This window comes from Melozone crissalis, unplaced genomic scaffold (assembly GCF_028551555.1).
Source record: "Melozone crissalis strain CALT ecotype California unplaced genomic scaffold, PUWL_Pcris_2 ptg000016l_1, whole genome shotgun sequence".
Classification (NCBI taxonomy): domain Eukaryota; kingdom Metazoa; phylum Chordata; class Aves; order Passeriformes; family Passerellidae; genus Melozone; species Melozone crissalis.
In genome coordinates this window covers 8,750,309-8,894,487 of record NW_026535794.1, presented here as the reverse complement: position 1 = coordinate 8,894,487, position 144,179 = coordinate 8,750,309, and the positions used below count along the sequence as shown (strand labels likewise).

Sequence of the window (144,179 nt, the reverse complement as noted above, 5' to 3'; positions counted from 1 at the left end):
CATGGGGCTGTGCTGGGTGCCTGCACTGGGACTCAGTGGGGTCCATAGCGGATGTTCCACCACAGTGGGAGCTTCAATGGGTTTGGCTCAGCCTGGAAGAGCCTGTGTGCCAGCGAGGGGTGTGGGGCTGTGCTGGGCGCCTGCACTGGGACTCACGGGGGTGTCCATAGTGGATGCTCCACCACAGTGGGAGCTTCAATGGGTTTGGCTGAGCCTGGAAGAGCCCGTGTGTCAGCGAGGAGTGCAGGGCCATGGGGCTGTGCTGGGTACCTGCACTGGGATTCAGTGGGGTCCGTAGTGGATGCTCCTGAGACTGTGGTGTGGATCAGGGTCTGGATGACCCAGGGTCCCCAGCACTGCAGCAGGGCGTTGGGGGCTGTGAGGAGCTCCACATTGGACCTGGCGCTGTGGGCAGGGCAGCGGAGCCGGGGAGTTCCACTGAGGGGCCTCGCTCAGGGGCCTCCCCGGCACCCTCACGCTGGGCAGCCCTGCAGGACCCGGGACCCATGGGGACAGCGGTGGCTGTGGGTTCTGGACCCTCCAAGGAAGGCGTCGGTGCCGGCCGGGGGCTGCTGCAGCTCTGGGGTGTTTGCTGTGGGAGGTGTGGGGCGGGCTCGGCTCGGCTCGGGGCTCCCCGCAGCCCGGGGCCGGGGCTGGGCCGGCGGGCCGGGGGCAGGGCCGGGACCCCCGCCCCCCGCGCTGCCGGCAGCGCGGAGCGGGGACTCGGGGGCTGTTGTTTTCCCAGAAGCTGAGGCATTTAAATAATAATTAAAAAGAAAGAAGAAAAGCTCCTGGTGGGGAGGAGAGGCAGGGCGCATCCCGGAGGCTCGGCGGGGCGGGCGGGAGCGCCGGCCCGGTTCCCCCCCGGCTTCCCCCGGTGTCCCCCTCGCACCCCCGGCTCCCCCCGCCCGGCTCCCGGCGGGGCCGCCGCCAGCTCCAGCCTGCGCTGAGGCTGAGCAGAGCCTCCCCGCTCCCCCAGCTCTGCTTTCTTTCACATCTAATTTGATAGGAGGGGGATTTCGAGCTTCCCACAGTTACAACTTTTCTTGATTTCTCCCTTCCCCCCCCCCCTCCGCACATTTATTACTTGCATTTAATTAATTCCTTCTTTGCGTTTCCTTTCCCTGTTAATCTTTGGGTGACTGCTTTGTACATATGGCAATCTGATAATGAGGGAGTTTGTCCTTATTCTCTAGACTTCTTCACTGCGATGTCCACCCATCCAGTGCCTGGGATATCGATCTTCTTTCCATGGGGAGGGGGACAAGGTAAGAGGGGTGATAAAAGTTTTGCAGTATTCCGCACCATTAAGAATAGCTTTTATTCCTTGGCGCTGTTTAATCAACTGTTATATCAAGTCATGCTGTTTAGGCAACCACATCAAAAGAACATACCCTCTTTTGTATAAATTATATATTCCTTGTATCTGTCTTCTCGCATGCACGCAGACGGGGAGATAAAACTTAAGTTTGTTTTTTAATAGCATGAAGCAGGTATTTAGCTGTTATACAACTTGTTTCTGCAACTAAGTTGGTTGATAACAACCCAGGAGCCAAGCTACTGACTTTCTAACTTTTTACCCATTTCCAAGTCAAAACTCCTCAATTTAAAGGTCGGAAAGAGAAATCGACGACTCACTGAAACTCCACAAAGAAACATAAATAGCAGAAGAAAAGCATAGGCTAAAAAAGATGAAAGAGCACCAGTTAGAATCGGCATGAGACCACTTCGGACCACTTCTTTCGCCTCTTTTCTGAAGTTTACCTGAAAAGACTACTTTGTCCCTTGAAAAGTCCGTGCTGACCTGTTTGTTGCAGTTTACGGATATACAACTTTTTTACCACATAAAAACTGATTTTAAAATCCATTTTCAGGGTTTAAGTTGATTACTACTCAGCTCAATGTCACAGACTAGAAAACTTCCATCTAGTTTTTCACACCAAAGAGCTCTTTTTATTTCTTTTTTTCCTTTTTCTGTCTCTTTTTCTTTTTAAACTCCTCAACTCAAATAAAGTTTATTTCTTTGGATGTGTTTTGTTTTTCTGAGAAAGTGGACTTTGAATTACTTTAGCACACCGTCCTGGAATTTCTAAGAACTCCTAAAAAACTCCTGAAACTTTCTAGATCCTAGGACAAATTGTATTTTCTTAGGAGGAAAAGCAAATGAGCACTTTGCAGGCAGAGAAGTGTTTGTTCATATGGAACTCTGCTGCTCTGTCTAACCTGCTCTATCGGCCTCATCTCTGCAATTTTGCTCGTCTCTCAACACCTTTGTCTGATTAGTAGCTTTTGGAGATCGGGATAAAGACATCACTTGCCACGCTGCATGAGATAACAATTAATTTAACATTAAACTTATCCCCTTTCCATTCACTTTGCTTGGATCGATCTCTGTTAATTGTGTTTGCGGATGCTTTCAACACTATGCTTTTCTTAAAAACTTAATGACACCCCGCAAGGAGGTGTAAGAGTCTAAAACGCTCCTCTCCGACTTTGACCAAAGAAACAAAGAATATAGCCCCAGCGTGCTCAGGAGACCATCTATTTTTAATCAGTTGACTGTTCGTGCACTTCCGAAGATACAACGTTATTTTAAACTGGGTGATAGTCCTGATTTTATTTAAAAAAAAAAAAAAGTGCCACTCTGCAGTTGTGTGATACACAAGTCAGACACACCAACTTCATTTAACTGCCGCTTCGCATCAGACCTGTTTCTGCTGTTAAAGTGGTCATTTATCAGCTAAAAGGCGAGTGTGTTTAAAAATGTATGTCTTTGGGAGGGAGAGCAATCTCCCTTTTCAGGGGCAAGAAACCTGTTACAAAGCCATTTAGGTGGGTGCGCTCTGAAATGGCATTATTCCCCCCCGGGGCGTTAATATTACCCAAGTATGTTCCTATTTGCACTGCTCCCCGATAATTCGGCATTTTATTTAACCACAACTGCCCTTAGAAACTTGATTTGCACTGAAGCAGCCTGCTAATCTTATTTTTTTTCCCCTCTTTCAGAGAGGCATCTGTTCCTCTTGCTGACAAACGTACCATTCTGCCAAGAAAGTTTTTGGAGAAAAAAAAAAAAAAAAAAAAAAAAAAAAAAAAAAAAAACGGGAGAAGAAAAAAAAGAAAGAAAAAAGAAAGAAAAAAAAAAAGCATGTAATTGATGTTATCCCAAGAAAGCGCGATCTCCACCCCTCTCAGCTCCAAGCCCTTCAGGTAAAAGGAAAAAAAAAATCTTTCAAGAATTTGTTGCCTTTTTGAGGGTTAACATCAGAAGACAAGCTTGCCTCGCCTTGGCCAATCAGCTCTCGGCCCTGGCAGCTATAATATAGAACTAAAGGCAGACTCCTCTCACTAGCGTCTTGCTTTGCTACCATTAAAATCAGACCCTTTTTTTGTCTCTCGATTGCTGTCTCCCGACCAAACTCCGATGTGTTCCGTTATCAGCGACCTAAAGCCTGCCATTCCAGCACCTGTCTTGCTAGGGATCGGTGGATAGTATACGATTCAGAAAGCAGACAAGGACATAGGAGGAGAGAGAGCTCTAGAGAGACAGCCAGGGATAGGCACAGAGAGCTTTGAAGTAATTGGATTCAATGGACGAAATGCTGCTGTTGACAAGAATTCTCTTGGTGGGCTTCATCTGCGCTCTTTTAGTCTCCTCTGGGCTGACTTGTGGACCAGGCAGGGGCATTGGAAAAAGGAGACACCCCAAAAAGCTGACCCCTTTAGCCTATAAGCAGTTTATTCCCAATGTGGCAGAGAAGACCCTAGGGGCCAGTGGAAGATATGAAGGGAAGATCACAAGAAACTCCGAGAGATTTAAAGAACTAACCCCAAATTACAACCCTGACATTATTTTTAAGGATGAAGAGAACACGGGAGCTGACAGACTGATGACTCAGGTAGAGCCACAGAGATACCTGTATTTGTGTTTGTTAACCTCTCTGAGCAATCCTAAAGGACGCATCTGTCTTAGTATTTTTGAAAGCCCCCCCCTTTCCCTCTCCCCCTCTCCCCCCGCCCCTCCAAACTCGACTAGTTTCCCCATTGAATGTAAATAGCATCTATCCGGCCAAGTTAGCCGGGGCTGGAGCCGGAGCTGTTTCGATATTTGGTGGGGGAATCTGTGTGATACTTACAGTCATTACCGTGCCATGGCGTTCCCTGTAACTTGGTTAGAGATTGCTGTTTGCATTTGTCCCCAAGGATGCACTTTGATCAAACGAATTGCATACAGCTCAGAGGACCCCAAGTGTATAGTGACCGCCAGGCCACCCACTCATTATTACAAACGTAGTCCGCGGTTGCTGCGCCGGCTGACTTGATTTTTTTCTCTATTTATTTTATTTAATTTCTCTTTTTTTTTTCCTTTTCATTCCATTTTAACCTTCATCATTATTATTGTTGTCGCGAGCGTATTCTAAATTTAGTAGGCATGCAGTCGTGCACTCACAAAAGGCAGCTGAAGCCGGATCGACCATTCCTCATCTGATTCCGTATTATATAGCTCGTATTGCAATACCATCATTTGCAATTGTGCCCATCAGAGCGTAAATATATTGATATTTCTTTAAGGATGCTCACCGCCAATGCTCTGGTACTTCCATAGGGGAGGGACTTGCAACTTATCGGCATTGCATCACCTTCTGTTTTAAAAAATCTGATGGCACAAGGTTTACAACTGGGTAAATATTGGATTTCGGGTGGAATCGGATTGCGGAACTATTTTATGAACAAAAAGAAAGAAAGGGGAAAAAGATAAAGGTGAGAGAAAGAGAGAGAGAAAGAGAACCGCTCCGAGTCACCTCGTAATTATAATTCATGCGCAACAGAGAGCTCAGCGAAGTCAATTGCTCTGCTAATCCCGGAGTTTCAGAAACTACATGCAATCTAGACACTGGAAATGGGTTTCCTCCAAATATAGGTCAACAGCGCTTTTTTAATATTAATACATTTAAGCCCCACCTTCAGTGCTAGAGCAGGACTCGCCTGGAAGGACTAGGCGGGGAGTGGACGTGGGGAAGGGGGGGTGGGGGGTGGAATTTCCCAAACTCTCCCCGTTCCTCGGCCTGATTTTCCGCACGTTGCCGGGTCTCTCGGGGCGAGGGACCGGCGGCCGCCACCATCTCCTCCCGACCACCTTAAATCGCACCGCACCTCGGAGCGCGGCGGCGCCTCCGCCCGCCGCCGCCGCCGCCCCGCGCAGGGCTGCGGAGCGGAGCGGAGCGGGTGCCGGTCCCCGCTCGGGCGCGGCCCGCGCCCCTCCGCGCACCCGCGCTCCTCCGCCCCCGCTGCCTCCGGAGCCGCATCTCTCGCATTTTCAGCTCCACTTACTCCCCTCGCGTATCGATCGCGGCGGCTCGGGTTTCACCCTTCCCTCCGCAGCCCGGCGGCAGCGGCGGCGGCTCCGCGGGAGACGGGCTCCCGCCGGGGCTCGGCGCATCCCTCCGTGCGCGGCTGCGCCGGTGCGTGTGCGCGGCGGAGCGGAGCGGAGCGGGGCGGCGGGCGCGGGGGGAGCCGGGCACGCTCGGGAGCGGGGCGCTGCGGGCCGGGGGCGCACTGCGGGCTGACCCCGGCCCCGCGGCTCTCCCGGGGCACGCCGCGCCGGCTACGCGGCTGGCCGCTCCCGCTGCATTAGCTGGCAGCGTCTGAACTCCTGACCTTCTGTCAACTTCCCTCAGACGAACGAAACGAAAACAAATACTTTACCCCCCCCCCCCCCCCCCCCTTCGGTGCTTGTTCCCGTGCCTTAGACACAAAGGGGGGAGGTGGGCTGAGAGCGGCGGGGCCGGGGAGGCCGCAGGGCCGGGTACCCGCGGGCAGAGAGGGGAGCGAGGTCGGGGAGCGAGCGGGGCTCCGGCACCCCGGGCCGGGCAGGGAGCGGGAAGCGGAGCGGGGCCGGGCAGCGAGCACTGCCTGCCCTCGCTCACGGGCACGGCCCGGGGTGCGGTCCTGCCGCTGGCCTCCCTGCCTTGCTTTCCTCTCCTTCCCTCTCGTTAAATCCCAGCCTTTAAACGCCGGCTTCGGGAGCCCTTCAACCATGGAGAGATCTTTCATGGACAGAATCGTTAAACTTGCAGAGTGGTTGCCGAATGCATTAGTCGCTAGTTAATATTAACTCCAGAAGGGTGGGGGGGAACGCAAACAGAGGTAGGTAAGTCAGGTTCTCAACTTTGCAGGTGACACCAGCAGTTTGCTAAGGGCTCCCCCCTTCCTCCCTTTCCTCCCCCGCCACCCCGGCCATTGGCTGGATTGGGGAGAGAGATAAGGAGGCCAGGTCAGTATGATAAAGCTGGAATTTGTATGAAATAAAATAGCAATCTCGTGTAATGCAGGCACACAACCAGTGCGTGATGTGAGGAATTTAGAGATCAACTTGGCATTTAGGAAGCCCACCAGGTTGTTTACACTGACAGGTACCTGTTAAGTGTTTCCTTCAAGCAATTCATTTGTGAAGAGATTAGGAGCTGGCAGGAGAGGGCTTGTTGAACAACTTTGCCTCCACACAAAGCGTTAGTGGAGGCAGCCCTGCTGAGCTTCACGGTGGCTGAACAGAATTGGGCTTGATTTGTGGCACACGACCCGATGAATTAATAAATAGTCCGGGCTTCACGGCTTTTGACTCTGACAATCCAGCTCAGGCAGTATAAAAGGGAGAAAAGTACTTTAGGAGGCCGTTTCTCCTTCTTTATTTAGCCCGGAGCCGGGGAGTGGTGCTGGCAGGGCCGGAGCGGCCGGAGCCCCCCGGCGCTGCCCGCGTCCCTGCCCGCGCCCGCTCCGCCCGTGCGGGGCACGGCATCGCCATCGCCGTGTCGCGCAGCGCTGTCGCCTTATCGGCAGCTGGGACGTTTGATCCTTCTCCCCCTTCCCCCTGTAAATCAGTGATGCAGCGTATCTATCCACTCAGGTGTGAGAGGGAGAGAGGGGAAAAAATAAAATAAATCAAACTCAACTTCCTTGTCCCGCTGCACTTTGCTGCCGGGAACGGTGCCGAAATCCAAACACCCGTCTCTCTCCATAAAACGGTAGGCCAGAGAGTCCAAAGTGAGCTCGTGACTGTGTTTTATATCTCTCGGGGACTTTTATATGTCTTTATATCAACCCGTGTGTTGCTGGAATCACTTTTATGGCTGTTGGTGAACACATGGAAACTTCCTTGCTAAGCGACCTTGTCACGTCCCTAAAAGTAGCGTCGTCCGAGTAATGGAGGGGCTTTGCGTTCCTGGGAGCTGTGAAAGGGGGACTCTGTGGTCTTTTATTGAGCACACTGGGGAGGATGGTCCTGCAGAAGGCCAAGCACAGCAGTCAGGCCAGCAGAAGTGTGGGAAGAGCAGCTTACTGCATCCCGCCGTGGCTTACAGCCACATCGCTCTTTGCATCAAGAGAGCAACGTCGGGTACATGCACCTGAGTTGTTTTCCTCTCAAAAAGGAGGAGGAAAGCTGGCAACGTGTGTGTTTCTAACTCTGTGCCTTTAGTCAAGTGCTTTTCAATGCTTTCGGTGCTGATTTCCAGTTTCTGCCGGGCTGAGAGTCCTTTTCCCCTGTCGCCACTGTGTCTATTCCCCGCCTGGCTAAGATGGGAATCTCCCCAAAACTTTCAGGGTTTCAGCTCCCCTCTTTTCCTCACTTTCCCCTGTCCTGTGTCCCTCATTACTCGATCCCTACGTGCTCCCGGTGCTGCTGGGCCCAGTTCAGCCCAGGGAAGGCTGGTGGCTCTGGAGGGTCAATGAAAAACCCTGCACTACTTTCTCCACGGAGTTGGAAGGGTTTCACTCCACACAAAGGGGCTCCTAGCTTGCATAGCATCCCTGCTCCGCTTAACTTCCCTCCTTGGCCCTCCCTTGCTTTTCATCTTCCCACTAAGAGCTATATTATTGTATGGATTTGCTCGGCTTTGTAGGCGAGCGCCGATGTATGTTTGAAGCAGAGTGAATGCTCCCAGCCCATGCAGCTTTGAGGGCTCTAATGAGTGATGGGCGAAGGGAGAGAAGAAAAAAAACACCCCTCCCTCCAGCACATAAAGGCTGTTAACATGTATTGATACCCTTTTCAACACAGAATTAAGCTGAAAAGACCCGCAGAGACATTCCGGGGGGGGAATCCGTGACTCTGAGATATATGGCGAGTGTTTGTTCTGGGCAGAAACTTTGCTCTCGGGAAGGGACAGGGCACTTAGCGGCAGGAATTTGCTCCGTGCAGGTGCCTTTGAATCGCCAGCGCCGGCAGAGGGGGGTCCCCCTGTGCCCGCAGCAGGTGCCAGGCCAGGGAGAAGCTCCGTCCCTGTGTTTCGTGATGTTTGAGTCTCTGTTCATCCCGTGTGCCCAGGCTTCACTCTCCCCCTCCTCACCCACCGCCCCGTCCCTCGCTGGCAGCGGAGGTGAAGATGCTCAGCCCTGGCTGAGCCCATCCTGGGGCGCGTTTGGCAGGGAGGGCAGGAGTGCCGCGTCTTTGGCAGGGAGGGCAGGAATGCCGCCTCTTTGACGGGAGAGGGAAGCGGGATGCGGCCCAGGGGGTATCGATAACGAAGGGGGGGGGTGTTCCCCTGGCTGCAGCGCCCCCACAATGACCCTTGCCTATCCGCCCGTGTCCCCGCAGCGCTGCAAGGACAAGCTGAACGCTCTGGCGATCTCGGTGATGAACCAGTGGCCCGGGGTAAAGCTGCGGGTGACCGAGGGCTGGGACGAGGACGGCCACCACTCCGAGGAGTCCCTGCACTACGAGGGCCGCGCCGTGGACATCACCACGTCGGACCGGGACCGCAGCAAGTACGGCATGCTGGCTCGCCTGGCCGTCGAGGCTGGCTTCGACTGGGTCTACTACGAGTCCAAGGCGCACATCCACTGCTCCGTCAAAGCAGGTAAGGGACGTGCCGAGGTGGGGAGACATCCCAGGGCAGCGACTCAGCGCCCTAGAGCCTCCTGTGGCCTGTGTCTGCCGCCGGGCTCCCTCCTCTGTCCCTGCAGGATACCCATAGGGGATGGGAGCAGAGCCCCGGGAGCCTTCCCCCGCCTCTTAGCGACCCCGTCGGAGCAGAGGTGGCGGAAAGGAAAGAGTGAGGGAAAAGGAAAAAAACAAAGCCCAGCCAGCTGCAGCAGTTTTTCACAGCATTTTTATTTGGGTGATTTTCTTGGCCAGCCTCCCCACGAGAGCTGCGCCGCAGCCACACACCCTTCTCCTCCCCCCGTGGGGTCTGATGCTTTCCCCATCCAAGGAGCGTGTTCAACGCAAACACTCGTGGCCGTCTCCAGCCGCCCCGCTGGCTGCACGCCTTACTCGCGAGCGCTAATCTCCGAGTGGGAGCCGGCCAGGAAAATAAATAAGTAACGTGGTCCCCAGCCTCCTTCAGCGGTAGCCGCTAGGAAATTCCCAGATAGGGATACACATACACATAATTTTTTTTCCTCCCCTCCCCTGTGCTTACAACGCCACACGCTGTCTCAACCCGGGAACAGCTCGCAAGAAATCCCCGACTCGCAGAGTTTCTTTTCTTGACACTTGACACGTTTTTTGGTGGAGCAAATCTGTCAGCGAGTGACAGCCCCCAGCTCCACCGCCTCGCTCCATCCAGCTGTATGACACCGAAAGCTCTTTTAAAAAGAGCATACCCTAGCCCAGCAACCTGCTGGATGTGTCAGGAGACACTTGGCTGCAAAAGAAAATAATGGGCTTTCTTTAAATATAGCTGTTTGCTTCGAACCCATGCAGGGAAACAGCCCAGCCATGCCGTGCCCACCTGCAGGAGGGGTTCACGTCCCTCATTCCATCCCAGAGCTCCCCAGGGGCTGAGCACCTCTCCTGGCCCATGTGGGCTTTGTCCTGAGAGCCTGCTACTGCTTTTGTTCAGTTCCTGGGTCCTTTCTAGGCGAAAAGAGGCCCTGCAAAGCTGTCAGCTGTGTGGAGAGCTGAAGCTCCCCTTTCAATAGCCGAGACGGGCTTTGTAGCGCAAGGTGTCCGATTGTGGTGTGTGGTGACCTTAGCCCAGGAGCACCTCCTAATCCACCCCAGGGGTGTTTCACAGGACGGGAGCCACCCCAAGCTGCTCATTGAGATTCGGCACACAAGGACTCGGGGGCAATATTTGGAGGGTGTCAGGCAGGGTCGTGTGACTGTACGAGGCAGGCTGAAGGGAGCAGGCTTGAATTCCACTCTCTCAGCCTGATCTTAAACTGTCCAAACCTCATTTCATGACAGAGCATCTCATGAGAAGATTAAATCCCATAATGCCAGCAGGAAGATTCTTTATCTAGATCTCTGTTTGCAAAAAGTATGATCCAGGAGACTGGAATGCAAAGAAGAGTTCCCCCAAGGCCTGAATTATTGTCACCAGAACAGAGGAGGGAGAGGCAGGGGTGGTAAAAGGGACATTGATAATGCGCTACAGCAAGTATTTAGAGCAAGCTTCTACATTTAAAATTCAAATACAGATCTTGAGTGCCTTGGAAAAGTGGCTCTGCTGTGCAAATAGTGCTTGGAAGGTCCTGGGTTTTTGGAGAGTATGTGTGTGAATTGGCACATAGGGTTTCTGCACCTGAACAAATAGGGAGGGGGAGAAAAGGGGGGGAAGAAGCTGGGAAAAAAATGGAAGTGTCCTCTCTTCCAAGAGTGTCTGCATTTATTACATGAATCAGAATGACAATGCTGATCCTTTATTGGATTTTAATTAGAGAACCCAAACAAGCGCTGCTCAAAGAAGCAGATTTTCACACCTCTGCGAATTCACTGGCATGTTTGTAGAGCTGCTACACTACTACATCTATTCATCAAGTCCCTGAATATGCAAACAAAGCTCTAGCCAGACCTTTACTGCCAGCTTGTAGGAAGGTGTAGTTTACTAGCAGAGGCCTCCACATAAAGCACATAGCTTGTTTGTTGCCATGTCCTCCCTGAAGAGGGAGGCCTTGGAGATCTTGCTGCCTCATTTCTGAAAGAGAAGTGATAAAGTCATTAGCAAATCAATAACGGTCTAATTTTCACCCTTCCTGTCCTTCCTGAGAAAGTCATTAGGGGACACTCCAAGGATTTGTTTAAATCATAGGAATTTCTGTAGCAGTCACAGAGACAAAATATAAAATCTGTCCATCTTTAGGATCTAAATCAGCAGGTCTCTTGACTGGTATAGGGAGTAACTGAGAGAAAGCAGGGAAAGGCAAGGGAGGGACGGGGAATCTCAACACTTGCTACCATGACATACTGTGGGATATTAACCAATATTTAAAAAAAAACCAGAGTGGTTAGGAGCACTGCAAGTCCCTCTGTTAAGACAGAGATCAGCCTGGAGCACAGCAGACTTCTTTTCCCACCACCCCACAGGTGGCTGAACTTCCAAAAAGTGATTTACAAGAGAGACAGAGTCTCATTGCTACTTTTGCTTTCTTTAAGTCTGAGATTGTTCCTCTCAGTAGCACAGGAAAGCAGCAAAAGCTGCTCTAAACTCTGACTAACTCCCAAGAGTTACTCAGGAGGAGGCATTTGCTTGGGCCTGGCACAGTGTTGGGCTGCTCTGGGACCACACGCTCTGAGGCAGGGAAGAGCATGCTTCTCCTAGGAGGGAGGGAGAGATTTCTTTCTTTTTTGGGAGAGGATTGAAGCAGAGTGCTGGAGATGCCAGGCAAGGTGCTGTGAGTGTGAGATGTGCCCCAGTAGCCACCATGCTGAGCAGGAAGGCTGGAGGCAGCATGGGGGCTTGTGCAGACCTATGCAGGGGGATTTGGGAAATTTGCGTTGTGGCTTTGCAGTGGCAAAATTTGTGGGCAACCTGGGGCGAAGTCTCCTCCTGTTCTTTGCTGTTTGCTGCCCTAGATGTGGTCCTTGAGTAAGAGCTGAGTGGGGACCCTGAGCATGGAGAGCATAGGCACTTGCTTAGAGAAGAAACTTCATGCCAGCAAAATGACTCGGCTTTGAAAGCCTGCAAGTTATCTGGCATCAGGTGTCAGTGCAGGGTAAACAGTAGCCAAATGGGAAGCTCTTCCAGAAGAGATTTTGTTCTGGAACAGTTTTCTCAGTGGAAATATTTTGGCTCATTTCCCTTACGAGACAAATCACTCTTGTAACTCCTAACCTAGAGGAGATTTTGCACTGGCTCAGATCTGGCAGGAAGGGGATTCTCACTTGACCCACTGAGTACAAATGGGGCATGCTCATAAATGAGGGTGGAGGAATTTCAGAGGCTGTCTCCTGAGCTTTCTTGGTGGGTTGGGGTGGCTGGGGAAGCAATAAGTTCCTGCATGCTCCCATGCCCCATCCTGGGCAAGAAAAAAAATACACGTGTGCCTCCTCTAACCCTGCTGTGCCTCTCTCCTTACACAGAAAACTCAGTGGCAGCCAAATCTGGTGGCTGCTTCCCCGGCTCGGCTACGGTGCACCTGGAGAAAGGTGGGACCAAGCTGGTGAAGGACCTGAGGCCTGGAGACCGGGTGCTGGTGGCCGACACCGAAGGCCGTCTGCTCTACAGCGACTTCCTCACCTTCCTTGACCGCGAGGACGGCTCCCACAAGCTCTTCTACGTCATCGAGACGCGGCAGCCCCGGGCCCGGCTGCTGCTGACGGCCGCCCACCTCCTGTTCGTGGCCCCCCAGCAGAACCAGTCGGAGGCGGGGAGCGCCGGCGGCCGGGCGCTGTTCGCCAGCCGCGTGCGGCCGGGCCAGCGCGTCTTCGTGCTGGGCGAGGGCGGGCGGCGGCTGCTGCCGGCGGCCGTGCACCGCGTGTCGCTGCGGGAGGAGGCGTCGGGAGCCTACGCGCCGCTCACCGCCCAGGGCACCATCCTCATCGACCGCGTGCTGGCCTCGTGCTACGCCGTCATCGAGGAGCACAGCTGGGCACACTGGGCCTTCGCTCCCTTCCGCCTGCTGCAGGCCCTGCTGGCCGCCCTCTGTCCCGCCGGGATGGGGTGCCCCATGGGAGACCCCACGGCCCCCGGCATCCACTGGTACTCTCGGCTCCTCTACCGCATCGGCAGCTGGGTGCTGGATAGTGACTCTCTGCACCCGCTGGGCATGATGGTGTCGTCCAGCTGAGGGCACCCCGCGCCAGCCCGCCAGGCTCCAACGGAGAGACAGAGACACCGAGGGAGAGAGAGAGAGAGAGAAAGGAGAGAAAAAAAAGAGAAAAAAAAAAGAAAACGCTAAAAGAAAAAAAAAAAAAGGAAAAAATACATATTTTTAAAAGAGAGCACGGATTAAGACTTAAAAATAATAATAATAAAATAATAATAATTAAGTAGGACAGTCCAAAGTAGACTTAAAGGGAAACAAAGACCCCTGGAAGTTCTGTTCTGTTTAGTTTATAAATATATATATTTTTATTTGTTCTTTTGTTTTGTTTGTTGGTTGTTTTTTTTTTCCTCCACTCCTGGATATTTATTTCTTTGGTATTTTGAATAGATGTTTTAAATGATATGAACCGGACCTTCAAGAGCCTTAAATAGTTTCTTTGATAATTTATTATCATGTGAACTGTACTCACAGGAGAAAAAATTATTTTGTGAGGCCAAGCAAAACTGCGCAGAGTCTATTTTTCTACATGTCACGTGTGTCCTGACTTTCAGAAAGCAAAATTCTGTACTTTCCCATCTCTCCATTACATTGCTCTTTCATTTCAGCAAGTCTAAAAAACAAGCAAACAAACAAACAAACACACACAAAAAAGACAAACTTCATGGGGGTCCGTAAATTATATTTTTATACACAGAATTGTAAATTAGATTTTTTTGAGAGATCAATACTTAACTGAATCACATTTCGTTTTTTGAAATAGTGTAAAATATGAGAATATATTATTTTAATTTAAATAGTTGCAAATGTAACATCATTTCCTGTATTGTTTTCCATGTTTTGCTTTGTAAAAAACATCATTTGGCCACGTTCATGGAAGTTCATGGAAGTCGAGACTGTTACACAAACTTTTTATTTGCAAAAACCGTAAGAAACTTTGTTATTTTTAACTTCAGAAAAAGTTTATTAGAAAATAATATTTTTTAAAAAGCGCACATGGCGGCAATTCTGTGACGATGGAGATGGTAGTTTGTACAGAGGGGGGAAAAGGATGTTTTGCATTAATAAATTGAGAAATAACTGCTGTAAATTTACTAAAATGTATTTTTGAATATTTTGTAATAGTTTTAATAGTTTTATAGAAATAAAATGTGCCATGCACAGTTTGGTTAGTATATAATAACTAAGAGTTCCTGGTGCATCCCATTTTTTTTTCCTTTTTGCTTGTTGGTTTAGGAAACATGATACCTAAATGAGTGCCCTTTATTTTATTTAGATGTGTTGCTTATAACATTTAATTTTGGTACTTTAATTAAGGAAACAAATCCATCACATCTGTGCATAACCTGGAATCTCTTGTACTGACAGTAGAACCTCACTTATTTGCACGAGTGACCAGCAGACGGGTTTCCCTTTGCCAGAGCCCTGGCTCCCCACCCCTGCTCAGGCAATGCTCCTCTCTTCCAGCTCCAGCCCTGACTCCATGCTCACTTCCCAGTCTGGAATGGAGACTATAGACTGGCTCTGAAAATTGATTTCTGAGGATGCTAAATCAAGTTTTCTCTTTGAAGTGCATTAATGTGAAGGCAGGAAGCTGCCTTTGCCTTGTGGCAACCCCGGGATTTCAGTGGGCTTCAATCTGGGTGCCCAGAAGATGGAAATCTGAGGGAGAGACATTGACTTTGATGAGTTAGAGGGGTTCATGTGGCTGATGCTGGAAGAAGGATAATGAGATCCACCAGATTTCACTGGCTGCTTTGAGTAACAGCACAGAGCTTGGGGCCACTGAGAACAGAGCAAAGCACCCTTTGCAAAACAAACAAAAGGATAAAGATTTGTTCATTTATGCTGAGAGGCATTCCTTAGCTGTAATGCAGGAGTCTGTCCCCAGCCACCCATGGGTGAATGTGCTGGAGACGTGCTTTAGGAGCTGAGTGGTGGAGCCAGCACTGCATCACCTGCCTGGTCCCAGCCCCAACCCACCCTGAGGGGATCATCCTCGACAGGTGCTGATCAGTGAGGTTCTGCTGCACCACGTGCTCCTCCATTGAGGGTTTCCAGGATCCCTTTAAAAATTTTGCAAAACATTTTGTGTGCATGTGTGTGCGCGTCTGCGACGGGACCGTGCCAGAAGGGAGCTTGCCTTGAATGTCTTCTCACCTTTTCTTTGGTTTCCATTACTTGCCAGTCTAGGATGTTCACCACCAGGCCTTTTGCTCCAGAGACACAGCCATGTTCTCTGCTGGGATGGATGGCAGCTCCACAGCCTCCCAGAACATGCCTGCCTGCGGCCATCTCCAGAGAGTGTCAACCATGCCCTTCCACGCTGAAATCCCAGGAGCTTCTGGAGCGCAGTCAGGAGCTGGAGGCCGAGTTCCACACACGAGCACTGCTGTGTGAAGCCCTGACAGATGGATGTGGTTTCTCCTTCCTGTCAACCTCTAGTCCAGCCCCACTTCCAACCTCCAAAGCTTGGACATGGCCAAGGTGATGAGACTTTGGAGTGACCACAGTGTGCTGCAGCACCAGGAGAGGAACCAACCCTCAGGCCTACCCAATGAGAGGCATCACGGGGGACTGTGGACTGCCTGGTGGGTGCTGAGGACCTGCTCCCCACCCCAGCTTGGACTCTGCCACCTCCTTGTCTTTGGGGTGTGCTGAGGGCTGCAAATCCAGATGATTTGGGGCATGTGAGAATGTGATCGTGGAACAAATGAGTCTCTGCTGTAAGAGTCTGGCCTTAGTTTGGCAGCATCTGGGTGTCTGAGTTCTTTTACCCTGTCTCTGAGAGGTGGTTGCCATTTTTTAAGGCCTCTACACTCAAAGAAATGATCGTGTTGGAAGGTGCCTTCTCCAGAGGTTGGGTGGTGGAGGTGTTCAGGGATGTCAATGATCAAACTTAAAGGCACTGGCTGGAGGGCTTCAATCTAAATTGCAACTGAGATGTTTAAGAGCCATCAGACCAGAGTCCACACTTGTGTCAGGGCAGGGCACATGCCTGGATGGGACCACACCAGACATTGCCTCATTTAATCTTCACCCAAAGGCCGAGATGAGCTCAGATCTTTGTGGTGTGAGAGAAGCCTAGATGCTCTTACACCGGGATCAGCCTGTTTCACTGAGCAGAGAAACGCTGTGCCACATTTCCCGTCGCACTTACTCCAAGCAGCTTTACGTCTTCCTCTCACCGTGTCTGAATTCCACCTCTCCCTCTGGCTCCTCTCATCAGGATCACCCCTCTGTGGTGTGTTAGAAGTGCTTCCTTAGATGGGCCAATCCAACCCACAGCCACAGCTCTTGTATGAAGGATGTACTGTCATAACCTTGTGCAAAACATCTAGGAGATGTCACTGTCCGTTTTCAGGGTCCAAGTATGGCAATAGTTTGTATAAAATGTACACATAGTGGTGGCTACAGAATAGTTTATGACTAAATACATATCTATTACTGTCAAAATAATGTATAAGAATGTACTTGAAGCTATTATCCTTGTGCTCTGTTGTCTGAATAATTAAAGAAATTACAGAGACTTCCTGAAATGTCTGATATGTGATGGCATTCCTATTGCACACCTCTGAGGAGTTTACACTGATGAAATTGAAATGCAGAGTGGGGATCCTGTGGAATTTGGTATTGGACTCTTCAAACACATCAGGAATTGTGCCAGTGGGGCTTCATGTGGTGGCCACAGCCTCCTTCTCCTCCCACCCACAGCCACGTGGGCAGTCTGTCATTTACCTGTGAAATATTGCGTGGCTCTGCAAAGCCAACTCATTTGGGAGGGTTCTGTGGGGTGGCAGAGGTGCCCTGAAGGGCAGCCACCAGCAAGTCAATGTGAGAAATGACCCTAATGAGACTGGGGCTAGTCTGTGTTTACCTGACCAATAGTTCAAGCAGTGCCCTGGTGCTCAAACCTTCCAAAGGGAAGCTGGGATGTGCCAGTAAAAGAGGATCACATCCACAATGCAACTAAAATCCAAGCACTGAGGTGAACCAGGTGCTTCCCAGCCTGTAGCTGTGCCCCAGCTCTTTGTGCCCTCACAGGGAAAGTTTGCCTAGCTTGATTTTTAGACATATATCCACATACATGTCTACATATATAATATTATTATCCTGATATTAGGAGCTCAGCACATCCCACCAGGACATAAATATGTTTACTCTGACCCTCCTGAGCATTTCCCACCATGCTGAGGCTGAGCAGGAGATGTAAATCAGCCTGGCTGGGTGATAATTGGGCAGCACTTTTGCAGCCCCAGTGCAGCAACTATTTCAATTACAGGGGGAAGGAAACCAGAAAGAGCATTTTATCTTACTCATTACTGCAAGCCATAAGGGACCATTAGATTTCTTAAGCTTTTGAAATTCTCTCTTCAGCAGTTTCTGCCTTAAAACTAGTTCAAACTTAACTGAAAAAAAGGTCAATTTTCCATGTACAGAGCCCTTCAGAGCTTTCAAAGGAGCAGTGTTAACGTGATCCTTGGCCCAGGAGGGCTGAAAGGGAAAAAAATAATCTGTAAAAAAAAGCATCTTTACAAGCAATGGGATTGTCTCATATTTGACAGGGGCCCCACAGCCACTATTTGGGCCAAGATTGTTAAATATAATTTTTAATGCTTTGCATTTGGGGTGTTTGGACTTACATATTTAAATAATTTTGGTTTTCAGGGATGAAAAGGAGTGAACAAATGCAGGAAATATGACTTTAATGATCTTGTCCTGATTCCAGTGAAATCAAGAGTGGAATCCAGAGGTGATTTGGGTGCACAAGCAATTGTGCACCTTAAAGCTGAGTGCAGGACCCTATATAACTTCTTTTCCTTTCATTTTTAAGTGAGAGCAAGACATCTCTTTGGACAAATATTACTGCAAATCACGAATGAAACCACAAGGTCAGGAAATCTGTTTGGGGTAAAAGTATTTGTTTTGATGTCCTGTGACCTAAATGTGAAATAAATATTAGATTTGCTCAGTTTGGTGTGAACAAATGTCTGTTTGTATTACTGGGGAGGAGAGGTGACAAGGGATGTGATTGTGGAGGGTTCCTTGGCCACCAAACCCACATCTGGCTGCTGCCCAAGGGCAGGAGGGGTTGGACATGGGGCAAAGCTTGCCTGGACCAGACCTGTGGGACATCAGGATGGCTCCCTTGGAAAGGAGATGTGCTCACAGGGAAACCATACTTGGGAATGCTGGATCATTCCAAGTTTTGAGACTTTTGATGGCATTGTCTGCAAGGGAGTGGAAGATCCATCTGTGTGCAATTACAGCGACTTCCTTTTGGTCTCATGACAGACAGACACTGTGTCACAGACCTGTCACAGGCTTTCCCTGGGTGGAGGAAACTTATTTACAGGCAGGATACAGATCAGGCTTTGGCTAGTTTGGAGCATTAAAGCATTTAATGGGCTTTTTTTTTTTTTTTTTTTAGCAGTTCAGGCTGTAAGCAGCCCCTGGTGGTTCCAGGTCTCACCTCAGCCCATCCTGAACAATCTCCTGGAGGCCACCCTCTGTCAGGTGCCACAGGTCTGCAAGGATGGAGGGGCTCCTGACATTGTTAAATAAGCTAAAGTTTTCTTGAATACAGGAGCCTTGCATCCCATCCACCAAGAATCTTCCTTTACAGTCCCCTTGCATTTATTCTGTGAGGAAGGAGAGCAAAGAGTTAAAACAAGATTGGCTTTAAGAAATCCCAGACTCAGAATCTGGGACATTCAGAGCCCTTCCAAGCTCTGCTGCTGCTCCTGCAGCCTGCCCTGAGCACAGAGCTGAAACCTCACTCACCCAGCTCACCTCTTCCTTGTAAGTCAGCCCCATCCTGTTTTCTACAGCAGTGAGAACTGGTTTTAATTATTAGACAGTAATGAATGCAAATAAATATTAGTCTCAGGATTGCTCATGAACAATTCTCTTGGAATAGTCACTGGTTGGGTGTAAGCTTTGTTGGCTTTGCCAAATGGTGCCCTTTCTACTCAGCAGAGTTCTGGAAACAGGAGTGTAATAAATGTTCAGTATCAAACAAGTCTGTTCTGGCAGAGTATTTGTGAACAACCATTTTGTGCAAACACCAGTGGAAGCTGTGGGGTTCACAGGCATCAGAAAGTCCAACTGCCATTCAAATATTTGCAAATAATGAATATGTGATCCCACAAATAACAACAAACCAAGCTGGTTGCTTTCATTGAGGAAAATGATTATGAATCACTGTGTACTGTGGGCTCAATCCAACAACCACCAGCGTCAAAAGAAGTTTTTCCACAACTTCAAACAAGCAGGGAGCTGAGCTGTGTTTGCTCAGCTTTACCTGGTGTATCCAACACTCTCATATTGCACCATCAAATAATAGGATTTATCAGGCCAGTAAGAATTTCCTAGAGCAGCCAAGAGTGGGCACATTTCACCTCCTGACTGCGAATGTGCAGCTCCCACTGATGTCAGCAAGGTTATGTATGGGCAAAATGAGGTCAGACTGTGTTGCCCTACTTTATGTGCCCTGTGGTATTACACTCAATTAAGTTTTGTCTCCCAGGACACAGCCTCTCTCCCACTTAAATCACCAGGAACTTTGTCACTGCACAACAGTGCAGGAGGAGGCACGAAATACCAATCTTTGATGCAGAGTGCAGTGAGTTTTAACCCGTGTATTCAGGAACTTTCAGCTGTACTTCAAAAAGAGAGGGTTAAATTCAGTAAAAAAATTAATAGATCCATGAAAATCCAACATGGGGAATCTTCAGGAGAAGGTAACAGCTTTGCAAACTCACCCAGAGCGTTGCAGAGTGTAGCAGACTCAGCAAGAGCTGCTTCCCAAGGCAGCAGGGCATCTTTCCTGCCCTCTGCCAACAGCTCCCCCTGATCCCTGCAGAAAGATCCTGAACATCATGGGCAACACCTCTTAGGCAGCAGAGAATCAGTCACATCTTCTGTGTGGGTGACCACATGCTTGACTACTTTGAAAATATTAACCACTGCTTATGAACTGAAACTATAAATAGCTGTAGGAAGGAGAAAACAGTAAAAAAAATTCCTCATTGCAGACAAACAAGCTGCCAACAATTCCAGACTTTGAGTGAAGCAGGTTTGGTCCTTGCCCCTTTGATGGGGTTTCTTCTGATTTTGAGCAAGTAGCTTGTTGTCCCCTTGGATTTACCAGAGATGGGCAGAAAAACATCTCTGAGGATACTTTTCCACAGACTGTGGGGTGAACATGATGAGAAACACAGTGGATCAGATATCAGATATCAGGTATCTACTGCCCATGTACCACTCTGAGGGTTCTCCTCTATGGTGGTGTGCTTCTTGCCAGTGTGCTTCCTGCCAGATTTTTAATTCCATTCTAAATACCTTTGGAAAAGAAGACAGCTGTTTTTTTACATGATGCTAAACTCTGCATTACACACATACATCACAAGGAGGACCCACAAGGCTTTAGTCAGATCAAGAGTAAGAAATAATTTTGGCTTCTGATTGTGTCTCCACCATGGAGAGGAGATCCCTGCTGGCTGGACAAGATCTCTGTGGACTGACGAGTGAGCTGAGGCACCAAGAGCTCACAGACAGAGTAGCAAATATGTCTGAATGTAGGTGTCCTAACCTTACTTCTGAATCCTGCCTAAAATGTCATGTCAGCCTTCTGCAGAGGCTCCCCATGGAGTCCAGGCTACATTGGGAGCATCCCTGTTTCATCCAGTGGTTCCCATGTGGAGTGGATATGGATTTTCCTTAGCTCTGCAGAGTGACCAAGCTCTGGGCCCACATCTTCACCCCTCTCTGTTCTGGGCTGGGTTAAGCCCAGTGCAGCCCAAACCCAGAGCTTTATTTGGGGCTGGCTCTCCACTGAGGGATTAGAACTTCAGAGAGGCCACAAACCTCGGTGCCTCTCTTTCCAAGAGCAGGGCACACTTGTTCAGCCTTGCCTGTGTAGGTATAAACACCGTGCACATATAGCCCAGTTAATTAAAACTATTCCCACTCAATTCTCCCCCAGGGAAGGAAGGGAGAAGATAGATGCTCATGGGAGGGGTGCTCATCACATTGCTTAATGTGATTTGGAGTGGGACATGCTGTGCTGTGGGGGGCTGAGGGAGCACCATGGAGAGCTGTCCCTGGAGAGAAATTTCCTTTAATCTGTGCAAAGTGGAAGGGAAGGAGTGATGGGTTTTCAGGAGAGAGAGCAGGAGACTAAGACCTGCTCCCCAAGGCAAGGAGGCATGGATGGAGGCTTTCCCTGACACCCAGCCAACACAGGATTCTTGTTTGGGACTTTTGGGGATCTTGGGAACCTTCCAAGTTCCCAATTTTTGGGCAGCTCATGGAAAGGATGGGAGAAATCCCCAGCACCTGAGTGTGGGCAGAACACAGCCTGGTCTGTGCTCTGGTGTGTCTGAGTGGCTCAGCTCTGCCACCAGGAGCTGTCCTGGGCATCAGACACAGAACAGCCACAGCTCTCCACCCTCTGCTCCCAAGTCACTCATGGGAGTTGCTGATGGACACACCAGGAGTCACTGGGGACACACCAGGAGTCACTGGGGCCTGCCTTAGGGGTGTGTGGATGTGCAAAGGTTCACAGGGAGCAAGTGCCGAGCCTCAGGAGCTCTGGTGCCTTCCAGCAGTTGCTGAACAGCACCAGGGGCAGAAGAAGAGCTGCAGCTTTGTGGGATCTGCTGGCTGCAGCCAAAGCTGACCTATATGCACCACCAAGGTTCTGGGCATGCCAAGTGTTCGTGCCTTTCCCCAAAACAGGATTAAACCAACTGCATTTAGAGACAGGCAGGGTGCTGCCACTCCTCAGGGTGAGTGGGCACTCCTCAGTCCCCATCAGGGACTCAGCATGGAGACATCTGGACAGCAGTGGTGCCATTCCTGAGGGAGATGTGCCATGGGTTCCTCACCTGGGGCTCAGGCTCTTGTGAACCTGTGACTAAAGAAGCTTGCAGGGTAGGACCAAAGTGTCTCAAATGTTCAAAATGAGAGAAAAGTCAGATTTCATCCTATAGGTCCCCAAATTGCTGCTTTACAAATGTAAAAAAGGCCAAGTCAGGACTCCCCTTTGAGTTGCTCCTTGCACCAGGGAAGTGTTTTGTCTGATCACAAGATGTTCCTTATTAGGGGTGTTTTTTTCTCTTAGCAAGGAAATACCTGGACATTGTTTATCAACTGAAGCAAGGAATGAAATACACCTAAACATTTCTTCTCATTTGGGTGCAACTGAATATGCAGGAAAATTGGAATATCTTCCTGTAGATTATACATTGGAGCTATTTTTTTCCTATTTATATGGATCTTGACAGGACAGAACTCTTTATTGAGAATTAAATAATGACATCTGCTATCAGGAATATCAAATCCAGTAGAAGATGTTTCACATTAAAATAGAAACTCATGGCCAAATTTCCTCTTGATGAATACAGACACAGCTTTATAAATTTCTTCAAAGTTTCACTCTTTACACTAGAATAAAATTCAGCCCAAGGAGGTTCCATTAACACTTATCCACATGTGCAAAAAGAGTCTGCTTTTAAAAAGTGTCTCACAACAACAACAAGGAAAAAAGGCAGAAACAAACCCTCAGACCTTTCAGGCTTTGTTGCATTAGGTGGAATCGAAGTGACCTCTAGTGATTCCCTGCTAACCGTGCAGCTTGGCAGCTGCCTGCGCTGAGCTCAGGGCTGAGAGGGGATGTGTGCTGCTCTCTCAGCTGGTAAAAATGCAATCAATACCTGATTAATGCAAAATTACGGCAATTAACAGCCTTTACAATAGCAATTCTTACAATTCAAGTGTAGAATGTTTTTCCAATCTCTACCGTTCCTTTCCATGCAAGCTGTGCATTGTTAAAAGGAGTGTTTTTATCAGTCTGCTTAAAAATCAGCAACACAATGAATTTATTAGTAACTTATCATCCATGTGTCTTCTGGCACTGCTGACGTGCTGTTCTGTAGGAATAGACAGGATAGGAAGTGCATTCGATTTGTGATTTAACTCATTTGTTCCTATTTTTTGGAACAGTCACAGGCTGATCACAAAATTATTACCAGTTGTGTAGGGAGTGTTGCTGTGGGGCTAAACCATCTCCATCCCCAGGTTCAACCAGAGAGATTATCACCTCTGCAAGGTCATCTTTCCTCTCCCAGACTATTAAGGGTTTTTTTTAAAAAAAGAGCATAGAGAGAGAGGATGTTACAATTCATCAGCAGTGGGGGAAATGAAAATTGTGTATCAGCCAAATTATGTCAGTTTACCACAAAAATCAATACCAAAGGGGGTTAGAAATGGGATGTCATCATTCAGAGGCAATGCAGGAGAAGATCTGTCAGCAGCAAGACGGCTGTGAGCTCTGTCCCTGCATTCCCCAGGGATAGCTCAGGGTTGGGGAAGGCAGAAAAAATCATTGATTCCTCTGGCACAGGAGATTGGGATGGGCACAAAGGAGATGCTCAGGAGATGCTGAGCTCTGCTGGGACTCAGAATATAGATATTTAAAAAACAAGCCTTTCATAGATCAGATGTGTCAGTCTCTGAATCAGAGCTGGGTGAAAACCAGGACCCTATTCCTACCAGAAGAAAACCCACTGAGCTGCTTTGGTTTCCTTCATATTTTGAAGAATTACTCTCTGATTCTTTCCTGCCCTATCTCTACGTCCATTAAATCCATGAGGTGTGAAATCTGCAGGAAGGAGGACAAGAACATTGCTTCTGTCTTGCTCTCTCTCCCTGCTGTCAGCTCTCCACGATGGCCATACCAAGAACAAAATGCAATTTAAATCATTCCCAGGGCTGATTTTGCATTCCCTGTAGTTTTCATGGAGGCTGTGCCACAGCCTCTGCAATGGAATGAGCTCCCTTGTTGTGGTCAGTGCCAGGCTGATCACCCACTTGCAATAAAGATCCTTTTTTCCCCCTGGATTTGTCAGCACCTTCCACTCCCACCAGACAGTGCTATTTGTGACATTCCTCAGGCACATTTCAGAAGGACTTCACATGGAAATGAGGAGTTCTGCAATGGGAGTTTCCAGACTCACTGTCTCAGCCTGACCCTCTGCCTGCCCCACCAGCCCTGTCAGGGATTCTGGGGACCCTCCTGCCCCTCTGGGGTGTCCATGGTGTAAAACCAGGCTGTATTCCTAAAAACCTCTGCTTTCTACCCCCAAAATGCAAGCCTGGACCTGAGTGTTGGGCTGTTATTGTCAGAGTATGGTTTCACCTGCCACTGCTCAGGAGCATCTTCTGAGTTCAGCCTCCTCCATCCTGAGGCATGAAAGAACTTGAAGGAGTAAAACGATGCATGTGTTTGTCCAGGGCTAGAAATCAGTCAGAGAAAACCCATTTGTCTCCCCAAAATGAATCCAGCCACCAGAGAGTGCCAGCCCAGGCTCTGCTCTGCCTGGGCAGACCTACAGAGCCATGACTGGGGCCAAGCAACAGGTCCCATCCACATTTCTGTGTGAAGGCAAATATGGCCCAACCTCTGTTTGCTTTTAAGGCTTAGAGACTGAAGGGAAACATTTTTATTTGTTGTGAGCAGCAAAACCAATAAAAGCAGGTGGATGGGAAAAAGCAGGGGACTCAGCATGGGATGATCTGGTGCTAACCCTGAATTATCTTTTAGGCTGAGGCATCTTTATTGGTGTTAAACCAAAACAGAATCCTTCTGTGCATCAGCTAATTTCTTTCACAAAGAAACATGCACATTTTATTAAGCTCCTTATAAATTTCATTTTCATTTTGGATTAAATGATATCATTTTAATGAAAGACAGCAGCTAAAAAAATACATTTTGTCTTGAAAGAATCACTTTCTGGTAAAGCACCATTTCCTATTTTTTAAAGCCAGGACTGTGATAATCCAAATGCTTGCATAGCCTTTGGTTACCAGCCCTGAAATCTGTAAAAATATGATTTATTTTACACATGCATGCTGTGGGTTTATTTTTCCAGCTAAGGAATTAGAATACAGAAGCTAGTTTCACTTTTGTGGTCTAATAGGTCAGTGCAGATTTACCATTTTAAACATGTGCAGCCATAAATACAAAACAAAACAAATTGTTGCTGCTGCTGTGATCCAAACCCCAAATTAAAAACAAATACAAATTAGAAATCCCCTTTAGAAACCTCATCTGTCTAAAGCTGCTGAAATATTGTCTTGATGACAGAACTTCTCACATAACAACACTGCATAATACGTTGACCATTTAGAGTGTTTTCACTAAACTTTAGTTTGTTTTGAATATCCTCAGAGGCATTTTTAAATTTGACTCTGTGAGCATGTGTTTGCATGTCAATCCCAGATTGTGTTGTTTTTTTTCAAGTTATCTTCCAGTCTTCATTGTCTGCAGTGAAAATGTTAAACATGTGAATCTGAAATGTTAAAAAAAAATGAAATAAGGAAATTTAAATAAAACTTGCTCTTGTGTTTAGGTAGTGGTAAAGTTTGCACAGTTGAAATTGGGATCAGGAGATGATTCAAAAGTAGCAGAGTGAAACATTTAAATTCTTTGATGCTGGAAACCATAGAAAAGTGTAAAGCAGCCAGCTGGGTACCAGCCCACCCAGCTCAGCCTGTCCACAAGAGAACTTCACCCCAGCCCTCCATGGGCACTTGCTTGAAGAAGGAGAAACACAGTGAATATTTTGAATTTTCACATAGAGAATATATTGAATATTTTACAAAAGGTTCACTGCTGCCTGAAGGAAAGCTTTCCTAAGGGAAGGAGTTTGACAATCTGTTCCTTAGAAAATACCTGGCTGAATTCATTGGGACTGGAAGCAATGGTGGGTGCAGGATCAGAGGCTGCCCAAACAGCCTGGAGAAACCAGAGCTGCACACTGTGCTCCTGCAGATTCCTCACAGCCATCTCTGCAGACCTGGCTTTTCTGCCTTGGGACACAAAGTGGATTTAGGAATGTCAAGGGAGAAGCAGGAGAGAGGAGGGGCAGCCCTGGGGCTGAGGAGTCCCCTCAGCTCCTCCCCAGCATCTCCTGCAGGGCTTTCCAAAGGGAGGAACCTCCAGACTTCCCTCTTGCCAGAGAGAAATGAGTCAAAATATTATAACTACACAAGGTTCCCTGGGCCTGGTGGGGCTGCACAAGCTGCCAGGCGCATTTTGGGTCCAAAACAAAAGAAAAAAAAAGTGTTTACCAACAAAAGCTAACAGTAATGGAAAGGACAATGCCTGAAAACAGAGTGAAGCCCTTTGAAGGTGTTGAGATCAATGGCTCTCCTTGCTGCATCTTCCTATGGTTTAGCCAATTTCATGATAGCTGTAAAGTGTTGAAAATTCATTTCCAGTCCTCTTGAGGCCCCCTTGCACAGGGCAGAACCTGACACATGACTGCAGGCAAACCTCACTCCTAGAGGGCAGCTGGCAAGCCCCTGAGTAGCAAAGAAACCAATGTTTTTGGAGTTTCAGAAGGAAAATGACTATAAACCAGGTGTTGTAGCTTGACTTTGCATAGGAATAACCTAAAGGTTGCTGAAATGTCCAGGTAAAGATGAAACTGTGCAGGAATAGCTTCATTCACCCTGCAGAGAGGAGCAAGTCAAAGCTAACTGAAGCACGGCTTGAAAAGCACTTTGCTGTGGTTTCCAGGAAAATGCCGATACTGGACATGGGAGGAAGAGAGAAATGGCTCATGGATACATCTGGAAATTTACTGGATCCACCACAGAAATTCAATTTGTCCCTTTAAGCCCTTAACCAAGCTGCTCTGCACCCAAAGCAGACGGGAAGCAGCACTTGGGATGACGCATCCAGAGGGGAAGATGTTCCACAGGTCCATCACATCAGCTGTGCTGGCAGGGCAGCTGGGAAAAGAGAAACTCGAATTTGTGATAGGAGCAGAGTGCCTGAGCAAGCACAAGCCAAATGTCTCGACCTTGGTATTGTAAAAAAAAAAAAACCAGAGCAGGTTTTAGGTGAAAAAAGGATCAAAGACTGAGAGCCAAACAGAGAATGGAATTTATGGTACCAGACTGGGTCAGTTAATGTGGAACTGTTCTTTGATAAAGTCAGCGATTTTATTTTATTTTTAGAGAGAACAATTGATCTAGGGTGAGTTTGCAATGATGCTACATTAGCGTGTGCCACCTCAGCCTGGGAGGGTGGAAACAAGCAGGGCTGATGTGCAGGCTGAGAGCTTGGCAGTGAGGGGCTGTGGAGAGCTCACTGTGAAAATGGAAGGAGGAGACAAATGGATTTCCTCACACATTGATTGTTTCACCTATCTGCTCCAATGTCCTGGCAGAAATTTAGGACTGTGTGATGGTGGGTGACAAGAGCTGACACAGTCAATAAATGTGACCAAAATACTCGCCAGGAAGCCTGAGACAACCTTGACCAAATAATAGAAATTTTGAAAAAATGATAATCAGTGGTGTTTCTTGCGAGTAAAAACAGTTATTCCTGTTATAAATGCAAGGCAAGAAGGGAGACCAGAGTCCCTCAGGCATTAACCACATCCATGCAACCATCAGGAATGCAGCATGCCTGTGCAAAAATCCAGCATGATGCTAGGAGGTGTCAGGTGAGGCATTTCCACCAGAGCTGGGGGAAAGCTTTGGGAAGAAGCACATAGGCACAGGAAAAAAGGGGGTTTGAAGTTGAATTGTTTTGCTTAGAATTCAAGTGAGTCTGATGATGATAGAGATATACTATACTATAATGATATATGATATGATATGATATGATATGATATGATATGATATGATATGATGTGATATGATATTATATGAAGGAGATATAGAAGGAAGTCAGGGGTTGTGTGCTCTGAAAGAGGAAGGATTAGACATGGGCCCTCTGCTGGAAGGCTGCTCATCTTTATGTACATTTACACTGGTCAGTCACATCACCCATGGAAAAACAAACATCCAGCCACACATCACATCTCTCCAGGAATTTCCACAGGTTTCACACCTGTCTCTACAGCTAATTACTTGTTACTTAAAGCAGTGATTTGTCACCATGATATTTTATGAAAAATCCCTTAGCCAGGATTTCTTCTCCTGGGAAGCTGGGAAGCTTCAGCTTCTCCATGTTTTGCTGCTTTGGAATGTGATTTGGAGAACTGTTTACCCAACATGTGAAATTGTTTTTAATTAATGACCAATCCCAGCCCAGCTGTGTCAATACTCTGGTCAGTCATGGGTTTTTATTACTTATTCTTGTCCAGCATTCTTTAGGTATCCTTTCTACTTCTTTAGCGTAGTTTTAGAATAGAATAGAATAGAATAGAATAGAATAGAATACAACATCACATCATATCATATCAGTGCACAGGGCAGCCCCTGGTGCAGGGTCCAATTTTGGGTGATTCCTTCATGGACAGAATGCACAGCTCAGAGCCAGGGCCCAGTTTCTTCCCAGTATGATGAAGGGACTTTTGCCTGGTCAAACTTGAAGCCCACACCCTGCTTTTCCCTTGTCCAGTTTGGTGCCCAATTGACTATTTCTTATAGCAAATTTCCTTCAATATTAATATAATATTTATATAATATTAATATAATCTTAATTATATATTATAATATATAATATATATTATAATATATAATACAATGTATATAATAATATATATTATTATATATAATATATATTATATATTATTGTACATTATAAAATATAATTTATATTTAATTATACATAAATATTTATATCTATAATTAAATATAAATTAATAGATCTCTTTAATATATCCACAGTTATTATTGAACTAAAACCTTCCCTTTTTTCAGCTTCATTGCAGGTAAAGAAACTGACAATTAACCTGATTCAGTTGTGAGTTAATTCATTTAATCTCCAGGTGCCCTTAATCTTGAAATTAATACCCCTAAAACATGGCTAAGTAGCATTCAACCTTCTTCCTTTAATTATGTGTATAATGAAGCTCATTTAGAGAGCAGCCAGCAGTATGGAGACCACATTGCAGGTGTTGCCCCTTTTTCCCACCACAATCCAAATCCCCTTTTCCAGGTTAGTGTGAGTCAGGACTTCACTCAACACCAGCAGACAACATTGGTCCTAAAATGGCACAAGGGCCTGGTGAGTTTGGGTTCTGTGAAATATGAAGAAGAATCAGTCTCAGTGGACCCAGCTTGTGGTGTGTTATGGGTTTTGCTGCCCTGTGACAGCAGGTAAAGAAGTTTCAGTGGCATCAGTCTCCTCCTGCTCCTCCCCGCATTAATCTGCTCTGCCACACAGGACCCTGGCATCCCTCGAACACTGCAACTGAGCAAGAAACTGGAGTTAAATTATTGTCTTCTACCTGATCTCCTGAATCTGGAGGAAAGGAGGCTCAGGAGAGACCTTATCACTCTCTACCACCACCTGAAAGGAGCTCACAGCCAGGTGGGAGTCAGTCCTCTCCCAGGGAACAAGTGGTAGGACAAGGGCAATGGCCTCCAGTTCCACCAGGGACGGTTTATATTGGATTTTAAGAAAGAATTGTTTCACAGAGAGGGCTGCCAAGCACTGGAACAGGCTGCCCATGGCAGTGGTGAAGTCCCATCCCTGCAGGTATTTATAAGACGTGTAGATGTGGCACTTGGGGATATGGTTTAGTGCTGGGTGAACACCTGGACTTGGCATCTTGGGGGTCTTTTCCAAGCTAAGCCATTCCGTGGTTCTGTGACACTTTGATTTACACCAGGAGGAGGGCTGGCATGGCACATGAGCATGGCAGGAGTTTTGTCCTGCAAGGAGTGCACTCCCAGCAGCCCAGCCTGCAGCAGGCTGCCTTTCCAGAGCTGCTGTTCCTTGCCTGCTCATTCTGCTCCTGTCTAGAGACTGCTGGGGATGCCAGGAGGAAAAATAAATAAAAAACCCTACCCAAAGCACTGGTGATTAGTTCCTGTAAAGGGGTTTCAGTCTGGTTACGTCTCTGGTTCAGTCTGATGTTAAGATTTTTTTCACGCCCTTTCCAAAATCACAAGTTAAAACTGGTTCTCTGAGAGTATTCTGGGACATTTGGTGCAAACAATTCTGATGTAAAACTGCAACAAGGTGTTCTTTGGGTTGTTTTTTTCGTGTATGTTTCCTTAGGGTGTTTCAAATCATGGCACAAGGACCACACTCCTGTGGGAAACGTGATCTTGCTCTCCCTGGGCAGCTGAGCAGCTCACGCAGCACTGCACAGCTCCCAGCACACCTGGCACCTCTCCTGGCACCTCTGGGCTTGGCATGGGCAGCCAAAACTCCAGCACAACCAACACCTTGTTCAAATCACTCCTCCCCATGCTTGTGCCCACCCCATCACCCCATGTGGGCCCATGTCCCTCCATCACCAAATCTTACTGGAGGAACAGGAGGAGGAAGGGAAGGTGAGCTCTACCAATGGATCTCTAACCCATAAAAGGGATTAGAGATGGGCACAGGCTCTTCCTGGGTCCCTTGTGAGGTGGGTCCAGGCTCCCCATCCCTGTGGCTGTGCTGGAAGAGGCAGCCCAGGTTGGGTAGAGGGTCAGGGAGGGGACTGGGAGGTCCTGGGGAAGGATTTCTCAGGGAATTGCATCATGGATTGCTGGCCTGGGGATGGGCAAAAGTGTGGTTGAAGGATGTACACCAGGCTTATTTAATTTTATGAGGCTGAGAAAGAAGAAAAGCCCTTGTGCCTTCATGCCCAGCATGAACTCTCGTAACCAGGGCCAAAAAATATCACAGAGCTGGCAAAAGTCATTCACTGTGTCACACTGGCTCATACTCCTTCAGACTCACTCACAAACATAAAGAAACCTAAAAAAATCTGAGGACTTTTGTGATACTTGGCCTTCATGTGTCTTGTCATGGGTAACTTCCCACCTCCACTCAGGAAGCAACCCCAAATGTCTTGTAAATAAACACCACCTTCATGGAGAAAGTTCCCATCCATTGTGTCACCCTCTCTGCACTTTTAAATCAAACCCAGGAGATTTGACTAGAACATGCCAGCATTTTTAAATTTGTTTTGATGTTTCTGCTGTTTCAGAAATGCTTGCCTTCAATACCTTGACCCCATGGCTGTAGCATTGTGTGTTTTACACAGGTTTTCTTGTAAAGTTGGTTATTTTTTATAAGTTGAGATTATGGTTTGACCCTCGGTTTCCCCCATTGTTCTCCCTCACAATGGCTTGTTCCTGAGTTGTTTGGCACCACATGGCCTGCAAGGCCTCCTCACCCTCCCTCAGGTCTCCTCCTGATCCTTGGGATGAGCTTCACCTCCAGCAGAGGCCTCCTCACCCTCTGCCCTCCCTGTGATGGACACCCGGGCTCTGGTTTTTCCCCTCCATGGTAAAGGATCAGCTGCAGCTGAATATTCCCAAGTCCATGGACCTGCTGGGATTCATTCTGGAGTTCTGCAGGAGCTGCCAGATGTCATGGCAGGACCCTTCATCTACCAAAAGTCCTGGAAGTCCCTCCTGATGGAGCTACTCAATATGGAAAAGGTGTGTGAGGGAAGGCCCAGGGAGCTGCAGACTCTGAGTTCAACATCAGTTCCTGGGAAAATTATGGGGAGGATTATACTGAGTGCTCCTGAAAGGCATTTCAGGGATGGTACAATCACCAGGCACCACCCCTGTGGGGAAATCCTGTCCTCAGTGCTCAGTTCGAGCAGACAGTGAAGCTGGGGGAGCTGCTGGGCCACGCTGGTGGGCAGGAGCTCGTGAGGGATTGATGGTGGGTGGGGAGGCAGAGGCCTCTTCTGGCTGGGGCTTTTCATTTGATGGGTGGGCTGGGTTTGCTTGCAGGATTTTTGGGTTCTTTTAGGGTATTTTTAGGCTTTTGGGGGTATTTATTGGTACTATTTTGATAAGACTTCTGCGCTCAGTAAATCACTTGCTTCACTTAAGTACCCTGAGAGGAGGGGAAAGCGAGGATGCAGCAGCTGCCAGGTGTGAGGTGCTCAGAGGATGCTGCCTCTGGGCTCAGCAATCTCTCACACCCTGCCTTGTGTGCCCACCCTGCTGGGATCCAGGACATTCCTCTGGCTGCCCTGGATGGCTCTAGACCCTGGCAGGGGGCTCAGAGACCTTGGCATGGAGTCAAAGACACCTGTGCCTTTGATTTTAGCCCTTGGAAACAATTATCAACTTTGTGTGAAGTGTTACAAGCCACAAGAGTTTGAGTAGAATGACAGTGAATTTATCACAGGGTGAAAAACTAGAATTTTGGGGTTTTAGAATGGGGCTTCAAGAGGCAAGATGGAGCAATCTGGGCATGTCCTGTGCTTCTTCTCCTTCTTCTTGCCCTCCATCTTCTGCTGTGATGGTGACACTTCTGGATTGGTTTAGAGTAGAGACACACTGTCTAACATAAGTGATGGTATTGGAAAATTATTCTAAATAAAGTACACATAATTTTTAGTATTAAAATCTAACACCACCCTAAGGGCAGACACTGTGCCACAACCCAACCTGCTGGACAGACCTCAGAAGGTCAGAGAAAGAATGGAATAGATCAGAGAAAATAAACAGCCTTGAAAAGCAGAGCTGAGGAATCTCGACTTCTTCTCCAGTTGCAGGGCTGGGAAAAAAGACACTTCTAACACCTCAAAAGTCATCTCAACCACAGAAACCCAAGACCCCCCCATCTCCTTCTGAGGCCAAACCAAGGGGGAGAAGTCAAGAAGGCAGCACCTCTGAGCAGGAGGAACCCAAACTGGTGACACCCTGCACTCACTGTGACAACCCACAGGACCTCAGACACTTCATGGGTCAAATTCTCATCTCAAAGGGCAGAATCTCACCAGAAACAGCCACAGAAAGAGGAGCAATGAAACAGAGCCTGATGCAGAGCCTCCCTGAGCTGCTCCCCCACTGCTGAGGCTCCCCCAAGCCCTGCTTGCACCAGGGTGGCTCTCAGCAGCCATCTGGTGACCATGGCCATCACCTTCTACCGACAGGTGAGGGATGGCAATGACAGGGACAGAGCTGCCAGCAGAGCCTCCTCCCACCCTCCTGAGCTGCCCTGAGATGGTGCCTGTTTCCCTCGGGCAGCACAGCACAACCCTGGCTGGGCTCTTGCACAGTAACAATTAAATTAGATTTCAGATACATCATGTTCAACGTATCCAAAGTGTTTGCATTGTCATCAAACCAGTGACAGAGCTAATAAAGCCAGGGAAATATAGAGGCATTCAAGCCATTGCCATCATGCTCTTGTGTTTGACTTCACGTTTCTTGCATACTCAAAATATTTTGGGTTTGGTTTTTGTGTGTGTTTTTAAGGCTCCACAAGCCAAGCCTTTCCTTTCCTTTCCTTTCCTTTCCTTTCCTTTCCTTTCCTTTCCTTTCCTTTCCTTTCCTTTCCTTTCCTTTCCTTTCCTTTCCTTTCCTTTCCTTCCCTTCCCCCTCTCCAGCTTTCAAACAAATGCACCCATCATATTTGTTCCTTGCAGTTGATTGGACAAGAATTAAAATAAGCCAAGTGCTTTCACATTTAATGCACATCTCTGCAATAAAAGATTCTCTCGCTTTGAAATAAAACAGGCTGAGAGACACTTGCCAGTTCTAATCAATAATGCAGGGAATATCTTTGGTTTGCTCTGGACTCATCCCTGCAGGAAGTTGTGTCAGGGTTTTGAAGCTCCCCGGGAGCAGAAGGGCAGGAGGGATGTGCTGAGTCACTCAAGGGCATCACCCTGTGCAAGGAAACCCTGGAGCAGGATGCTGGCATGGGGCTCAGGCTGCCAAAATGTGCCACAAAATCTGCCAGAGAGGATCCTGCCTGCTCCGGGACAGCCCCTTCATCAGCAGCATTCACAGAGTGAGCAGCCATTTCACCTCCCTGAGAGGGGCAATTATTTCTTGTCAGTCAGGCTCAATCACTGAGCTCCCCACAGCTGGTGGTAGAGAAGCATTGAGCCTCATTTACCACCCTGATGGCCTTTTAGCTCTCCCACATTTCACACGGGCTCTGCCATTTCACCCATAAATTCTTCTTTAAAAAAAAAAATCATAAAAATGTATGAGGGGGGAAAAAAAGGGCAGAAAATGGAGGCAGCTAGGAGAAAAGGTACTAAAATTTTCAAATGAAGATGAGGTTATGTACCCCCAGCTGTTCCAAGTGCAGTGATTGAGGGGCTGCCTGATGAGGGATGATTACACTCCTCCTGCCCCTCACCCCCATTAAAAGCAGTGTGCATCCTCCCCCTGGATAGGCTGATTAACAGTAGCATAGGAAAGCTTGGAAACAACCTCATCTTCCCCATTTTGATGCAATCCTTGAATTTTCCTGACCCAAATTAACAAACACAAGCCTTTTGCAATAAGCCAGCACCTTTAAACAGTCTGAAAGGTTTAAAGCAGGAGGAACTGTGGATATCACTTGGCAGAGAGATCCTTTTGTGGCAGTATTTTAATGGAAAATATACAGAGAAATTTTCTTCTCATCAGTTAATTGGGGTTTGGCTTCCAGGACTGGTTTTGCCACACAAAAGTCCAGGCTAGAAGCAGAAAAGGACATATTTACAATTCTAGGGTTCTCAAACTGCATTTAGTCCCCAGGACTCAGATTTTGCATCCAGCTACTGTTTGCAGAAGTGCCAGTTTCAATAATAATGTTGATAATGATAGAAATAATTATTTTTTTAACAAGCAAATTATAAAAAGTGATGAAGAATTGACTGAGGGCTGAAAGAGCAGTGAGGCATCCCAAATCCCTGAATATCTTTTGAATCTCATCAGAACAAATGAAAGAGCTGCCTTCCACTTTTTCCTTTGAAGCTTTTAGCTGTTTCCCCATTTCTCAAGTCCTGCAGTGGGACCCATGGTGATGAAGGCTGTGGAAGGCACCTGACTCACTGCACAGATAAAGGTAGGAAAAAGTCTCCCAAACCCCCCTCCCTCTGCTCTTACTGCAAGTAAGGACTGTGTGCTGCTGTACAGGAGCACCAACTTACAGAAGGCACAGCCTGATTTGTTTGAGACCCTAGAAATCAGGATTGGAAAAGGCTGTGGGGCTATTCAGTCCATCCTCATGCTGTCTAAAAATCCTTCTTATGAAAGGAGAATCCTCTCATCAGTAATTTAGTGAAAAGATTGTTAATTAGCTAACAATCAGTGGCATACAGGACTGGAATCAGAAGAAACAGAAATGTTTAATTCCCATGTTCTCCCCACAGCATCCCCAATGCCAACAGCATCTCCACAGAACAATTTTCCTGGTCAACATCTCAAATTTTTCACCAGTTGAAGGCACACATTCCCCTGGGATCTTTTCAGAACAGCACAGATGGGTGAAAATATTGAATGTATATTCAGCAGTTACCAGAATTGACATCTGAACCCAAGGAGCAGTGGCACCGTGTGACCAGTCAATTCTCATTGAACCCAACTAAGGATGTTTTCTGTAGCTTAAGCCCAGGTCTTTGAAAGGCTGAATGTGTAGAGCAAAAGCAGAGGAAATCTTTGATGGATGAATCATTCAAAAAAATCTTCCCAAATTAAATATTCACGGGGTGTTACTACTTAGGGCTGTAGGGAGGTGGTTGATTGGGCTGCAATTTTTGAAGTCCAGCATTAAATCTTCATGCCACACATCCACGTGCTAATAACTCTATCCTGGAAGTGCCTGATGCATCCAGCCTAAAAAGGCAGTAGTCTTTTTCCTCATAGATCACTCCATCTATAGATCAGATATCTGCAATTAATTCACTGCTCTTCCTCTTTTCCCAGTGATTCTTACAGCAAAAATCCTTATTTATTAATACCAGAGTGCATAGCTTTGCACTTTGCAAGATTAAATTTAATCTCACCTCTATTATTCTAATTCTCCAGCTCATCCAATTCCTCTAAGATTCTCTGATCCTCCTCCTCAGCTGAGCCCTCCCTCATCCATCTCCCAACACGCTTGGTGAGCATGCTCCAGCTCATCCTGCCCAAATCATTACAAATTAATTAAGGTCAATCAAGACCAATTTCTGAAGCACACAGCTAGGCATCTCAAGATTTGATTTTAAAGGTTTGTTTGCACCTCCCTTGGTCACTCCCTTTTCATCCCCTCAGTAACCATTTTTTAGCCACACTGATTTCACCGCTCTCTCCCTGGCTGTCAGCCTTCCAGCTCCCAAAGCACATCCCCACATGAATCCTGCAATCCTAAATTACAAGTTAATCGGCAGCAGAACATTTTAACTTCTGAAGACCAACAGACTTCTATGCCCAATCCTCACCTGTCCCCTTGAAAAGGGACCTTGTTCTTCCTCTGTGCTGTGCAGTGTTCAATCCATTCAGTTTAGGGCAGGAGTGAATAGGAGTCATTGCTCAGTGGTGCTTCAACTTCACTAGAACACAAAGTCCTGCCCCAAGACTACAGACTGACAGAGGCAGGGAAAGGTGGTCCAAGGGAGTGAGGAGATAGGACTCATTAAGTTTGGGTTTTGAGGGGTTTTGGTGAGGTTTACTTTGGTTGGAGCCTTGTCCAAAGCAGATGTGGAAGAGGTGATACTGCAGTCAGATATTTACAGTGTGCCCCGACTGCTAATACATGACAAAATCACAGGCTGAAAACTAAGCTGTAACTTTGCTCACAAAGATGGCTATTACATATTTATTCTGAATTCCCTATTTATATCACTGAATCAGAGGCAATTTTTTAACCCCGATGAGCCCTCCGAGGTCACTGTGTGCCCTCCATCAGGCTACCAGCAGAACAATTTGGGGTGTCATTAGTCTGCCCATGTAAAAAGGTTCTCCTGAGACCCACCACAGTGATTCTGTGACAAGCTAGCAATGCTTCCATGGAAGTGTATACACTGATCACAGGTGCCACTTGCAGTGATGCCAGGATATTTACATTTAACTTTGTGAATAATGTTAAAAAACCCCTATGAAGCGCAAAACAGCTGATTCTGACCTCTTTTCTGTAGATCTTTTCTTGATCTACAGCAGACCAGTGGAATTAGCCTCCATTTAGGTTGATATAAAAGTGTTCAGGAAGTAACTGATGGTTACCAAACTGGGCTTGCCAAAAGCTCCTCTTTATGGCATGAATTAAGATAAGCAATATTTGAAAGTAGGGATCTTTCATTTGACATGTCAGTATGGCTAAAAAGCACCAGAAAAGCTGCAACACTCACAGGCTTTCCTCTTGCATGTATGTTATCTCTAAAGAGAGACCCCTTTTGTTTTCCAGACCCTTTGAACCAGCCACACAAGCACAAGTTTCTTTTACCCTCAGCCACTTTTGTTTCCATTTGGGGCACCTTTGCACAGCTGGTGAAGAACCCTGTGCTACTCTGCTGATGTAAAAGCAAGCCCAGAGATGATGCCATAATAAAAATGGTCAAACAATCCAGCGTGTGAAGCCTTTTTTGACAAGTTTGAAGTTGTACATCAAGCAACAACAAGCAGGAAATTATAAAGATCAGGTTTTATTGACATATTTTAGGTACAATAAATATATTTACATGTTCACATTTCAAAACATGGAAATACATGTAAAAAAACTTGTACAGGAGATCATCTTTGTGTTTCCATTTTTACATTCACCCAAATAGGTAAGACAAAGATCTCTTATGCACGTGGAGGATTTGGTACAGTCCAGTTTTACACTCAAGCAACCAGCAGTGCACACCTGGTGCAGATGATGCTGTAGGAAACATGAGGCAGATGCACTCCCAGTGCAGTCAGTATGATACAGTCGGCTGCTGAATTTATATCCTGAACTGCTAATAAACAAATTCTGCAATCCAGATTAGAGCAGTACACTTGAAATGATTCTCAAAACTCCCAGATACAGATAAATATGTATCTATATATATTTATATACACACTACTTAGGACTTTACAGGTTAGGAAGGATCACATTCAGTAATAGTAATAGGAGGTAGAATCGTGTCGACAGTGTTGGTATTTCTACGTGGCAATAACAAAAAGTTCTATTACTATCACTGAATTCAAGAACAGAGCTCCTGAAAAAGTGAAAAGGATAAAAAACAGTTGTTAATCCTGTTTAGCCTGGCTAAATGCTCAAGCATGTAAAGGAAATGTCTACATTCCCCAGCATGGGTAAAACTGCAAAGCAAAAGTGTTAAGTGATGCTTCTCCAGTGCTCTGGGACAGGCAGCACAGCCTAAGGGGTGACACCTGTACCAAAGCAACCTCAACTTCAGGCACCAGAGTCTGCAAAGGAAAGTGTGGTAGGGTGGATTTCAGGGCAGGATAGCTTGGGTTCAAGTACCCTCAAGAGCTGGAAGAACAGAAAACAGAGCAAAAGATTGAACGCAATGCACTCAGGAAAAAAAAAGCAGAGAGATGAACAGGGAGTGAAAAGGGCAGGAACATAACAAGGATACAAATGGAAATGGAAAAATGGGGGCAAATTAGATGAAAATGAGAAAAAGCATAGCAGAGAGGCAAAGGGTACCACAGGAAAAAGGAAAGTTGACTTAATCGAAGAGCTCCTTCATAAATAAAATTATATGCAATGGTATAGAAGATCAGCTGTGAATAAATAAGGGTTAGCATCTGGTCTCTGCTGGATCTGTAAGTAAAAATGTCTATTAATTAGAAGTTAAACTGCTAAAAGAAGTTTCATCATCTGAAAAAGAAAACCTGCAAACAAATGGTTTTGTTATTCTCAAAACAGAGATAAAACTGTAAGGTTCCAACCTCAGCCTGACAGACACTAGGAAAAAAAATACCATGCATATTAAAATCCATTAGATGCACACAAAGAAAATCCTGAACAAACACAACATCAGTACAGCAGTGTTGGAAACTGTGATCTTCCATGTGACTACACACAACATTGCAATACAGCTACATTTAACTGTACACAGGTTCTTTTACAAAAGTATTTTTAATCTGCAATACTCTTTAAAGTTTAGATGGTAAAAAACACTGAACACAAGGTGCTGTTACATAAAATAAAAGCAGTGTAACCTGTTGAAAAAATCTATCTATAAAGCCCATTTCCAGTTAGTTAGAAAAATCAGTGAACCAAGAAAGCAGAGAGCAACATAAGCACCTAAAAGACCCTGTGAGATTTAACTTTCACCTCGAGGTTTTCTTTAGTGCAATAAGGACCACACTTTCCACCAAAGTAGAGAAGTAGAAAAGGGAGTTTGTTTGTTTGTTTGAAATTAAAAAACCCAACCCTGCTGCCAAAAGCAGCATTATAAAGAACAAAATGATCCTTCCCAACCATATTGTACCAGAAGTTGGCATACCCAAGGATCCAATATGAATCTAGTTTTGTACACAAGCCCCTGTGCTCATGTGGACAGTAAGTTATCTCCATGCTTAAAAATCAGGTTACAAAAAAACCTTACAGAAAATCCTTAGGATTTGATACTAATTTAAGATAAAATACTTTCAAGTATTATGGTTATGAATTAATTAGAGGACAAGGCATGATTTAAGGTAACATTGAAACAAAAGCTCTATGTTACCCTAAATGACCTTTATAATACAGCTAACTTTCTGCAATCTGTTTAGGATTTGTTTCCTTCACATTTAATTTCTCATCTATCATGATGCTAAAAAAAAGAAACAAAACCAAAAGCACAAAAAAATGCATTAGAAAAAAAAAGGTTTATGTCTCTCTGAACAAAAAATGCCTTTTTGACAGTGAACAGGTGACACAGATTTCTACCTTCAAGTACCTTGACTCGAATCACAGACACAGTACTACACAAAGGACAGGAAAGCACAATAATACTATGCCAGAGGACAAATTCAGGGTATCTCCCAAGCAGACAAAAAAAAAAAGAAAAAAGAAAAAAGAAAAAAGAAAAAAAAGCCAAAAAAACTCTCAAAAGAACCCCCAGAGCCTCCCACCCCCTCTCAGCCCAGGTACAAGGGTGACACACCCACACACACATACAGCCACACAGATAATGGGTGCAGGAAGTGCCTGCAGCAGCTTCCAGGGAAACTGCATCATTTCAAACTACACAGATAAAAAATACTAAGTTTAAAAAAAGATTAAAAATATAGCACCGAGTAAAAGGGTTTTTTCTTTTTTATCCCCAGTAGCTGACGCTAAAAAAAACCAACTTTGAGGACCTCCAAGGTTATTCTGAAATAACCTTCAGTTTTACTCTCATCTGTGTCCTTGCAGAGCAAGCCTAACATTAATGAATTAAAATGCACAATCTGCTTGGCATTTTAAAGGCTGGAAGGACTTTTCAAAAAATCAGAAACCTGAAGCAAACCTTCAGATTTAAATGGGGGGAATAAAATACATATCCAAGGATAGCATGCAGAGGGGGTGCCTGGATCCACTCCTCCTTCTCAAAGTCACACTGGGGATATGTGTGGGCTGAGGACAGCATCCCTCTGGCTCTGGAAATGCTACAGAGCTGTCCTGGTGCCCCTGCCTGAGCACCACACCACAGGCTGGTGTGGCACTGATAAGGGGTGGCACTGATAACACTGGGATGCACCAACGTGCCACCAACCCGCCCCACATGTGAAACCCAAACTGTGCAACCAAAACAGCCCCAACTTTTGAGGACAGTATTACACCACAGACCTAAATTTGTACCTGCAAACAGCACAATGGAACAAACCCAGAGAGACCCCGTGCCTTGGTCTGACAGTGTTTCCCCTCAGAAGTTAAAGGACAGAGCTGTTTTAGGGTTTTTTAATTAAAAAAAAAAAAAAAAAGTAGAACATTCAACTAAAATACCACAGATCATATGGGCACTTCAATATCTTAGTCAAGGCAAAATATGAATAGTTATAAAGTGAATTTTTCAGTGGTACAAGATGGAAATGAAATAATTTCAAAAAAAAAAAAAAAGCTGACTTCATATAACCACCTACTGGAGTTGCCTATTTAAATAATTATAAAATTATGCTAATAAAAACTGAACAAATAATACACAGATCAGGATATATGTATTGACTTACTAGCATCTTTATAAAAATTTGAAGATATACACAAAAACACATCAACATTTATGGAACCATATCCATTTAAATTTAGATAAGACAACACAAAAAACTAACAAATAGCTAAGATGTGGTTGACTGTAAGCACTTTGAGTAGCATTTTAATTTTAAAAGGTCAATATTTACATACTACATTAAATGCCTTCTCTTTTTTTTTCCATTTTGCATCGTATTGTGAATTCACTACAAAGAAAGAACAAGATAATGGTTGCAACAGATCTTCCAAGAAAGTTAACTTAAAATGCTCAGATTTAACTCTGTGCTGGAAGAGAACACATCAAGAACACGTCTGTCTAGCTTTACCTCTACTTCCTTTGGGTGTTTTTGGGAGGAGACAACAGATGGATCTAAAGGAGCTGTATCATCCAAACCAATCAATGCCAAGAAATCCACTTTTAAGTTATGATTTTTGAAGTAAGAGAACACAAACATTTCGAAAAATGACTCACCTAACTGCTACTTTTGCTACTGAGTTTTTTAGGACATTAGAGAGAAATGGTGACAACACAGGGTGTGAGTATGTATGTATGTGTATAATAAAACAAATATAGACATACATACATAAGGTAGGTTTACGTGGAGGAAGGTACCCAGGAACAGCTGATTTAATCCCCAGCAATCCACCCATACCCTGTCTATGCACAAGCATAAATCTCCTGTAACTGCTGATAGAGAGGATGCATCTACTCATTAAACAGGCATTGCTCACGTCACTCCTTCATTTAAATAGATATGAGGCCATTTCATGCCTTTATTCCAAAGCCACACATTTGTCTCAAAAAAAAAAATTAAAAACCCAACTGAATAAAAATTTTTAAAACTTAAGTTGGCTGAACCTCAGGCTCTTTGGGATGGATTCAAAACCCAAAGCAGGAGCATCTCTACAAAGTTCTTTGACTTTTGAATCAAACCCATATTCTTAGGCTCCAAGAAACCCTCTAACCCCAATAATGTTTGCTTCTGACAGGACAGCTGATCAACTGCAGATGTTCCTAGTGCTGAACTCAGCTGCTGGCCTGTCTGGAGTTGCATCTATCCCAGATTTCCAGGCACGCACTACTGTAACTCTGAGATGTCTCCTTGTCCTGCTCACTGCAGAGAAGCTGCTCCCTAACAGGGGATGAGCAACTGTTCAATGCCTTGTTTTAAAGATCACCAGGTATTTCCTAGCAATAAACGTGACATAACCTGAGGAGACAGTGCAGGGGTCCCAGAGCTAACGGTGTGAGGAGTTAACCAGCCTGGGGCTGAGCACTCTGCAGGCCTTTGGGGCTGGTCCCACTGGGCATTTCCTACCTGCAGCTCTGTCCTGGGCTTGGCTCTACCCTGAAGCACTAACAGCACTTCATGTACAGCAACTGGGGCTGTTATTAAACTTTATGCATGAATTATACAGGTGGCTGTAAACCCTGCATCCATGAAAAGATTCTCATTCTGTTACTGTGTCTTGTCACTAAGTTTTAAATGGACTTAAAGAATATTTCCTAAGCACCATGTTATTCTAAATTATTTCATTGAACAGAGAGCAGGTCTACCTAGAAGTCTTTTATCAGTATTTATTCCCTCATTATTTTTGGTAACTTTTACTCAGTTGAAAATCTAGACCAAAAGTGGAAGAAAGCCAATTAGGTATCTGTGCCATTAAATCATTAAAAAAAAATATACTATTTTAAAAAGGTTCTAGAAATTTGCTTAGCTCATCCCTTCCAGCTTGGCATGCCTACTTTGGACCCCATTTGCAGATCTTTTATTTCATACCCATAGCGTTCTTCTGCAGTCACTCTGGTAACAAACCTACATTTCTGCAAGTCCCCCCCTTCAAAAAGTAGGTGGAGTGCTTAAGAGTATTGCTAAAATAAAGCATGAAGCAAAACATCATGGTCTAAAAACTAAGGAAATGTTCATAAAAACTGGAATCCAATATAAAGATGACATTTGAATAAGTTTATTCAGAAGTAACTGAAAAAATTGTTACTTTGGCAACCCCATCTGGATGGTTCTAACCAAAAGGATATATTATGAATTTTACTTTGAATAAAATATAAGCTCCTTAATGTTTTCATGGCATTTTTGGGAACTGACACGTTCATCAGGAGATCGACAATGTCCTTAAAGTCCTTTATGTATCAGGAACACCACATCAAAAGTCCCTTCAGTTACTGGTTTCTTACGGTTCAGCATTAATGACAAAACAAATCTCAAAGAAAAAAACCTGATCAAAACAAAACACGAGGCATCCATAAAACACTAGGCCAGAAGAACTATCAGGAATGCACCACTCTTCCTGCATAACATTTTTGAAGTGACCCACCAAATACTTCTTTTTCCTTGCAGAGTTATTTAAAACAACCTAATTACAACGCAAGAGTTCACTACCCCACGATGTTACTGAAGGGTAAATCCTTGTTTTTAAAAACCAAGGGAAAATACAGCAGTGTTATTCCTCCTACACAGGGTTTTATGGAATAAGTGGAGTTGGAAAGAGAAAATGGAAGTCTATGTTGGAATAGAAAAATGCACAGACTTATTTACAAAGATCAAAACTACAATTTTCCAGTGTCACCTCCAAAGCTTCTCAGCAAACTGCTATTCAGCAAAGCAGACCATGTTCAAATCTATGCAAGAATACCTTCTGTGCTCTCAGGTATACAATGCAACTAATTTGTTTAGAAAAATGAGTTTTCATTCAAATACCTTGCACTGAAGATAAGAGCAACCATTATCAAATATTCTTTGCTATTCTTTTGAAAGTTTTTCAAATCTTTCGCTGTAACCGTTCTCTCTCAAGTCACTGTGGTCACACAGTAGGATCCTGAAGAACAATGTCTACATGCATCAAAAGCATTTTGGGAAAAAAAAAACCTCTATAATTCCATGTGGTTACAACAGAATATGAAGAAACTGAACACAAATTCCACCTCTGCAGATCCTCTCGAATTCACCTCTCCTGGAGGTCACCTTGGTGCTTTCTGGAGTTCAACAGAGCAGTCACAGACTGAGCTGACAGGGTTCCAACCCGATGGATTTTCCTCTGTGAGTCTGTAGCTCCACAGTACACTGAGGCTGGTGCAGGGCTTCTCTCAGCAGACATCACTCCACAATCAGTGCCACGTTGATGTGGGACAGATCTATCATGTGCCTGTTAAAAGTTAAAAGAAAGTTAAATGTGGTGCTCAGACTGATTCGGGCATGGAGCTTCCACGAAGGTCACTAATCAACAGATGCTTGATTGGATTAAAGAAACACTGAGCCAGAGGAGACTGATTTTATCTTCTGAAAGGAAGGAAGGACCCATGGTGGCAGCAGTGCTTAATTATTTACCTGTGGAATTTCTGTTGAAATGCTAAAGCATGTGCTGGCTCCTTGAACTTTGCTATGGCTTTCCGTTGCTGAGGAAGCATCTGTAAACTCTGCAGAGACAAAAGAGCCAGAACATATTTTTAATATTCCCTTCAAGATCCACTTCAAAACAGCATGAAATCGACTGAAATTTTGCTGTATTTCTTTATTCAGAAAGATATTTCTGTTTTCTTTTTTTGTGCAATAAAAGAATAGACTGGAAAGAGACTTCTGAGACTGCAGTCAGGGTCCCAGCTGATGATGTTTGAGTTGGTGCTTTAAGGAACTGTACCACCTGGAAAACCCAGACCATCACTTGTTAAGCAAAGGTGACAAATCTTCAATTCAAGAGCAGATGAGCCAAACCCCACAGCCAAACTCCCACCAAGTAAGAAGCATTCAACTGGTCAGAGCTCAACGGCCCACACAGCACCTGGAGTCATTTACCTGATGTACATTAAGGGATCAGGGCTCTCCACAGGTTAGGCAGGGCAGAAACAGAAAAAAGCGGTAATTTCTCTCAACTGCACATCCTCATGCTGTTTTTACAAAACAAGTGGCCAGCTTTTGGCAGACACCACCACAAACCCCACTGAGATGGGTCAGGTCACCACACCCAAGTCCTCCACACAACACACATCTCCCAGACAAGTCCATCTCACACGTGCCTCCCATACCATGAGAGCAGCAGCTCACAAAGCTCCAGCTCTGACAAACCCCCTGCACAGTACTGAGCTCTCCAAAGCTCCAGCACACCTCAGGCAGGACTCTGCAGAACTCCTGTCCTTATTCCCTGCTTGCAGCAGGTCAGGCTGACCCCAGAGAGCAGCCCTGTGGCCTTGGTTAAGAGGTGTTATCATACCTATGAAGTTTAAAGCTTATGCTTTGAGTTAGCACTTCAGTTATAATATAAAAAATTTCAAAAAGACACTTGAGAAATTCAAGCAGATGAAGATTCACACATTAAATAGCAACATATCCAACAGTCAGTGAGAACATCCAGCAAGTATTCAGCATCACAGAATACTCAGGATGGAAATATGATCCTGAAATCCTGCTGCCTGTGAACACAGGCCAGAGATTTCAGAGTAATGAGGTTAAAACAGATCTGAAGGCTTCAAACAAAATTTCACAGTACCACAGTGATTCCAACATCTCACAGAAAGTTCTGGACGTTTAATAGCCTATGCTGCAGCACATTAAAGACAGAATTGTTCTGATTCAGCTTCCAGTTGTTCTTACAGCTTTGGATGCAGAATAAAGAATTATTAACATTCTACTTTTCTCTGAGTTTCTACATAATGGCAATAGAGTTTTACACTGAGATATACATATACACACAGACACAGAGACAAATGCATGTATATGGACACCTTAAAACTGTTCTAGATTATGACCTCCTGATGGATAATATAACCATAATTCTTTACTCCTGTATCTTGCCTGGAACTCAGCTGCATCCCCCACACTTGGAAGATTCCAGCCCTCTGATGGTCAGTCTTCAGAATTTTAAACTTTACCTTCAAAAATTCTGTACCACCATCTAGACTGTTAAAAGAGCACCACAGATCTTTGGAGAAAGCAAGGATTTCTTGTGAAACAACATACAACCCCACTCAACACATTTTGAGGGTGACAACTTTGGTATCTCTTAGTGAAAGAATTTTTAATCCCACCAATCTGTTCCCTGTTCATCCAATCTAATGGAGCATTTTAAGCAAGATGTCATATGCCTAGATGAAATTTGCTATTAAAATTGTCTACTTCTATCTTTTTTGAACACATAAGACTCTCTTGGTAAATGTGTATTTAACAAGAGCCATGGCCCCTGATAAATCCAATTTCTTTGTGTCTAAGCCTGACAATTCAGCTTTGCCAATTTCTGTAACTTACCTATCTGTGACTTTGAAGCAATTAATTTTGCACCTTCGTCTAACTGACAGGAAACTTTTCTCTCTCCAGTAAAATCACAGATGTCTAGTATTTCCACCAGCCTGTGATTTCAAAGTGAAAGCTGAGTAAAAGTCAAAGGATTCAGCAAATCTGATAAGCATCAGAAGGTTAATTTGCATTTTATAGTTTTTGGAAAGCTGCTATGATGAAAAGGTATAGCTAAGTCACTGCAACTTCTCCATTTCTGAGCTGGTAGAAATAGGATTTAGCTTTAAAAAAAACCACTCAGAGGATGATCTTTATTTCTTTTAAAATCAGAATGCTCTTGCAACAGTTAAGCACATTTTACCAACAAGAAGCTCAATTCACCTGCAGGTTTATTTGCAGGAATAAGCGACAGAGATGCTGAAGTTTGTGTTCTCCTCCCTTAGTGATCTCACTTTTTTATGATTTATAGAACTAGATCTTAACACATGTTTTCTTGACACCACTTTTCTTGCTAAAAAGAAAGAACCATGAACTAAGTCCTGTCACTGAGGACTATGCTTTGAAGAACTAAAAATTAAACACAGCCTTTAAGTAAGATTTGGAAAGAACAAACTTTAAGAGTTGCCAACAAAAATATCTCTGAATTACAGCTGAAAACAAGCAAAAAATCTGTTCTGTTCAAAGAAGTCAACGCTTTTAATGAGAGAAGAACCTGTTTGAATCACTGAAAGGATGAATATTTCAGGGAATAGTTCAACAAGAGGAGCTGTACAAGGTCCTAGGGATGCACCCAGCATGTCCTGCTGCCAAACTGATCCTCCCCACAATGTCAGGTCTCACTCAACTACAGCAGATTCTCCCAATGCTTTATGCTCCAGACTCCTGTTGTGATCAACTGAAGAAGAGAAGCTGCTTTTTTTTGGGTGACTTTTCCCACAAGAACTGAGATATTATTGCATTAATATTCTGGAGAGGCGCAAAAGTAAAATTTGATTTTGCAGTTTATACAAGCATGATGATGAATTATTAACAAGTTTCTCAGTAATTAGCATGTAAAAATTGACTAAAGGAAGACATTCTGGTGTAACACAGACTTATTAACAAAATTAGGCAAAGCATCTAAATATCATTATAGATAACTTATTTATACTTTCTTATGAATTAATAAGCCTTACAACTGACTAGTTTGGGTACTGTGTTCTTACACTGCATAACTGCTTTATTTTCCAAAGCAAAAAAAAAAGCCTCAAAAGCAATCAAAACACTAAATGCATTTTAATACTCAACTGCTTTGGCAACAAGGCATCAGTTCCTGGGTAAGTTTACTGAAAAGCATCTTTATCAGATTTAATTTCACTGGTCAATACAACTATGGAAACAAAAAAATCTATCCATGTGATGCTTCACTGAACTGCCCAAACACAACCCATCACCCAGCCTGGGGTAAGGCAGCATCTTCTCAACTGCTGCAGTGACACATGCCTAGATGTAAGACTGAGAATTAAGGACTGCAAAACAAGGGATAGAATAATACTGTACTGCTCCAGTTGGAAACTGTCTGAAAAAAAATAATTTAAATGGGTTTTATACAAATTCTCAGCCTCTGCTGCACTCAGACTATGTCAGCAAAAATGATGCATAATCACTTCATGTTTGTTAAGTTACATGAGGTATACACACCTTCCTTGGGTATAGATAAAAATTTCCTTGGGTATAGATAAAAATCCCTTCTGGTTCTGTTTTAACAAGAGACAATTACTAGGCCAAGTTACCCTGAAGATGTAACCACAGTCTGAAATGCCACCATCTTTGCTGTGTTTTCAAACCAATCCTCATCTATCATGACTTGCAAGTGTGAACATTATGCATCTAGCCAACAACAATTTATTTATGTTCTGACTTTGGGACAATACCTTCCTGCTCACTTAACTACCTAAGCCCTGACTTTTATGTTCTAAGAGCATTGATGATAAGGCACACAACACATTTACCATAGGGGCAGAGCCTGAGCTGCTGCCATCCCATCCTGAGCAGACAGGCCATGGGCTGGGCACAGAAATTAAGAGTTCCACTACAGCAGAAACCTGAAGTAAAATTACTGTATGCTCATACTACTGGATTATTTCTGTCCTTTTAAATTTGGGGTGATTTGCAGTTTGGAGCTGATCCTATATCTGGATGATATTAACAGCTACAGTCAGAAGAAAACTTCCTTGTGTATCCTGTTGACTTATATTATCCCAAAATATTCAAGGCATTGTCTCAAAGACTTACTCCATCAGCTTCTGCTTTTGTTGATTCCAAACAAACAAGCTAGGAAAATACATCCAAAAATTAATTCATTTTGTAAATCTTAACCATGTTACTTTGCTAGTTTAACACACACTTAAACTTCCTCATCCTTTTTGAATAATTTGGCAGCTGTTTGGTTTTTTTTTTTCCCAGTGATAACATTCAATAGCCCCTCTCTCCTTCTGAAAACACATTATTATTTGAAAACAGAGGCACAAACAGCACTGCTGATGGGCTCAGCCTCAGGCAGTGCTGGGTCCATCCTGGAGCTGGTTGGCATTGGCTCAATCAGACACAGGGGAACTTTCAGGCAGCTTCTCACAGAATCCACCCCTGCAGCCCCCCCACTACAAAAACACAGCCATGCAAATCCAACACCCATTTCTCAAAAAGTAATTCAGTGTGTTTGTTCTTAGACCTGAGGCAGCACCACACATGACTAATGCCAGCTGCTCTCTCCTTTTCAAAGAACAAACATTCCTACAGCAATCCTTGGTCTATGATCTCCATTGCAATGACAAAACACATGGTTCTATGTTTTCCAAAGCATGACACCTCAATAGGAATTTGATCAGAGTTTGGTATTATTCTGTGACGTACAGATTTTGAAAGGCCAGTGGTGGGAGGCAGGGTGGATGCAGCTCTGCCTCTGGAGACCAGCTGGTTCTAGTGAGCATCACCTGATTTACTGGGAGGGCTCCCACTCTTCCTCCACAGGAGACTTCCCTACTGCAACACCAGAACCTCCTATCATGAGCCCCTAAACTGAAATACCACAATCCTCCCAAGCGTCACAGCTCTGAGAAAACAACTTCATTCACATCTTCTCTTTAAGTTGACCTAGTCAGATGTTCACCAGAGGATGAAAACCTCTTCTGGGACCCACTCAGGTGGAAAGGATTGACAATACACACAATAACTTCCAAGGGATTTCAAGTGACTGGTTACTTCACAGATTTGGCTGTACAGATCTACTAGGCAGCAGTTCCTGATAACAGCCTGAGGTCACAGGGATTCTGAGCATGTTTGACCCTGGAGGACAGAGATTACATTCTGACATATTTCTACCATTAAAAATAAGAAGCTAGTTTAGAGTGAGGAAGAGTATTTTACATGGAAGCGATTTAGGAAGCAGAGAGCTCATATTGATCTTGACTGACTTCTTTTTCTGCTTAGGAACTGCATTGGAAAGATGCAGATCTTAGGCTGAATAGAAAATTCAAGAAGCCCAGTATTTCATAATCATACTTTTGATTGAGAGTTTGCTTACAAGTAAAAGCAATACATAACAATACAATAGTATGTTTTAAAACATACTATTAGACTCAAAACCAAAAATAATCATCAGCTCTGGCTTTTTCTGCAACTGAACTTTTACCAGTGATTAAAGCATGAATATCATAAAAGGACCATTCCCTCTGCAGTTATTTCCTTAAGCCTGAAGATCTACACTGCCCTCAAACATCTCCTCTATCCAAGCTCTGTAATTAGATTTGCACTTACTTGTACAATACTGAAATAGCCAATATGATCAGAGCAGCACATTAATGTCTAGTAAAGCTCCACTGCAAAACCAAGGGCCTGAGACAAACAGCAGGACATCCTCAAGTACAAAGCAGAGACTGCAGAATGCAGGACACCAGAACTCTCAGAGGTTACACAGAGAGTAAGAAGTGAAAAGGGAGATAAGAGAGCACTGGGAGATGGAAACCAAGCAGGTAGGAATGAGACTGGAGCAGGCACTTGTTTCAACCACAGGAGACACATGAGAAATGAAGGTTTCCTCTTTTACTTAATTTCTTTCACTGAGGTAAATGCACTGCCCAGCAGACCACACTTTCAGTTGACTAGTGGGTTTGGGATTAGGGATGCCAGTTCATACAAACTATTAAAACCAGGTCTGTGCAAAAAGAAAGCAAATTTCCCCAACCAACATCATCTCCAGTGCGTGATCCAAGCTGTTCTGCAACAAGTCAAACAGCAGCACAGCAGGCACTTTCTGAAGAGAACAAACAGATTCTATTTTTTCTTCCCTCCCATCAATAAATGCAGACATGTTTTTATTGTCCTCACAGTCTCCTGATACCTGAAGCATCTTTCCTGGCAGTGACTCTTCCCAGCCACCACCAGCAGGCACAGAGGCTGGGACAGAATGTATTTATTTCACCCTCAGCTGTTGCAATTGATCCCTTCCACCTTCTGTTCCTCCTTTCTGCTTTTCTGACACCTTTGACTTCCCATTATTTGCCCTTAGAAGTACTCAGCTTTCTTTTTCCATATGCAAAGTGTCATGAAGGGAAAGGCTGTTCTGTGGATGATTGATTGATGATTTATGTTCATGGTTTACATTTTTGTTTGTTTTTTTTGGGGAGGGGTTAGTTCTGGGGTGGTTATGGAATGATGATGATGGTTGGTTATTGTTTTGGATACTAGGACATAGAGAGGAAGGTTAATTGAAAATGTATTGATGATAAGTGATTTGGATAATGTAGGGATATATGGTTTAATTGTTTAATAAAAAAATAAAAATGTCGAGATGAAAAGAAAATAGTATGTGTAAAATGGGATTTAAAGGGCTGGCTGGGGCTGCCTTTACAGCAGCTCAGCACTAGGTAGCACTGTCACTCCAGGAAAGCCAAGCCAGGCACATCAGCACTGGAATTGCTTTTCCTTTCCCAGACCAGAAATGACAGTGTTAGCAGAGCAAAATCCTCATTTGTAGAACTACTCACAGTACACCTACAATCCCAACACTCTCCTCACCTCTGATATACAACAGTGTGTCTTCCCATTTCCTTTTTTTAAAAAATTATAATTCAATTTATAATCTTAAATTTATAATTTTTAGATTATAAATTATAATCTAAAAAGAATCTATTATAAATTTATAATCTTGTATCTTCACATACACTGAGATTTTGCACTGATGCTTTATGTTTGTATCTATTTGATGTAAGAAAACATTATTAAAGATGACGATAGATACCTCCATAGAACAATTCCCTCAGTACTCAAATTATCTAGAGATCTGGAAAACAATCCACTCTACCTGCCACCATCCTAAAAAAATTCAATTCATCTGAGGGTGGTAATAACTAGCTGAACAGAATTATCTTTAGACAATATAAACATTAAACCTGAATTCAAGAGCACAAAAAAAAAGAAAAACACAAGTGCTGTTTCTCATGATCTTTGCAACTTATTAGTAATCTACTTTGTCAAGTGGTTCTGGATGGATGTGCACTGAATGTCACTGCTCCACCACCATTCTCAGGAGGCTTTGGTTTGGTGATGTGCACAGAAATCTCCTGAACTTTCCAACACTTTGGAATATGTAATTTTATTTATAACATGTAATTTTTTTTAGAATCAGCAGTGAGATTTTACTGCAGGTACATTATTTGCTTCTGAAAGCCCATCCTCTCCAGAAAGAGTGTGATAGCAGAGTGTATGCTGGAAGGAAGCACTTCTGCTAATTTCATCATGTTTGAGTTGTAAAAGGCAGCTGTAACAAAGGGGACGTTCCTGGAGCCCCAAAAATTTTCTTATATTCAATGTCTTGAGAATCTTAATGGTATTTTTTTTCCTAAAAGTGTTAATAAACACCTTTAGTGAAGCAGGGATGAGAATTAAAGAGTTTTCAGTGATTAAGCAACAGAAGGTATTTCAAAGGTCATACATGGGAAAAGGTAATTTCCTCCATTTCTAGGGCACGGGAAGGGAAAAATGCCAAATTTCCAACTTCAACTCTAAGGTTCCCCCATCCTGTCTTATGCCTGCCCAGTTATTCCCAAACTGTGACTCATTGACATCTCAATGAAAGCTGATGGCAAAGGTGGGAGCATTGATCATAAACTGAGGGAAGTTTTTAACTTCCCTTCCCAAGGTTTGTGCAAGGTACTCATACCTCAAGAATGATACTGACAAGAAAAAGGCAAAAACAAAACCCCAGGCCTTTTGGATGCAGAAAAGCAAAGTAATCTCTTCCTCCCTGTTAAATCCATTGATAGATTATAGACTTTTTCCACAACTTCAAACTCTTATGCCAGCAAAGATTCACTTTCTGAGAAAGATACACAGGATGATCACACTGTAACAAATTCAGGATATCAGAACCAAGAGCTGGTATGGGATCAGTTGCTTTGCAGATGCCCCAGCATGGAAGGTGGAGATGAAGCAGAGCTCCTCTACCAGCTGGGACATGTGCTCATGGTCTATTCCTCTTGTGAAAGAGCAAGGAGCTCCTTGGATTTCTGCCTCCTCTCTGGGAGCTCTGTCTCAGCCACTCCCACCTTCAAATTTTGACTGCAGCAGAAATTGAAACATGAGATACCCAGATTTCTGAGCTGTGTCTGCATGCTGCTTTAAAGCAAGGAGCTTGTTTAACATCAGAGGGGCTTGTTTAACTATGCCCCACACTTTGGGAATCCTTACCTTTAACCAGGCATTTGGGGGGTGGATATGTGTCATTTCAAGCCACTATCCAGGCACGAAGAGAACTCCCTAAGTTTTGATTCAGATTTAAATTTCCTTTACAATTGCAAAAAATAACTGTGAGTTCAACACACTTATTTCCCCTGAAGACAAAATGAAAATCTTCATCTGAGAAGGGTTCAGTTCCTCAGGAAAAATTTTGGTGAATATAGTCAACAGCTGAAGACAGGATATTCTACATCTTAAAGACTTAGTCAGATAGAACTGACTCTCCTTTCCTTTCCCTTACTATTTCTTTAGCTCTATCAGAAACCAGCTAAAAACCTGGGCATCTTGGCCTAATTTCAAAAAAAGCAGCTAGAATTTCACACCTTGCTATTTTCTCACCACTGCCATCTCCCCAAATCCTTCCTATTTCAGTCCATCAAGCTGCAACACTTCATCTTAGAGGACCAGAGCTGTGCATATCCAAGATCTGTTTGTGTGGTCCGTGCCTCCCACACACACTGTCCTCACACAGAAACCCCAAAACCTGCATGGAAAGAGCCCTTCCAGCCACTGCTGGGCTCTCTTCAGCAGCTCCTTTCAGCACTCCTCCTTGCAATGTGCCTTACATGAAACACATATTAAAGGAAGAATGAGGAAATAATTGAGTCTCCCTTTGCTATCAGAGCCTCCTGACCCTCCCAGCTGCAGAGGATTTTGTGCAGCACTGAGCACAAACAGGAGTTAAAACATTAATTGACAGCCAGGAGAAAATCCACTTTTGTACTTCAGGATATTGACCTCTCTGAAAATCTAGCACCACCTCTATAAAACTAATTGCTGTGGACAGTAACAATGCAGATTTTCAAACATTCTTGTTTTCCATTCTTGTCCTTCAAGTCACTAAAAATTGTTACTGCATTCTCCTCATTTGGTGCATTAACACTTCTGTGGTGCCACTTCTCAGGGTACCACTACAAAACAAAATCAAAAATCTAAGTATTACAGATGGTGGAACCAGTCTCATATTCTTCCTACAAAAGCATCCATTTTTTCCTGCAAAAGCATCCATTTTTTCCTTCCTACAAAACCATCCATTTTCACCATTTGTACTTGTGAAACATCATTTAGTCTCAAACAGGCCAGGAAATTTCCAGCCTTCTACAAGTCAGACTTGAAATTCAAGTGCAGAATTAGCACAAGAGCATTCTGCATCATTAGCTAAAATCAAACATCTTGTTGAAGTATTACTTCTAGATTTCTTGTAAGGAAAAGGGATGATGATTCAGAAAGCATAATTTCCAAAGGTACAGCTGATGTTGCTGCAAGAATACAAGTTCTGGAGAGCACAGATATGCATCAAATCCCACTAGAAAATTAGTCACTGTTTTTTCTCCTGTAAGTACATCCTTCTAAATTGGTCTGTGACATTGAATTGAGAGACCAGGGTTTGGAGTCTGCTATGAAATAGCAAGTACTGAATAAATTTTTTAGCACATTCTCAATAACTTCTCTCAATTGTGAGATTTCATTGCAGGGTTTCTATTAATCTCCTTCTAATATTCTCATGCAAGATTTAGCAAGTAAACACTGAATAAATGTGCTTTGGAACTGTATGAATAATTTCCTAGAGTACTACAAAACACAAAGGCACAAAGTATTTTGTGAGGCTAGTTTTGCTTTCCCAAACAAATTAAACCTCTCTGAATAGATGACGTAAATAATTCAGCATTATTCCATTTACTAAATCAGGAACAAGTGAGGCAGAATGTTCAATTTTAGGAGAGCAGTCTGTTTTGCAACAGAGAGATGATCCTAGTAATAAAGAATTCTCACAGAACACCTCCAATTCATGCATTGCATTTGTCTGAAAATGTTGGTCCTGTCAAAAGGAAAAAAATTTCTCACCTGTATTTTTCATTATTCATTGACTGATATTTTTAAATGCAGTAAAAATAAGTCAGAGAGGGCCTCCTAAGTCTTTTACTGCTTTGAAAACCTCCTGCTTTCCTCAAGTCATTTAACTGACACATCAGTTCCAGGAGGCAGTTTGTGAACAGAAGCTGCACAGCAGATACAAGTGTGTGCATGTCATAACCTTGCCCACAGGCCCCTAACGAAGAGAACCTTCTAAAAAATTAAGGATCAATAAAATCCTCCAAAGAAGACTGAAAAAGTGGAGGATGCTAAACAGTATAAAATGTCCTCTGGGTCATCAGGTGCTTGTACCCCAGGAGTGCAGTGACAGGAAAAGGTAAATGTCAAAAAGGAGAGTAGGTGCAAGTCAACAATAAACAAGGACAGCACCCAAAATACATCTGCTCTGATATGACCATCTGGCTTCAACAACCTCACAGAATGGACAGGATTGTATTGCCTATGAAAATAACAGAGGAACTCCAAAATGAAGGAGAATTTTGCAGGAGGAATGTGATGGTTAGCAAAATCCTACTGTGCCTCCTATGCTACAATATCATCACGTGCTTGCCTTTGCTACCAGGCGTAGCTTGTGTGGGTGGGGGTGCCTTCAAACATAAATTACCAATAAACACGCATTGTACTTAGTGTCAGGGAATTAACTGAGCTTTCTGGAATGAAAGCCTTTTGGCACAAAAATGCTAAACCAAGGTTGACCTACCTGAATGGGTCCCACTGACATCAGCAGGTTTTTCAGTTGGACATCAGTAGTTGATGAAGAAAGCCCTTCAACTGACACAATGCAGGGCTGAGGTTTGCACTCCACCACTCGCAGGTTCTGTTTATTTGGCATCAGGCGTCCTCGGCCCATCTGGCCTGCTACTCCTCTGCCTCTGCCGTGCATAATGACCTGCCAACAACAAAAGTAACAGTATTTTGATTTACTTACCCACTGACTCTGTGTGCTGTACTTGACAGAGGATATAAAAGTTGGCTATTTACTTGAAGACTCGATTAAAGTCTTGATTTAAAACAGCTTGTTGCTGTTTGCCACTTTGAAAGGCCACTTACTGACATATTCCTCCACTGCTTATGCAAACCTCTTTTAGCAGGATAACAAGTTATATATTGAGTTATTATACTGTATTCATCCTAGAAGCCTCAGCTCTAGCACAGATTGATCAATCCTCCACACAGTGGAGGATCTCAGACAAAAATATATAACCTAGTTTTCAACACTGATCACATCAGCAGCATGTGTTCAGCTTCCACATTTTGAGTATGGATAAAAAAACCCAACAGGTGATCCCTCTCCTTCTTCTATTCTTAACCCATAGTTAAATTTAATGTACTCACAAGATCAGCAAAGTGCTTCAAGCACCTTCAATCTCTACTGCTACCAACTCTGGGTTTTACTCGCATAAGGCTAAATAACTTTAAAATAACTTTGTTTTCAAAGTTCCTCTCCCCTGTACTCTGGAACAGGAAATGCATGGATTTAATTCTTGTAAATTAAATGCTGAACAGTGAGAAAGTGGAAAAATAACAATGAAACAGAGTAACAAACATTAAACAGAGTTAACACTTAACACCGAGTCAACATTCAACAGAGTTTCTTGATTCCTACCTGGAAAGCCTATGATGGGTAATAACTTTTCAAAGACTTCAACATCTGCAACAAAACTTTATCCTTATATGAAACAGGAAGATTATGGCCAACAGCTCAAAACCAAGAACTAACTTAAAAGCCAAAATGCCAGCTACCTTCAAGGACTGTGCCAGCTTGCAATGCAGAGAAGGCACACACTGCTGCCACCCTGACCTTCTCCTGCCTCCTACCAGTGCATGATCAGGGCAAAAATCAAGTTACAAGATCACCAACTGTTCTGAGTGATACCAACTTTGGGGATCCAACAAAGAGCATCCTGAAACAGCTACTGTGTGCTCCTACATAAGCAGGAAACTGCCAAAATGAAATCTTAAGCACAACTTCAAAAACCCACTTGGTTTTAAAGCTAAAAAGCACACTGGTTACCATCTCCTCCAGTAGCTGTCTCGGGACACATGCACTTCCCCAGGGAGTGCTGAGCTGGCCAGAACATCAGCAGATGAAGCAACCTGCAGGCACTGCCAGTCTGTGCTGGGTACAAACAAATCTCTCTAGATTAAAAGCTTTATATGCAATTATGCATCTCCTGGGTCATGCAGCCCTGCGCTAGCAACTGACAAACAGAATGCCGATTATTAATAGAGCAACACAGCTAGACAGTGAAACTTCTAGCACCAATATGCATCTGAAAATCACCTTTTTAGCTTGATGGATTCCCTGGATGTTTTTGACTCCTTGAGGAGCTGGTGAATGGATCTGTGCCTGCTGCTGCTGTTGGTGCTGCTGCATTCCCTTTGTCAATGTGACCTTCCGCACTGGCGGCTGTTTCGGCTCCGGGGGCTGCTGAGGCCGCTGGGGTTGGCCCTCGGGGTGAAAAAAGCCAGCATCCTCTCCCCCCTGCTGAAATCAACAACACAACAGCGGCTCAGGGTCCAGGCACTGCACACCCTTGCCCTGAGCAGGCTCCTGCCACATTCAGCTCGTTCAGAGAGTGTCCAGGGCTCTGCCTGCTAAAGCAAACTGGTGGCTGTGGCGTGCAAAGGCTCAGCCTGGAAACTGCACTTCAGCCTAAAATAAATCTGTGCCAGCTGAAGAACAGTTTGCTTTTTTCAGGTTTTATTATAATTACAATGGTCAATCATGTCTTTTCATGTTTTCACTTCTCTTTCCAAATCATTTTTCCTTCCAAGTTACATGTGAACTATGGTGTGTGTTATATTTTTATTTATTTTCTTTTTTAAAAATATAATTAGAGACATACACATTGCAGAAGGAGGAGCAAAGAACTGTGGAGGCTGGAAGAATCAGGAAAATGCTCTGCTCATCTTTAAGCCTCCAACCTCTTTTTAGTTAAAAAATTGGTACTTATTTTGAAGTGCATACTCCTTCTCCAACTTCTATACCAGCAGCTTTTTAAGCAGTCCTTCTCCTTGGACACTGTCTGTACTTGAACAGTTCCTCAAGGTGTTTTTTTGTTTGCCTTACAAAGCTCTTATATTTGTAACCATAAACACAGTGAAACACCATCTCAGTGTCTCTCTCATCCAAGGTAACTCTTGTCACAACATCTCTTGGTGCAATCAGGCACAGTAAAACCATGAGCTCAAAGCACTGAAATTATTCCTTCCCACTGCTTCTGCCCAACAGTTCACTTTTTTCCTAGAAACACATGATTCTTGAATTTGTGCCTGCCTGTCCAGATTAGAATAATCACTAAAAATTCCATGGAGCATGAACCAGCAGAGTTTGACAAAAGATCAGGTATTTTTGCATCCATGATATGCATCATATTATTGCATGGTTTCAACAGCAGTATCTATGCCTTGACAGGACTTCAACTTTAGACCTCAAATACTAATGAACAATTTAGCTGCGGGGGGAAGGCTTTGACTAACTCCCTAACCAAACTCTGGTAACCCCACGAAAGCTCTCAAATAGAATGCATATCTAAGGGAAAAAAATTAAAGTATTATGAAAGCACCTTTATTTACACAGGATTTTCTTTTCCCCTTCCCTTAAATATTCACAAAACTCCTTTTGCACCTAGAACACATCACAAACCAGAGGGTTTCATGCTAACTGGCACATTTCTTGAGGATAAGGACACAAAACACAAGGGTGCAGAAGGAACAGACCTATGGTCTAATAACAAGATTATTTTCATTGACAATACAAATTAGTACCTCTCCATTAAAGAAAAGCAAAAAAAATACCCAGTGAGGACGGGTTACTAAGCCTCAGCTGAGATTTGGTAAGAAATAGTCTGTGGTATGTGGGCCAGTCTCAGGTTCAGTAGTTCAGAATTTACACCTCAAAATCAAGGTCTCTGTATGATAAAAGTATATGCAGGCTACAACTTCACAAGAACTCAAGTATTTAAATCCCAGACAAATGAGCTTCAAACCTCCTTGCACTACAACTCAAAAGCACAATCTGTCACAGGGAAAATCCTAAAGCTCATCGTGGCATTTGTCCACAGTGTCCAAACCAAGAAAGCAACAGAAATGTGCATCTCTCTTTTCCACCTCCAATCACCAGGGTTTTTCTCTGCTGAACTGAATGGCACCAATTCTTCATGGAAAGTTTGTTATATAAAGCTTTGAGAGCAGCAATTAGTGAGAAATTACAAAGCTTTCCCTCAGTTTCTCTTCAATTTGTATTCAAAAATACAAAAGCAAGAGCACTCCTGAAAAACCCAAACATATGCACAAAACCTTACCAGCATTAAATCCTTGTTTTAATATTAGTTCTGATATCAACATCACCATAAGCTCTATTCCTTGATCAGATAATTTCTTTTATTCAACCCTACAACAGCTGGAAGATGATGAAACTAAAAGGAACAAAAAAAATTCTAAGAGGAATTTAAACATAATAACTGGGAGTTAAAATCTAATCTCTGCTAAATGCCTGCTGTGAGAACCATAAATATTTGCAACCATTTCTTTCTAAACCAAAAAAGGATCCCAGCACATCGGAAGAGCATCTGAGAGCAAAGCCCTCAGGTACAAAACACATCCAACATGCTCATTACTGGAACTTCAAAAGCAAACAATCATTTCACATAAAAGCCTAGGATGGCCAACAACCACCCAATATTTAACTACCAAGCTCAATTATCACCAAATAAAACTGTATAAAGTGAACAGAGTCAAAGGCATTAGCACACCACATTGGTTTGCACTGATGAAAAATCTGATGGGGTTTGCTCCCTGCTGGGGTCTCAAATGCCACCACCACTGGTCTTTGCTGCTACCAAGATGCTTCTGTGAGCCTGAAAAGGTGGAAAGCTCTGGACTTTTTAATGACTTGATCCATTTCAGAAGAAAACCTTCAGAAAATAATAAAGAAAAGGGATGGAACAAATTTTGCTTGTTCCTGCAAAAAGAATGAAAGGAAAGGCAACTGGATCAAGCCATTTTTTATTTTTTTTTACATTACTGCTCTGACCATTTACTGGTTTTGAGATGTCTTGAAGAGGGGAAGCAGAGACAAAACTGCAGCACTGCTTCTCCAGAGAGGTCTGTGAGTCAGACATGGTGCCCCAGGTCTAACAGAGCTGAGCAAGTCAGCAAAACATTAATTCCTGTTCCAGGTAGTCTGGCTTCAACTGAAGATAAAAACCTGGTGGTTTCCTTAAGAAATAAAAATGTGACTGCTAAGTGACATGTGGCAACAAGCAAAGCGACCCAGAAGAAGCATTTCAGCAGTAATTCCTTTTTCAGTGGTTAAAGGCATAACAGTGCAAGGACAAACACAATCCAAGCTAAAATGAACAACCATGTAGTGGTGAATTACTCTCACCACCACCACCATTCTTTACACTTCCATGCAAGACAACAAGCAGTGGCTTTTCCAGGTACAACAATGAAGAACCAAGTCAAGCAAAACACCTGAAAAAAAGCTTTTTAACTTCTGGACTTAAAGCTACAAAACCTCAGAACATTATGGACAGGTCACCTGCTCAGAGGAGTACACTGACATTTTGGAGGAAAGGACATACAGCTGTACAGATGACTGTACATACGCTGACTCCAGATGTTCCCTCATCACAGCAAATTACAGACAAGCAGGTAAGTCCACTAAAGCTGTACTGCAGCAGCTACCCCAAATCACCTAAATCACAGACACTAAATTGCTAGCATCTCTCCTACTTAAAATGTCTCAGGTCTAGCTCATCTTAAATCAATTTTTGCTTTTCCTAAAGACAATTTCTGTATTGTTATTTTTCATCAGCTTACATCACTGCCTTCCCCATATTTAAATATGCAGCAACAGTGGGATGTATTAAAGTTTTTGAGCCTTCTCATGTCAAAATACATTTTTTTTCCTAGAGTATTTCAAAATGTACAGGGCTGCACTAAATTTTTCAGAGATGCATCTATTCATCATCATGGCCTGTCTCACATAATTTGATGTACAAAATGCTGAGCCCAGGTAGAACACCTTATTTGACCACAGAAACCTGGGACAGACTGATACAAGCCCTGATTTTATGCTTCAAATTTCCTCCAAAGTCCTGAGCAGAAAATGAATTTTCATTCTTTGTCTGCAAATCAATGACAGAAGAATGCTTTCCTCTTATTGTTTACTACCTAATTTCTAGATTATAAATTTTGAAGTTTTACAAAGGTTCTGCCTTCCTAAGATCTTGCCAGGAAAAGAGTTCTCTTAAAAGAAACTTTTCTATTATTCAATTAAAGCTGGAGTGATGAAAATGCCTTTTTTTAAGTTGCAGGAGCTCTGTTCAGGGGAAAGTATAAAAAGTATCTTTCAAATTTCAAGTACTGAAGGATTGTGAGCAGCACCAAAACAAGGTAATTTCAAATACTGTGTATAAACAAAGCTCAAAAGATTGAGGTAAAAGAATTTGATTTACACGGTGAATGTTTTTCAAACCTCTGCTCTGGAAGAACCTGCAGTTTGACCTGAAACTAGACTAATAAAAAGAACTGATGCCATTCAGTGGCCATGATTTTAGAACCAATCCACTGATACCTATCAAGGCTGGTTTTCATCAGCCTCTCACTATACAGATCTATATATAGTCAGTGTTGCGTTTTGAGCAACTTAGAAAGAATTCAGTCAAATATGAGATCACAAATTCTAAAAGCAGAATTCTATGAAGGACTGCTTGAATTTAACAAGTTGGAACATCTGTCATAACCATTATGACAGTTTTATGATGAAGATGAAGTTTATTTGCCACCAACATTAGCAGGACAAATTTATTTATAACAAATGCTTTAAAATGTACTGATAAAAATGCCTATTGATACTGTCAGAGCTGCTTACAATTTGACAGATCAAATCTTATTTTCATTCTTAAACCCCATGAAGGAATGGTATCACCAACTTGCATTCTGTACTGAGCAAATTGATTAATCCCCCTCTATAGAAATCTCAACTCTTGATTACACCTATCAGACGTTAAGCAGCATTATTCTAGAGTGACAACACTTGACAAATTCCCAAACCATTTTTCTCAGCCTTTGTGGCCCTGCTAGCTTGTATTAACCCTGATGAAAAATTAATTTTCCTTATCTTCTGCTAAACCCCAAAATCCAAATCCGCCAAACTGGCAACTCTTTCTGTAAAGGTATTATGAAAACCTCTAAAAGATTAATTGCATGTCTTCAGGTGACATTAAATTAATTTCTGTACTCGTGACAGACATTTGATACTCCGTACTGAGAGGACAGATAACATTGTCAGGATACACAGAAGGACAGTGGTGCAGTGTCCCAGGGCAGCCTCTTATGAATTCTCCTTTCGATAAGGCCATACTTCACTGTCATTGGCACTGTTAGTGATCTTGCAGCCCACAGACCTCACTGCACAGGTTTCTATTAACCACCACAATGCTGGCTCTATCCATGTAATCTTTGTAAAGCTAATTCAAAATCGTCCAATGGCAAAGGGATGTGCATGCTGGATAAGGGAATAAATAAACTCTGGTTGATTTGTGTAAAAATAACACAGAGAAGCAAAGTGTTGTCAGCTTTTCTGAGATGCTTTACAACTCAAATTCTCTGTAGCACGATGAAGACTTAAATCTTGTAAGGAAATCTCAGTCCAAAATTGTGCTGTGATTGATTTCTTGTAAGAAAGGAGAAACTCTTTATCTGTTACCAGTTTAAGCCAATATTTCTAGAAATTAGTACCTTTAAAGTATCACAGCAGTTGGGAAAGGAAAACATGCTTTTGGTTATTAAATTCATCTTTACTTTCAGGAGAAGAGAAATGACTATTCCTGAGCTGTATAGGTTTGCATAGGTAAACTTGTATTTTACTGATACTGCAATTGACTGTAGTGAAACAGACATCTACAAAGACAGCTGTGATCCCCACATAACAAAGAAAAAGAAACGTAAGGCAAAAACCACACAACAACAGTGACTTTCATCTAATATATAAAGTATTTTTTCACTATAATTATCAGGAACACATATTAGAAGCACACCCCTAATAACGAGCTGTTTTTCTTTGGCTGGTGCTCCAGTGCTTTACCACTTTGCTACAGCTGGCTGACAGACTGGGGACCTGGGAATAGGAAGCCTAATCACTTGCCAAATATCCCACAACCGAGTGACATGACCAAGCACCCCTTCTGAACAGTTGAAGATCTGTTTTCAATCTGTCAAATGCCAATGAGAAACACCTGGAGACCGTTTTTTTTTTCTTTTCCAGGCATTCTAGGACCTTTAAAAGGTTCTTTTTTTTTTTAAGAATAGCAGTAGTTAAGAAAAACTGCTCTCCCACCAGGCTAGAAAATGCCACTCTATCAAATAGACAACTCATCATTAACAACTGGTTTAAGACATATTAATGGGCTAGTTTTGACTGAAAGTACACACAGCAATAAGCTACATCAGACTACAAAAGTGATGAAAGAGCCAAATCATTCCCAGTTCACACCAGAGAAAAAAGACACTTCTGATGCTAGTCAGTGATTCAGTTATTTTTCCCAGTCTAAAATTTTTTATAGGCTGAACTTAACCCAAGCAAGAGCATCCAGACTAAGCAATAAATAAATATAATGCAGAAATAGTTCCCTTCCTGTGATAAAAGGACACTGCTACACTGCTTCAGTGAGCCATGATGTGATGAGCATCTTCTGTGCCTAATGGTGTATGAAAAGCCAGAACAGGAAGAAGAAAACATCTTGCAGAAAAAGCAGCTAATTCCATTTAATCCCATGTACTAACACAATTCTCAACTGAAGCAGCTCCACCACCTGAAAGGAGAACTAATGCATGGAGAAGGACTGGCCAAATAGAGTCCCAGCCACACACCTATGCTGCATGAAGTTTCACTGGGAGTGACAAAAGCACAGCTTGAATCATGCTGAATCAGTGTTGAATCACAACTACATGGTTTTTAGTTAAAGCATCCACCTGCTCATTATAAAAAAATAATAAAAACTATATGTTAAATCTACAGCAAAACCAAGGTTCTGAATGGGCATGTCTAACACTCTCAGAAATACCTCCATTTTTATGTGTCATCTGCAAAATACATAGTATAGATAAACAATGTTTTAAGCAAAGTTTCCTGGTTCACTTTTCAGTTGTCAGTCTGAGAGGTTTTTGTACAGAGAATTTTAGCAAAGACTGGGCATGCAGAGAAAGACCAAGAGAAAAAGCTCCTGCTGGAAAATATCAGTGATACAAAACTTGTGTTGGCTCAAAGCTCCAAGAGGAGCACTTCCCAGCTATGGCAAAGAAGGCCAATACTGGGTATCAGAAACCTGTACAATTAGAACTTCCCTTCCTGTGCTGTGTCTGGCCTTTCTAGTTCATGTTCCTTCAAGCCTGAAACCACTGGCAAGTCAAATCCCTCTTGTGTCCTCCCTGAAGCTCCTGGTAAGTCTTAATAAAGACAACCCCACTCCCTCCCACCCCAAACACTCCTGACTCAAGGGCCAAACCTCTGCCCTAAAGGTCTGTTCCAAGGGGTCCAACTTCTCAACAGAGGGATGTGACTTCTCAAAATATTGAACTCTACAACTCTGCAAGCTTGCCTCCCAAGTTAAGAGACTGTATTTTCATATGAAATCTGACTTTCTCTTTGTAAAGCACTTTAGTGGAGTCACAGCTATCTTCACCAGGAAACTGGGCTCCAAGACACTGTAACACCAACATCTCTGTAACACAGACATGAATTCTGCACTGTAACATTTACCATGGCAAAGAAACTCTCCTTTGAGATTTAACAAGAGTGACAAGTAACAAAGCTCTGCTTTCTGTGGGTTCAGGAGCAAGCTGCACTCTTCAATATACAATTTAAAAGTCTCCTGTGGAAAAGGAGAAACCTGTTCTGCAGTGTACAATAGAAAATACTTTACAGCACTTTAGCTCCATGTTATCCATAGCAAAGTCAGATTCAATTTAGGTAAGTACCTCTTCCCCCTTGCACACATTTTATGAGAAGCTCATAAAATGTATTATCTGTGTCTGGTTTGGCTGTCACCTTAATTCTCACTTTCTAAGTGTGCCCTTAGGGACACATGTCCCTTTATTTCCTTTTCCTAGTGATCAAATATGCCCTAAAGAGTAGAGCACACCTCCTGACCCCAGTGCATGAAATCAGAGACTCTGTCTCTACAGGGACCATCCTCACTGGAGGTCTGGGAGGACACAGCTTTTTACTCATTTTCAAATGTTCCTGCCATGGGCAGGGACACCTTCCACTAGACCAGGCTGCTCAAAACCCTGTCCAGTCTGGCCTTCAGCACTTCTAGGATGGGGCATCCACAGCTTCTCTGGGCACCCTGTTCCAGTTCCTCACCATGCTCACAGGAAAAAATTTCTTCCTAATATCCAATATAGATCAACCCTTCTTCAGTGAGAGGTCATTGCCCTTGTCCTGTCACTCCATGCCCTTGTCACAAGTCCCTCTTCAGCTCTCTTGCAGCCCCTTTAGGAAGGTTCTGTAAGGTCTCCTTGGAGCCTTCTTTTCTCCAGGCAGAACAGCCCCAACTTTCTCAGCCTGTCTTCAGAGGGGAGGTACTCCAGTCCCTTTACCAACTTTGGGGCCTCCTCTGGACACCTTTCAATAGTTTCATAAAATCAAGAAATTTATGTCCACTTGTGAAACACTTCCAGAGTGAAATCTTGCAGGTTATGGCAGGCAGAGTCCTCCTTCAGAGCTCATTTTGCCATGGAACCTGGCACTCAGAATGGCTCCTGCAGCTTCCCCAGCCCACTCCTAGGTGGGCTCTATCCATGCCTCCTTCAAACTCTGGGATACAAACAAACACTAAAGTCATTCTCCTGTTTCTTAAAAAGTTATAGGACCATACAGGGCAAGAGTTCCTTTGTCAAGGGTTGGGGAAAGGGCTTCATGAACTTCCCACACAAATACCACAATTCTTGTGTTTGCAATTCCTGACATATTTAGATGAAAGGCGCTAAAAGAGCTTTCAAGTCAAATATTTTTAATTAAACTTGAACACATACATGCAAGTAGAAACAAGTACAAACATTAAGCAAAGTTGGTTGATAAGGTTACATTATCAAACAACAATCATATTAATCTGTATTTTTTTTCCATATTTAGAACTCCATATTCATCTCACACTTCCCAGTTGCTTGAAATTCGACCGAAGTTGTCTATCTTCCATTTCCATCTTGTTTTTGCAATCCAAGGACTTTTTTTGTGACAGGCTTTTCAAACAGAAGAATTTGCCAGCTCTTTTTTCAAGCTTTTCATACAAAGCATTTCAGGTTTTCAGGAATTAGGATCACTTACAAGATACTGCTTGCAATGCAACAGGCCAAGATTTTACTGTATTTTTATCTATGTATTTATGAAAAAACCCTCATTGTGCAGCCTTCCATAGAGACAAAGAATGGTGTGTTCTTGGTGCAGCATAAGAATCAGCATTTTCAGGCCTTTGGGACAGACACACAGCTCTCTGAGCATGGCAGGACATTTTCTGGCTAAGAGAAAAATCATCCAACAACATAAGATGACAATAACACAGAGATTTTATGATATTGTAATTTACCACAGAACCTCCGACTAAATAGACAACATGTTCAGCATGTATTTCATATATCTTTAGATATCTGATGTTATAGATGGTACAAACCTGTTCTTCCAGGACTGAAAAAACTCTGAATATATTGACTGAAGGAATTCAATTACATTTAGTACTAGAACTCTTAACAGACAGATTGATGACAGAGAGCCCAAAGAGCATCACAAACAGCCAAGGTGTTAAAAAACATGACTCATCAAGAGAGAATGAAAGATATTAGAGCTCAGAAACAGTTAAGATTTTCTTTAAAAAAGAAATTCTTCCCCATCTCACTTCAGGTATAATACAAATAGTCATAAATTCAAAATTATAGCAAGAAAATGGGATTTGGTCACTAAGAAAATTCTTCTAAATATACGCATTTGATACTGGAATAGATGACCTGGGAAATCTGCAATAATGAGATCTCAGAAAAACATTGGACAAAATCTGTCAGAAATACTGCAGAGTTCATCCCCTCCTTTCAAGATAAATTACTTCAAAAGTCTTTTCACTCTTATTTTCTATAATTTTATGATCACATTTTTAAGTGATTTATTAGGGTGTTTCTTTCCTACACTCTCATTGAGTTTATACTTACAAGTAACTTTAGGATTGACTTCAGGCTCCTCAGCAAGCCCAGCAAGTCTCAGATGCTTTATTAGTAAAATTTACAAGTATGAATGCTCAGGGAATACACTGAGCTCTTGTATCTGAAAAGGACAGCTCTGAGGAAATGCCACAAAAACAAAGCACACTGCATTCATTGAAAAGTATCTGTGCCTCCTTGGAAAAAATAAAACCAAGAATAAAACTAAAAACAAAGCAACAACAACGAAAAAAAAAACCCTCAAAAATCCCCAAAACCCATTCCCCTTCCCCCCAAAAGAACCCAATCTAAAACCAAACCAGCAACAAAAAAAAAAAAAAAAAAAAAAAAAAAAAAAAAAAAAAATCCAAAAATCCAAGTCCATGTGCTAAACACTGCCCATTTTTCCAGGAACATAACATTTAAAGAAATAATTAAAATGGAAAACTATTCACTTTACTGCCATTCCCATATAAATTATATGTATATTAGAAGGGGATGGGCAAAGTATTGTGGGAGAGGTGAAGGGTGGGATTTATTTAAAAAATAAAAAAGCATCAACAGACAAAATCATTACTAACAGTACCTAATGTGTCACCTTGATACACAGACTTAGTCTGACACTGAAAATGCTGAATCATTTTCTACTTTCATTTTCCTGAAGAACAGAAATCGTTAATTAAGGCATCTTATGTATCAGGAAAGCTGAACAAATTAAAAAATTCTTGGAATTTACATGGTAATTCTTAAAATGCCAAAAGTAAAATCTTCTCACAAAAGAATATTGTGGAAACAGATAAAAGACCATTTTGTTTTTTAAGAACCCTAGGGATACTTCTACCTACAGGTCTTCAGTAGCACTGCTGTGCCCAGCAACACAAACAGACAAAAGCTCAGCCTGGTAAAGACACTGCCCTCAGGAAAGGAAGCCATTCTCTTCTGACAGTGTTTGTCCTCCACAGTTCTCACCAACACACCACACTGTTTAAATATTACACAAAAAACAGCAGCAGCAACACCAAAGCACTGAATCCTGGTTCTACAGATGATCCTACTGAATTAATAAAAGTCCTCGTTACCAGCTTCTGGTTTAGGCCAGCTTGGTCTAGAGAGAGTGAGTTAGAACAGCTCTGGGCTGGAGCAGCTCCTTCAGCTGGAGCTCCCCTGTGGGGCTGTGCAGCAGGAGAGATTTGCCAGGTGTTTACCTGAACACAGGAAGCTCCAAAAGGGAACCTGCATTCTGTCTGATCATGAGCCATCTCACTTGTACAAATGTATTCAAAACAGCTCTGCACAAAAGAGCCCAGGAAAGAAGAAGAGCACAAGGAATTAGAGAGAGCAAGACCAGGGATGCTAACTGCAGGACAGAGCCAGAGCATACAGGTAAGAGACATCAGCAACCCTTTGGCCAAAGGCAAGGAGTAAGAGGAAGCACTATTACATGCTAAGGAGAATGGCCAGGGAAAATGAGATTTGGCTTTTGCTTTATATTTAGTGCTCAGGCAAAAGTTGTGAAAATAAATTAAGCATGTGGCAGGACTAAAGCAGTGAAAACTAAGAAGAATCTTCCATTGTGGTAGCATTTGGAGCCCAAGCACCTTTTAACTCTTCTTTTAAATCCTGTCAGAAATGGACTAGATGACTGTCTGCCCTGCTGCTCAATTTATATTTTTTTCCTTGTGTGGTCAAAGAAATAAAGTCACAGATTCAGTTTGTCACTAACTGATTAAAAATTAATCAATTATATTGATCAGTGTTAACAGCTAATTGCAATGCTTGCTTTCAGTCTCCCATAGCTGGAAGGAAACTTAAGAAGTCCATGGCAACATGAAAATAGTGACAAAGGCTACATGTAAAGAACCTGCCTCACCTTGCTGAAACCTCAGTATCTGAAAGTTAAGGAGGACAGAGTAAATCTGCTTCTCTACACAATTAAAGAGGAGTTACACAAGCATTTAATCAAGCTAATTGCTCTTGCTTACCATGACACTTATCTGAAACAAATCATTAATGGTCTTCTGAAATGGAGCACGTGATAAAACCAATTTCATTGTGGATGCTGCTGTGGGCACTGATAACTGTTTGTTACAAGGAGCTGTATACAGTTGTGACTGGCATTGTTTTGTTTCATCACATAATAAAAGAAGTTGTGCATGACTGCTTTATTCAATTATGCATGAATCACAAACCTGTCATACCTCTTGCAGGCCACTGGGATTCCTGCAGACATACTTATATATATATATTTTTAGCTTAGCAGAATTAATTTCTTTCAGTTTCCTGTACTTTATTCTTCTGTACTTAAGTTACCACATCTGAGGAATTAGAACTGACAACAACCTGACCTGCAGGATGTCCATGCAGTCAATAAGGCCCTGTATGTTAATATTTGGAAAGACCATACAGTCATTATGCAATTCACAACTCTGAGTGCAATTAAGCTTTATGAACTGTAGAAAAACATTCATAAAAAGTAGTTAAGACTGGTTTTTCAACTTCCTCTCCATTTCTACAGAGTAAAGCCTAGCCTCCAAGGCCTTGTTCAGTCCCTGTTACAACTGTTTTGTTTTCCCTATAAAATTCTCCAAATAATGTAAAAGCATTCTTGCAGAAAAACACCTCCAATGTGCTGCTACATCAAATCATTCTTTCCTCCTCAGCATAAACCCAAGGACAGTCTTCAAACACTGACAACATGATCTCCATGTCCCCTCATCTTAGTTTCTTTAGAGCCCTAACAAATTAACTTGTCTTTTCATTAAGACAGAAGAAATTTGATCAAGAGACTTTCTCACCAAAACCTCATATTTTAAACGGGCACACTGTCCTTAAGACCATCACTGTGAGTCCTCCACACCAGTGCTCAAGGGACACACTGCAGATAAAAGACCCCTCATCAAGAGATAAGGAAATCTCATTTAGATGCAGAAGTGAAATGGTAACGTTTTAAACCCAGCCTGTAACAGAAAACACCCCCTTCCAACACACTGCTTAGATTAGTTTCATAATGTGCTTCCTAAGAAAATAAAAACCATCTTCCACTGAATAGAAACCATACTAAGACCAACAACTGCACACAACTAAATTAGGTGGCCTCACTTACCAAATAAGCAGGTCCTCCAAATAAGCAGGTCCTTTTTAACCAAACCTTAGTTAAATAATTAATAATTAAGTCACCTAAATTCTTTTCTCTGAGCAATTATCAGACCTATCAACCTTAAGCAAAAGGAGCTCAACTGAGCAGTCTTTGAGATTTCAGGCTCCAATTTACAACTTAAAAGAAAGGAGTATTTCACTATGATTTCATTGGTAACTGCCTGGCAGTAAAGCATTACAGGAAACACTAATTGTTTAATAACTGCTAATAAATTACAGTTCTGCATATATACTATATAGACTATTAGGTATGCTATACCTGATAGTTCCCTCACCAGCTCAGACCCATCATTTATTTCGGGATTCCACAGAGTCAACCACACAGAAACAAACCACGAGGAGACACAGAGATGAGATGAGCCTTGTACACTTACCCCTCCTGACAACTTAATCACCCTGACTTTGCTGCCTCCATGGGGCCCATCACTAGCACTGTTTGTCCGCTGCATCACTGTCCTTTTCACACCCGGCTTCTGCTCCTGGGGCCGGCCGGGCACCGCGGCCGCGCGCGCCGCCTGCGCCGTGGGCAGCGCCGCCGCCGCCTTGCTCGGTAACGCTTTCGGGGCTGCCTGAGGCTGACTCGCAGGGATCGTTCTGGTTTGCCTCAGCTGCTTCACGGGCTTCAGCTGCTGTCCTTGGTAGGGGCCGTCCCCTGCGCCCTGGGGGAAGTCTGTGGGTTTGGGGTGGATGTTGGCCACTACCGCGTCTTGTTTTCTAACCAGGAGTCTGCTCTTCACGTTGTGCCGGGTCTGCAGGCCGGAGTGGGGGATGTAGGGGCTGCCGTTGGTGGGGAACTCGGAGGAGTCCTCCTCGTGCTGCTGGTAGGGCTGCTGGGAGCAAGGCTGCTGCTGCTGCTGCTGCTGGGCAAGTCTCTCCAGCAGCTCTCTCTTCCTGGCCCCAGCTTGCTGCTGCCGTCTCAGCTCCTTCTGCTTCAGGATCTCCTCTCGCAGGCGCTTCTGCTCCTCTATCTTCAAACGGTACAACCGGGTTTCCTCATCCTCATCTGGATACTACAAAGGAAAAACCAAATGAATTTGTAGAATTCTAAACAGATGCCCAGCTTGGGCAAAACAACATGAAACTGGTTCAGATGTAGAGCTTTTTACATTTTCCCTGATACACTCTACTAATAACCTTGCTTTGGTATTTGCTGCTAGGGTTTATTTGCTATTCATTACAGACAAACAGCTCAAATCTGGTTTAGGACTTAGATATACTACTTCCTAGACAGAGAAGCTTTAATACCACTTGAGAAATCTGATCAGAATACTAAAAAAAAAAAAAAAAAAAAAAAGTTTGACAAATTGGAATTAATTTAAAAGTTTCCAAAACCAATTAAACTATTAATATAATTCAAGATATCAAAATATGTTTCAAATAGAAGGTAACAATACAGAGGCAACCCACTGTCACACAGGTTTTATCTTGCTCTTTTCTGACAAAGTAACAAAAGGTAGGGTGGTAAATGACCTGAAAGGCCCTGATTAGAACTATTGATTTTTCTCACAGAATTTTAAGCCTGATCTCAAACTCATTTGTCACACAATAATTGGTTATAATGAACAGCACAAGTCAATCTCTCTGACCTTGAACTCATGCACTCTCTTCAGAATCAAAATGTTGCCAAATGCAGTGTTGGAATATTAATGGTATATAGAGAATGCCTTTAATATTCCAGCCCTGGGCCTCTCTGAAAGTACTACACACCATCAAATAACCTTCCTAAAGATTCTTCCACTCTGGCAGAAGGGGTTCTTATGAAAAACTGTATAAAATGGACAAGAGGCAGGGAAATTCAGATTCTCATCACCCTGGAAAAGAAATCAAATGGCTCTTGCAATAAAATCACATATTTTTCAAAATTAGGAAGAATACTGGTTTATTTTATTATTTCTCTCTTTTTAACCATTTGAAATACTAAGTTAGACTTACAGAGAATGCTTACAAACGGAAATGAGCACAACATTCTACTCAGGATGTATTAATCTTTCCTAAAAACAGCCTCTCCAAGTAATGATACTTTGCATGCTGGTAAATTAATGCATAAAGAGTGCTAAAATAATTCTCAGAAACTGGGAATCTGTGACAAACCTTTATGCATCCTGCAGCAACTGGGTGCAAACTGTTTTTGACACAACTGCCATTTTTTGAACATATGTAACCCAAATGTATGACTTGAAGGTTTAGGGTTTTTGAAGAGCTTTTAATCCTAGTGCACCCTAGAATCCTTCCCAATCCAAGAAAAAACCCAGCAGAACAGATTCAGCCACAATGTTGGTTCATGGAATTGAGAGCCCAGCAGAGTCAGATTTGCACTCACAGCACCCAGATGCACAAATCCTGAATGTTTGTTTCCTTCAGCTGTAGCTGCTTCTTCCCTGAGCAGGAATTGACATGGATTATTCTCACAGTCAGTAAAACCAGCTCACTGTCTCAAATTAGAAGTCCAATTACAAGCATCTAATTAGCAGTCTAATTAGAAGCCAAAACAGTGACTAAGTAAGACTAACCAAATTACATTTTTAAAATTTGTATTTATTTTTTAAGTATGGGTTGTAGTTCAGGGATGAGATCTAACAGAATTCTTTGCATGAGAATGCTACATCCAGCCCAAAGTTCATACCTTTATCTATACTTTGTGGAACATGATGGTGGTGACTAATAACCACTGTGACAACTAAATTAAAGCTCTGTGATGATAGATGGTACAGAAACATACTTCTCTAGAGGAGGAAACACAGATATTTCTTCTTGTATTGACTACTGGAGATGCTGGACTGTAGCAAAAAACAGAATTAGAATTTATCCTTAAATTTACCCAAAAAAATAGAATTTACCCTTTTGAAATACAGGGAAAGATGAAGACCCTTAAGAATAATTTGCAAAGGATGAGAAAACATGTAAGCTCCAGCTAAGAGGAGGATGTGCTGTTATGCAGATCCTGATGCAATTAATAACATTTTCAGTCATTTTCAGAGACATTAAGTATCACGATTACCACAACTGTTCAGAGGGAAAACTTGTTTCACTTAATGAATTAGTTTATTCACCTGCTTTGGTTTAGATTATAATAATTTACAATTTATCTAAACAAGCCTGATGGATGCCATGAGCCAATACCAAGTTTACTTTTGGAGGCAGTCCTGTAATTTTTTTTTCCCTTATGTTCAGTTGGAACACTGCAGAATGAGCCTTCAGGAGATCACTTCTATCAGTGCCCTTTATTATGAGGGATTTGCCTGCTCATTTCATCACCTAACAAGGTCTGAAGGCCTTGGGAGCCAGAGATCATGGTGTGGCAGGCTCAGAACACCAACCCAAAGGTTGCACATGGCACAGAGATGTGTACTTTGCAGCACACTCAAATGACCCTTCCAGCACAGAAGGAATGAACATCCCAAGGGACTCTGACTAATATATCTCTGCAACAGCCCTTGAACAGATCCACTGATTCCAACTATGCCAGAATTAAACACAGAAAGATGACTGACATAAACTAGACATAAACTCTATAACCAACACACATGTGGTTCAAAGAATGCTTAGTAGAATATTCAGGCAATTTGATCTCAAATAAAATCCAAAACTTTCCTTTCTGGAACTAGACTAAGGAAATTAGTAATGATCCTAGGAAGTCAATCCCTTCTTAAAAGTTAAAATCAAGCATCAAGAGCCCTGAGGTTATATGACAACTGCAGATCAGTCTGTTAACAGGCTATGGGTAGACCAAAATCCTTCAAAAGAAAGGTACTACTGTTACTGTTAAATTCTAAACAAAATACCCCCAGAGCTGCAGGAAGATTAAATATAAAGACCCTGTGATGATTAACAAAATATCTCCATTAGAAGTCAGCTTTAACTCAATTCAGTTGTACAGTGGCCCAACAGTACAGAGTGAGAAGGACAGCAAACTCCTTACCAGGATGAAAACAGGGGCAGTTAAATCCCCTTCTCCTCAGCTCTAAGAGCACCTTGTATACACCACCCTAGAGAGTGGGGGTATAAATGTGATGCATAGTACACATAAATGACCTAGAGTAGGTAATAAGGACATTCAGCATATGGAACAGGCAAGACAGGGTCAAGATGAACACAGCACACAATGCCCATTGCTAATGACTTCCATCCCATTAGTTCAGTAAGCCCAGTATAGATTTTTCCAAAAAGCAACAGCACCTCCAAAGAAAAAAAGAAAAAGGCCAGGAAAGCAAACATTTTGCCTAGAGAATCAACTGGGAGAAAGTACACATCCTTCTAAGTTCAAACCATTGTAATTTTCACATTCTGGGTCTGGAAGCAACACTATCTGTAGGTAAAAAAGCAGAAAAACATGGAGCAACTTCTTCCCTAGACAAATTATTAAGCTTCATGTGATCTGGGTAGAAAACTCCCCAACATGAAGAAATGGTACACTGAATACATGTATATGGCTGCTCCTTTTACAGGAGGCTGCAGAGTACAAAAGGCCAGACAGGCACTTGGTTTTGTGGGGGTGGCTTTTTTATGCCAGGTTTTAAGTTTGTTTTCTTTTTTTTCCTTTTTTTTTAAGTGGAAATTCTCATCCATCTTTGAACAGCTTTAGCACAATGCATTTCCCTGAGGTTTGAAGGAAGACTGAGCCTTAGCTGCAGGTTTTTCTTCTCCCTTAAGATCCAAGGCAGTTTTGATGGGAAACACCAAAAGAAAACATTACAGGCTGCTCTCCTGAATCTAGCTGAAGAGCACCAGCAAGAAAGAGAAGCAACAGTCCCACATCCTTCTTCTAGGGATCCTAGAATGGCACTGTTGACTTATGAAAAGACAGCAAGGACACACTCTAAATCAAGGGATTAAACTTTCTACTAAAATTTAAGTCCTAATACCAAGTAACTTGCTTTTCATGTAGTAAATTAAAAAAAAAAAAAAAAATAAACCCATACCTTTTCAGAAGTCTGCAGGATTAATTGCCAATTAATAGAACTAAATGCTGAGTCATAACAACCAGACACTGTTAATGTTCTGGTTGGCTTCCAAGGAACAAAAAAGGAATCATGCAACCAGGATCACTTATGTGTCCCAGTAAAATGGGTGCAAGAACAGAGCATTCAAAATGGTTTGATCTGTGGCATAAACACAAACCTATTCAGCAGACTTGTCTTTATTTTTTTAACCTGTAACATTAAAAACATAAACTAGAAAAAAAAATAGGCACCACTACAAAAATCTGGAAGAGAAATTATTTAAACTGGAAGAAATTCTACAATTTTTCAGGTAGATCATAACCAAAAATATAAAAATATTCAGACACATTTGATCTAGTAATTTAGTGCAGCAACTCTTTTCCATATTGCAAGCCTTGTTAGAAAAGACAGCAATGTAAAATTCAACAAAATTCACAATTCACTGGATTTGGAAGAATGGAATACAAAGGTTTTCTTTCAGTACATCAGGGACATTATCCCCAGTGTAAGTACTAATATCAATACACTGATGACACAGTGCTCTACTAATTTCCCTCCTGCTCTGAGCTTTAATATCCATTTCTCCTAAAGACACATCACCTTTCTCCATTCTCCCTCTTCTTTAAACTCAAAACTGCTTAATACTGCCTAAATTCCTCTAATCCTAAGCTGACTTCAACAGGAGCAGAATTAGGCCCACATCATCCAGACTTTCCTATTTCAATGACAAAATGATGTTTCAGACTAAGGATATACAATTTAAACCCTGGGGAATAAAAGCTATTCTGAACAGGCACTTAAGGTCAGTATTTTGCAGCCTCACAGGAACACAAGCATTCCATTAATATACAGTTTTTAATCTCCTATTCACTCACATTGCAAACCTTTCAAATATCTATATTTAGGGTGAGCAAAACCTCTAACAGCCAATATTGCTATTTTTTTTAGTGCTTCCTGAATGATAGGCCACTCATAAATACAGCCACTGACTCTTTAGGAAGAAAGATGCAAAGAAAAGTCTTAATTTTCCAGTTGAAGACACTTGCAAAATAACCTGCCCAATTCAGTTATGTGCCATACAGCTAGAAAAGGTGACAGAACTTAACTCTTTCTCATCATCATCAAAAGAAAAAGAACAGGATGAAGTCACCTAATTACAAGAAAAACACACAAAAAAGACTGCAAAACATTACAATCTACCTAAGGAAAGATATGTAATCACCTACATTACACAAACAGTGAAGGAAATTATTAAATGCTTGTAAATGAACATTTTTGATGCAGCATTACCATCTGTAAGAGTGACAATAAGCAGCAGCAGTGACCAAGACCACTGCAGTGGCACAGCAGAAATGGGACAAAGCTTCTACAGTGTTTGCAGCACCAGGCTCTGTTCCAGGTGTGCTTTGGAAGGACAAGGTTCTCCTAATGCCTGCCAAATATAACTACAAGGGCTTTACTAGGAGACTCCATTTGTTCCAAGACAACCTTGTTTTTTCATCCTGCTTTGCAAAAACTTGCATGAAACAGGTATCAGAATTTTATCAATGACAGTTGTGACAGAGAAATAAAAAAAGAAAGTTTTATTTGTACACCAAGAATTCACACAGGTAAGATTAGGTGGTTTGATAACCAACTAGAGCATGCTTAAAATGTAAAATAGAGACAACAAGATGACTGCTTTGGGATTGTTTGTTTAGTTTTCTATTTAATGAAAAGAAATTTTAAAAATTCTTATGTTTTTCTAAATACTGCCAGAGATACTTTGGAGCTAATGTCTTAATTTTCATATGACTACACTACAGAATAACTTCAGGATGTTTTAGATGGGGGGGCCTGTAGCTGATTTTTCAAGACTTACCTTACTAATGGCCTGAAAGACAAGGCTTCTCTATGAAGCACTGCATTTTGCATTTTCTGTGACTGAGATTATTCCAAGAGACTAAACTGAGGGGAAAGAGATTACTTGAATATTTTTTCCAAAAAAGGTGAAAACTGAAAGCTAAAAAAGGATTTTTTTTCATTTCCATTGAAAAGCAAGTGCACAGGAGGTCAAACACTGATAGGTTTGGGTTTCTTTTGTGCTTCATTTATGGAAATTAGTTATGACCATCCCTAATCCAAGAACAAGATGAAAAGCTAATCATGAGCAGCTTAAAAGGAAGACAGCATTATCACAATTAAAGCCTTCAATGGCTGTTAAAGAAAACCTGGTCCTTGAGACAAGATTCATGGTTAACTGTAACTATGAAGATTTACAGTTCTTCAGAGAATAGCCTGACAAAGCACACAGGGTGCATTCAGCCATCATGCTCAGGACATAAAGAGTGCCATCAGTCCAATCCTACCCACTCTCTCAAAGCAACAGAGCTCATGGAGACTCTTCTCTAGCTTCCAGGAGATGTGCAGGAAAATGGTCATCTGTTCACATGACACGATCCAGTGGAGCTGAAAACACTGGCACCTGATTTCTCCAATTGTGTAGAATACCAGCAGAGCAAACAGCATCACTTTCTCCAAAATGGAAAACTTAAAAGCATCTCCTCTTTTCCCTTACATGAAAAGGCTTCATAAAAAAGAGATTTTCTTTTTCAGGAGCAAGAGCAACAAGCTCCACGGACAGCACAGCTATGATCTCCTGCATGAATGCTCAAGGCCTAGTAGAGACTGAACAGCCTAAAGGAAAACAGCATGAGGAAAACAGCTCTCCAAATAGCCTCCATTTATTGCCTTTGAGCCACACAGCATCATGCAAAATGACAGAGAAGAGGCTTTCAGACTTAGAATATGATCACCTGAAAATAAATTATAATTCCCAAAGATAAAAATGGGCAAAATTAGTATTTCAGAGACTTGTTACACTGATCACCTTCACTCAAATTCTGCCTTTTCCTAGTAGAAATGACAACTTCTCCCACAAAACAAATTCACCACAGCCTTGCCAACCTTCCTGACCTTTTATGTCAATGGAGACTATTTCTGCTATTACAATAAAAAATTAAAGTGTAATTCAGAAGGGAGGCCTCTAGTGGCACCTAAAATATTTGGTGGACAATGCATTAAGTGTGCTTTCAATTCATAAATCAGACTAGAAAAGTCTTCTAAAGGTGGGAGTTTTGTGGTGGGAACTTTGTTTCTCGTTGTTTGGTTTTTGATCTTTTGTGTAGGAGTATCGGAGGGTAGGACAGCCAGGATGGACGGAGACAAGAGATTTCTGAAGGCAGGTTGTGGAATTTGGGGTTTATTGTAGAGGGTGTGGGTGCAGGGCCCTGCTGGGAGCTGCCAGCCACAGCTCAGGGCAGCTCTTCTCTCACAGCTCTTGAGAGAAGAGAGTGGTAAAAAGGATGAGAGAGAGAGAGAGAGAGTAAAAGAGGATAAGAGTGTAAGAGAGCGAGGTTCTCTTTACAATACAATAAATCTTCTGTGTTGAAAATTTTAATTCTCACTAACTAATTTAGTACAATATTATAAGAATCATTACATTACTATACTGTGTTACATTTTAAACCCTAAAAACTACTTTTTGGACTCTTGCCAAGCTAGTAGGGTCTGCTCTGATCCTTGGGCCTGTCTGCAAGCAGAGGATGTTGTTTCATCAAAAGGGGATTACCTTCAGCTGGCCACACCATTGTTTTCCAGTTGTTCAGTAACTCAGGTATCGCAAAGCTTGCTTTCATGTCAATCTTATAGTTTCTATATCCTCAAAATCTTTTGCCAGGCAATCATATTTATAAGGCTTTCCTGTTTCACCTTCCCCAACACTTTTGTTTAAGCAAAACAAAAAATCCCTTACCTCCGGTTCACATTTTCCTTCCGACTTTGCCTGGCCCACTGGGGTGATGGGTTTAGCTTTCATCTCAGGCCTCCCCTGGGAGTTGGCAGCAGCAGTGGCAGGCTTGGTGGCAGGCAGGGAGCTGGGGATGGGTTTGACCTGGGCAGCAGGGGCGGAGCTGCGGCGGGTGCTGCCCATGTCCAGGGCGTGGGCCGGGGCGATGGGCAGCTCGCGCAGGTTGCTGTTCCTGGGAGCCGCCGCCTGCAGCTGCTGGCTGGAACGCTTGACAATATTCTGGGATGGGGTACTCTGCAAAGAACAAAGGAAAAGAAGTGCTGATTTCCACCACAAACCAAGCTGAAGTGATTCTGGTTTCACATTTTCCTGATTTAGTTTAGTTTGGGAAAATAAGCTTTGTGAAAAGGCACAATATTTTTAATGTCAGGGAAAAAAATACAGAAATGAGAATATTTTAATAACCTTTCCTAATCACAGCAATTATGCTGAACTATCGTTATATTGTCTTGAGCACTGCTCCAGGCTGTTGTCCTACCCAACCTACCAAGCAGCAAAATATGCTGCATTGGAGGAAACTCACAAGACAGGAAAGGCATTATCTGAACAAGAAAACTGATCAGCAGCGGGTACAGAGAGGCCTTCAAATCAAGAATGTCACAAAACTGGGCTCCCACACAATCACAGACTACCAGCAGTTGTAAACCCTTATAAAGCAAACCTCTCCTTCACCGCCCCCCCTTCATCACTAGTTCTTGGGCATCTGCAACATCTCTTATTGGACCCAAATCAAAAAGAGCACTGAAGACCAGAGGAGAAAAGAAAGATACACCTGGTATTTGAAAATGTAGATTACAAAATGATCAGGGCAGAAAATGAGCAAGAAATGGCAAAAGTAGGGGAAAGAGCAGGAAGGAATAAATAGAACCGAAAACCCACACTGGTGAGTTTTGAAACCTGTGCTTACATGACTGCTACTCATGCAGGACACTGCTGTATGTGGTACTTACATGCCTGGGCTTCATTGGACCCTGTCGTGGCTGACACTGCATCCTGTTGTTATTTGGCTGCTGCTGTGTGGCTTGCATGTGAGGCCTGAACTGTGGCTGGTTCATGGGCATTAAGGGCTGTGGAGGCCCTTGGAGATGGTGATGCTGCTGCTGCTGCTGGTGATGGTGCTGCTGTTGCTGCTGGTGATGCTGCTGATGAGGCTGAGGTTGTGGCTGAGGCTGTAATGGAGGATGCATGGGACCCTGCACATGAAAAAAAAATTTTAGTTTCAAGGTAATAAACTCCAGAAAAGCACCTCCAGCCTCCTGAGTCCTAAGATCTTTCTCTTCAGTGTAGCTGAAGTACTCTTTTTCAGGAGTGCGAAATGCTAGGTCTCTGATGTGGCCAGAAAACCCACTGTAATGAGTAAAAGTGAATATATATCTCCATTCCTGACTGGTCTACCTTGACCAAAGTAGAGAACTATAAGCAGCTATGAATCAGGTTACACTAGGAAAGAACAGACCAACCAGAGAGGTGTAAGGTCATTCTACTCTTAAAATCTGTGTACGGCAACAGGTGAAGTAAAAAGAAAAATACGAATTCAAGGGTTGCTGTCCTCTACCCCGTTTTCTAACGAGGTTTACCCCGGCCCTCCGCACATGCCCGAAGCGCTGCCCCGCTTCCAGCGGCCGCAGCCCCACGGCCCCGCTCCGCGGCCGCCAGAGGGCGCTGCCGCCCCGCGCTGCCCCGGGCCGGCACCGAGCGAGACCGGACACGGCGGCGGGGGAAGATCCAGAATATCCAGAATATCCATCACCCTCCAGGCACTGCAGCGATGGCACTGCAGGGCCATCCCCCTCGGAGCCGCAACGCTTGGGCTCCGTGACTCCCCCAGCGCTGTACCTGCATGCTGGGCTGCGTGTGCGGGGCCAGGAAGGGCTGTCCCGGCGCCTGCAGGAACTGCTGCCGCGGGGGGATGAAGGGCCGCGGCGTGGCGGAGCCCGGCTGGTTGAAGTGCAGGATCCCCACGGGGCCCTGGGGCTGCATGCCGGGCCGCACCGGCCGCTCCCGGGGGTACACCGGCTGCTGGCCCTGCTGCGTGAAGGCGGGCCCGGGCGGGCTGAAGGGCATCGGGCTCTGCGTAGGAACGGGATGGGCGCTGTTCAGAAGCGGGGGAGGAGGTGGCGGCGGGGGACTGCGCTGCTCAAACAAGGGGTGACCCGGGAACCTCGGATCTGCGGGAATGAGGGAATTAAATCAATTACAGCCTTCCCGGGACACAAACACATTTCAGAAACAAAAAGCTCTAGTATGATTTGGAAAGTAACCTGAAATTTGCACAGTGCAAAACTCTGTGGGATGTTTTAATTATAAGAGCTACCCTCAAGGTTATGTTTCTCTTGTTCCTGTCATTTGTGTATAAAAGGAATTGATCCTTGAAAGACCGGCACAACTGGTACTCTGCTGGAATCAGCAATATCTTTTGGAAATTCTACTTTAATAAAATCAAGTAAGGATTCCAGTGATTACAGTTTAAACCACAGAACTCATAAAGCATTGACAACATTTGCTGACCAGGTATTTAGCACATTTTAACATACTATACATGTGCAAAAATATTGTGCGTGTCTGTGTATATATATACACATACACACACATTACATATTTGTGGTATAAATATAACTTACCCTCTCCTTTTACTAGGCTGTATCATTTTATCTAACCTTAACAAACACTACACACTCAGTCCAGGCAGTTTACAGAGTTACAAGAAATCCAAGTGCATGGAAGAGTGTCTGTTATCCAAACTAGAACAAAGTGCAACAATTTCACTGCAATAATCACATAGATATTAATTATTTTTGTGTATATATAAATATCTGGATTCATGACAGTTACAGGTGAAGACATATTAAAAAAGTAAAAATCCACATCAAAAGAAGTAAAAATATACTAGACAACCAGAATTTCTGGCATGGTCCAATCTGACTCCATCAAATGGGATCTTCCAGCCTTCAGGTTCTTCTGAACACTTCATGTTGTGGGATATGCAGTGACAGTGCAGTCACTTTACAACAGGTTGGTGTTAATTATTAATGGGATTGAAAATGCTCACCTGCTAAGAAGAAAGGATCTCTGTCCTGAGGAGGTGGAGGAGGGAGTGGTGGAGGTGGTGGGGGTGGCCCTCTCCACTGGTCCTGGATTGGCAGCCTTGGGGCTTGGGAGAAGTTGGTAGGAACTGGTCCAGGTGTATGCTGCTGGAAGTCTGGAGGGCCCTATTTAATAAGGCAGAATTAAAATTAAGGCTACCATCCAGAAATTTATGTATTGTCTGCTATAACTTTTTTTCTCTCAAAAATACAATTGCTGTATAAATTATCTCCTATCACCTGTACAAATTGACAGCCCTTACTGAGTCATTCCTTCACAATGGAAGATATATTAAACTCAAGTACAGTATCTTGAAATGAATTCACAATGTTTTAATAATCACTAGCACCACAGGAATGCGATTTCTTCTCAAGCTTATTTCTGAAATCCATGCAATTATTGACCTTCTTTCCCATTAATCCAAAAAAATCTGAATGTCTACTTTAGAAGACATTCCTGACATTTATCTTCATAAACCATACTATTCTTCATCATCAATTTAGCACAATGTAAGCTACAGGAGGGAGCAGCTTTACTTAAAAAAAAAAGCGAGGAGGAAGGACAATTTATGACACACAGAAAATTAAAGAAATCATCTTTGTAAAAGAATTAAGATGAGAGTAGCATTTCAGGCTATTCACAGTTTAGCATCTGAAGCATTTTAAGAAAGAAAATTTTGTACTCTTTCTTCCAGTAAGGCATTGGATTTTTTTCTTTTTTTAATGCCTTTGCATACTGCAGGAAGCAGTATGTTAATACAAAACCAGAACTCTGCAGAAGACATGTTTAATTGAGTAATTCACACTAGAATTTTTTTTCTATCAAAAGTTGACAAAATACATTGGCAACCTCTGATATACAGACAAAGCTTTGCTTCACATAAATTATATTCTCAACCATTTCCTTATTATGTGAGTAAACCAAGTAAGTAATGAAAATAATCTGTGAACATCCTTTCTATAAAGATTCTGAAATCAGTGGTGGGATCTGTTCTGTCTACATGTGATGTCCACCTTGAAACTTCAAACTTGCACTGCTGAAGACAAGCTTTTCAAAACAGATTCCAGACCAAAAGCTCCCTGCTAGACTGAAGTATTGTCATCAGGAAAGGACCAAACAACAAAGCTGCAGTAGCTTATCTTTTATCTCTTCAGTTGACCTCACCAAGGGTATGCACAGTCTCACCCTATCATATTTGCACTGCACAAAGACTGGAATTTTAGGATAAGAATTTCTCACACAGCAACAATGGCCCTGGAGCATACTCACTATCAGAGCAGCACAAGACAGAGCTGCTTTTACAGCCTTCAACCAGCACAATACACCTGGGATTGGCAAGGCCCAAATAAGCAGATGAGAAGCACCAAGGATCAGATCCATTATTAAATCTGTGCCCTTCCTGAAATACCTGAATGGGGATGTGTGAGATACTGAAACCTCTTATTTGGGACCAAGACTGTGACTACTTATGTCATTATACAGCCATCAACTGTAAATACATTATCATTCCTAGAGATTAAAGGGTCTATATCCCCTTGCTTCCAGTCAGCCAGTCTCCTGTGGGTATTTCATTTAGTGAAAAGACATTATATTACACTCAAGCATGACAGTCCTCATAACATACACACTTTGTAGGAGGAGCTCTACACTTCTGCAAGTTAGCAGTCACAACACACAATATTCCTGCCACCTTGGAACTGACTACTGCCTTTGAATTTCACAGGCTGTCTGCAAACAGCAGACAACAGCAGCTGGAGCAGGATGGAGCTGTTTGGGATGGAAAAAAGTGACATTTATTTGTTCCATAAAAATCTTTTCAGGTTTAGCTGAACAAGGATGTTGAACTGCTTTGCCCTTCCCTCGTGTTGAGCAGGACAGCACTGGCTGCCTGCCAAAAGATCAGCTGAACAGAAACCTTGAGGATCCTGATCTTTCACTCCCAAACCACACCTCCAGCACCACTGCACATAGGAGCTGCCAGAGCTACTTCCAAAATAAGGCTAGGTGCATTCCCTCAGCTCAGAAGCTTTGGTGACAAAAGCCTATTTCTCAAAGTATTGCTCTTACAGCAATCCCAGGGAACACACACACAGCCTCTCCACATGCTGCACATCCTTGAGGGAGGCACCCAGCAGACCACTCATTTTTAGCTATTTATATTTTAGCTATTTAGTTATTAGTTTACCAGTGGATAATGCATAAGGCCATTGCAACAGGAGCATGGGAGAACCCAGTTCAACAGGGCACTTACACACAAGATGGTTTTAACCTTGCATCTGATTTACAGCACGTACCCACATGCTCATCTTGCATCACAAGACAGAGCATGGTCCTGACAACCCTTTTTCCCCATTTTCAGAGAGCCTGACTCAGAAGCTCTCAAATTCCTCCTAGTTTTCCCTAGACAAATGCTTACACACATCTTAGTCATTTGTAAAATAGCCAGCAAAAAACAAATTACGTGGAAACTTACTGAAACCTGGGCTAATAAATCTTAAGTGTCACATATCTGCCACCCGAGCTGAAGAGCTGGCAGCAGCAAGGATCTGTCTGGGCTTGGTTCCAAGCACCAAATGGCAGTGCAGTGATCATGGTCTCCTCTACCTGCTTCTTCCAAACTCCAAGTATTCTGCCCTGGCTGAGGTAACAGATCCTTATCAGTCTCTCCTCTCACTCCCAGGCTTCAGTTTTAGTGCTAGGCTGAAGGGAACAGGCTTAGGCTACAAACTAAGCAGCCATCTCTGCTTCTCAACCGCATTTGTTACCTGGTCTCAAGCATCTTCCTCAATATTAATTCCTTGCCCAATTTGCTTTTTTGTTCTCCTGGTCCTGCTCACTCCTGCAGATACATTCTCTCATCCCCATCATGTCTTTCACTCTGGCCACTGGTTCCTAGTCCCAGCATGGATCCAGATCCCAGCTTCCACACTCCAAGCTGGTGTTCTTGTGTTGTGGCAGCTGGTCAGGAGCTTGTCCCCCTCAGCCCCTGACTTCCTTGTCTGTACACACTTACACCAGGCCATCTCCCCTCTTTTTCCTGCCAGGGAAGCAGCAGGCACAGGTTGAAAAAAAAGTCCAGCATGTTTATTTTAAATAAACAATTCTTTGTACCAGCCTTCCCTCTCCTGCCAACTTGTACCCTCATTATTATGCCCAGATTTGTCTCCACCTAAGGCAGCCCTGAATTGCAAATGCATGGAAAGTCCTGTTGAATTTCACACAGCCCTTATGTACTGAAACATCCTCTCAGTGCAGCCAAATTCAGTTTTCTTCCTTGGAAAATGAGCAAAAATAAAACATTTCTAAATAACTCACCTGGACACAAAAGTATTTTTCCACCATTTCAGTTTTAGAATGAAAGTATATTTGGAAAATTTCAACCAAAAGGATTCAAAATGAGGCCAGCAACCAGCACAACATCTTGGTCTAGGCCACCAAAGTCTGTTAGTATTACATGCACTGAGAGCAGCTTTGTATTTCCCATCATAAAGAAACAAACCTTTATGAAATAAGCTTTAGGTAAGTTTTAGAACTTAGTAATACAAGGTCATTTTAAGTCCAAGAAAGCTCACACTTAAAAAAACCAAAAACAAATGAACAAAAAAAACCCAAAAAACACCCAAAAACCAATAACCTGCAAGACATTTTACTATTAAAATAGTAGCAATGCTGATTTCAAGCTACTATTTTCAATCAAGCTCCCTGTGATCTTCTGTACCAAAGGTGTCCAGCCATCTTAAGAATCAACACATTTAGTGTCCTCTTAATATCTGCATTGATTGAACACAAAATAACAGGTATCCAACTGTTATCCAAAAGATAGTGTCAAAAAATCCCAACAAATGCTCACTAAGATACATTAAGAATTTTTTCCTCTAGTTAGCAGTATATGTCATGTAAGTACATACCACAACACAAGTTTGGGTCAAAATGACTCTTAAAACACTCCAAGAAAGAACAAGAAGGAAATATCTGAAGTTTGGAACACTTCCTATTGGCCTCTCTTTTTTTTCTGTCCCTAGCAGTGAAGAACTCTGGGGTTTTTTCCACTTTTTAAGATTCCAGATTCACTAACAAATATCTACTTATTTGATTGCTGAGCAGATTTTGTGTTTGACATTTTGAAAAACTACTAAATTATGACTGATCACATTTCTTGGCTGATAACCAAAGGCCAATCATGCAAAATTAATTGCGAAGACATTTGTTATTTGCTGAAAAAACGAATTACTAATGTTTGCTTCTAAAAAAAAATAAATTAGGTTGATTCTTTCCCTTCTTACAGTCATGATAAACTGACCTCCACTTCTTTCCTAAACCAGCTTTGCTTCTATATCCCTAAAGATAAAAACTTCTGCCCTAAATAACAGTATAAACATGGAGGGGGAAGCTTATATTTTCATATTTTACATTGCTGAGATTTTTCTTCAGAAAAAGCTCCCAGGATAATTCCAATAGGAATTCAGTTGTGCAACTGATTCCTATCACACACTCCATGTGAAAACTCAAACATTCAACTACTCCCAGATAAACATTGCTCTTTTTAAAAAAGAAAATACATAAACTATGAAGGGTATTTTTCTAATTATGAGGTCTTTGTTTGTTATTCTCAAATGACATTACTTTTTTTTCCAATTCAATAGAAATACAACAGAACTACCAGTACCACTTTTACTTATGTCAAATTCAAATTGTCCTAAAAAGTAATATAACAGTTCTCCATTGCTTAATGCTTTTGAGGGTGGGCTTGTTTTTTTTTGGTGTTTTTTTTTTTTTGCGTTTAACTGTAGTTAAACTACAATTTTAGTAGTGGATTATTTTACCATTAATGTTAAACTCAACATTCAGTAAGTATTTGTTGCTAATAACCCCCAAGTGCCCTCTGGTATTTGGTGGAAAAGACCACTCAGAGCTATTTAACTCCAAAAATTAATGAAGAGCAGGTGCAAAAGCCAGGTTTCATAATGGTCTATTTTTGATAAAATAAGCATACTGTAACATAGATGCATAATAAATCTTTATATGCACAGTAGTTACTGCCATTTTTCATGGTTTTGCTATCCGGACAGTTTCAAATTACACCCAACTATTCAGTACACACATCAGCAGGAGTCCCTGCAAAAAACATTTTAACTATTACTTCACCATTATTAAATCTTTCAGGAAACTTCCTTACTGTTCAGAACACCTATTTTTTCCTTACTCAGTGTTCAGAACACCTATTTTTAAGCTAAGACGTTCCAACTTAAAAAAGAAAATTGCCAATTCATATGATCCAGCCATGGCTCCAAGGTTCTACATCTCAGTCCAACACTGGGGCCAACTCTTAACACTGAGGGAAAGGACAACAATTTATGTGCCTTCCCAGTGAGATCCCACAAAGTTGGTTCACATTCATGCAGAAATGGTTACCATGACAGCTACCAAATGTCCATAAGAATGACCCAGCAGACAACAGTATATTTTCCTGGTTTTAAGGAAAGCTCTGAACTCCATAATTTAATTTATCCTCATGCAATTTTATTTTGAAAATGCAAGAAGGAAAAATGGTGGTGCATAAAAATAAAGACTTGAGGTCTAGAAGGAAATTACACCGGGATTCTGTGTAGATTTCTTGAGAGAACACCATCACAGACATTTCAGAAATACTTTAAAGGGAATAAAACATCACAGTGAAGTACTACTGACAGGTATTTTGTCTTAAATCTTTGATTTTGTGATGTTTACTCTTACCAAAAACTGTATCCACTCTTCCTCCCACACACACCATAATTTACTGCAATTCAGACTGACATTTTTATACAGCTCTGAATAACTGCATGTTGTACAATTTCCCCTTCTGCTAATTTCAATTATTCAGTATAGCTAAGGCATAACCTACACCTTATCAATCACTTTTGGGAAAAAAAAAGGCAATGCAAACTTGTGTCTACAATTCATTAGAGTTGTGAATAGCTCATTGAACATGACTTTCACACACTCATGCAATCCCACCTTCTGAAAGAACACGAGATAAGGTTACTTTAATCCTTTCAAAGAACTGCACTATTTTGCCTTCCTTTTATCCCTTTAAATATCCTTCCTAGTTAAGAAATTAACATTTTCTCTCATACAATTCTTACACAAATTGTACTTTTACTTTTCTGCATCTCTTGTTAATTACATGATGTTATCTCCAATAATCTATTCATGAAGCACAGATAACTTTGGTTACCAATAAAAGGGAAAACTTAGCATAAATTGCTTAGCACAAAGTTAATCTTATAAAGCAAGGAATAAAGAGGATCTAACAGCTATTATATGATTTATCAGCTTCTCTAAAAGGGTCACTCCACTTTCTTCATGAGACTAATTAAATACCTTAACAATGTCATTGAAACATCATGAATCTTTCAATAAAATACACCCTGCCTGTACAACATGTTTTCATTTATTAATCTCACTTAAAATGCAAAGAACTAGGAGAACCCCACTGACAGTTAAGCAGGGCCACTCAGTTAATTCTTCTTATATGGTTTAAATGCAAAGAATAATAACCACTATAACCTATGACAATTAAAACTATAGCCATCTGTCACAAGATGTTAATCCTCTTATTTCAGCAGCCCCCAGACTTTTTGAAAAGCTTTCCTAAACTGCCTACCTCCTGTGCAAGAAACTGACTTTTCATCCTCCTGTGTAGGAAATCCTGCTCATATATCTTGGATATGGTTCAAAAATTTCCAAGTAGAAATATGTATCTGTATCTTCCATGAAATATGGATCTTCAAGTTTACCAGTATTTTTTTTAGTTTGCACAGCATACAGAAAGGAATGACTCATGGAAATTTGTTATTATAAAATTAATTTTGATACTTTTCAAATACAGTTTCAATGATTCAGTATTGTTCTTCTGATGTCTATAACAATCACCCAAGTCCATCAAGGTGAAATACAACCTAGCAAGGACCATAGTTTTCCCAAAAGATATAGGAAAATCTCACCTAATATAAAAGACACACCTTGAATTCATGCCAATCACAGACAGAAAAAGTTCGGAGTGCCCATAAACATCCAGACAACAGTTTTATGCTACCTACTTAAGTATTTTCAAAGTTTCTGGAATATATTTTTTGAGGGGAAAACATATAGCTAGCCAAGCACTGGTTCAAGTCTGTGGACTGCACAAATCCTGGCACCACAGGCACACTGAGTCACAGAGAATGGGTTGATATTCTCAACTGAGCTGGAAGTAATTTTTAATATTAAAATGTACCACACAACTTGGATGAGCTCCTCTCTGACACTACACAACTCCAAGAGATAAGAAAGTGTTGGGAGGCTTAGGCAGAAGTCCAGGTCATCTGTAGGGAAATCACCAATGCCCTACTTCACTGTTTAGGGTCTAAAAGCAGAATTCCCATGTCAGCCAACATGGTAAACCAGTACAAGCAAGGAGAGAAAGGCACAGAATCCCCTGTTATTTAAACCAACTCATGACCAAATAGCTAAAATAAGTAACACAGGCAATGCAGACAGAGATGGGTATTCCCAGCAGACTGACAGACCCTAACAGCTCAGGAGACTAAACCTAAAAATTAGAACTATTACATAGTAAAAGTGTCCCTTTTCAGGGCATCCCCACAATACATCCAGCAGGAAGAGATTCATGCTGCAAATGGAGACAAAACCAGTCCCAATTTCAGTGTGTTTCTAAGAGAAGCATCAAGGCAGATGGGCCCACAAGCAACCACATCTCCACAGGAGAACTTCTGCTTCAGAGAGTCCTTAATGAAATACAGACAGAGAAAATGTACTGGTACCAAGATCCCAACTCTAGATTCAAATTCCTAATTTGAAGTGCTGATGTGCAAAACAACCACACTCCCATCCATCTATTTGGTATGGATGAAGGAAGAGTGCCCCCAGCAGAGACAGGCCATAATGAGAAACAGTGTGACAGACAAGCTGTTGCAACCTGCACAGACTGAGGGAAGAGTAAACCCAAACCTCTCAAACCACAAACCTAAGGAAGTTGTTAAACACTAAATTGTTACACTAATTCATCTGGAAGATTCGGTTTCACTTAAGTTTGCAATCCTCTGAAGGAGAGGGGTGTAGAAGAGTGCATGATCATTTTTGTTTGGTCCCCTCTAATTTTTAAGGTTAAGTACAACACAACAAATTGGAGAAAGAGTGTAAGAGACATTAATGTCATTTAGAACAATGAACCCTCCCTTGAAAGATGAAGATTTCATCATCATTTAGTAAAAGACAGTAAAATCCTTCTGCATACATTTTGTGCTGACATCTAACAGTTTTATGGATGTGTAAAGAATTAGGAACCCCTCCTGTTCTCAGAACTAATGAGGTAAGATCTTTCCCTTGGACTCTGCAGAAACTACTCCACAGAAATATTATCATGGCGTTTATGTGTATCTTGGTGGCCTGAAAGACACTAACAATCAGAAACAACTTTTGGCTACAACTAAACTGGATCATGAATATCAAATTCAAGATTTCTACATCACACTCCAAGCTTGAAGTTGCAGTTACAATTTATTTAAAATCTGAGCAGCTCAATGTGACCTGAGGATGATGCTTTTCTCTTTAACAAGAAATGGTCAGGTTGCTACAAAAAAAAAAAAAGTCAAGAAGCAGCCAGCTTTATAGAAAACAAAAATGAGAATTGCTGCTAACCTGGACTTCAAAAAGGACCTGATTACTTAGTAATCAAATTACTGGATTGATGGGTTTTAGTTCTGTTAGGAAGTCTCATTTTTGAGACGTTCTGCACATCTCTGACCTTACAAACACATTGATGTGAGAACTTTACATACTCAGAGTTCCCAATATACCTGCAAGTACTATTCATGCATTGGGTATGAAGACCTGAATATTTTCATCATTTTACAGTCAACCCATAATATCTCTGAATTGCCTTATTTTATTGTAACAGTAGTGACTTACTGCTTTATAATAAAATGAAGCATTTTCACTCTCACATTCTAAAGAATTAACAAGAACTGAAGACACAGAAGGTGAACAAACACCAGTTTACAGATTTACTTTTTCATATTGTAATGACACAAATGTACTGAGTTATCTTTTAAAAGCACATTTACTCATCTCAGTGAAATAGCTTAAGATAACTTTACTATCATCTAATACTTTCTAGTATTACAATAGATACATTTTAGTTCTCTATTCAGTGTTTAGCTCTAGATTACTCTTACTGTATTGTACTCAGCAGACTGTATATTTTAATTGGATTTCTTTATGAGTCTCGATTTCTGTAAAGCAACTCTTTAACAGTGCTTAATTAACAGCAAAATAGCACATCCATAATACTTTTCCCTCTTTGCACTAACAAAAGTTAGTGCTTTGCTTACAATGGATTTTTTAAAAGCTTCACATTTCATTCACAGAAATATACAAAAACCAAAGTACAACCTATATATTTGGATAAACAAAAACTTTTTTACTGTAAGGGTGCCTGAGCACTTGCACCATCCTTGGAGATATTCAGAAGCCATCCACACATGGTCCTGGACAATTGGCTTCAGGTGGCCCTGCTTGAGCAGGGGGATGGAGCAGGTGACCTCCAGAGGTCCCTGTCAACCTCAGCCCTTCTGTGACTCTGTGTTTAGCAGGTACTAAAGCTGAGATTGAAGAAAATCTACCATCATTAACACAGGGGAAAAAATCTGCAGTACTGGTTCTCCTTGGCTGTGCTAAACAGCAATCACCTTATAGAAAGATAAATGACAGTAAAATATAAATGCACAAGTTTTCTACTCCATTTTACTGCCTACAGAGCACGTGCACACAGGAGCCAACATGACAAGTTAAAGGGTTACTGCATTTAGAAACCAGCTATTTCTCTCTTATTTAATAGCTGTTACCATCATGTTTAGCTGCTGCTGCTCCTCCTGCAGATGGGAATTCACTGATATGATTAAATTTGATGGTATGATAATGTATGGTAATCGTGATTAATCAGAAGCCCACTAGCAAATGGAGGATGTTGGGTATTATGTCACCTGCATTTTAAACTGCTTTCCCTCCATGGCAGCCTGACAATACTTGACAGCTGGAGAGATCTCATGCTGCATTTGCTTGCTACTACTTATAGATCTGATAAGAGAAAGTGCCCATCATTCCTTCACTATCTTAAGTGCTGTAATTACAGAGCTTTGCAGTCAAGTTGTGAAAACTGTACCTGTTAAAAACCAAAGCCTTTTGCTAGCTGCTGAACAAGCTCTGTCTCACATCTGCAAGGGCTATAATCTGAAAGAAATGTAATTTGATGCAGCAGTCTCATTCAAACATGATTTGCATGAAATGCTGTGTAAAGCAGTATCCAAGAAATGTCAATCAACACCACCTGATACCATGTATTCTGTTAAATGGAAACAAAATGCTTTCTACACTACCTGTGATCTGCCACTACTACACAGCAATAGAGGGAAAATTTCATTTACTGTTACTCATTATAGTGAAGCCATAGCTAAAGCAAAATAATTGTGAGGAAGTAAGAGAATCATTTTCACAAGTGGCTTTTTATTTCCATTAACAGTTTGTCTCCTACACACGTACTGCTGCAAACATGTACAGATTACTAAATATCAGTTTAAAATGACTGCCTGTGGCCAAATGCAGGACTCTAATTTGTCCTTACTATGTGGACTGTGAGTCCATGTTATCAACAATTGCTAAAAAACCCTTACTCACATGTAGCGACTCATGACTGAATTTGAAAAAATGGGGAAAAAAATCCATCCATATTTGCATTTCCCTCAACACACAACAAACACTTTTGCAAGGAGTTTTGTTTTCAAAAGCACTGCAATTTTCTACCTCTAAATCTTGGAAGAGGTGGTGCAGCCACAGACCCAGGCCCACTATAATACCACTAAGCCAAGCCATGTTTGCTAAAATGACATTGGGGCATCCATGTCAGTCCAAGGATCACCTGGGAAAAAATAAGTAAGCTGTATTCTAAGGTACCTTTTATAATTCATTTGTATAGTACTAATATATTGCTTTAAAAAGAAATGTTTCAAACAAATGACCATGAAGGACAGCAACTTCTGTTTTGAGCAATGACTTGTCACTTGTTTAAGTGTCTGGAACACAAACAACACTCGAAAACTCAGAAATCAAACTACTGACTCCAGAAATGATGGAAAAATGAACCAAAACTGGTCAACTACCCTTCACAGCATCCATTTAAAACACCACCTGATGAGCTGGAGATCAAGTGGAAGCATGTTGAATGAGAACATGAAGAAAGTTTACTAAGGTTTTTGCTGTTTAAGGAAAAAAAAATTATTCCTTGAGATAAAGATTATTTTAAAAATAAGTTCTAAGTTCCAAAATAGTAAATAATGTAATACCCCCTGGGAATAAAACAGACATACAACATTGGCTATTCACAAGGGCCTGAGAGTAAGTCACCCTGATAGTCTTAAAAATATTAAATAAAACATAATTTATGTTTTACAATTCAGCTTCTTCAACATGAATTCAAGAGTCATCTGAAAGACACCCACCCAGTGCACTGAAGTGTCCTATCATAGACAAAATCTTTGTGCATTAAAACACTGCAAAGCCTTCCTGGCACAAATTAGTCAGGTGGACACTGGTGCCACTTCATCTTGTGCTTGGTGCCTCTTCAGACTGTTCCCAAAGTTGAATAGTCCTTCTTCCCAAAGAAACTCAAGTTGACCAAAGATGTCTGTGGGCTGGGCACCTGCCCAGCTCACACGACACCCAGGGTGACAGCTTAAGGACAACAGCTAAATGAGAATTGATCCCAAGCTCCTGAAGCTTTCCTGGCCAAAGGCACACAGCTCCATTAACAGGCTCTGCTCCATCTGCAGCAGCTGCAGAGGAGGATCCAGGCCATGGACAGAGGGGGAATGGCCTCAGAGCTGAGGAACCCCTCTCTCCTGCCTTCAGCAGAGGGAGGCAGGGTCTGCCCAGCTCCCTCTTCTCTCCAAATGCCCCACACTATAGTCACAAATCTGGATGCTAGAGATACCTCACAATTTCTGGCTGAAGAACACTGAGACCTCCCTCTGCCACATTCCATCCCAAAGTGGGCATGACAACACTTCTCCCACTTCTCTATGTCCATTAAACACTGCACATGTCTCTCATGTAGTATTCTTCAGTATATGTATACTTCATGTATACTTCAGTGTTCATAAGTTAAATAAATGATGTTTGAAGCCAAAAGCTTCTATACATTTTCCTTCAGGCAAACACTGAAATATTTCAGACATGGAATGTGCTGGTGGACTCAGATAAGCTGATGGTCCAGATTTTTTCATCCCTTAACTTCCAGCTTCCCACTCACTAATGCTCTGGCCTCTGTAACAGTCAGTTAGCAGCAGTCTTTACATAATAAAAAGAAAAACCTCTTGCATTTTCTATTTAATCTCCTCTTCCTTATTTTATCCCATCTTTCTTCACACATCACAGGAATTGAAAGAGAACTTAGCCAAGATAACAAACACTGGATTGAAGGACAGAACTCACAGTGGTCCCTCTTGTGTAATATAAAACCCTTCAGCTCCTTCCCCTGCACTGGGGCATCCACAAGAATTAGTAAATTGGTCAGAAAACACATGAAAAGTTCAGAAGAGCCATATAAGTAGTCTGTGAATAAAATCTCCTGTGACATTCCTGTAAATGGATCAGTTTGCAAAGCAGACTGTTTGTGAGATACCAACTGTGACACTGGGACAGGAACCCTGGAAAAGACCTCTTAACCACTTTAAAGCAAAGGCAGAAGATAAAGCCAGACCTTCAGAAGGACTCTGCCAAAGAGGTTATTTAATCTATTCTTTAAACTGTTTAAAGAAAACATGTAGTTGGCACTTGCACAGGTCCAGGTTAATTCAAACCATGCTTTCAGACTGGATTACTGTGAACTACAGCCACGAGCACTGTGCAATTCAGACAAACAGAACTCACATCCTTAACTCCCAGATCCCACAAGTGCACTGTGTTTCTCAGCTGTGACACACCTCAGATCCACCATTCATTCAGTCCTTGTCAGCTACAAACAGCTCTCCAACACCATTCACACCAAGTCATCTCAAATGCCCAGAGAGTAACAGGTAAGACAACTTGATTGCTTGATTCCAGATTACTCTAAGTGTTAAAATAACTCTGTGTACATAGATAATAACATAAAATAACATGAAAATAACACAGGTTCATTCCCTTGTATCTTTTCCAGCAGTCCCTCTCTAAACACTCCAGGAGTTAAGTTTTAAGAAAGAAATAACTGAACAACGAGCTCTACCTTGAAACACTAAAATTGAGATTCAAGATTAAGAGAATTTAATCAGCCCCCACTCTAAGCAGGTTTAGTCCTGATCAACACTAGCCTGACACAGCACTACATTATTTCCTATAATTCAGGTCTCACACCATATGTTAACATGCTCATTACAACTTTGTTCAACCCTTCAATTACATCCTTCTGCAGAAGGTTGTAAGAATTAACCATTACATGGTTACAAAGTCATTTCATCAGCCCTAAATTAACAACACCTGGTTTCCAATAGATTTAGGACTGGCAATTGATTATCTCTGATTGAAGTTGTTCCATATTTGGAGCACACAGGCTCTCTGCACTGAGAGGTTTCTCTCCTAGATAAGATAGAAACTCAAGAGTTTCTATCTATTTCCTTCAGTTATGGCATTGCCCACTTCTGGTCTCTTCCTGAAAGAATTTAATTACTCTTCATGTTTCCACCTCTGACACATTCAATGAAAAGAAACCATCCAGTTCAAAGTTCAAGGGGAAAGCAGATTGCAAATATTTAATTCTAACCCCACTATCTTTTAGAAGCAAAGCAATCAGAAAAATCAGTTAACTATTATCCTTTGATTATGTAATCTTAAAAACAAGAGCAAATTCAAGTTATTGCATATCCAGAGATTCTTTATACAATGAAGAAAAGGCTGAATGAGCTGTACATAGTCTGGAGTAAGTCTTTGATCTTTTTCAAATGGCTTGTCAGAATTGTCTAACCACTGCTGCATTGCTTTAAGTCAACATTTATACATAAACAAGTGAATTAGAATAGCACAAAGGCATCTGACATGTAACAGCAAAAAAGGTAGTTCTGCAAGATAAAACGTTAGTCAGAAAGTAAATTTGTCTTCAGCTCAAGAGCTAACATACTACATTTAATAAAACAAACATGAGGTATGTACACAGTGACACTTAATTCCTGATCCTAATATGACTGATAACCCATGCAAAATTTATAAAGTACTTCATAGGGGAAGTCCACTTTATAACCCAGTGAGCCATGGAAAGATGAAGCAACTTTCTCAGGGTCATGCAGCACCTTACTGCTGAAGTAGGAAAAAAACAGGGCAACCAAATGACGGTGCCAGACCCTCACAGTTAAGTCAGCTCTCCTCCTCCTCCTTATGAAAATTTAATTATACTGACTCTTCTCTGTGCACTGCTAATATAAATAAGAAGACAGCAAGCAGTCAAGTTTCTCCTGCAGGCTAAAGGAGCAAAGGGCCAACCAAAAAATGTTCAGTTTACTTTATTCCCTTTTAAAAACTGCTGCATTTACATCAGTTAGGTTTGCAATACTTCTCAACTTGCAACCCCAAAAGTGAACAGAACTAAAATCTAATTTCACACTCAATTTAAATAAAAATTATTTTCCAATTTTTCTACGCTGATGTAAACACACTTCAAAGATGCCAATTACAATGCCTTTACAGATACTCTTTATACTCCAATTTCTTTTCCATACCAAATTGTGTTTACTGGCAAATCAACTTAGTATCAAAGGAAAACAAATGCATGACACTTGCTTTCATAAAAAATAACAATTAAAACTACTTTCAAAATGTAAATAAGGTCTCCCCATAATACTAAAGTGAAGAAACTACTTCCTCTGGAAACCACAATATTTTTAGTTTTAAAAAAAGCTCAAAAATATTTTCCTTATGATACAACATGAATTTACTTAATGAAACTGTGGGTTTACAACTTAATTTTTTAAAACTTCACAGAAGAAATGCAGCAGTGTAAAGACTGTTTCTCTGCAAAATACAGATATCACAATTCCTCAGCCACAAGTCATGTATGAAAAATATTCTGCATTAAAAATAACCAGGTCTGCACTGTGCAATCAAAAGTCACAGAGGGTTTCTGAAATTTGCTTCTTTCCAGTACATCTGATCTCTGTGCCAGAGATACCTCACAGATGTTCAGACATCTATTTTCCTCCTTCAGCACTGCACACATCAACACATTTTTTGTGTGTTTTATATATTTGGGAAGTATAATATACAGGTTTTTACTTGAAAATACTTTAGGTAATATTGCAACCTAGGTCTTTTGCTTATTTTGATACCCTGCTAACCATTTCAACTAGAAATTTAGTATAACAAAATTGAAATTATGAGAAAAGTTCTAGAAGCATATACTCTTTCCATTCATAGAGTTTAAAATAATTATGAAATAATTATCAAGTGAAATTAGCCTAGTGAAGCAGCTAAGTATTTGGTTTGTTTTCAAAATTAGAAACATAAAAGAAAGCAAGGTCATGCAATGTCAGTTCTATTTTTTACATAAAAAACATGAGAGTGTTGAAATACCTTTAGTAATGATAAAAATGATTGCTGCATTTTACAATAAATACATATGACTGCTTTTTAAGCTTAGGGATTATTTCAAATAGCCTTTTATTATATCAAATAAAATAAGGATTCTATTTATACAGAAAGAGTGGAGCAATAAAATGAAGCCCATATTCCTTAAGACAAGATGCATTCATGCCTTTCCCACTGGAGAGACTGGTTCAACAATTTTACAGTTAAACAGAATTAATTCTACTCTCAAAAATCCATTGACCTTAAGCTTTTAACAAACATTTTCAACTGCAGAGTGTATTGTCAATATTTACAAATCCTTAAAATTATATTTCACTAGAACAGCTTTTATTTGCTATATTAATATTTCCTTGCAAATGTATGCTTATCCATATCAGAGAAGAAGAAACAGCTGCTACTCACAGGAAATCTCTGGGGTCCTACAGCAGGTCTTGGCTGGGCAGGAACTGGCAGCAAGGGCACTGAAACAAGAAGCACCTTTTAACACCATTTGTTTTACCTAACAGTTGTAGTTATTTCCAAAAGCATTTGCAATAAAAAGCCATGATTAAAATCTGCTACTTTTACTCTCACATGTCACAGTTCCCACAATTAACTTTGAGCAACCATTCCCTCCCCTACAACATGCAACAGGGCAATTAGGATTCTCCTAGTTAATTTGCATAATTTAGTTCTGCTTTTTTCCAGAATTAAATTGCTCCTCGTTGCAGGAAGGCAAACTAGAATAGTTATTCAGCCAAAGACATCCCTTAGACAAAGCTGACAGAGACACTAACAATAATTTCACGTTTCCAATAGAAGGATACATGATTAATTTGCCTTCTCAACTTCATGCCACTCAACATTTCCAAGGCATCTCCCAGTCTCACCACCAAACTACCAAAAGAAACATGAACATGAGAGACACTAACTGGTAAAAATCACTGCTCATGAGGGTAAAATGAGGCAGGCAGCTGCAATTAACAGCACACAAAAACTACTTAGTCTGTCTGGCCTTGCCACCACAGTGGTGTGTGTGTGCAACTGTGATCACAGAACTGCTGATCTCAGATGAAAGACAGTGATTGCACAGAGATACCAAGAAGAATCAGACCTTTTCCTGAAAAAAATAACCTCTGAAATTAGTATTTCAGGGGGATTAACATGGATGATTTGTCCTTACAACTGCACTTTGAAATGCTAGTCACAAAAAGCTATTTCCCAAAACATTCACTTAATGTTATGGCAAAATGCACAAAGTGCTACAGCTGGATCACCCTGGGAACTGAGCCTATATTCCAATCTCAAACACAAAGTGTAACAACAGTTTTCTATTTTCCAGAGTACTTTTTATTTACTCTCACAGTTGTGCAAATGGTTAAACATACAAATATTTCCCTGTTAAATGAAAGGCCTACAGAAGTTCAATAAAGCATTTCCAACCACACAATGTGGTTGCTCATTTACTAAAAGCTTTTAGTAAGATTCTTCTCCAGTTTGCTTTTAGCACTTCTGAAAGTGAGAGGGAAACATTTCCCAGGCAGGGTTGAACACTGACTTTGCAGACAGCTCCTGTGCTACACTTCAGAGCAGCAAATATACTAAGAAATGCTTCTAGCTTGAGAGAGAAGTTGGGGGCATTTCCCAACACAGAGCTGGCTAAGATGCCTCAAAAATCCCTTTTCCCTTGGTAACCAAGGCACAAGAACTAATGCATTAGTGGTTTTTTTTTCAGTTCATGTCCATGTCTGGCTTCTATCCACTTTCATTAAGTACTTGTGGTTTGCTGGTTCAGATACTGATGGGGTAAACTAATTGCAGCAGTCTTTCAGCATGGGAGGACTGTGTGCAAGCTTTGTATCACATTACACCAGAAAATGACTGCAAGAGTTTCATCCTGGCTTCTAATGAACATCTGTTGGTATCAAACAGCCTTGGCCACACAGAGAAAAATTGCTAAGATGCTCTTGACAGACCTAGTCCTAAAATAGTTCAGGTATTACAGGTCAAAGAGGCACTGAGAAAAATGGCATAAGGTGGGAAATGTAGAGAAATGTCAACTGAACTAGAGTCTATTTCAGTATCCTGCCTCCAGCAGTAGCATAGAAATTCATATATTTATATATTTTCAACAAATTAATTTAATACTCATGAAAGACAGTAGCTCAAACTCTGTGCCCTTTCAATCCTTGGACACTTGCTTAAGCAGCAAAGAAGTCTCAAGCCCTCATTTACTTGATGTCAAATATTCCATAGGTGTGAAAAGTATGTTTCAAAAATAATACACAGCATGTTGTAAGAAACTATTTTAAGAAGATTAAATTGCTTCTTGCTATAAATTCCTACACTATACTGGAAAAGATGAAGAAGCAATTCCCACCCTGATTATTCAGGAGAATTACAACGTGATTGTTCCCAAGACACCAAACAGTTTTCAAAAGGTAAATGGCATAGTGAGCTGCCATAAACTGCTCATTAGTTCATGTCAATTTTGGCAGCACCACAGGATCCCTGAAATAGTCACTGGTGGTACAAACATTTAAAGGGAAAAATGCAACACCTATTATCACAGGTTAAATCAGTACTTCACAGTGCATTTATGTACAGCTGTCCTGCACTAATAAATGGATCATACTCAAGTTTGGACACACATTCAGCAAAAATTACTACCTACAACTCAAAAATAATTTGCAGAATAGGACACAAAAAAAAGATATGAGACAAGACAATAATAGATATGGGATTCAAATGCCACAGGAGGCACAGCTGAACACCACCTGCAGTACCTGCAGCAGGTATCCACAGAGCCTCATCTTTTAGGGGCTTGAAGTCCAACTCCTTAATCATTTATGAAACTTCAAAGACAAAAAATAGTAGCAATCCATCTGAAACAAAACTGACTTGAAAGTTACTGGTTTTTTTCAAATTAGGATTCAAGGCTGGGCAGGGAGATGGTGGCCACTGTAAAGAGATTTGCCTTTGAAACATCAAAGGAATAGGCCTATGATAGGATTCTTCAACAGTGTTTCTACTCCTTTTCAGGTTGAAGTGGCTGTCTAGTAACAGCTCTTAGAGATGTTTTTTTATTCACATGAAAATTTTGTAGCAATTTACAGGAGGTTTGAGTCTATTTTAGAAAATACTGATACAGCCTAAGCATTTCAAGACTTACTCAAACCAAAAAGATGTTTAAAAAGTGTATTTCTATGATCTGCACTCAGGAAAAGTGTTCCTGATGCTGACAATTAGAAGCGTGTGAGCTTTATCCTGCCATAAAATTAGAGAGGAAAAAATGCCAGTCTACCCTAAAACATGACAGCACACCATTAAAATTACCAGAACCTAAGTGTGCATATCATGCACTTCTAGACATGGCATTTTTAGCTTCCAGGCATCACATTTTCAACAAGAGAATCCCAATAAACTTTGCACCTATCTGACTGCATTCTCTAATGTGTAAAGCCCCTCATGTACCTGGAAATATGTCCAGCCAACAAGGGGCAGGACATCATCAAGAACACCAAGTCAATCTGATCTTTCATCCTTCCCATTACCCTGAAAGAAATGAGGCTGCAAGTGGAACACATCCTTTTGTTGCCAACCACCAGTCTCTGCCTACTGGAGCTTCAAGCAGATGGATTAAAGGAAGATTTTTTAAGAGGAAGCTTGGAACGGCACTTCCTACACTGGAATTTCTATCTACCACTTGCAGTGACTGCTTTAAAATTCACCTTAATATGCAAAACCCCTTGAAGATGTTAGAATTATGCTCATTTATCTACAGAAAGCTCCTAATTTCCAACACATTTTCACATTTTCCTCATGTGTGCAAGTGTTTACTTTCATGTGACATAACTGTACTGCTACAGATTAGGACTGAGGTGGCCCCTACTCTCAGTCACTGCAGGAGACTCAGCTTCCAATAGATGCTCTCTAATCAAGAAGATGAAATTTCTACAGTGACTTAAAAGATCATATTTAATAGTATGCTGCACATCTATTAGCAGAAAAACTCAGTAGTCTTGCCAAGGACTCTTTCAGTAAAATGAATGGTACAAAGGGATTTCATATGAAGCAGCTGCCATCAATACACAGAGCAAAGAATGTCCTTGCTGAATGCAGGTTTTAACACCATTCAACAATCTCAACTCACTCTGCAGGGCTGCTCAGTCTAAGAGAACACCTGAACTTCTACAAGCCAAGAAATGAATGTGCACATAAAGTCAGCAGATGTAAGTTGTTAAAAAACCCAAGAATACCCTCCCCTTTACAAATCCAATACTGAAGATCTCCTAACCTGCAGGAGGTATACAACTTTCTGGAAATGAAGATGTGCATGGAGACTAAAAAACAGACTGTGAACAAGATCAGGCAAGAGACCTGCAAGCTACAGTGCCACAGACATAGTGGCAAAGCTGAGAAGAGCCTGAAGCTGCCCAGCAATGCGAAAAAAAAGACTCCTCAGACAAAGGGAAGAAAACACACTAAGATACTTCTGACATTAGGCAAAAGCACAAACCCTCAGTAGCCATTCCCAGGATTATGATCACATTATTGCTTAGCTAGATAGAAAAGATCTGGTACTGTTTCACAGGGACAGAGAAAAGACATAGAATAGTCTAAAAGCAATTTTTGCTTCTCATAAAACAGTAACTTACTTTGGTAGTGCTAGAAAAATGCACAGAAGGTACAAATCCACAAGTAAAGATTCTTTTGGAGTGTTTCCAGATAATCTGTCCTGATGCATAATTTTGTGGGAAGCACCACAGGGAAAAGCAAAATAAACTCTGACAAAGCCATGTGAGCAGCAAAACACACGTCCATACTCTGGCAATATTCTACCCTGCCAAATTCCTGCTTTTCATTGGTCAAATCAATGAAGCAAAGATAGCACTGGCTTGGAGTTCTGCTGATGTGAAGGGGGGAAAATACAGAAAATCTAATGGCAAATATGTAAAAATACTTATCTATTTTTTTAGTCTGTCTTGTCCCAACATAATCAGAAATCAGAGCTATGCAGGTATCTTTTTTAACCCTCTTTGCGATTAAACATTTCCTAAATAAGCAGCAGTATGAACAGCTTTGCTGAGAGCTACCCAAAGAAACGTAGTTCAAATGTTTGTGTTAACTTAGAGAAAACAGTATTTGCAAATCAAAACAATTACAGATGTGCTTTTGGGAAAGGAGAATTGAGGGCATGTATCTTGTTAAGAAAGGACAGCAACTGGTATCTTTCACAGAGTAATTACCTCAGTACCCTCTCACCGAAACTGGTAGACAGTCCTGGGAAATTTACAAATTGCAGTTCTTTCCTAGTTTTGAAAAATTACATTTATTGTTTTTTGAAAAGCACATTCTCTTTTCAGCTTCCATTTTTAATGCTCTTCTCAGGCTTTACATTAGAATAGCAAACATGGTAAAAGCTGAAAAGGCTTTGCTTGTTCAGCTGGCCACAGTCCAACAACATTATGTCTTACTTCAGGCAAAACATTTGTTTCAAGCTTCAAGAAAAAAAAAACTAGCAGCCTGAAGCACATTTCCATGAAGTGATAAACAAACAAATTGTTCCATCTCTGGCAAAGAATGAGATGAGTCACGCTTGCATGACTGGCAAGGTGCTGAGCTCGCTCTCACCTTGTACGGGCGTCACCACGGTCCCCTTGAAATGCGGATTGATGTGGATGTTCTTGGGCTGCTGGGGGGTCACTGGAGGGGGAGTCATCATTATTCGAGGTGTTTCTATCTGAGGGGGCATATGTAGCCCTGGAGGAGGAGAAGAATGATGCTGATGCTGTAAAGGAAGCAGAGATTGTAACTGTTGCTGCTGCTGCTGTTGTTGCTGCTGTTGCTGTTGTTGTTGTTGCTGCTGCTGCTGTTGCTGCTGGAACAGACTCATAACAGGTTGCTGGTGTGTTGGAATTAACCTCTGTGAGTGAGTCTAAAGTCAGACAAAAGAACAGAGTCATTACGCTTTAAAGTATCCTGACATAAATGAGCACAAAACCAAGACATCTCTGGAGAACAATTAAGGCCAATTATGAACAGAAAAAATTCTTTTCCCTATAATCAACTGGATCCACCAAAAACCATCAGCACAGGAAAGCAAAGGAGCAATCAAAAACATTCATGTGAAGAAGAAAGCAACAAAGAGCAAAGAAGCACAGGGAATGCAGACACATTCACTCATTTTTAACAGTGAAACTGTCTGGTTTCATAGGTAGTCAGGGCTCTGCACAGGTCAGTGTTATTAACTGCAATAAGGTTTATGTAGAGATCACTAGAAATCTGAGTCCTAGTACCAAAACAAATCCACTACATCTTCTCTCATGTATACAAGAGCCTCTCTCAGATAACAGACCTAGCACTAGCAACAGAAGTCAAAATACAAATTCAGGCATCAGTGCAGCACAAATTCAAATATTCTTTAATATCAGTGCAGCACACCTAACCATACTGCTTGAAGAAAAAACTCATTTGAAGATATATTTCAAAGGTCTCCTTCCAAACATAGAAGAAAGTCTCTTGCTGCTCAACTCCTAGAAACAAATGGCCAAAATCAGTGCTAATAAAAAATAATAGTGTCTCTTCTCAGAGACATCCATCTGCCTCTCAAGTCACTGTTACCAGATCTCAGTCCTACATCAGCAACTTCAGAGTGGCAGTGCAAGAAGAGGCCCAAGGAGGCAACCTTTTAGCAACAAAGGTGGGACAGACTTTCTTGTTTCTTTCAGTGTACATAAAGCAAAGCAGCTACACAGAAAGCACAAAAAGACACTGTGATGAACACAAAAATATTTACATTTAAAATCAAAATAGCTTGCAATGACTGCAGCAAAACGGAAAAAAATATTCAACCTTCACTGCTTAAAAAGCACAAAATTTACTACTGCAGGGCTCTCAAGCACTGAATATCCACTGACTCCTGCCAGTGGCCAGCACCTACTTACTGCTGTTGGAAAAAATCACCTTTGTTTAACACAGATCACCTTGTCCTGCAAAGATATATAAAGACTTTGTTCTACAATCTCAGCTTCCAGTATATTTTATGACAGTGAACAAAAATAAGTGATGACCTCTTCATCACTTGCTGGAGATGGTTTTGGTTTTCGTAAGGTTTTTTTGATGGGAAAAGTAAAGCCTTAATATTGTGATACAAAGCACAGCAGAGAAACAGAAAGTAGTAACAAAGCTAAATTTCATTTGAAACCCCAAAATAATAATGTATCTAGCAGTGAAGTGCTGATTACTGTCCTAGGGTTTTATTCACCTCCATAAGGTAGCACAGCTTATATGTAAATAGATTTTTCAAAGAAGTATCAGCAAAAATATTACCTTGACAGAACCCAAGAAGCATTTTACTAAATCATATTTTTTAAATTACATTATTATAAATAATGGAGGATTGAACATGTTTCCACGTTGCATGTAGACTTTTCAGAGGAATTCAGTTTTTCCTCCATCCTCATGCAAACCAGCAGTTAAGTCTGACTATGACTCATCAGTCAAAATGCACTTTTCATTTGGAGGTCTTTAGATTGCTCTAGGTGAAGCCAGTAACAGGACTGAGCACATACTTTGCAATCATCACATCACACAAAGCCCACACTGCCTAAGAGTGCCCAGAAAGAGCAGAAGGTGTACACTGGAATATATATCCCATCTTTGCAAAGATTCCTGATTTAAAATACATTTCTCCACAACTTCCTGCAAGGATGCTCAAAGAATACTAAGGATTGAAAGGTACCATTGATGGCTGGTTTGGCAGCAGTGCAGGCCTGTGATCCTTCATTCTTCCCCTGTCATTACTGTCTCTCCTTTGGTCTCCCATTCCATGGCACATGACTGAGCCTCCTCTTCTCCCTCCTCTCCTGGAGCCGTACCGCCCCTGCTTGAGCTGCCTCTCCCTCTCTTCAAACTCACGTAGGGCTGCCTGGGCTTCTGCAGAAAGCTCTGTCGAGAGAGAAATAGGGAAAATTATTTTAGCTTTGAGCTGAAAAGGTGGAAAACACAATGACAAATAAAACACTGCTAGAACTACAGAAGAATCCCTGCAACTAACATAAAATTTGTAGGCACTTGAATCTCCTTTAGGTGGCATGTTAACATTTTGTTAAAACATCTTTAAAAGGAAAAAGCACAGATACTTCTGTCTTCTGCACAGGCAAAAAGCAGCAGATAAATGAAACAAACATGAACAAAAAGGTTTGGTTGTTTTCTTTTTCAAGATGGTATTGAAGTCTGCATTCTGCTCTAAGAGGAGGCTGTGGCTCCCCTTCAAAGTATTGTTATCTTTAACATCTCACTTATCTGCAGATGTCAAGCAAGACAATGAATCTGCAGTAAACTTTACAGTAAAGGATCTGCTGAGTCTTCCATATAAACAGACTTTATGCACCAGACTCTTCTGCACATTGTCTTACTCCAAAGAAGGACATTCTGCTTGCTGAAGTGCTTCAAGTACATAACTACTTAATTTTTGTTTTACTGTATGTGGTTTAAGAACCAACTGTACTTCACAAGTAGTAATTCCACTGAAGAGAGAGCACACATTAAAATCTGTGCTCAGCCCAAGTCAAACACATGGCTGCTGGTAACACCCACCCAACTCACATCATAGGTAAACACCAGAAAACACATGGTACTTAGCAAAGATGACAAATTTGCTTGAAGCCTTGGATAGTGCTGACAACATTAAAATGATGCAGTAATAGACCCAAGTAATGAAATCACTTGAAAATACCGAAAAGGTCTACAACAGACTTCAGAAAACATACCATGAAAGTATAAGCAGAACCACTCACCAGGTTTCAGTCACTGACAAGGGGTAATAAACTTTAACTCAAACATGCAGCTGAATCTTTTGCCATGTGCTAGTCAGATCCTTTGTTAACCCTAATATGGATTTCTGCCTCTAACACAGCAAAATTAAACTACTATAAACAAACACACTCATGACAAATAAAAGCATATTCTGAATTAATATGGTATTTACTTGTCAATACTACACACAGCGGCCATAATATCAGAATTACAGTAATTAGTATCTGGAGAGATTACTACTATAAGGAGACATTACTACTCTGTCTCCACACCACGAGATATCCTCTCCCAAGAATACATAACTAAATCAATTAGAAAACTCTAACAATTTCTTGTGAGTCTAAAGGCCAAAGCTACTTAAACCACCACCACCTTTAACATCTTCATAAGTAATCTCTGTTAGTCTTTGAAGTTGAGGATTGACAGAAGGGCAGAGAAGGGTGAGCACTGAGCATTCCCTCTGCGGCACTTGTTCTTACTTTGCTACAAAAACTACCTGCATGACTGAGCTGCAAAGATTGCAAATTTGCATGTCCCAGTTTTCAGAAGTATTCAGCACCTCCACAAAGCAGGAGCTTTTCAATTTTTAAAAGTTCTGAACTTGCTGATGGCCGGTAAGAACACAGCAAACATGACAGACTTCTAAAAGTCCAGGATCTGCCTGGGTTTCCTATTTCATTTTTGCACATTGGTGATGAGAAATTTCTCTACCTCCTTTTCTCTCCACTCTGACACCACAACTGAATGGCATCAAGCCTTAACAGATACTCTTATGAAATGCTACCTTTGCCCTCAAGGCACAGCAGAGCCCAAGACAATCAGGCTTTATCAGGAAAATTTTACACAATGCTTAGAATGAGGGAAGAAATCACAGTCCTTCAAGTCTTAGTATGAAATGTGCATTTCTGGCAAAAATTAAGAGAAATGTACTCTTGCCCAAAGCAATTAAAAACATTAGATGCAAGTAAAACAACTGCCATAGCCATTTCTGGCTGCCAGGGATCAAAAATGCTGGTTAGATGGGAAAAACTATCTAGCTCTTATTTCAAGTCTTCTTCCTCTCCACACCTGAATCAAGCTGTGTTTCTTCAGAAACCCGCAAACACTGAAGGGCAAATGTGGGCTTTGACCTGAGCTGCCTGAAAGACAGACCCCTACTCTCCATACATTCAAGAGGGAAAATAGTGCCACAATGCTGCAAAAGAGTCTCTCTATCCCTTATCCAGAAATGATCCAAGTCCTGCAGGGCATCCTGAGCGTTCTGCTGCTTGGACACGTGTTTTGTTTTCCCAGGAATAGGACAGGGAGGGCAATTTCTCTGACATCTTCCACACTACAACCCTGAACTCAGCACTGGAGTCTGGAAAATAAAGTTCAGTCATTGCAACAAGTACCTACCAATGATGGTCAAGCAAGATAAGAAGCAAGTTCCTATTCAATAGCTTAGAAATCACATGTGAGGAAGGCAATTTTTAATGAACCTGGGAACAGAGCTAAGCTTCCTAAAAATCAAGACTATATGGCCAAGTCTCTCAGCCTCTTGAGCACACACTGAAGGACACTGAATAGAAACAAGGATGGGCTGCTCCTAACAAAATTACTTCAGAGCACTGTGCTGATTAAGCTTGGGGAGGGAATGTCAGCATCCATGCAAAGTCAAGTCTGTCAATCTTGCGTGCGCAGAATCATTCCTTTTAAAATACACAAAATGTTTTCCTCCTCACTTTACACAAAATTTCTCAATTTTTTAAGGCCATGTCCTTAAAGGCACAGTCCACACTTTCAGTTTTTCAGCCAGAGTAGGGACCAACTTTGGAAAAAAATCCCAAACAAAACCACACAAAAATTCACATACATACTACACCTATGACCACAGAAGTACAATATAAAAACTGGATTTTAAAAATAAGACGATTACATCAACATCAAGTATATTTCCTCCAGAACATGCCACTGCTTAGACACAAGTGCAGGTTCAGAATCCTCTTCCAGAAGTTGAGACTGATGCCATGAGCACCTCAAGTGCTGCATGTAGCTACATATCAACCATCACACATCAAAACATCATCAGCTCTGTTATGAGGGGGCTGCATATTGAATTTGAGAGCAGTGCGTCCCACACACAGATCAAGCAGAGGAGAAGGCATGGGAGAAGGTTTTCCAAGGAGGGAAGCAACAGAAACAGTCCCTGCTTCCCTGAAAGCAGCCTCAGACTGCTCAAGAAAAGAGGGGATGAGCAGAGGAAGAAGAGATTCTCCTTCCCTCCCTGGGCTCTTCCAAGCACAGCCAGGTGTTCATTCATATGAATACAGCTCCTCCCTGGTTAAAAACTCATGCACAACCACAAGTATATATTCATTTACATATATATGCAGTATGCTGGCATTTCCCCTCATCATCCAGATCTGCAAACTGATTACACTCTGTGCTTCTGGACACAGAGCAACTGGACAAATTTAGAACACTTCAACTTCCCAGCCCTGCCTGAAATCTCAGACCTGAGGCATCACAGTGCACATAAGCCAACTAAGCAGGGCATAACAAGAAGTACTGCCACATCCAAACTGACCTTTGTTAGCACTTTGCAATTGGTTCTGCAGAAGTCTAAGGGTTTGAGTTGTGTATTTTTGATTAGATAGAAAGGGAATACTTTAATTTGGTAATACCAAAGACATTTTTACTCTTCACATTCTTTAAGATCTGACTACATCCAGAGAATAATGACAATTCCCACTCTGAGAAGGCTTCACCTACAGGCACTGAAAGATGATAATGTACTTCTTATCAAAGGTGACAAACTTGGTATTGCTAGAAATCAATTGCACAGCTGTCCTACAAATACTCCTCTTCTGAACTTTGCAAATCCATTCTTTACATTATCTTGGATGAAGAATTGTTTAGGAAAGATCTTAGCTACATTACTGAGACCACTGTATTTTTACATCTTTTTTACCAGCACATACTTGGTCTCATCTTGACTGTACAGTTCTCACACACAGTTAATGCAGTGAATCAGCAATTATTTTTCCAGTGTCTCTAAGTGTCAAGATTAATTTCACTATTGCTGGTAATAAAATGGTTTCAAATGACATCTTTAATCAGTAAGTAAGAATGCACTCCTCCAATAGAGACAAGCTGTCACAAAAGGTCACCAGAATGTGACAGGATGGAAATTACGTTTGTAACTTCAACTGAAATGTTAATTCCTCTTTAAGTGTTTTCTGAACTATGTTCATATTTTAGAGTAAGGAGATGTAGGTCTGCAATGAAATTTCATTTTTAAACCATTGCAGCTGTAAAAATTTGCTCTATAATCTTAAAAGGAAGCAGATATTTATATCTGCAAACAGAATTTTTTGTGGTTTAACCTTCTACCACATGGTCAGTTATCTGGTCGCTATCAACAAATCATTAAGAAAAACTAGTATGAACAGAAACCATTTCACAACAGCAATATTGTGGTTTTGCCAAACATTAGTTTAAAAACCTCTTTATAGAATCATCCACATGTGCATTCATCTTTTCCTTCTATCTCAGAGCTACAGCCCAGATTATTTAGAGTTACATTTAAAAGTCTAATTCAAATCACTGTTCCCTTAACAGTCATGCTCCACTATAAGGTTTTCTCCTTTTTGACTGGTCTTGTTTTTATATTAAAACTAAATCCACAGACAAATGAAAACAAATGCAATTGTCCTTTATCTTGTAATTATGTGTAGTAATTTAGTTATTCCAGTGCATTCCTGTTTTTAAAATATTCTGTTTTGTCAAGCCACCAACACCTTTTGTATAAACAAGATACAGTCTCTGTGTGGTTTGTAGAAATGTGGTCTCATGGTTGCAAATATAATTGGAATGCACCTCAGCTAAAACACCCTTTTTGCCTTTTACTATCATTCATTAGAGCTCTGCAAAACAATCCATTGCCACAAAGCCTCACCCAAAGTTTCCGGAATGTTCCTCCTTTCTCTTGTCACATCTGAGAGCCTGATGATGGTTCCTTCTTTCCGTTCGGTTTTGAAACGTAATCGTCCGGACTCTTCATCATCATCCTCCTCCTCATCAGACTCTTCTTTTGTTTCTTCTTGAAGTTCCAGAGACCCAATAGCTGCCTAAATCACAAAAACCAGAGGACATGTAGCCTCAAAAAACCAAGTCTCTTATAAACAGTATCAAAAGCAAGCTTTCTTTAAAAGCCCCTTTCTACAAATTTTGCTGGCATTATGCATTGTGCTCATTATAATTCAGTGAACATTTAAGAGCTGGTGATTATTTTTTTTAATAAAAATATATGTACTACATAATAAATAATAAAGTAAAATGTATTTAGAAAATAAATTTGCTGTAATATTTAGGGGATTATTGAAACTCCAGTTAGAACCTCCATCTGATTAGTAGGTACTTCTGCACACAGATTTTTATCACTGAATTGACTATGATGCAAACTTTGGTTACTACCAGATTCAAATAACAGAACAGTAAAATCCATTTTTTTTCATCTTTTAACAACTGTCAGTACCATGCTGTTAAAAAAACCTAACCAAACAAGATAACCTTGTATCTCAATCCCATTCCTCTAGGTATGTATGCCTTTACTTTGCTCCTCAAATACCTCCCAGTTTCAATTCAGTAATGGAGGGGAGAATAAGAATAAGATTGGATAAAACTGGAAATACAAAATTTATATTCTGGATGCTATTGGAATGCTTCTAAAATTTACTTTCCAGTTCTCTCTAGAACATTTATTTAAATAAAACAATGTTCCAAATGAAAATGGATCCCTCTCCTTCAAGTGAATAGAAACTTAGAAAAAGATTCCATTTTCACATGTAGGCCTGATGAAAATGTCCAGAGTGTTACACAAGTTATACTGGATTTCTACAGCATTAGAAGTGTTCTAATATCATGTAATTCTCCATAAAAATTTTTGATTACTGTGTATTTGATTATTTCTTGTACAAGCCTACTTGTTCATTTCTTAGAGCCTGGTAAATTAAAATGCACATGCATTTTAATTCTATGCAAAGCCACTAAATACATCATAAATTTAATGCTGCTTGAGGACAGTTAAAAAATGAGCCAAATCTAACATGCAAAAATGGTTTAATCTTCTAATTAACCAGATCAGTGCAGAAATTTAGATGAGAAAGGCACAGCAAGTGTGAGAGTCAGGTGGACAGATATTAAATCACAAATCAAGAAAGAATTAATAGTGTAATTGTGCAAGAGATTGTAAATTTCCCTATTCAGCAGCCTAACTTCATCCATAACCAAAATAAAAATGTGTGAAGCAAGATCAGAGACAGGGTGACCTGGCAAAACAGTTTCTGCTTTAAAAGACAGCAAACCTGATGAACTCAAGCTCAAAGCTACTCCAGCTTTGGTCTGGTGAATAAATGATCTGTATACTTGGTTACAGGGCTTTAATGGACTACTGAGCCCAAGTTGTATTTTATCCATTCCAGACATCTTTTAAGCCCTCATATATTTATTTTGGTGTAACAACTTTATCATATTAAAAAAAAAACAGGTAAAAACAACAGGGAAAGCAGGAGGAAAAAAACACCTTCAACAAGACTGAAAGAAATCCAAACCTCAAAAGCAAACCCAACTGAGCGAAACTGGTGTAATTAACATATCCACATATAATCAAAACACCTTTGAGAGCAAGCATTTGATACTTGTGGAACAGAGGAGGGATGTTAGCAAGGAAAGAGATGCTAACATGGTTTAATGAAAACAAACAACACCAAGAGAAAGACAGGGTTGGCATTTTACTTGAAAAAGAGGGACTCCCAAAAGAGCAAGGAGAAGCAATATCTCTATTAAATCTGTGTTTTCATAAATATCACAAACTCCATAATTTTACTGTCTGACTTCTTCCTTTTAGAAACTTTTCCTTGAGGATCAGGATTTGGAAGTCAGAACTGGAGCAGCTGTTTTGCAAGACATACTTACTCTACACTGAGCCTCCCGCTTTACTCTAAAGCACAAACCCCAGACACATCCAGGGCTCTTAAAAGCTACACTGGAATTGTGGTTTTTATTAATCAAAGACTGGTGTCAGTCATGTAATATCATCTGTGAGTGCTAAACTTTATCGTGCAAGGCTGTATGTGTGGCTCAAACTTCAGAATCAGGACTAGAATGGGTAATGAAGTCTACATTGTCCTGAAAATTTCTGCTATGTTTTAATGAAATGCTATTAAAAACCCTGAAACTCTCTGTTGCATTTTGACAATTATTCATTCTGGAAAAAAAATCTATTCTAAAAAGAAAATATAAGAAAACATCCTAATTTCTGACAGACCATCAGACTTACCTACAGAACAATAAAAAAAATTCCAAACTTTTCTAGACTAGCATTATTCTACTCTTACCCACTTATACCAATTCTGAAGTCTTGGTCTGACTCACTTTATTCATCAGCATAATGCTCATGCCACCCATTAACCAGCAACAGCCATACAAGCATTAAATATCAAAGACAAAAAAAATTTCAAAGGAGCCAATGAAAAAGCAGGCACCAAGGCAAGGCAGTGCTGGAGAATGGTCACTGACCCATGTCCAAATCTGATTACCCCTTTTATTGAGGGATTTATGCAATGGAGACACAAACATGTCTGACAGCCACCCATAAGTTCCCTCCACACAGCTCCAGGAAAGGTTGGCTGAGCAGGGTAGGAGCACACACCCTTCCCCTGAAGTTTGTTCTGCAGTTGGAAAATGCAAGATTCCTACAGGATCTTTTCCACCTTCCAGCCAAACAGAAGCTGTTTTGCCAAGATACAGCATGAATGGATTCTATGTTTCAAAAAGACAACTGCAGACACAGAATTAAGCCATATTGTTACTTACAGGATTGGCTTTAATACCTGCTAATCATGAATATCTCTGCATAGACATTAACAGTCTTTGAATGGCCACTTGAGGTCACTGCACTGGACTCACCAGCCCAGGCTTCCCAAAGGGACCTTTACATCTCCCACTATGACACCTTGCACAAAGCTACCACAGAGCTTTGCTGACCCTTACACAGAAACAGAATGACCTTTCTGGTGCCACGAGGTCAGGGGCTCCTGCCATCCTCATTCAATAACTGTGCCCTAAATCCCAGCCACTGAGCAGGACTCCTCACACTGGGTTATGATCTGCTGTGGAGAAGGGCTGAGTGCTCCTGCCCTGAGCAGCTTACAGGAATGGTGTCAGACACAGCCCAAGGGAAGCTGCACAAACACTGACACAGCATGATCCTCCCAAAGATGAGATCCTCCCAAACATGGGATCCCACCCAGACACAGGATCCACCCCCCCAGACATGGGATCCCCCCAAAGCGTTCACGAGAACTTGGTGCCAGACATTCAGAAGCTGTGCAAAAACAACTAAATTAAAGGTGAAACACAGAACTTCTACTAACAAGCCATAAAATAGGAAGTGGAGGCATCTGCTACAGGTTAACACTGAAGAAGATGCAGTTGCTCAATCCCAGGGGATCAAGAAATAACAGGGGAGATAAGAAGAGATTATAACTATTCCAAGGGCACTTCGATTCCACAGAAGAAAAATGGAATCAAAAACCAAATCTAAGTGCCTTATATGCTTAAAAATTGGCTGTTTTGATTTGCACTCTTTTCACCACTTTCCTCCATGCTGGCAGGTCGTGTTTTCAAACTTGAACAACAGAACTGAAGTGCAGAAGTTTTGGCTAAGCACAGATGCAACATATCAGACAATGTTATTATGTCTACAAAAGAAAGACATATTGGTCTTTTTATTCCCAAGCCTTTATTCTATCAAAAGAAAAACAATATGCAGCATTTCTTCATGAAATGCTTTCTTGACTAAAGTACTCTTCACTTCTTATCAGCATAACCCAAAACACAGTTTAAATTATGCAATGATAAATCCTCTACCATTGACTTCAGAGATTACTTTCACTGTAAAACAAAGACATTATGAATTCTAATTTAATGAGATTTAATTTTATGAACACTTCACAGAAGTAATTAGTGATATTTTCCCTCTAAAATATTTAGGACATGATACATCATGTGCCTGTTCTGTCACACCTATTTGCTGCTGAAACTTCTGGGTGTTGGGTTTTGTTTTATACCTCAGGAAGGCAAAAATATTTTCTGAAGCACTGCTACATTTTTCAAGGAAGTCACAGAGACTTGTTGTTTATTTAAAATTCAAGTTCTGCAATTTTAAGCAGTTTCAAAAACAAACTCTACATGCCTATTCCTCACTTCTCCCACCTGACTGCCACCTGTAACAATTGTCTCCCCTCCCTTATTCACTTGTTTCCCCCATCATGTTCTAATTCCCCAGCCAGCCAGCTTTTCTCTTGGTTTACAAAAAGATTTCTTATTTCTTCATGCAATATAGTAAGAGGCTTCAGCTGGTTTTAATGTGATAACTGCTCAAAATAAAACACCCAACATCCTTCTCTGTTACTCAGATGCCAAATTTCAACCAAGAGATAATAATGTTCTTTCTTTGTACCACATCCAATACAGCTCCACTCTTCTGTTGCAGGAGAATGCCAACCCTTATTCCTGTTTACAAGCACGGAATGTTATGAGATTTAAGGAAAAGTGCTGTTATTTAACACTTGAATAAAGAACAGAACTCTTCAGAGCTGGAGGCAGGCATCTAACCATGCAATGAACAGAAGTGAATACTCTACAAAGGTTCTCTCCCATTTTTTAGGGAGTGCAACTGTGAGCCTACTGCCAAATGGAAGGAAGATCCATACAAAATAATAAAGGAAAAAAAGATGGTACTGTTTTGGAAAAAATAAACTATTACAGCAACCTGATGGAGGTCTTCATGTGTGAGAGAAGTGGACGAGAATCTTGTTTGATGATTTATTGATTTATTGATATATGGTATATGATACATTATATATTTATTGATATATGATATATGATACATTATAACTATACTAAAAAAAATAAGGAGAGAAATTGCAAAGGCTGCTAAGCTAAGAATAGCATAGAAAGAATGAATAACAAAGTTCTGTGTCCAGCAGAAAGCAAGGATAAACTCTTTCTGTGAGTGGTCAGCAAATCCAAACACTCACAGAAGCCCAATCACCACTGCACCTGTTACATTCCACAGCAGCTGATAACAATTGTTTACATTCTTCTTCTGGGGCCTCAGCTTCCCAGAAGATGAACAAATCCCAAAGAAACCATTTCTATGAAAAAATGTCTGCGACAATAAACCTGTGACAATCTACAAACCATGAGAATAAAGTCAAAATGTAGAGTAACTGAAGGTATGGCCAAAATATTCACTGTATATGATGAAAAAATTCCATAAAAGTTTTTTTTGCAAAACAAATTAAAAACTTGTATCAATGGTAATTCTGAATAAAACAAATTTAATTCTGAATTAGACAAATTTAGACAATGTGATTAGAGAATTCTCACTCTGGAGTTCATGCTCCCAAAATGAAGCTGTGTTTTTTTTTACAGCAATAAGTTTGGCACTGAATCCCAGCTATGCATTTAATTTTACATGATGTGCACTGTGTCCATCATCTCAGACTGTGGCTGCAGACACCACAAATGCATCAATTCACCTCCAAAATACCAAAACAAAAGTGTGTATCAATCCAGTGAAGGAATAAAAAGTGTTCAAGGATTTTACAGCTCTTCTGAAGGGCAGATTTAGCATTTGGGAAGTAGGAAATTAATGACATGGATGTGTATTTAATACAAGATGTTAGGCTTGCAGCAGTGGAAGCTGAAGGATGCAGGTGGTCCCTTTCAATGCAGACCTCCACCTACCAAAAAATGCTGTTTTACCAAGATAGGTTTGATACAACTGGAGCATCACAGCACACCCAGTTGTGAGAACTTCATACAGTAAGGCTGCTGTGTCTTTGAGGAATTAATTTCCTGATGAGTTAAAGCTCCAAAGAGGAAATACACGCTGACTACACTTCTCAGCAGGTAATCCATTCAATCCTATTTAATTAAGAACTGGAATAAAAGTAATATTAAAGCAGATTCCTGGTGGGGAAAGGAAAAAATCTTCCATTAAAAATTTGCTGCAAATTAAAAATGGTTGTGATACTCTTGCCTAATAACAAAAGGGAAAACCTTGCAACACAGTTGAAGTGCAAAAATAAAAAGGCAACTTCTATGAAAGCTTGCAGGTGCACAAAATATCACATTGCACATGCATGACACAGGATTTCTATAATTTGTTTAAGGTTAATTAATCAGTTTATCTAGCCAGCACATCCAATAGGAAATCACTTCTGTCAGTAACCCAGCCCTGGGTCAGTTGGTCCAGGGGCTTCCTTCCCTTTTTTCTTGTTATGTCTCTTAGGTTCTGGTAGAACATAAGATGTCCTTGTCAGGAATTATCTTCTTAAGAATAAAACTAAACAGAATTTCAAGAATGTAGAGTAAAGGCTTGTTAAACTGTGAGAGAGGGCAGGAAAAATACTAAAATCTACACAAGTATGTATTAAAAATATACAAGGTTGTTGATATACATAAAATATATAAAAAGCTAAAAAACCTTTAGGCATCACTACCAGGCTATAATTAGTGAATGGATACTTGGCAGACTTTAGCATAAGCTTACTTATTGCAAATGAAGGAACTCTCATTTTCCTCACTGAAGAAGATAAATCTCACAGGAATTTCAGTCTCAACACAACTTTCAAAACAGCAATCTCTTTGCCCGTCTAAAACACCAAACCTTCCATGTTTACACTCCCCTCCTTCAAAGGGGGATACCCAAGAACTGTGTGTACATCCCAACAGCACCAATGATCCACCTGGAAAGGGAAGCACCACAGCTCTGGGAGACTGAACAGACTGTGCAGTATTACTGTCACTTCCTACCCAAATGGGCCCCTCAAGTTTCTAATGTTGAAGCCAAAACTAAATATGCACATTTTGGGCTTTCCCTTATGATTCTAATTCCAAGGGAAGGAGGGGATCTGATGTATCTGACAATATAGATGCTATCACAATTCATTTTATACATAGAGTACTACCACCAATAATTCAACACTGGCAAAGTTGCATCAATCCTTACCCAGCACAATTCTATGTATAATTCTATGTATAATTCTACAAAATCAAACTGTAACAGAACTAGTTATTTAAAGTTTCCATTAAATTCATTACATACCTCTTCTGATTCATTAGCCATTGTCTGGGTTTCTTCCAACTCCTCATCAGCTGCATACTCTCCTTGTTCTTCCATTGCTTGCTCATTATAGGATTGCATGTAATCTTCATCCTAAAGCAGTAAACAGGAGGGTGAAAAGTCACAAGGCCAATGAATAGGTGGGGTCTGACTGCATTGCTGCAGCTTCCAGAGTGGAAGAGAAGTATTGCATCTCTGGGAACAGTCAACTATAAGTGATATGGCACACATACAGCATAATTAGCAGGGGTTTAACTAGACAGTGATTTCAAAATTATCAAAACCAAACCAGTTCCATTCATGCTCCAGCAATGTCATCATAAAGATCCCATTTAATACTGTTTGTCCCAACTACTTCTATACATCTGCATCCACTGATTACAAATGCATGAAGCAAACACTGCAGGACTTTCTGGCCACAGCACATATACATTAACATCAGATTTCACCCCATCAAATATAAACATTCTTAAAGCATTCTGCAAGGGCTTACATGAGTGGGTTCAACTCTGAAAAATTATGAACATAAAACAAAAGCAAAATCTTGCTTAAGTTTGCTTGTATTTTTCAAACACCTCACTGATCACATACAGTTTTGATTAAGATTAAATAATTTCATTAACAATTAAAGTCAGTGCATGTTCTCTAATAAGCTGCTTAAATTATATTGAATTATGCAGGTGACATTTTCTGAACTAACCTCCAATCTCTTTATTCAGGTTTAGACAGCTCTCAGTTACAAAAAGGATGAACAAGCAGGACATCAATCACTTTGGGATATTAGCACCTTAAAGATGTCTTTAGCAGGTCAATAATCTTTTCACCTTGGAAGGACTTTATCAGATCTTGTCTAAAGCCTGGATAAAAGCTTTTGCATTAAGTACTTCTAACAATTGGCAGTGTATCTCCACCACACAAAGCAGTTTTCTTCCTTAAGGATACAACCCTCAAGGTCATGATTCTCAACTGCTTTCCAGCATGACAAAGGAGCATTACCTACCGCCAAACAAGCTGTCAACACAAACTTTGTCACAGCCTAGATAAAGAAACTGGCAGACAGTGATAATAGGTCTAATTTCCCCTCCTCCCCAGGGAGGTAAACAGATTTTAAATCAGTCTAAAACCCTATGCACGTGAAGCAATGTTATCTCTGAAGATACAATAGAAGGAAACTCACTGGAAATTCATCTAGGGGTTCATTGATTTCAAGGTCTAGCACTTCATCTTCTTCTCCAGGCTCTTCCCCATATTCTATTTGGTCTTCTGTCAGCTCAGGATCATTGCCTTCATAATGTCCTTCCTCTGCATACTCTGAGGCATATTCTTCAGGTGCTTCAGATTTGTCATAACCAATTTCATCTTCCCCTTGGTCATACTCAGCCTCGTGTTCCAGGGAGGGGTCGTTGATGGACTCGTAGGATGTCAGGATGCCAGGTGTGGCATTGAGGCTCACTGTGACACCTGGAGAGCTGTGGGACAGGGGCACAATTCAGAGGCTCAAGTCTAACTGGCAACTACTCACAAAGATTCAGCAGAACAAAGGCAACAAATGTCAAATCTCCAAGTTGGTGGATAGAATTATACCCCATATACTGTTTGACTCCATGCCATGTTCTCATAATGCATACTAAAATGCAGCTTATCACCAGCTGCAGGCTATTTGACCAGGGGAATCAAACCAACCAGATGGTTTAGCAGGTCAAACTGGCAAAAGTCCTGCTTGGTAGCCAAAGCAGACCAGATTCAATTTTAATTCCAAGAATAACAAAAAAAAATACACAAAATTACTACAACTGCATCTGTTTTCCCAATCTTTCAGAATATACCAGTAAAACATTTTTTACTAAATGTATTAAACATTGTTCATTCTTGATTATTGAATTCAAATTTGCATTTTTATGATAGATTTAATGTTCTACATAATATAAAACAAATAGTCAAAACTGTAATGTAAATGATTTAGACATTCTTAACTAGCACAGACACAGGAAAAAAAAAAAAACCCAATCAATAGAAAAACTGGCAAGTTTATAATCTTCAGGCAGGCAAAGCAAAGTTCAGGGTTCACTGTTTACAAAAGTCAGTGCCATAAACACAAAAAAGCAACTAACCAACAGCAGACTAGCTCTTGATTTAAGAGCTTTGTGCATAAGGAAAACAAAAATATTTTTTTAAATAACATTCCTATTATTCTCCATTTTCCCAAGTTTGGGGGAACAAGACCCAGGCAGCTTTGAGCTATTTGCATCTTTAAGAGAGAGAAGATCTACAACAAAAGTGAAGACATTATGCAGGATTATCATTATCCTCCCAACTACAGAAACATGAGGTTGACTGGAAACATAAGGGGAAGGGAAAGGCTCTCTCTGGCAAGAAAACTGCTAAAAATGCAAAACTTGTCTATAGAAACCTGCTTCCACTGAGCAATATCATCACATTTGAGATAACATCAAATTAGTTTTATCACCACTGTGTTCAGTCTCACAGCCATCCCTGCTATCCAGGAGTCTCAAGGAGGACATACAGCCAAAAACCAGCCAAGAACTGTAACTGGGATTCCCCTTTTTGAAGGGAACAGTCCCACCCTCACTGCATGGAGAAAAATGGCAGCCAATGAAGAGATTGATGGTGGAGCATTTTATCACACCCTCACCAGTCCAACATAAGGACTGGAGTCTTTATCCTAATTACAGCTAATACAGGGGATCTCAGAGATGGAGATAGACCTATATATGTTATACATATAGATTTATTCACAGCCCTTCAGATGACATGCCCTGCACAGCATGCAATAAGGGAAGCAGGAAAAACAGGCCAGTGAAAGCAGCAATGGCACTGCATCACTTTGCCATCACAAGCATTTTATCTCCTACTTCACTCCAGCTTGAAAAACAAGACATTCATTTTGACTTGTAATGCCCATAATTCAGCTGAGAAACTGTATTACCACAGGGTATTCACAGGGCAGGATTCTCAGTAAACTCCCATGGAAATATCTTAATCCTATAAAGTCTGTTCAAAATTTTCTGCTGTGTAATTGTACACAAATATTTAAGTCACAAATTCCCCTCCTCAGAGTCTTAGGAGGTAAGACAGATTTTTAAAAGAAATATGGCAGAAAAGAACTATATCGGAGTGATGCCTTTCCCTTGGTCCTAAAAATTCAGAGCCAGACACAGTTAAGGGATAAAGGATTTTTACATTGGTATTCAATAAGGATCCTTATGGTGCACCACTTCACCAAGGTGGAACATACAAAATGCACACAATACATGATAGATCCCATATACAATTTCTAGACCTTACAAATCAGCATATCTAACACAGACTCCCCAATGAGAGGCTTGAATGAATAGTGTGATATCCTCCCACCCCAAGGAATTCCCCCCTGGCTGGGCCAAATCTCCAATTTACAGGATGGATTCCAGAGAGGACCTTGGCTTCCCAAGATAGTGCAGGGTTTTCCAGCCTCCTACTACAAGGCCTTTAGGATGTTTGGTCTCCTGGCTTAACAGAACACTATGACTATGATAAATTATCAGACTTTAGGAATTACAAGTATGCATGCTAAGTGTACTGAGGATACATAAAACTGATATGATATATAAAAGAAAAGGCAAAAAATCATCTGGCATCAGGAGAAGGAAGCTTACCATAGTAAGCAATACTCAAGCAGCAAAGAAAGCTCTGTAAGTGCTTATAATTAATTCTATATGCACAGCAGATGACACTATTTCTTCTTATAAGCTTTTTAGATACTTGAATAAATTTATTAGATCAAAAAAACCAAAAAATAATTTTACTGAAATGTTAACAATGCTACTGTGTACATTATATATACATCACTAAGTAGCCAGCTAGGTAAAAAGTAAAATATTTTAAGTATATACCAATAACTTTAGTTGAGTAGTTATTAGTTATCAGTAACAGGAGTCATTCATAGCTTTGAGTTATCCAAGACAAGATTTAAAAAGAAATACCGAAATTCTTGTTCCTCTTCATTGTCACTCTGCAGAAGATCATCATTCAGCTCCTCATCTGACAAGTCTGACTGATTCTAGGTTTCAAAAAAAGCCAATCATGAACACAAAAGATACAAACTTAACTAAGTACTGAAGGCTAAATATTTTTCATGAAGAATACATCCCAAACTGAGACCATATCTTCAAAGAAATTACATAATTCAATGAGAAAAAACACACAACACAAGATCACAAATCTTAAAATACATTTTTGACAATCCTAAGGAAATTTACAGAACTCAAATTTGCCTGTCTATCAACACTATTTTTTTACTGATGTATTCTCAAATATGGCCAAAGATGACACCTCAATTAAGACAGACCAGGAAGGAAGAAAGGTCAGCTCTTGTACACAGCCTTGTGACCTTGATGCATTAGACAAGTACAGAAAACACATGAATTGCAATTTCTAGAGAGAAGAGACAGGAGACTGGAGCAAAGGATATCATAAAGAAAACTGAAAAATCATTAATACTTTGTAAGAGAAGAAAAAAACTCCCAATTTGTCTCTCAAATTAAACAAATTTCAATTGTTGCCTTTTTTTTTTTTTTAAATTACCCCTTAGGGAGAGATAACTGCAGTTCTGCTGAGCAACATTTCCAGCCTCTAAAGTAATAGGGCCAGAAAGGTTACACAGATAGATTTATCTAAAAGTACTGGGATGAGATTAAACAGAAGGAAGTTTAGCCTAAATAACTCAGGGAAAACTTTCTAAGAAATCTAAGAAATTATTACCCCATTACATGGGTCCATACTCACAGGTATTGCCCTGTAACATGGAAAATTAAAAAGATGAATAGAAAAAGCACAAAAATAACCATAATACACTGGAGAATCAAGTACTGGTTAGTATTCACATATATAATTTTTAAATATAAGTAAGTAGCTTTTTCACCTCCATTCAATGTTAACTGCTTCTGGTTTTCGTAACTGTGTAACAAACATCTGCAATCATTATCCTCCTGGAATTTTATTCTCTTTAAACCAGCACATGAGAATAAGGAACTTCCTATCTTTAATAGGAAATGGTTACAGAAGCTCTAATAATTTCAAGAGGCTAACTTCCAACACTTAGAAGACGGTTATAAAAAACTACAACAAATAAAACTCAACTCTTAATAGAGCTAGGTTTCTTAACAACCTATTGATTTCCAATTAAAACTTCAAAAACTACTTTCAAAATCAGTTCATTTACAAAATAAAATATAGAAAGAGGTCAATTTGATTTCTTAAACTTAAGTCCCATCTTCTCCTATGGATGTCTGGCAAATCCAAAGATACATTTAGCTCTTTTCCCAGAGTTCAATCCTGGAAATAAGTACCAGCAGGAAGGGTCTATAGAAGACATGGGGAAAACTTGTTTATGTTCCCCAGTTTTAGCTGCTGCCATATTTTTCCCCTCACTTTAAAAGGGGAAATCCTCTGTTTACTCATCAGGCAATGAGCTGGCAGATCAAGCACACTGACTGTGAACTTTCAGAGACAGCAATGACTGATTTTTTTATTTACTCTCTGGTAAATACTACTGGTATTCTGACAAGTGATTTTTAATAGCCAGGAAACTGGCACTTTGCTTAAATTTTCCATCATGCTAATTAGCATTCAGGAGACCTAACTGGGTTGAAAACAAATTTTTCTCTAAGTTTTATTTTAAAATAAGTCCCACTTGGAGGTATTCCACAGAAGGAAACAGCCCTGGGTGCAGAATGCTCTGGCAGTAAGGCAGACCTCAGGTACCTGTGGCTGTGCTCTGGGGAGGTGACTGTAAAACACACAAGGTCAAACCAAACACCTGAACTGTCTAAGCTGAACAACATTCACATTTTAATATCTGCAATTTTAATACATAACTCTTACCTTTTTTCCAGTTAGCAAATCCTCTCCAAGCAAGTCATCATCAAGTTCACTGTAAAACAGTAACAAATTTAAGAAGCTGGACTTTACAAAGCAAAACCAAAAACCTTACAGGGCACATGCCTTAAAAATCTGCCTCAAGGAGAATTGTTGCCAAGCCAGCACAAAGCCTATTTTAGCAAAGCATTCAGGAAATAAAATGTTTTTACTTTTCAGTGAAACAACAAATCATACCTATTAAATAAATCTGTATTGCACAGGCATTTCATTTCTGTGTGCTCTCCTTTCCATACTCCCTCAATTAAACACAACACAGGAACAGGCACAGCCAGGCAAACCACAGCCATTCCAGATCCTTCACTCCAAGGCCATTTGGACACACTGTCCAAACTCCAAATTGATGATTTCCAGCTCCTCAGGAGGCCATGGGACAGGAATGTCCTGTGGGCAAGGCTCAGTCCACAGGTCCCCGTGCGGTCTGAGCTGCACCCAGCAAGGAGCTGGGAGCCTGCCTGGCTTGGGAGCCTGGACCTGTCCTGAAAGCCAGCCTTAGGCCTTGATCGTGCATAAATACTTTATTTCCTCCTCCCCAAGTTGAGGGTAAGGGCAAACATAACATTTGTAGGGTGACAAAATCAAATGCATGTTTCATCAGTTCTGTATTTGTGCCCCAGAACTCAGGAAGCACAGAAATATTGGCTTACAACACTTCTGCCATCACAGTGCAACTGCCCCATAAATACAATTCAGAGCAAGGAACTACATCCAAGGTGAGCTAAACTCCACAAAAACTGCTTAGTTTCATTCCTCCTTCAGTGAAAGAACTATTTAGTGACAGGGATGACCGATCCCCTTCAATAATAAACACTTGTTACTGACAAAAACATGTATTAGAACATGCATATCAATACTGAAATGAGATGCCAGTGATTTGAAATATGAGCTGCACTTTCAGAGACTATTTCTACCTGCACACCTTAAAAAAAAAAAACAAAGAGAAACAAAACCCACAACCCCTTAGGTAGTACATAAAACACAAATCATCCCAAGTGAGAACACCCTATATGAACTGCAAAGGAATTTATGTAAGGGTTCATTAGGACTACATGGCAAATGCTTGAAAATGGGGACACAATCCCAAAACATGAATCAGTTGGTTTTCAGATGGATCAATCTCTTTCAGAGCCAATTACTGCACAGGCAACATAGGAGGGAAGGGGTAGGGAGGGTTGTAAAACTCTTGTGGGCTAGGAAAGAACAAATGATACACCAAATAAGCCCTAAATAGGACATTAACATCAGTATACAGAATTTATCCACTGTTACTGATCACAAACAGGTCCAGGAATGACTGAACATTAACAAATAGCAATTGTTTTCTTCTCAATGTAATATTAAACAAAAATTAGGAGATAAGACATATCACACATTCCAAAGAGCAATCTGACTAGAATTTCAGCCTTTTCTTTCAGAGACAGGAGATTCTACGGAACAGAAACGGCTGCAGAAGAATTTCCTACTTCAATTTTGTCTCTAAAAAAAAAATCACTAATCTTTTCAACTGTCAGTTATCTGACAAATGCACCAAAATGTTTGAAAATATTTCCCAGCACTATGGCCAACCATTGACAGCTTTTAATAAAACTGCACTAGAGAAATTCCAAGAGATGGCAAGAGCATATGTTGCAGCAGCATTCAAAGATAAAAACCAAGTTTGGGTAGCAAGAAATTCAGATTAAGGAAAGGAATGCAAAAGAAACTGAAAGATTAATTTAATTATCTAAACATACCTAGGCCTATTTACCCCATTACTAAAAAGCATCCTTCATGTGATTATTTAGAAAAAAATTAACATTTGATCTCTAGAATTAACTGCAAACATATTCCAGATTTTCAGAAACTCTGACCTATTGCTTTACAGTCAGAAAAATTAACACTAGGATATAAATGAAGTTTGTATCAGAAGCAAAAAGTAGTTCACAGGGTGTACTTCAAAACCCATTAAAATATTCAACATCATTCAGTGTTTTCATTGATAAATTAGAAAAATAAAAATGACCACGAGTAACTTTTTGAGTAAACAAAGTAACAGTGAAAAACCTGCACAGGAAACTGGAACTATCTCAAACTCCTTTATAAGCAGCCAAATTTGAAGCTGTCTATAGAAAAAGGAAGGACCACAAGGACTAAATCTGACCATTAAAGAACAAAGCAAACAAACAAAAGAACCACCAAGAAAACGAACAGAAAACCCCCAGACACTAACAGATCTTCGGCTAGCTGAGAGAAATAGACAAAAATGAATGGTTGCAATTTGATATCACACAAATTCACATAAAATACACTGGAATAAAAGTACACACCTATTCTAGTTCCAAAAGCATCTCACCCTTGCTACCATCAAGACACAAAAGTCTTTCCAAAACCACAATACCAGGAAATACTGGGTTAAGACAATTTTGGGTTTGCTGCTCTCACAAGAAGGAGACAGATTTTCCTTCCCTTCTTCAACTCTCAATACCCAACATTTTCCTTACTGAATAAATTTAGCCTACTCAAATAAGAAAAAAATTAAAAAAAAAGCAGACTAAAAGTGGAAAATTTTCAGCCAGCATAGAGAAATCAGTAATCTCAAAGAAGGTTCTGAACAAGTGAATTTCAGCAAAAATCAGCTACTAAATCTGCCCTGTCATCTTGAAGGACAGCAGCAGAAATGCAGGTTTTTCCCAAACTCAAGCTCTGGGCTACTTAATGAGATAAATGTACAAATTAACATGATAAAGACGTCAGACTGGCCCTTTCAAGTCTCCAATTTCATAAGCACGCCTCATTAAACAGGAGCAGTAGCAAGGATACAAATGTTTCAGGAAAAGAACTTGGACAAAATGGGGAAAATTCTCCAAGAACAATGTTACATTTGTACTCCCAAATTACTGGGGTGTTCCAGCTCTCAGTTAATACCCTCCAAGGTTTGAGAAATGACAGAGATCTGAAAAATCAACATTTAATTATAAATAAAATAAATATACTACTAATAAATATATTACTTCTATGTTCCAAATGTTATTATTTTAATTATTTAAGTGACTGGAGGATAGGACTCAGTCAAGTAACAACACAGCAGGAGCTGATGGTTGATGAGGATGTGTGATTATCAGAACTCCATCTCCCCCTCCCAAATGATGCTTCAATTGAAAACAACGCATGAAAGATTAAAACCAAGATTACTGTGTTCATCCAGCCTTTTTTCCATCTTTGAGAAACCATGTCCTACACTGAATTAGGCCACTAGGTAAAACTCCTAAGCAATTACATTAGGCAACATATTCATGTACAGCATTTCTAATTGCCAAGGCAACCAGAGAACTCAACACTTACAAAGAGAGCTTTGCACTTTGAAGAGAATATTAACCAAAAAAATTCCAACATATACAAATAGTATTTTATTAGATACAGTTGTAAAATAAGATTTCTGAAATTATCAGCAAGATGAAACTCTAGAATCTTCTGCTCTGCAACTGAAACCACTTCCCCTCACAATTTCACTACTGAATTTTTGATAATCTCTTTTAAATTAAATACAGGTAATAATAAACACATAAATTAAAACTTTTTTCTAAAACTAAATCCTTCTACTTCAAAGTCTCAGCTCAGTGAAAATACAGTAAAACTACTGTCAAGCCCTATTAAAACCAGCTTTGCACAAGCAGTTTGCCACTGGGCAAAAGCTTCCAACTTCTGATGTAACAGCTGCTGCTTGACTCTTTCAGATCTTATCAAGTGATGAGTTGGGCAGCCAAACCTGAATGTGACCAGTCAGCGGCCAAGAGCCCACCCATTTATGCACCAAAGGCCAAAAGTTCAGAAAATATTCCAATACAAAACATTCTGCCTGCAAGTTTAAGGTTTCTGAACAGCCAATCCTGGGGACAGGAGGCAGCCCAGGAGAGTCCAGGCTGAGCAAGTTATTTTAACTCCACTCCCAAAGCAGAGCAGCTCCTTGGTGCACCTCAGCATCCAACCCTCAAACAGCTGCCCTGGGCTGACAGAGAGCAGGCACTGCTCACCAGCAAACAGCAGAACAGCCTGGATACACCAGAGCTACTGCACAGATTCCTCACTCACATACTCCCACTCAACCCAGCAGAACACCAAGGACGAGGAAACTAATGCCTCTGGAATGACAATAAATGTAGAACAGTTCATTTACTGCAAGGGTTCAGCTCAGTGGAAAACTACTTACAGTAGAATTTGTTTACTACAATCACTTGAGTGATTATTAGAGAAGACCAAAATCTACTTGGAATATTTTCTCCCTTTTAGAGTGAAAACCACTGGCAAAGTCTGAAAAAGTCTATTACTAAAAAGGAATCATAGAAAAATAACAGAAATAAGTGAAATATTTTCTCCTAGAAAGAGCAGATCTGTGTAGCTAGCAGCATGATTCCTGTTTCATAAAAGAACATTCTCCCCCAAAATAACCCAGAGCACACACACTTCTCTATCTTTAGAACAGTCATATTGTTGAAGATGCCCATTCCTAAGCTCTCCTCCTTTCCCCCAATTTAAAACTGAAGTAGAACTTTGAGAAAAGGAATTTAAAGATTGAAGTAAAAAAATTTAAACATTCATTTAAACATTAAAGTAAAAAATATTCTAAAAATTAAGTTGGGCAAATTCAAGTACTAGCAAATTCTATTTAAACCACCTAGCTCTATTAAATATTTATCAGCAAAACCAAAACATTAATTGCAAAATTACACACCACAAATACTTTGTATTTATCCAATTTTAAAAGGCATCTCTTCACAATGCTCTATATTCCTCAAGGCAAGTACATGTTTGGCACAATCTAGCATTGGCTGACACATGCAAAACAACATCTTCATTAGAATCTAAATGTGCACTGCTCTGAATGTTAGAGTACAAAATGCCAGAATGGGAAACAGAACAATGCAATTCATCTTACAGAACTGAACATGGAAATATTCCACCTACCTGTCCCAGTCATCATCTCCAGCTCTTCTTCTCCAAGACCTTTCAGCACCAGGCTTATCAAACTGATCAAAGTCATCATCTGTAAAAAAAATGTGACTACATTAAATAATCCTTACTGAAAATGAAGCACAGAATAGAGCTCTCCAACTAGTCAGACAGTAGTGTGTTCACTGACAGCACTGGGCACACTGTAGGAGTAACTTCCCAAAGATGTGCAAAATTCAGAGAGCTCTGGCTCTCCATTTATTCACAAAAGTCTTACAAATTCATGTAATTACCCAATACACCTACACAAATGCATTACCTAACCCCACCTACTCCTGCTTCCTATATGAGTCCAAAGTTCTTTTTACACCTGCACAGTCTCTTGGTTGAATTAAGTCAGTGGGCTTCCAAATGGGTCTGTGGTCTTCTGAGAGCACAGTGACCTTTTACTCCTGCCTTGCTGGCAGGCTTTGGACCCCCTGGCTGTAGCTCAAGTTTCAGGGCCCAGCTGCAGGTCACAGTTTCTTCATTTTCACAATAGCTCCAAATATTTATCCTGCTTCTTCAAACACAGTAACACAAGTAAGTGATTTATATCTTAGCCCTAACTGCTCTATCTGCTAATAATTAACTATTCCACATTAATTCTACTCTTCTTGGTATACTCTTAATCATTATAAATTGTTTTTATCCTCCTAACTTAATCTAACTAAACTCTTAACTCTTTCAGTTTCTTTAAACCTTTGATTCCAAATGAAAGGTTGCCAAAGCAACCACACAGATGGCATTTTCTGGGTGGGTGTGGGGTGTGCATGTTGTTTAGAAGATGCAAAAACACCTTTTTCTACTTTCCAATTAGCATATAGAAAACAGACAAATACCAGCATAGAATTACGGAATCATTAAGGTTGGAAAAGACCTGTAAGATTGCCAAGTTCAACCACCAAATTCACCATTAAACCATGTCCTCAAATGCCATATCCACATGTTTTTGAACCCTTCCAGGGATGATGACTTCACTTCCCTGGGAAGCCTGTTCCAAAGCTTTGCAATCCTTCCAAACATGCAATCTAAACCTTCTTTGGCACAACTTGAGGCCTTTTCCTCTCATCCTGTCCCTTGCTACCTGGGGTAAGAGACAGACCCACCTGGCTACAGCCTCCTCTCAGATGGTCCTCTCAGAGAGATAAGGTCCCCCTGAGCCTCCTTTTCTCCAGGCTGACTCCCCAGTTCCCTCTCCTTGTCAGATTTGTGCTCCAGACCCTGCACCAACCTCCCTGCCCTTCTCTGGACACACTCCAGCACCTCAGTGTCTTTCCTGTAGTGAGAGGCCCAAAACTGAACACAGGATTTGAGGTGTGGCCTCAGCAGTATTGAGGAAAAAGGGATGATCACAGCCTTTGCCTTGCTGGCCACACAAACCAAGACGCCCTTCTTGGCCACCTGGGCACACTTCTGGCTCATGGTCAGCTACTATCAACTTACATCTCCATGCTTCAATAATAAAAAACAAAACCCAGAATGTATTACACAGCTTTGCCTCTTCTCACTGTTGCAACAAGGATCACCTGAGGGAAACAGAGCATGAGCTAAATCACTGGCAGTGAAGGTCATTCCAGAAACAGCAGCTCCCCAGAAGTGCATGGAACTGAGATGCAGTGGAGGTGAAGGTAACATCATCTGCCCAATCTCTGCTTGCCTTGGAGGCCACAAGCTCAACCACTAACACTGAGCCAGCAATGGCAATGTGAAAATGGGAGTAAACATTAGGACAGCACAGGGCAGGTCAGCAGCAGTAATGCAGCACAAGAGACAAGTCAGGTGGAAAAACCACCACTCATCTCAACTGGGGCAGCAAAACCACCAGAAGTCACTGAAGCAGGTTACACTCTGTACCTAAACACGAACTTGCCTTCCAAGAAACAACTGCTGCTCCACATTTCTCTCAATAAATACCCTAATTTTGCCCACCACTTCCTCTTGCACAGCTTAGTTTGCAAATGACAATTTTGCTACTGAAATATGTAAAAACTTCCATTTCTCTGCAGGAATATGCAAAGGTCATTTGCTCTGTTCAGACATCATGTCTTATCACCATGAAACTGGAAGCAGATACCCTCAACCTCCACTCTCCCCTTCTCTGACTGCAGCCCAACAGAGAATGCACAGCTGGATTCACTCTCTGTTCACACATTTTAACAACTTGGGTAAGAATCCAACAACTGGACAAAAGTTATGCTCAACATGGAGGGAAAGCTGCTGCAGCTGAATGGGCTGCAAAATACAGCAGGTGAAGCAATCCAGTCCTTGCAGTGTGACACTGAATTGGGATTGCTAAAATGCCATAAATCCACTTATCCTCCTGAGTCTATTTGTATTCAACTCTTTGACCAAGTACACTGAAAAGGAACAACTGTTTTATTGAACTGGGTTTTTTTGTTTGGTTGGTTTCTTTAATAAACCACCAAAGCCAAATCTGTCTTCAGATCTTTAAACTCAGCCCAGCATCCTTAAGTGAATATTTCCCATATGCAATGACAAACCTATGCACTCCTCACTTCATCTTATCAAAATATCAGTGTTAGTGAATGATGGAAGTTTACAAGAAGGTAAAAACATTAAAAAGAGAAAATCCAGATCTTGCAACATCACTATATTAAGAATATTCAAAGCAGAAATTTCAATCATAAATAGCTATGAAAGAAAGAGTGCTCAGTAAGAATTATGATGCAACATGAAGCAAGTGTAGCAAATCTCTTATTTTGAAACAGTAGCTAGAAATAATTCTCCTTGATCAGGTTCTCTCCTTTACTATCAACAGATATGTCTACATTTTAATTTATCTTTTATATTTTAACTGACTTGCACAATCTAAAGCCATTGAAAACAGTTGTTTAACATTTCTCTGCTCAAACATCTCCATATTGCAACCTCCTATTCCAATTCCTATTTCACTCACAGAGCAAAACCAAATACACAAGTATTTCCCATCTTCCTCCTGAACACTAAATTAACTAATTCTGTGGTCTCTGTGGGAAAAAAAAAAAGGTCACATTGCTCCCTTTATGGTCACTCAAAACCATGCTGCAGTGCCTTAGTGCACTGACATTTTAAGGGCACGAATATCCCACACTGACACTATTCTTACAGCTGGATTACAGTAATCCACTCACTTGATGTAACCACCATCAAAGGTTATTTTTTAAGGTAAAGCAACTGGTTTGGCAGCAACCCAAATAACAGTGTCCAAATATTGGACACTGTTATTGTTATTGGACACTGTTCTTGAGCCTAACACAGCTCAAGAAAATGACCACCATCAGGAAGACTGTAAATTCTTTTTAAACTATGCCTGCATGCAAGATATGTTCTTCCACACAGGCACCCTTTTAGCACTAGAGCTGCATTTTAAATCAAGAGCACTTGAAGATCTGAGCGCTCAGCACCAATCCTTCCAGAGATGGACCTTCACATCAGCCAGTTTAAATCTAGACAATACAAAACTACACACCAAACCCTTCTTCTCTCCACATAGAATCTCTCCACAGCACAGTGAAACACTTTTTGATAGAACTCATGGTTGACTTTTCCACCCAGACATCAAAGTTTCACAGCCATAAAAATGTTTCAACCTATCACTGCTGCCAGTGAAGAAATTACAGCAAAGGACATTCCAAGTTCTAGCAAGTTTCTGAACCTGGCAAGTGTGGGCCTGAACTCTCACCACTCAGCCAACATCATGAACCTCCATGCTCCAGCCCTTCCAACTCCTCCAAATTTTTCACATCTTATTTCTTATTCATGAGCAACTTCTACCAAAATTCAGAGCTGAATCACATCCAGCAAAGCTCCTTTCCCAAGTGCATTTTAGCAGGATGCACACAAAACCCTCAAAATGACTGGTCCATTTGCCTTAGTGACCACACCTTGCAAGAACTGCTGCACATGTCCCCTTCAGCTCCCTGCTCTCATCTCAACATACATGATATAAAGATCTTTGGGACAGAAGGAGACAGCTTTTCTTTTTTATGCTTATTTGTTCTGTGACAGCTGACACTGAGTGTTACAAATTATGCCATTGTGACATTAAGGACTGTCAGAGCCCAGAGCAGGCTGTAGCTTTCCTTTAGAAAAGAGGTCACAACAGTTACACACCTACAAACAGCATTCTGTGCCAGCTTTGTTTGTGAGACAGCAGCTCTGAAATGGACTCAGGCCTGCACCTGCAATGTGCTGTGATACCTAACACACCTCTTGAGGCATCATTTTCTCTCCATTTCTGAAATCACACAGACATTTATTTTTCTTTGACCTGTCTAGGCAATAACATTGTAAAATACCAGTAAATAACAATCAATGTAACATTTATAGCTCCTTCTTGAGAAACTTGTAAGTCAATGTTTGCGTCACGGGTGGTTAATGCCTGTAAAACATTAACTTGTACAGAAATAAACCCACTCAGCATCAGCAGAGTTCACAGTCACTGAGAGCAACAGACAAAGTTTAATTTTTTTTTAATAATTCTCAGTATTACTGTGTGGATGATAGTAGGGGAAAAATGGATGATGGAAATCCATGAAAATAAGTGTTTAAAGCATTCAAATGTCTGTGGCAGGGAAGAAGTTCTGTATCTCTTCCAGCACTCGTACACAGCAGCTGTTGCTACGACACGCCAGGCACTGGCCACAGCTTCTCCAGCAAAGCTCACCAAGATGATGTTTGTGCATCAGCTGGCTACCAACTGGAAAATGCTGATAGGTGATCTCTAAACACATTAAGCCCCCTCTGATTTCCAGGCAAAATTAGTAAGTAAAACAAAAAAACCCCACAGCAAACCAAGAGAGACCTATCAAACACCAAAAAAAGCATGAAGTGAATAAGGAAGCAGAACAGGCCAGTTATACAGGGAAACCCAAAGCAATCCTCCACTTGGCTCTTCCTAAAGTGGCAGGGAAGTTTCAGGATGCTGCAGAGAAGGACTAACACTGGCTGACTTGTCACACCAGCCTGCTGTGCAAGGCTCTGGCCAGCTGTGAAGCACAATAAACACAAACACACGTGGGCCCGGTGGCATTCACATTCTCCGGAAAATCCCTTTGCTCAGCATTTTTCTCCTGGAAAGCTGAGGAGCCTCAGAGAAAAGGAATACAATTCTCATCTCATTTGCTTCTCCTGTGTTTTGCTCACATGTGGAATTGTTTACCCACAGGAGATTGTTTCATTGGATTCTGCTGTGAGTTACTTTGACTCTCTGGCCAATCAGAACTCTGGAAAGAGTCACAAGCTTTCATTATTATCTTTTTTAGTATTTAGTAAGTATCCCTTCTGTATTCTTTAGTATAGTTTAGTATACTATTCTTTAATATAATATAGTATTATAAAGTAATAAATTAGCCTTCTGAGAACAGGGAGTCAAATGCTTCATTCCTGCCTTCATTGGGGCATCTCCAGCAAATCCAACAGCCCCACACTAAAAGGTTCCTATTTTATTGATCTTTACCCTGGTGCTGCACCAGCAGTGCTGCAAGTTGTTCCATACAGTTTATGTTCTGGTTTTATGATATATGGCCAAAACTGGTATCTTTTTCCTGTTCAATGAGAAGAGATCAGCCACACCAGAAATGCACAAAATACAAGCCTCATTTCTTCTCTGGCTGTGCTGATGGCAGTTTCCAACTCTGTGGACACCCCTTCAATAAATCCTCACTAATTATTTGTGTAAAATGGAAGTCTTAAGCTGCACAGTCAAGTCTCACAAGCGTAGGAGGTGAATCAGCAGAACACTGCAGAGCTCTTACACATCTTCAAATGGTACCAAGAGCCTAAAAAGGCAGTCACACATAGCAACTGTTGCTACCATGGAGTATTTCACTGCAGTGACATGGCCAAGACTTCTGGAGGAAGGAAAACATTTGACAACTGCATTTTCAGTCCTCCCAGACCTACATCTGAAAGCTTTCTGGAACACTAACCAGGTGCTGTCTCACAAACCTGAACAATTCAAAATTCTGTGCTCTGGTTTGCTTCAGCATTACACTTTCATGAACACAAAGCTTATTATTGTAGTTTTAGGACTGAAGACTTCTGATGGAAACAAGATGGAGATGCCACAATGATCCTATAATTCAATGGATAAAAATGTCCTACATACTCTCTATCCAACAGGTCTCTCAATGAAGTGACTAAAACTCACTGCTTTGGGGCAAAATAAAAATAAACCCAACATGATTCTTTGATAGGTAAGGGAGCCAGTAAAATAAAAAAAGAAAAAGAAAATAACAGAAAATTAGAGAAGAAAAGGTCATTTACCACAGGAAAAACATTATTTCTCTGTTTTTCAAATAATACTGAATATAACAAGCCTATCTTGCTCTATCCCATTCTAAACACTAAACATGACAACTTGGCAGCATTTCAAGAGCAAGACTCCAGTTTAAAAACATTTTACCAGATTGTCTTTATGTAATAACATATTTCTACAAAATATTTTTCTGCATATTTCATTGTTAAAGGTTATAAACCAAACAGAAATTGTAAAAACTTGATTGTCTGCACCTGAGCACACCAAGTAAAAACAGCTAAACAGTGAAGTGAATTTTGCAACACAAAATGACAGATTTCATGAGCAATGTGTGTGCTTGTAACACAGGCTGCCAATGTAACTGAAGTGTTAACATCAGTTTAACAAAAACTTCTGGTAACAAATCCTGACAACATCGGGCAGGAAAAAAACCAGGAGGTCAACAGGAATTTGTGAATCCAAGTCTGTGCCACAAACCCAGCACTTCATGAAGCCCATTACGAATCCAGTCCCACTTATTACAAAATAATCAACCCTTGTACACCATCACAAAAATCACGTTCAGCCTTACTCCCACATTATGCACAAATACCCCACACTCAAACACAAACAGTTCAGTTTATCTGTTCAGGGACAGACACCAGACAGCCTTGCTATTGGTAAACAATTACTCACAGAAGCCCTAAGTACTCAGTGACTAAGTATAACAACCTAATAACTGCCTGACACATTCCTCAATTAGTGCATTTCATGTTTGGTTTCCAAATTATTTCTATAGACAAAGTTTAGCTTCCTCAAAGACATAAAGCAAAAAAATAATTCTACAGGAGATAAATTATTTGTATCTTCTTATAACCAACTTTTTTTTTAGAGTTTGTATGCCAAGCAAGTCATTAGCAGTATGCAAGATCAGAATAAATTATGATATGCTGTCTGGAATTGAAATTTTGTAATCAATGCTTGAAAGAAACAGGGCCTCTTCCTTTTTTCTTTTTTTTTTTTTTTATTAATAAACTACATCTAAACCCAAAACCACCAAGTCACAAAAAAAACCACTTTCAAAGTCTGATTGAACTAGAAAATATATTTGCTTTGGAAAACCAAAAGCGCCATAGTCTTTGTATTACAAATGCTGAGCAGTGAAGGAAAGCTGAGAGCTTCAATGAAATGCACATGAGCTCGGTTCCCAAATGGATTTGGACACTGATGAGAAACTGCAACTCTCCAGAAACTCTCCAGTACATTTCACAGCAAACAAAATTATAGTTAAAACTGAGGCTGCAGCACAGCACAATATAACACAGGATGAATCACATCACTTACTTGGAGGTTTTTTGGTCAAGCCTGTGAAAGCCATCATCTTAACTTATTCTGACAACAAATTCTATGTGATCTAAAATCTGAGGTTTAGTATTTGATACAAAATAGTTTGGCCTGGCTTTTGTAAAAACAACTGATACTAAGCTTATTTCAGAAGATCTGAAAAGAGAAGACATTCTGAAGAGTGAGACCTTGTCAAAAAAGCAGAGATTAAACATTGCTGTGTTTAGAGGACAGTTCCCTGCCTCAAGCACACTGAAGGAGCACTGGTTTTTGGCACTAGTATTTAGTACAATACTATATACAAGTGCACGTGGTACACCCTGAGCACATTATTTCATGAACTGTAAACTCTTTAGATCTCCAAGACATGGAGGAGTTTTAATGTGTGCATCACCCAGACACAAATGCAGAATCTATTTCCAGTCCCTGAAGGCCACTGCAGAATAGCCCAAAGCACAAGTTCCACTGAATCTGGCACCCTGGACAACTTCTGCATCCTTGGGCAGAGATCCACCACACACAGAATGCACCACACATCACACAGGCTGTGCCAGCAGCATCAGCTTTGCTCCACTTTTTATCAACTGCTTCACAAGAGGCTTTTAAAGCCCTGACACTGCTGGGAGTGCAAGAGCCAACCTGAGACATGCTGAAATGAAATGAAGCTGCTGACAACCATGGAGGTAAAGAAACAGCCATTCTGCTTCTCTCCATGCAGGACTTCCAGCAGGAAGGGACACATCTGGCAATGGACCCTCTCCAACTTCTCCTCCACCTCATCCCATGTCATGACTCACAACCCCAAGACATCTCCACCCAAAGTCTTCCTGACCACTGATGTTCATCAGAAGTGAACTAACCTGAGAAGAAAATTTACAATAATTTTGCCTTAGTGCAGTGTGGTAGACTGACAAGATTCTCCTTGTTTTGTTTTGAACAGGTTTGTTGTTTACCCTCTCCCTAAATGAGATTAATATCTAGGTGCATACTGACTGCAGTAAGTATCAAGAAAAAAAGTCAGCATTTATACAAAATGGTTGTTACCTTTTATCATCATTAAGCCATGTAACAGTCCAGGTTGGAAGGGACCCTCCAACACCACCTGGTCTCCCATGAAAAAGGGAGCCTAGATGAGATAATTTATCCAGCACCCTGTCCAAACATATCCCAAAAGCCTCCAGTAACAGAGGTTCCATCATGACCCTCAGGAAATTCTTCCAGTGAGTGATTACCTCCCTGTTAAGAGTCTTTCTTGTAGCAAGTGAAGCCTCTCCTGGTGCAATTTGTAGCCACTGTCCCTTGCCTGCTCTTCATGGATCCTTGTGAAGAGAAAGCCTCCATCCTCTGTACTCACCCTTCAAGGTTATGTTACTCAATATTCAGTGTTTCCTCTGGTTCTGTTTGTGTGTGTAAAATTGGAACAAAGTTTGGGAACCAGTCCCTTATCAATGAGCAACTATGAGCCCTCAAGGTCCCTCATCACCAGCACACCCTCCTCAACTTTTCATGTTTCAACATGCAGCCATTCTACAACTTGAAGCAGGCTGCATCAGGCTGATCAGCTAAAGAATTTGCAAACTGTTATGCAACTGTGAATTACTCCCAGAGACCTCACAGACCATCACTTCAAAACTTTCTAGTTTGTGAAACCCAACACCAAAAGAGCCTTAACCTTCATCCTCAGAAAGCTTTGCTGCACCAACACATCTGCTCACAAAAGTACTTGTGAATGATTTATTCTGAAGAATCACATCAGTTATTTCCCCAAAGCTTTAAAAACTATAAATGAGCAATGAACCCATACATGGTGTCCAACAGACACGTCACCTTCCTTCCATCAAATACACTGAAATGTTCAGCCAACACAGACATTCCACATTTCATTCTCAGTCCTGTAACACACCCTTACAGAAGACTTAAACTTTAATCTGCATCCTCACAGCCAAAACTATCCAATTTGGTCAGCTATCACGCTACAATGTCAAATTAAAACTAATTTGTATTCCTAATACCTATTTTGTACTATTTTACCAATCATTAGCCTGCCTTTTTTTTTTTAAGAAAGCAGTTGGGTGGTTAAAATATGTTAAGCCCATATTTTAAAGTCTTTTCCTCACCCCAAAAATTCAAAAACTAAATCCCAAACATTAATTTCTATAGTTAAAACTTTAAATTACCAAAACTACTTAGTTCAGAGCTTTTTTCACATGCTACCACTACTGACTTTAGATAGCAGTCCCCTCCTAAAAACAGCTGCATATTCCATTTCTGTAAGTCCTAGGCTTTCTTGACTGGGCTTTAAAAGTGTATTTAATAACCTCAACCAGGAATTGTCCCTGAGCAGTCACATGGACCACATAAGTGTGTGTGTGACCTGTGGGTTCCTCCATTCAGCAAGTGTTGCACCAAGAGCAGACACACACTTCTATTTGGGGCAGGGATCACATTTAAGTGGCCACCATTTACTGATGAGCACAGTGTGAATGATGAACAAACAACTGCTTGTGCCCACTTAAAACAAAGGGATCCCAATTCACCCTTGGACACAAATGGAACACCACAACAACAAAAATCAGCTTTGAAATGGCAGTTTCACCACTTTGTTGAAGGTTGCCTGCTGCAGAACATGAAAGCACGTTCATTCAACTTCAAGCAGTTTTAAACAAGAGAAACAAAATGCTTCACAAGTGAAGCTTTCTTAAATTACTCCATCCTCACAATACCACAAAAACTTCCACCTAGCACACGAATGGCAACCTTACTTCCACATCACAAGTGGAACCACAGACCTGAACCACAGAAATTAGCACTAAGACTTTTGAAAAGTAACTCCAATACTGCAGTATATTTAATCCTATTATAACAATGTTCAAGGTATTAAACAATTTGCTGTTTCACCAGTAGTACTGTCCTTTCTAGCCTTCTTCCCGAATTCAGCTCCTAAATTTGGGAATTTCTTTGTAATATTTACCTTTATGTATGGCAAGACTTCCCATAAAAATGCAATTATGGGTAAAAATGTAATTATGGTTATGTGCCTTGTTACCCACCAAACGAACCATGGAGCAGTCAGACCCCTCAGCAGAGTGAGCACTGAACCAACCACCCCTCTCCTCCTAGACAACAACTTACAGACACTAAATCACCAAAAACTTTTGTACAGACAAGGACAAGGGGGTCAACTGACCACTCTGATCAGTCTTTATCAAAAACTTCTACTCCTAAGGAAAGCAAGTACAGAAACACACAAATCCTCTCAAATGTATCACTCCTGAAGACTCTGGAGAGACTTCTAAAACACTTTCTTTTAATCACCCAACCAAATATTCTCATTCCAAAGTTTGCTTAATCAGAACCACAGAGCTGTCTATTAAAACGCTGCTTGTAGAAGTATCTGTGTTCATGCAGAAGCACAGTGGAACAAACACCTGAGAGTCTGGCAGTCAAACACTGACTTCATTTTACACTTCTCAAGCGAGATCCTCTACTTCTGCATAGTCTATGAAATAAATTAAACTACACTGTAAAGACTCAATAGATTTTACAGGTACAGGTGTGTTACTCAAGCCACACACCTGTACCTGTAAAATCTATGCGAAAAAACACCAGCCATCCCTAGAGGTGGACGTGGCACTCAGTACCGTGCTTTAGCTGATACGGCGGTGTTCGGCCATAGGTTGGGCTGGGCGGTCTCAGAGATGTTTTCCAACCTAACCGATCCTGTGAATGTCTTTCACTAAAACCCACCCACGTCCCCCGAAGGCCCCGCGCCGAGGCCGCTGTCCCTGCGGGCCGTGCCCCGCCGAGCGGCCGCCGCCGCTCCCCGCCATGGCCGGCCCCGGGGCCGGAGCGGCGCTGCCGGGACCCCGCGGTGCCAGAGCCGCTCCCGCAGCCCCGATCCGCGCCCCCGGCCCCGGCCACGCGGGACGCGCCGCCCCCAGCCGGGCCCGCGGCAGCAGCGGCAGCGCCTCCGCCCCGGGCGGGCCCCGCCGAGCCCGCGGTGCCCTCACCCCGCCGGCCGCGCCGCCCCGAGCCGGCCCCGCTCCCCCGGGCGCGGCCCCAGCACCCACCTGCGCCTCCTCCCAGCGCGGCAGCCATGGCTCTTCGGCCGGCCCGGGCGGCGGCGGGTCGCGGCAGCGCCGCGGTGCCGCCCGCCGGAGCGGCGGGTGCCGGTGCCGCGGCGAAGGACGCGGGCGAGGGGCCGGGAAGGGCTCGGATTCAGCGTCCGGCGGGCCCCGCTCCCGCCGCCGGAGAACAACAAACTAGCACGACATGGCGACCGCCACCGCCGTCGCCGCCGCCGCGCTGCATGCCGGGACGGCGGCGGACCTCGGGCCCTCCCTCCGCGGCGGGGGCGGGCGGGCGGCGCGCGCCGCTAGTTGGTCAGGGCGGCGCGTCCCGCGCGTGCGCGGGGCGGGAGGGCGGCGCGCGTGCGCGGTGGACAGGGCGGGCGGGGCGCGTGCGCGGAGGCGGCGTGAGGGCGGAATGGCGGCCGGGGCGGGGCGGGGCACGGCACGGCACAGCACAGGGTACGGGCCGTGTTCGCTGTCCCGGCTGCGTGCGGGGCGGTTGAGTCGGTGCTGGTTCCCCTGGCCGGGACAAACAGGGGGAGTGGGAGAGAAGGAATCTCTCATAGGGGTCTGTGCGTGTCTCTTGCGGACGTGGGTGACTCCTCGTAGCACCGCTGAAATGCGCGGCCCGCACTGAATCACGGGCTCAGTTAGGTTGGGAAAGACCTCTGAGATCATCGAGGCCAGCCCGGGACGGAAGAGCGGCATAGCAATTACAGCCCCGCACTGAGTGCCACGTCCAGTCTTTCTAAACGTTTCCAGGAACGGTGACTCCTCCACCACCCTGGGCAGCCCATTCCAGTCCCTAATCGCGCACTCTGTCCCACCTAAACTTCCCCTGGTGCAGCTCAAGACTACTTCTTGTCCTATCGCATATTGCTTTAGAAATGAGAACAGCTGGCTACACCCTCCTTTCAGGTGGTTGTAAAGAGTGATAAGGGCCCCCTGAATCTCCTTTTCTCCAGGCTGAGCAGCCCCAGCTCCCTCAGCTGCTCCTTGCCATTCTTGTGCTCCAGACCCTGCCCCAGCTCCGTTTCCTATCTGTGGAGCCGCTCTAGCAGATCCAATGTCCTTCCTGAATGGAGGGTACCTGAGCTGCACACGTGGGGCTGTATTGAGGCTTCAGCTTGAACCACCGAGTACAGCTGCCTGTTGGGTGACAAAACACCTCACAAATCATTAAATACACCATGAAGGGGATGGTCAAGGTGTGTTAGGGAGATCTGTGGTCTCCCATCTTTCAAGGCTTGAGCATGCCTTGAATTAATAACCCATGTATTAATTGAAGAAGTTCAGATCCTGTGGCTCTTGCTTCCCCACTCAAACCTCACCTGAGTTTATCTCCCTTTACAGGTTCAGAGTTACAACACGCTCACGTTAGTTCACTGCAGGCTGTAAATCCCTTCCTGCTGGCACTCCAAGCACTGCCCTCCTGGCTGCTCGGCTACTTTCCCCCTCTCATTTTCACTGTGGCTGCTGAGTATATCAGTTTGGATCACTGATCAGAAAAGTAATTACCAAAAAGTTTTCCTTTCAACTTCCCTTCCTGACTTCTCTAAGTTTTAACAGGGAAATCCAGACTTCTGCACAGGCCAGGTTAAATGCAATATAAAATTATGCCATGATATAAAACAAACTTCTAGGTTATACTACTTGTAAGGAAACCAAATCTGACCTAAAACAATTTAATGGAGCCTACTATAACAAGACTAGTTCAAGTAAACGGCAAAACTTTCCCAGGTGGACAAGTCCTCATGGAAATAATTAACAATGTTAGTATTTAAATTATCAGCGTTATCTGATTAAACCCTCGCTATGAGAATAGGGAAGTTCTCATGTCACTTTGTTCTGTGCTCCCTGCAGACTTGTCTCTACATTGCATTTGATCTCATTTTTCAGGTTTTCTTCACAACCATATAGCTAGGGGTTTATTTTTTAAGTATTCCTACAAACTCACAGCCAAATTCTGCTTTAATGTGGGAAACAGGCCATCAGTGGGTGATGCTTGCTGATAATTTATTGTCCAGTCCATCAGTTAAGCCCTGACTGCCTGACATGGGGGTGATGAGTGAATACAACAATCACTAATGGTAAAAACCCATGAGGATTTCAGTGGGGGGCCAGGAGTTCACCAATTGCTTCTTGGTATTGATCTTCCTTTCCTGAAGCTGCTTTGCAGTACAAAAGGGTTTCCTGGCAAGGGAAGGAGCTTCCTGGACCCTTTAAAGGCTCTGTGGGGCAAGACTCAGCCAGGCTCAGCTGCAGCCTGTTACAATTCACAACTCTCCTGTCAAAATTCTCTGTATATTTTATTTGATGCTGGGAAATTGTTAAACATAAACAGTGTTCACAATGGGCAGCTTTGTGGAATGCACATATGTAGATTTTATGGATATTTTATACTCTATATTTTTGCTCATTTTAATAGCAAATGTTTTTGACTGACAGTCCAAACAGAAACTAATTTACTATTTTCTTAACGGACCAGTCCAATGTTAAAGAGGAATAATAGGACACTTAACTGTCATTTTGTTAATATGCAAACACTTTAAACACTTTGCACAGCTCTGGTACAAAAAAGTGGCCATTTCCAGGTGTCCAAACTTCAACAGGTGTGAAACAGGGACCTAAATGGTAATGACAGAGACAAATATGATGACTCTACTCATCTTCACTCAGAACTTTCTATGAATTTTCAAATTCCAGGAATGGTACTTGCTCTGGATTCTGTATAAAGCTCCAACTTTTTCTCTGCACTGCCTACACCATGCTATAAATGCCAATGTGCTCGTGTCTTTTCAGTAAGTTAACATACAGCTTGTGGAACCCAGGAATTAAAATTATTGTATGTGAATTAATCATCAGTTTAAAAAAATACTTTTGGAAGTTCTGCATAAATAACATATTTGCCTGTGCATCTTCCAACTAAATCTTGTTGTAGTCAGGAATGCAACAGATTGTCTTGCAAGGGGATGAAGTAAATGACCGAGAGAGAACTCAAGATCCAATAATCCTGGTTCTGCATTCACTGCATTACTGCAGCAGGTTGCTTTGCATTTCCTGCCTCAGATTTCTTCTTTTAAACCTTTCAGTAAAAATTGTTGTGTCCTAACTCTCTACATTAACTTATTTCTGCAGTAATAGTCATTATCAGTTCATTTACAGTGGGTTTGAATGTTAACATTTTCTTTTCAAAATAATTTGTAACTTATTTCTGGAGCAGAAATAATCTTTTTTAAAATCTTTTTTATACTTAAATCATTATTTATTTTTAAACTTTAGAATGGTTTAAAATCAGTCAGAAATCCAGTACAGCAACCTTCCAAGTTTAATTCCATGGAACACTTGGAATTAATGTAAAGGTGATTAGAACAGTGTTGGTTCCTAATTCCAAAGACAAAATACAGTTTTTACTTACTCTTGAGCCACAGTTACCTCTTTGTGTGCTTACTTTCTAGTCTGGCAAAACCAGACTGAGTTTTCACAGCATGGCAGGCTGGCCCAGATGGGTGATCCAGTCTGGGTTTGGTTCATAACTTCCTTATGCTGAAGCTCTCAGTGTCACCTGACATCTCCCATCCAAAGTTAAACCTGTCTTTGGGTGAAGTTTTCCAAACCAGACACTTTAAACTTCATGGGTTATTTCAGCAACATCCTGTGATGCAGCATGTTCTGTCAAACCTGACAGGAAATTTTGGGTTTAAAATGTAAAAATGAGGGGTGCCAAAGCAAATTTGCTCTCTTGTCACTGGGCCTGATCTATGACCTGTTGGCAGTGGCAGCAATCATAGGAGGCAGCAATACTCTTGAAAGAGAGACACAGGTGAAAGGTGCTTTCCCTTTGAGCTGATCCCTGGAAGGGCAGAGGCAGATTAGGAAATGGCAAAGACTTAAAAACTAATAAATGTCTTACTTAAGGGAAGAGAGCAGTATGAGGATTAAAACAAAGTATATGAAAAACACTGGTGATAAACCTTGAACAAAAACATTTCTGAGTGTGTTACAGCCCCATGACTAACTGTAGTTTCAGAGCTGTGGGCAGCGTTCATGG

The 144,179-nt window shown here is 41.6% G+C and overlaps 2 protein-coding genes across 4 annotated transcripts; one reads left to right on the top strand and one right to left on the bottom strand.

Moving 5' to 3' along the window:
- The first annotated feature begins 3,375 nt into the window (after positions 1 to 3,375).
- SHH (sonic hedgehog signaling molecule) lies at positions 3,376 to 13,011 on the top strand. 2 transcript variants are annotated; one of them, XM_054274087.1, is made up of 4 exons: positions 3,376 to 3,899; positions 8,594 to 8,855; positions 12,305 to 12,868; positions 12,899 to 13,011. In XM_054274087.1, exons 1-4 carry the CDS (start codon positions 3,591 to 3,593, stop codon positions 13,009 to 13,011), a joined length of 1,248 nt encoding a protein of 415 aa, XP_054130062.1. In that variant the 5' UTR covers positions 3,376 to 3,590. The 2 variants fall into 2 exon arrangements, with proteins under 2 accessions (XP_054130062.1, XP_054130061.1); XM_054274086.1 differs by having other exon boundaries at positions 12,305 to 13,011.
- A 29,766-nt stretch (positions 13,012 to 42,777) lies between these two features.
- RBM33 (RNA binding motif protein 33) lies at positions 42,778 to 140,196 on the bottom strand. Of its 2 annotated transcripts, none has more exons than XM_054273572.1 (19): positions 140,129 to 140,196; positions 128,450 to 128,528; positions 123,455 to 123,503; positions 121,555 to 121,631; positions 118,752 to 119,043; positions 117,557 to 117,667; positions 110,336 to 110,507; positions 105,320 to 105,525; positions 103,210 to 103,366; positions 97,999 to 98,057; positions 81,917 to 82,076; positions 80,704 to 81,035; positions 79,818 to 80,060; positions 78,814 to 79,101; positions 70,455 to 71,090; positions 57,008 to 57,211; positions 55,424 to 55,612; positions 44,176 to 44,264; positions 42,778 to 43,993 (listed from the first exon to the last, which is right to left on the bottom strand). In XM_054273572.1, exons 1-19 carry the CDS (start codon positions 140,154 to 140,156, stop codon positions 43,945 to 43,947), a joined length of 3,420 nt encoding a protein of 1,139 aa, XP_054129547.1. In that variant the 5' UTR covers positions 140,157 to 140,196; the 3' UTR covers positions 42,778 to 43,944. The 2 variants fall into 2 exon arrangements, with proteins under 2 accessions (XP_054129547.1, XP_054129548.1); XM_054273573.1 differs by having other exon boundaries at positions 57,008 to 57,208.
- Between the last annotated feature and the right edge of the window lie 3,983 nt (positions 140,197 to 144,179).

Bases quoted from the DNA above. Each gene is read 5' to 3' on its own strand.
- SHH (XM_054274086.1), top strand. From the start codon at position 3,591: ATGGACGAAATGCTGCTGTTGACAAGAATTCTCTTGGTGGGCTTCATC. The intron at 3,900-8,593 runs GTAGAGCCACAG...GTGTCCCCGCAG, and splicing joins CTGACAGACTGATGACTCAG to CGCTGCAAGGACAAGCTGAA. The intron at 8,856-12,304 runs GTAAGGGACGTG...CTCCTTACACAG, and splicing joins CCACTGCTCCGTCAAAGCAG to AAAACTCAGTGGCAGCCAAA.
- RBM33 (XM_054273572.1), bottom strand. From the start codon at position 140,156: ATGGCTGCCGCGCTGGGAGGAGGCGCAG. The intron at 128,529-140,128 runs GTGGGTGCTGGG...TTTTTTTTACAG, and splicing joins CGCGCTGGGAGGAGGCGCAG to ATGATGACTTTGATCAGTTT. The intron at 81,036-81,916 runs GTGAGCATTTTC...TCATTCCCGCAG, and splicing joins AGATCCTTTCTTCTTAGCAG to ATCCGAGGTTCCCGGGTCAC.